This window comes from Aotus nancymaae, unplaced genomic scaffold (assembly GCF_030222135.1).
Source record: "Aotus nancymaae isolate 86718 unplaced genomic scaffold, 86718_ANA_hifiasm-v0.15.2.pri h1tg000108l, whole genome shotgun sequence".
NCBI classification, from domain to species: Eukaryota; Metazoa; Chordata; class Mammalia; order Primates; family Aotidae; genus Aotus; species Aotus nancymaae.
This window is the reverse complement of record NW_026988523.1, coordinates 36,045,477-36,173,369: the sequence shown is the minus strand read 5'-3', so window position 1 is coordinate 36,173,369 and position 127,893 is coordinate 36,045,477. Positions and strand designations below refer to the sequence as shown.

Sequence of the window (127,893 nt, the reverse complement as noted above, 5' to 3'; positions counted from 1 at the left end):
GGTAGTCACCGAGAAGGACAGGAGAGCATTTCGGTACTTGAAGTTCCCTAGGGTAGCCCCTTGAGCACTAAGATTTCTGGGAGATGTGGTGCTCTTAGAAACTGCAAGTGATGCCGGGAATGGAAGGGAGTCTGGGAAGCTGGCGGATTGGGGAAAATTACTTAAAGGGAAAGTGATCTGCAAATGAACTGGTGAAGCTTCCTAGTCGGCTGGGGCTGGGAATAAGAATAAAACATCCCAAAAAGAGCAAGGGCCCAAGGGACCCGTACGAAATTGGGCTGCAAGCCAGAAAGAAGCGAAGCTGCAGGCCTAATGATAAGCTCTGAGCCGGGCGCGGTGGCTCGCACCTGTAATCCCAGCACTTTGGGAAGCAGAGGCGGGCGGATCACGAGGTCAGGAGATCGAGACCATCCTGGCTAACACGATGAAACCTCGTCTCTACTAAAAATACAAAAAATTAGCCGGGCGTGGTGGCACGTGCCTGTAGTCCCAGCTACTCAGGAGGCTGAGGCAGGAGAATCGCTTGAACCCAGAAGGCGGAGGTTGCGGTGAGCCAAGATCGCATCATTGTACTCCAGCCTGGGCAACAAAAGCGAACCGAAACGCTGTCTCAAAAATAATAATAATAAGCATCCGAGAGTTGAAATAAATGTGACAAAAGAGGGAGAAGGTGATCTCCCTCGCCAGGATCAGGGTGCACATCCAGGAGCACACCTTACCCTGGAGCCTGGGACCTGGCCTCCCTCTGCAGCAACAGTAAGACAGAAAGATGGACAAGCCCGTGGCATCCCCCGCCAGGTACTTGAGATTAATCCTTTATGCTCAGTGGGGTAAAGGGCTACAGTTCCGAGGATTCACTTGAGCCTGTCCTCCCTGGCTGTGCCTTCCACCTATCCATTTGCATGAATGTCCTTTGCGCTCCTTCTGTGAGTGCTGCCTCTTAGAGCTTTGTGTGTGCCCTTGTTACATCTGTCTCTTAAATGGACTTCATCTCCATCTAGGTTTATCGGTGTCCTTTCCCAGCCCATTTATGTCTGCTCGTGATGACGTGCTGTGCGCTTGTTCTTCCCTGTCTGCCTGTAATTTTGTATCCTTTTCTTGTTTATCCATCTCTGCCCCTTCCAGTCTGCCTGTGACTGAGTGCCCTCACTTGTCTGCCCTGTGTGTGTCCTTTACATGCTAATCCATTTCTACATGGGCACCACCTCCCTGTTCCCAGATTGCAGAAAATTCTATCGAGCGCAGCCAGAGAAAAGGCTGTTGAGGTTTGGGGAGGAGGCTGAAGAGAAAGTTGAAAGGATGATGAGGAGGGACAATGATGATGACAGCAATGAAGAGAGACAGCAAAAGGCCCAAGCTTGAATCCTGTATCAGATGAGCCTGATAGGGGGCCCCTCCGCCCCAACCTCTCCAACCTTCAGAGGCAAACTCATCCTGCCTTCTCCGTGGAGTTTCCTTAGAGCTATCTCCTCCCTGCTCTGGATGCCAGAGCATTTTTTTTGTGCGCCTGTGTTCAAACTTTAATGTGCATAAGCATCACTAGGAAAGCTTCTGAAATGGCCTGATGCAGTGGCTCATACCTGTAATCCCAGCACTTTGGGAGGCCGAGGTAGGCGGATCACCTGAGGTCGGGAGTTCAAGACCAGCCTGACCAGTGTGGAGAAACCCCATCTCTACTAAAAATACAAAATTAGCTGAGCGTGGTGGCACATGCCTGTAATCCCAGCTACTCAGGAGGCTGAGGCAGGACAATCACTTGAATCCAGGAGGCGGAGGTTGCAGTGAGCTGAGATCGCACCATTGCACTCCAGCCTGGGCAACAAGAGCAAAACTCCATCTCAAAAAAAAAAAAAGAAAGAAAGAAAGAAAAGAAAAGAAAGAAAGCTTCTGAAAAATATAAATTCCTGAAATCTAGCTTTAGAGATTCCTATTCAATAGATGTGGGTGGGGGCTCGAAGCCTGGATCTGTAAGAAACTCCTTGGTTGGTTGCAAAGCAGGCATTGAGGACCACATTGAGAAACTAGACCATCAGGTCCTGCCTCACAGCTAGTATCCCTTGCACAATGCCGATTTCTAAAGCCTGCTTTCAAATCTAGATTCCCCAACAGGACTTTGGGCGGTCACTTCTCTGAGTCTCACTTTCCTCCTTTGCAAAATATCTGGATAAACTATTAGGGAGCCCTGTCCTACTTCTGTGAGGAATGCCTGGTATTAACACAGAGTGAAATGATTTAAAACTAAGAGAAATGACTGTCCTTGTTATTTGTCAACACATCTTGCCACCTTGCAGAGAAGCCTCTAAAGAACAGGGACGTGTCTTCTTCAACAAATGTTTTCTTTTTTTTTCTTGTGGAAACAGAGTCTCGTTCTGTCACCTAGGCTGGAGTTCAGTAGCGCGATCTCAGCTCACCATGACCTCCGCCTCCTGGCTTCAAGTGATTCTCATGCCTCAGCCTCCCAAGTAGCTGGGATTACAGGCATACATCACCATGCCCAGATAATTTTTGTATTTTTTAGTAGAGACAGGATTTCGCCACGTTGGCCGGGCTGTGTTTAACAAATGTTTTCTAATCAGGGGTGCCCTTACTGTGAAAATTCATGATTGAAAAAATAAAATAAACAAATTAAAAAAAAAAGAAAATTCATGATTGGCAGGGTGAAGTGGCTCACGTCTGTAATCCCAGCACTTTGGGAGGCCAAGGCGGGCGGATCACGAGGTCAGGAGATAGAGACTAACCTGGCCACGGTGAAACCCTGTCTCTACTTAAAAAAAAAAAAAAAAAAAGCCAGGTGTGGTGGCTCATTCCTGTAATCTCAGCACTTTGGAAGGCCAAGCCTGGCCAGCATGGTGAAACCCCTCCTCTACTAAAAATACAAAAATTAGCCAAGTGTGGTGGCACATGCCTATAATCCCAGCTATTCAAAAGGCTGAGGCAGGAGAATTGCTTGAGCCAGAGAGATGGAGGCTGCAGCGAGACGAGATCATGCCACTGCACTCTAGCCTGGCCGACAGAGCAAGACTCTGTTTTTTTAAAAAAAAAAAAAACATTGTCCACTCACAGTGGCTCACGCCTGTAATCCCAGCACTTTGGGAGGCCGAGGCAGGCAGATCATAAGGTTGGGAGATCAAGACCATCCTGGTCAACATGGTGAAACCCTGTCTCTACTAAAAATAAAAATTTAAAAAAAACAATAACTGGGCATGATGGCGCACACCTATAGTCCCAGCCACTCAGGAGGCTGAGGCAGGAGAATTGCTTGAACCCAGGAGGCGGACATTGCAGTGGGCCAAGATGGCACCACTGCACTACAGCCTGGGCAACAGTGCGAGACTCCGTCTCAAAAAAAAAAAAAATTAGCCGGGAGTGGTGGCTTGCACCACCTAATCCCCGCTACTCAGGAGGCTGAGGCAGGGGAATAGCCTGAACCCAGGAGGCAGAAGTTGAAGTGAGCCGAGATCACGCCATTGCACTCCAGCTGGACAACAGAGCTAGACTTCATCTCAAAAAACAACAACAACAAAAAGAAAATTAATGATTCACCTTATTGGGTATAAATCCTCAAAAAGTTGTTTTCAAGCAAGGAATTGATAATAGAAACTTCATGATAGTGAAGGAAAGGAGATTTATTTCTCATTATGTACCCTTTTATACCTTTAGAAATTTGTAACTGGGCAAGGCTAGACGCCGAGGCTCACGCCCATAATCCCAGTAATTTGGGAGCCTGAGGCAGGCGGATCACCTGAAGTCAGGAGTTGGAGACCGGCCTGCCCAACATGGCGAAACCCCCTATCTACTGAAAATACCAAAAATTAGCCTGGCATGGTGGCGCGTGCCTGTAATCCCAGCTACTCAGGAGGCTGAGGCAGGAGAATTGCTTGAACCCAGGAGGCGGAGGTTGCGGTGAGCCGAGATCACGCCATTGCAGTCCAGCCTGGGTAACAAGAGCGAAACTCCGTCTCAGAAAAAAAAAAAAAAGAGTAATGGAGATAAAATAAATGGTCCAGGAGCAGTGGCTCACACCTGTAATTCCCAGCACTTTGGGAGGCCAAAGTGCACAGATCACTTGAGGTCAGGAGTTCGAGGCCAGCCTGGCCAACATACTGAAACCCCTGTCTCTACTAAAAATACAAAAATTAGCCCAGCATGGTGGCAGGTGCTTATAATCCCAGTTACTAGGGAGACTGAAGAAGGAGAATTGCTTGAACCTGGGAGGTGGACGTTGCAGTGAGCCAAGATTGTGCCACTGCACGCCAGCCTGGGCAACTCAAAAAAATAAATAAGCATATAAGTGCAAGAAGAAGAAAACTTGTAAAACCTATCAATAATTTTCTCAGATAAAAAGAAAATAGAGCCGGCTGTGGTGGCTCACACCTGTAATCCCAGCACTTTGGGAGGCTGAGGCAGGCGGATCACCTGAGGTTGAGAGTTGGAGACCAGCCTGACCGACATGATGAAAAAAAAAAAAAAAATACAAAATAGCCGAGTATGGTGGCGCATGCCTGTAATCTCAGCTACTCGGGAGGCTGAGGCAGAAGAATTGCTTGAACCCAGAAGGTGGAAGTTGCGGTGAGCCGAGATCACGCCATTGCACTCCAGCCTGGGCAACAAGAGCAAAACTCCAACTCAAAAAAAAAAATATATATATATATATATATATATGTGGAATAAGAAAAGAATGCCATAGAAGAAAACAACATGCAGGCCGTGCTCGGTCTGGCTACTCAGGAGACGAAAGTTGGAGGATCTCTTGTACCCAGGAGTGTGAGTCCAGCCTGGGCAACACAAGACTGTACTTCTAAAAATAAGAATAAAACATATTTTTTTGTTTTTTTAGATATATTTTTAGTATTTATTTGTTTTTTTATTTTTTTATAAAGACGGGGTTTCACCATGTTGGTCAGGCTGGTCTTGAACTCCCGACCTCAGGTGATCCGCCCGCCTTGGCCTCCAAAGTGCTTGGATTACAGGCGTGAGCCACCACACCCGGCCTATTTGTTTATTTTATTTTGAGACCGAGTCTCGCTCTGTCGCCCAGGCTGGAGTGCAGTGGCACGATCTTGGCTCACTGCAGCCTCCGCCTCCCAGGTTCAAGCAATTCTCCTGCTTCAGCCTCCCTAGTAACTGGGATTACAGGCACCCACCACCATGCTGGAATAATTTTTGTATTTTTAGTAGAGATAGGGGTTTCACCATGTTGGGCAAGCTGGTCTCCAACTCCTGACCTCAGGTGATCCGCCCACCTCATCTTCCCGAAGTGCTGGGATTACAGGCATGAGCCACAGTGCTCGGCCAAAAATAAAAATGTAAAGAAACATGCAGAACACAAAACAGCTCCTGGGAAATAAAAATGTAACAGCATAAAGAAAATCTTCTTTAGAAGAGTTAGAAAAGTGAAGAAAATCAGAGAACCAGCCCAGAAAATCCAGTGTCTGAGAAATAAGAATTCCAGAAAAAGAGAACAGATATAACAGAGAGGGGAGGAAATCATCAACAGAATAATCACAGAAGGCTGGGTGTGGTGGCTCACACCTGGAATCCCAACACTTTAGGAGGCTCAGGCAAGAGGATAGCATGAAGCCAGGAGTGCAAGACCAGCTTGGGAAACACAGGTGATCCCACCTTGGTGGATCACCTGAGGTCAGGAGTTCAAGACCAGCCTGGCCAAGATGGTGAAACCCATCTCTACTAAAAACACAAAAATTAGCTAGGCATGTGGCATGTGCCTGTTATCCCAACTACTCGGAGGCTGAGGAAGGAGAATCACTTGAACCCAGGAGGTGGAGGTTGCAGTGAGCCATGATCGGGCCATTGCACTCCAGCCTGGACAACAAGAGCGAAACTCCATCTCAAAAAAAAAAAAAAAAAGGAAAAAAAAAATATATATATATATATATATAGAGAGAGAGAGAGAGAGTGTTCAATTTTAACTGTTTCTAATATTATAAAAGGATATCAAGTTGTGATGACTTACTTTTTTTTTTTACTTTTTAAAAACTCAGTATTCCTTAGATTTATCCACATTGAACATGTTTATTGTTTTCTTCTGTTTTAATAATATTCCTTTTTACAAATGTACAATTTATCAGCCCACTCTCCTGTTGATGGGCATTTGAGTTGTTTCTAGGTTTTTTCTGTTAGGAACAAACCTGCAATGTTCTTTCTTTCTTCTGTCTTTCTCTCTTCTCCAAGTCTCCTCCATGATGTATGTATGCAGCTTTTTTTCTTTTTCTTTTTTTTTTTTTAGAGACGGGGTCTCACTATGTTGCCCAGGCTGCAGTGCAGTGGCTATTCACAGGCGCGATCCCACTACTGATCCACATGGGAGTTTTGACCTGTTCCCTTTCCGACCTGGGCCGGTTCACCCTCCTTAGGTAACCTGGTGGTCCCCCGCTCCCGGGAGGTCACCATATTGATGCCAAACTTAGTGTGGACATCTGATTGGCATAGCGCACTACAGCCCAGAACTCCTGGCTCAAACGATCCTCCCACCTCAGCCTCCCGAGTATCTGGGACCACAGGCACATGCCACCGTGCCCAGCTGTATGCAGTTTCTCTTGCACACACATAGAGAACATGAAAGTTAGACCTGGCCAGACGTGATGGCTCACGTCTGTAATCCCAGCACTTTGGGAGGCCAAGGTGGGCAGATCACCTGAGGTCAGGAGTTCGAGACCAGCCTGACCAACATGGAGAAACCCTGTCTCTATTAAAAAAAAAAAAAAAAGGTTAAAAAAAAGAAAATTAGACCTTACAACGTGTTGCCAAACTGATTTCCAAAGCAAAGTGTAAGTGATTCTGTCTATAACCTCCCCAACATCTGGTACTACCTACCAGCCTTGTTACTTTTTGCCGTTTGAATGAGTTCCATGGTTTCTTTTTATGTTTTGTTATTTATTTATTTATTTTTGAGATGGAGTTTGAGTATCCGGGATTACAGGCATGCACTTCCACACCCAGCTAATTTTTGTATTTTTAGTAGAGACGGGGTTTCACTATGTTGGTCAGGATGGTCTCCATTTCCTGACCTCGTGATCCACCCGCCTCAGCCTCCCAAAGTGCTGGGATTACAGGCGTGAGCCACCAAGTTCCGCCAGACCAGATAAATTTTTTTATTTTTAGTAGAGACAAAGTCTCCCTAAAGAGGCTACCAGCCTCTTGACCAGGCTCATCTTTAACTCCTGAGCTCAAGCAATCCTCCTGCCTCAGCCTCCCAAAGTGCTGGGATTATAGGATTACAGGCACGAGTCACCATGCCCAGCCTGTTTTTTTCTTATATGAAACTGTTGTTCATGTAATTGTTTGTTTTCCTATTGTTTGTCCTTTTTTTTTAATGATTTGTAAGAGCTTTTCATCGTCTTAATATAATCTTCCCCGCCCCCTTTTAACTCAGGATCTCACTCTGTCGTCCATGCTGGAGTGCAGTGGCACTATCTGGGCTCACTGCAGCCTCGACTTACCCAGCTCAAGCGATCCTCCCACCTCTGTCTCAGGAGTAGCTGGGACTACAGGCCCATTGCCACCACGCCCAGGTAATTTTTGTATTTTATTTTGTATTTTTATTTTTTGGAGACAGAGTCTCACTCTGTCGCCCAATCTGGAGTGCAGTGGCACAATCTTGGCACTGCAACCTCCGCCTCCCAGGATCAAGCAAGTCTCCTGCCTCAGCCTCCCGAGTAGCTGGGATTACAGACACGCTCTACCACACCCGGCTAATTTTTGTATTTTATTTTGTATTTTTATTTTTTGGAGACAGAGTCTCACTCTGTCGCCCAATCTGGAGTGCAGTGGCACAATCTTGGCTCACTGCAACCTCTGCCTCCTGGGTTCAAGCAAGTCTCCTGCCTCAGCCTCCCGAGTAGCTGGGATTGCCGGCACGCTCTACCACGGCCGGCTAATTTTTGTATTTTTAGTAGAGACGGGTTTCACCATGTTGGCCAGGCTGGTTTCAAACTCCTGACCTCAAGTGATCATCATGCCTCGGATTCCCAAAGTGCTGGGATTACAGGTGTGAGCCACCATGCCCAGCCTATATTTTTTTGTATAAATATTTTTGCCACGTGGCTCAGGTCTTGAATTCCTTAGCTCAAGAGATCTGCCTGCCGCAGCCACTCAAAGTGCTGGAATTACAGGCATGTCCCACCTCGCCTGGCCTCTTGATATAATCTTATTTTGATTTCCATGTATACTTTGAATTTTAAAGATATCGCCAAAAAAAAAAAAAAAAGCTGGGGAAAAAAAGCAGGGAGAGGACAGGGAAGGATGAAATTTGGAGAAAAATAGAAGCTTACAAACTGGAATGATGACGTCAGAGCAGGATCAGGGTGTGTCAGGGTGACTGACAGGCCCCAGAGCTGAAGAGCAAACGACTCATGGATGAGCTTTTAATCTTCCAGGCCAGCCACCTGTCATTGTCATCTTTAGAACTACTCCCATCCCCCGACACTCATCCAGGGCCTGGCACACACCTAACAATGCCCAAGGAATATATATGAGTGAATAAATGAATGACTGGGTGAATGAGTGACGCCCTGAGCCCATAGGCAATGTGGTGGCAGAAACAACCTTTCAGTACCCACCCTGCCATCTGTCCTCTACAGAACCACAATCAGCCTCTACCACCTGGGCCAGAGCTGCCGCCCAGCCTGTGGGGAGGCTACCTTTTCCCCTTGGGGGGAGGGCTCAATCTTATTGGTCTGGAAAAGAGGCCTTGGCCCCTCCTCACCCACACACCTTTCCTCCCTAGACCTCTGTCCCCATTGTCTCAGCAGCGACAGCCTTGTGGGAAAGGGCTGAAGAGTGTGGACAGACTTGCTCAGAGCCACAGCACATCTGTTGGCCTGACTCTGGCCCCAAAGCACATTACTTTACTCTCCAGGGACGAGGGGGAATGCAGACACACCTGGCGTTGCGGCTGTACAGAATGGCGGGCTTCTCCTCCAGCCTGTGGCACCCCTGTCTGTAGGCAGCAAAGTCACTTCCAGTACTGCTTGTCAGCAAACTTCTGCCAACAATATTACTATGAATGGCCTTCATCTTTTTCACTTTGCAAAGTGAAAAGAAAAACGGTGAGACCGCCTCCCTCCTGAACAAGGTGAAATGTGTACAGCATTATTGACTACTGCACTGCTTGTGTTATCAAAACAAGCAACCGAAATGACCATCAACAGGGGACCGGTTGAATAATTTATAATAGTTCCAGTCCTGGGATGCCAGTAAAATAACACTTTATGACACAGAAACATTATGAACTATTACCATTAAAATGAATGGGGTGGCTCTTCATGTACTAATACGGAGTCTCAAAATATATTCCTAAATTAAAAAGAACAAAGTCTATATGATGTGTTACAATTTGTGTAAAGGAAATAGATATCTCTGCATTTGTTTAAAAATTACAAAGAAAGAATATTACTGGAAGAATACACACAAAATTAGTAATATTTCTGCCTCTAAGGAGACAACTGGGTTGTAAGGGAGAGGGGTAACTTGGAGATGACTCTTCAGTAAATCACTCCCCTTACCTCCTAACGTTTGCATCACTGGCATGTATTACCTACACAAAACATTGAACTACATTTTAAAGATGATGTTCTGGAACTCAGGAAGATCCTCAGGTGCTTTGACCTCTTCCTGCTCTACTAAGGTTGAAGATCTCTCCTTTGAGGGCCAAGTAGCCATTCATTGTCACAGCTTTTGGAAAAAGCTGAGAAAGGACACAGGAATACAACTCCCCAGGAGCCTCCAGAGTCCCTCCCCCGTGCAGGTACATGTGTCACTCAGCAAGGACCACCGCTGTCCTCCCTCTCCTGGCTTAGCAACTTCAGGCCCTTCTACCTCTGTGCTGCTGCCAGATAAAGCTTCTAGAAGCTCATTCTGCTCATGTCTTTCTCCTGGCCAAATCCTTTTACGGCAATTAAATCTAACTCTGGGGTGTCTGACCCAGGCGGCATGCAATTTTTTTTTCTTTTTTTTTTGAGACGGAGTCTCTCGCTGTTGCCCAGGCTGGAGTGAAGTGGAGCAATCTCGGCTCAACTGCGATCTCCGCCTCCCGGGTTCAAGCGATTCTTCTACCTCAGCTTCCAGAGTAGCTGGGATTACAGGTGCGTGCCACCGCGCCTGGCTAATTTTTGTATTTTTAGTAGACATAGAGTTTCACCATGTTGGCCAGGCTGGTCTCGAACTCCTGGTCTCAAGTGATCTACCCGCCTCGACTTCCCAAAGTGCTGGGATTACAGGTGAGAGCCACTGTGCCCGGCCTTTAATTTAAATTTAAATGAAGGCCAGGCACAGTGGCTCACACCTGTAATCCCAGCACTTTGGGAAGCCGAGGCGGGTGGATCACCTGAGATCAGGAGTTCGAGACCAGCCTGACCAACATGGTGACACCCTGTCTCTACTAAAAGTACAAAAAATTAGCCAGGTGTGATGGTGGGCGCCTGTAATCCCAGCTACTCAGAAGGCTGAGGCAGGAATATCACTTGAACCTGGGAGGTGGAGGTTGCAGTGAGCCAAGATTGTGACATTGCACTCCAGCCTGGGCAACAAGAGCAAAACGCCATCTCAAAAAATAAATAAACAAATACATTTAAATGGCCACACATGTTGGCCAGTAGAGCCTTAGAGAATACTAATGTTCCCTTTTTGAAAAAAACAGAACCAAGCTGGGTGTGGTGCCTCATGCCTGTAATCACAGCACTTTGGGAGGCTGAGGGAGGTGGATCACCTGAGGTCAGGATTTTGAGACCAGCCTGGCCAACATGGCAAAACTCTATCTCTACTAAAAATACAAAAATTAGCTGGGTGTGATGGCACACACCTGTAATCCCAGCTACTCAGGAGGCTGAGGCGGGAGAATCTCTTGGACCTGGGAGGTGGAAGTTGCAGTGAGCCAAGATTGTGCCACTTCACTCTAGCCTGGGCAACAGAGGGAGACTCCACCTCAAAAAGAAAAAAAGGACTGTCTTTTTAAAAAAACGACTTTTTAATTATGTTGTATCTATATACAGAGGAGTTAGAAAACATAGGCATTTTAAAGAAAAATAGCAGCCAGGCATTGTGGCTCACAGCTGTCATCCCAGTTCTTTGGGAGGCCAAGGTGGGTGGATCACCTGAGGTCAGGAGTTTGAGACCAGCCTGACCCACATGGCAAAACCCTGTCTCTACTAAAAATACAAAAATTAGCCCGGGGCAGTGGCGGGTGCCTGTAGTCCCAGCTACTCGGGAGGCTTGAGGCAGGAGAATCGCTTGAACCCGGGAGGCGGAGGTTGCAGTGATGCAAGATCAAGCCATTGCACTCCAGCCTAGGTGACAGAGAGACACTCCGAATCAAAAAAAAAGAAGGAAAGAAAGAAAGAAAAATAGCTAATACTACAACACTAACAGCTAATAGCTAACACATGGTAACAAATAGAACCTACCACGTGCCAGGCTCTGCTCCAAGCATTTTACATATATCACATATATTAATTGGTTTATCAACATCCCCCTTTACAGATGAGAAAGCTGAGAAACAGAAAGGTTGAGTAATTTGCTGCAGGTCACACAGTTGGCAAGTGGTATAGCTGAGATTCAAACCCAAGTAAGCTGACTCCCAGCCCCATCCTAACCACCCTCATCCACTGTGGTATTGCCAGCTTTGTCAGGGCATAATGCCAGTACCTCAGGAGCTTACTTCGAAGGAATCCATTTTTTTTTTCAAACCAAATATTACACAAAATCTAATATAATAATAAATACAGCCGGGCATGGTGGCTCACGCCTGTAATCCCAGCACTTTGGGAGGCCAAGGCAGGCAGATCACAAGGTCAGGAGTTCAAGACCAGCCTGGCCAACATGGTGAAACCCTGTCTCTACTAAAAATACAAAAATTAGCTGGGCGTGGTGGTGCACGTCTGTAATCCCAGCTACATGGGAGGCAGAGGCAGGAGAATTGCTTGAACCCAGGAGGCAGAGGTTGCAGTGAGCTGAGATCGGGCCCCTGCACTCCAGCCTTGGTGACAAAGCAAGACTTCGTCTCAAATAAGTAAATAAATAAATAAATAAAGTGATAACCAATTTTATTAAGCACTTTTTTTTTTTTGAGACGGACTTTTGCTCTTGTTGCCCAGGCTGGAGTGCAATGGTGTGATCTTAGCACACTGCAACATCCGCCTCGTGGGTTCAAGCAATTCTCCTGCCTCAGTCTCCTAAGTAGCTGGGATTACAGGAGCCTGTCACCACGCCCAGCTAATTTTTTGTCTCTTTAGTAGAAACTGGGTTTCATCACATTGGCCAGGCTGGTCTCGAACTCCCTCAGGTGATCTACCCGTCTCAGCCTCCCAAAGTGCTGGGATTACAGGCGTGAGCCACCGCACCCAGCTTTACTAAGCACACTTGGTTCTGTGCAAAGAACTTTATTGATTGGTTGATTTATTGATTGATTGAGACCAACTCCCAGTCTATCATCCAGGCTGGAGTGCAGTGGCATGATCTCAGCTCACTACAACCTCCGTCTTGTGGGTTCAAGTGATTCTCCCACCTCAGCCTCCTGAATAGCTGGAATTACAGGTGCCTGCCACCATACCCAGCTAAGTTTTAAATTTTTAGTAGAGACGGGGTTTTACCATGTTGTCCAGGCTGGTCTTGAACTCCTGTCCTCAAGTGATCCGCCCACCTTGGCCTCCCAAAGTGCTGGGATTACAAGCTTGAGCCACCTCACCCCGGCCCAAAGATTTTTTTTTTTTTTTTGAGATGGAGTCTTGCTCTGTTGTGAGGCTGGAGTGCAGTGGCCCAATCTCATGTCACTGCAACCTCCACCTCTCCAGTTCAAGCAATTCTCCTGCCTCAGCCTCCCGAGTAGGTGGTACTACAGGTGACCACCACCATGCCCAGCTAATTTTTGTATTTTTAGTAGAGATGGGTTTTCACTATGTTGGCCAGGATGGTCTCGATCTCTTGACCTCATGATCCACCTGTCCTGGCCCCCAAAATGCTGGAATTACAGGCGTGAGCCACCTCGCCCAGCCAAGAACTTTAACACATTAATTCAATCCTAATCACAACCCCGTTTCCTGGACATGAAACTGGGGCTCAGGGCAGTTAGGTGTCTTTCCTAAAGTTATGCACAAAGTGTCTGTGGTGGAGCCAGTACTCAGACCCTGTTATCTCTACAGCCTATCCTCTCAACCACTCTGACTCCACATAGAATGCACAAAAGCAGGGCTGCTCCGGTATTTTGGGTGGTGTGGATGGGAGTAGGCAATGGAGGCACTGTTTTCAAAGCCCCTGGTCTAATCTAACCATTCCTCTCTCCTCCATTTTACAGAGGGTGTAACTTGGGCCGAGAAGTCGTGAGATGAGTAGTTCACACAGTACTGAGGGCCAAACCCCTCGAATCTGTTGGGAGTAAAAGAAAAGAAAGTGGACATTTCCTTTGAACCTAATAATGAGCAGGTGAGGGCCGGGCATGGTGGCTCACGCCTGTAATCCCAGCACTTTGGGAGGCTGAGGCGGGCAGATCAGGAGTTCAAGATCAGCCTGACCAACATGGAGAAACCCTGTTTCTACTAAAAATACAAAAGTTAGCCGGGCATGGGGCGCATGCTTGTAATCCCAGCTACTTGGGAGGCTGAAGCTGGAGAATTGCTCGAACCCAGGAGGCGAAGGTTGCAGTGAGCCAAGATCGTGCCATTGCACTCGAGTCTGGACAACAAGAGCAAAACTCCATCTCAAAATCATCATCATAATAATAATAAGCAGGTGAAGTTTTGTATTCTCATTTTTCACAATGGAAGAAAATTTTGTTTAGAAATTCTAGTTAAAAAAAAAAAAAAGAAATTCTAGTTAAGTCATTTAACAACAGCCCTAAAGCCAGTAAGCAGCTAGCAGGATTCAAACCCAAGTCCCTTGAACATGCCAAACCAGCTGCTTTCCACTAGACCACCCATTACTGTAAACGCCATCTCTCCTGCTGCTGTCAACTCCTTCTTGATCCGTACGGAAATAAAAGTTTGCCACCATTATTGCTTGACCTCCTCCAGAGACTTCAGAACCCTAGAGCCAGATCTGCACCCCACAAGCCTTATCTGCTTTGGGGCCCAAAGTCCCCCAACTTCTGTCCTGACCTCCTTTCCCACATAAATGTAGAAGCACATACCAGCGTCAATGGAATCATTTCACCGAGATGTTTGTGAATTGGTTTCAACCTCGGCTGGCAGGTTGAGGGTTGAGGGCTTGTGAGTCATGTCGTTTTAGACTCTTACTACTCAAATGATGGTTCTAAGCAGCAGCAACAGCACCTTGGAGTGCATTAGAAATGCACACACTCCAAACCTCCTGAATTAGAATCTACTTTCTAAAGAAGATTCCCAGGTGAGGCCGGGCACAGTGGCTCACACCTGTAATCTCAGCACTTTGGGAGACTGAGGCAAACGGATCACGAGGTCAAGAAATCGAGACCATCCTGGCCAACATGGTGAAACCCCGTCTCTACTAAAAATACAAAAATTAGCGGGCATGGTGGCACGCGCCTGTAGTCCCAGCTACTTGGGAGGCTGAGGCAGGAGAATTGTTTGAACCCAGGGGGCGGAGGCTGCGGAGGACGGAGGCTGCGGTGAGCCCAGATCATGACACTGCATTCCAGCCTGGCGACAGAGCAAGACTCGGTCTCAAAAAAAAAAAAAAAAGATTCCCAGGTGATTTGTTTGCACGTTAAAATCTGCAAAGCACTAAGTTAGATGTGAATCCCAGGGGAAACAGGCTTATGCCTGCCTGTGTAACTGACCCTCTACGGCTCTTGGCTTAGTTGTTAAGGGCAGCTGTGAGTTGGTGATAATGTTATTGTAAGGAGAACTTGGATATTAAATTGCAACCAAGGCCTGGGAGATTACTGCAACAAAGGGAACCCAGGTTGTATTATTGCAACCAGCATCTGCACAGTGGACTGAATGAGAGGCCCAAGAGATTTCGTTGCAACAAGAATTTAGAAGCCTGTTGCCTCCTCCAAACTGGCTATTATGATGCAACAAAGTGGAGAAATGGGAAGGGCTTTTGCTTTTCACTAAATTGAGTGTATTAAATTGGAAAATAGTTTTTGTTTAGTTTTGTTTTTGAGACGCAGTCTTACTTTGTCATCTAGGCTGGAGTGCAGTGGCACGATCTCGGCTCACTGCAACTTCTGCCTTCCGGGTTCAAGTGATTCTCCTGTCTCAGCCTCCTGAGTAGCTGGGATTACAGGCTTGTGCCACCACGCCCAGCTGAATAGCCAAGGCCAAGCTTAGTGGTTCACACCTGTAATCCTAGCACTTTGGGAGGCCGAGGTGGGTGAATCACCAGGTCAGGAGTTCGAGACCAGCCTGACCAACATGGTGAAACCCCATCTCTACTAAAAATACAAAAATTAGCCAGGTGTGGTGACATGCGCTTGTAATCCCACCTACCCAGGAGGCTGAGGCAGGAGAATCGCTTGAACTCGGAAGGTGGAGGTTGCAGTGAGCCAAGATTGCTCCACTGCATTCCAGCCTGGGCGACAGAGTGAGACTCAGTCTCAAAAAAAAAAAAAGGTTGCACTGAAACTGTGCATATTTATAATAATGACCCCAACAGTTAATGGAAACCTGTTCTGATGCTGGACTTATTCTTGAAACTTCTTCAAGAACTTGTGACAAGACTCTCTCCTAACAAATAAAAAGATTAGTCTCATAGAATCTGAACTATTACACTGACTGCGTTTCAAAATGGAATGCATTGTAAATACCAACTAGAACGTAGTTGCTCTGTTGCAACAAGTTTGGATTTGCTATGGAAACAAATCGACAAGCTTGTGGCTGAGGGCCTTCGTGGCTGTTTTCTTGCAACAGGACCTTCCAGAATGCCCCACTGTGCCAGCAGCCTGGTGAGCCTGTGGAGAGGCCAGAGGGACTCTTATCACAAGGGGAACTATAGTGAGAGGCCACACTGTTATACAGGCAAAAGTCGTGAAACATATTTCCATGGGCATAAGGACAGCCAAGTGTCATGCAGGACTTTGAGAACAACTGCAGGCATCCCCTAATGACAAGCAGCCATTCTGTGCCTCTGATGTTAGTTACCAGGGCAGTCAGGTTAGCCCATCTTATAGTAGAGGAAACAGGCTCAAAGAAGTTCAGGAGGGTGTCCAAGTTCCCAGGACTGGGGAACAGCAGGCTATGATGTGGATTTGGGCCTTTTGGCTTCATCCTGCACTTGCAGGGAGACTTTGCAAATGCTTTGAAATGGGATCAGGAAACACGTGGGAAGAAAAACTTGTGCATTTTACCTCTTCAAACCTAGCATATTTTGTTGCTAAATTTTAAGGACATGTATATGTTGTAACATAAGATCCAAATATCTTATTTCTAAGGGAACATAGGTGTCTGGAATGTGGGCAAATACAGTGACGGCAAATCAAAGATGTAATTACAATAAAGTCTTTTTTTTTTTTTTGAGACGGAGTCTTGCTCAGTCACCAGGCTAGAGTGCAGTGGCGCAATCTCCGCTCACTGCAACCTCTGCCTCGCCTCCCGGGTCCAAGCGATTCCCCTGCCTCAGCCTCCAGAGTAGCTGGGACTACAGGCGCCTGCCACCACGCCCGGCTAGTTTTTTGTGTTTTAGTACAGACAGGGTTTCACCATGTTGGCCAGGCCGGTCTCGATCTTCTGACCTCATGATCCACCCACCTCGGCCTCCCAAAGTGCTGGGATTACAGGCGTGAGCCACCGTGCCCGGCTATAATAAAGTCTTATTTAGCTTAATGGAAGAGACCTGAGTTCAAGTTTTGGTTCTGTCACTTCTTAGCATATAACCTAGGTCAAAATGTAGTGTCTCAGAATTTGGCAAAATCCTACAAATTCTTTTTTTTTTTTGAGACGGAGTTTTGCTCTTGTTACCCAGGCCGGAGTGCAGTGGCGCGATCTCGGCTCACCGCAACCTCCGTCTCCTGGGTTCAAGCAATTCTCCTGCCTCAGCCTCCCGAGTAGCTGGGACTACAGGCGTGCACCACCATGCCCAGCTAATTTTTGTATTTTTAGTAGAGACGGGGTTTCACAATGTTGACCAGGATGGTCTCGATCTCTTGACCTCGTGATCCACCCGTCTCGGCCTCCCAAAGTGCTGGAATTATAGGCCTGAGCCACCGCGTCCGGTCCTACAAATTCTTTATAATGCCCAGTTCAGTCACCATCTTTGTGAAGCCTTCCCAGACCCCTCTCCCCACCTCCTAAAAGAGGTGGCACCTGGCCCCTCGGTCTTCACAGCTGACTGAAGGGTTTGGATTTATTGACATTCTACTGTAACCCACTAGAACAGAGCTCATCTTTGCGGGGTTAGCTAGCCGTGGAGTCCAGGTCTCTTTGGCAAGACAGTAACTAGAGAAACAAGATCGTCTGAGCAGTGTTTGAGAGGGAAGGAAGGAAAAAACAAAAAAAGGAACCAGATCGAATGCACCCAAAAGGTGGCCATGTTGTGCCTCGACTCCTTGGCCATCTCCTGGCTACGAAACTCAAGCCTTTCCTCCTTAGCAAAGGCAGACGTAGGGCTCAAATCCCCGACGTTTCCGGGGTCACCCCACATACAGTAAGCACGGAGAGGTCCAGGGAGGACCCCAGAGCGCGGAGCGGCACGGTGCTCCCTCCTCTCGCCCTGGACACCTAGCACGCTGCCAAGAATCGCGGGTGTCCAGTAAATATTCGTGGAACGAGATGGAGCAGAGGGCAGGCGGACACCGCGTATAGACGTCCACACTTAACTGCGCTGGGGCCGCTGTGTTGAGTGCCCAGCGGAGTCGGGGGAGGGGCAGGGGCCGCTCCGTCCAGCCGGGCGCCAGCTCCTCCCGGGCAGGCGGGCACCCACCGACAGCGGGCACACAAAGCCTGCTCGGCGTGCTCGGCGATCGGCTCCTTACGCCTGTGCTGCCACGCGCCGCCAGGCGGCTCCAGGTTGGGCGCTGGGCCGTGGCAAGCCCTGGGCGTCAAGAAGCTGCACGCATCAAACCGCCGCGGGAGGGAGCGCGAGGCGAGGGCGGGGGGGTGGGGGGAGGAGGAGTGGGCCCGGGAGGAGGGAGGAGGAGAAGGAGGAGTGGGGACCGGGCGGGGGGTGGAGGAAGAGGCCTCGCGCAGAGGAGGGAGCAATTGAATTTCAAACACAAACAACTGCACGAGCGCGCACCCACCGCGCCGTAGCTTTGCCCCGATCCGCGCCCGCCCCGTCTGTGCGGCGCGCGGGCGGAGACGCCGTGGCCGCGCCGGAGCTCGGGCCGGGGGCCACCATCGAGGCGGGGGCCTCGCGAGGGCCGAAGCGGAGCGGCGCCGCCACCGCCGCACGCGCAAACTTGGGCTCGCGCTTCCCGGCCCGGCGCGGAGCCCGGGGCGCCCGGAGCCCCGCCATGTCGCGATCCAATCGGCAGAAGGAGTACAAATGCGGGGACCTGGTGTTCGCCAAGATGAAGGGTTACCCACACTGGCCGGCCCGGGTGAGCAGCGCGGCCCGCAGCCCCCTAACCCCTGCGGGCTTGGATTGCATAACACCGGGAAGGGCAAGAGCGCTCCGCGCGGAGCGGGCAGGAGTGGGGGCAGGGGGCTTGTGGGTCTCTGACTCTTTCCCAGTCGCTTCCAAGCCCACCCGCTGGTTATATAATGGTGGAGGCGGGCGGGGGTGGGGGTAGACACCTGGCGGGCACGGCGTCCGCGCGTAGAGGCGTGTGCGCGGCGTGGGGATCCGAGGGCGCGGGTCACTTCCCGGCCTCAGGTTCCGCGTGCTCAGTTCCGCCCCCAGCCCCCATACTCCCAGAGGTTTCGAGCGCGAAGTCTGGCTTTGGGCCAGTCGTGTTATTTCTTACCCCGACCCCAGGCGCTGCCGCCGCCCCCTTAATACCCCCTTAGAGATCCCCAGTTTCTTCGTTGAGCGTCGTTCCCAGTTCAAACTCTTCTCTTGCTGGATAAATTGTTAAGAAGTATCGCAACCCGGAGAGGGCTAGATGGAGGCGAGGCGGAGTTCGCTTCTAGGAAACTTTGGTTTGGGGCATCTTTAAGAGGTCTAAAGTTGGGAAGGTCGAAGGATCGTTGCGGGCGGCATAAGAGGGGATCTACCTGGCTTGGAATTATCCGTCAGAACCCATCAGCCCTCAGCTGCACAGAAATACTCTTCCATATGCTGCCAACTCAAATTTGGGATTGAGGTGGCAGGCTCCCTTGTGGTATTAGGAAGTCCAGTCCAGACTGCCTCTTAGTAGGGGCTGGGGGAGCCCGAGTTCCTTCCCCCGCTCAGATGTGAAGATCTTTCGCCAGAACGGCCCAGTCTCTGCCATGTGGTTGATTCAGCCTGCCAGTATAAGCTCCCCCACAACCCCAGCACCCGGCCAGGTGGGAGGGTGGGGCCCCACAGCCAAGCCTGGTGTGCTCATCATGTTTCCCCTAAGGACTGAGACAGGTTAAGTAAGGAGGATGGGAGGTTGCCAGTTGCTGGAGGAAAGGGGGGTGGGCAATGCATTTGGCAATTTAAAGTTGGTGTAGAGGGGCCTTTGGTTTTGGGTGAGGGCATGACTCAGTCCCTAGAGTGTAGGACTCCTGTAGAGTGAAATTCAAGGGCAGAAAGACTACCGTATGGCTTTTGGGTGCTCTTCTCAGGGTGTCCGTCTGACTGGCCCAGGCACTGCTCTGAGCTTAGGAAATTGTCCCAGGCACATTCAGGGTATCAGGCCAACTTTGGGGCCACTCTGAGAAAACTCAGAGACCCTTCTTCGCTCTGTACCCACTCCTCAGGAGTGTACTTGATCCCACGTGCCTTGGGCTCCTGGTTCCCTGAAACTTTCAGATGGAGCAAATGAGGACCGGCCTCTGTTAATGGGAGTGAAGTACAGAGAGAAGCAGGACTCTCCCAGCTTCCAAGGTCTCCTGAGGGGCTGGGGAAGGGGGCCAGTATGAGGAAGCAGCCACAGAGAGCCTTCTGTGTGCACGTATGTGTGTGGCCTGCGAACACTCGTGTACTTTACCCTGCACCCTTTGACCCAACTGGCTTCTTGGCCCAGACGCCAAGGCCCTGGTGGGCAGGACAAGGACTGAACCCTTGTCTCTACTGTTCCTACCTCTTGAGGGTGGGACAAAGTCCAGAGGCTGGAACTAAGCCCTGGGGAGGGGGTATTAGCTGGAATGTGTGTTGCAGGGAACCCCTTCTGCATCCCATAAGAGAGAAATGGGGTAGGGACACAGAGGGACCCACACTGGCCCCTGTGAGGAAGACCTCAAGTTTCTGGTGGCCTTTGGAGGAAGGGCAGTGCCTGGGACTAGGGATGCCATCCATTTCCTCTCCACTTTGGGCCTCCAGGATAGAAGGAAAGGACAGGGGAGGCAGCGTTTCTTCCTCTGTTGAGGCCTGGACCTTTCAGATAAAGTTAGAATTGGGGAAGGGAGATTAGACTGGATCTCAAAGAGATAGGGCCTCACACTTTGCCTGCCTCTGGCTTTTGATTGTGATTCTTGTGGGGATGGCTACACCCAAGGCTGTTACCTCCCAGACACAGTCCCCTTGTACTCCAAAAGAACAGACACATCTGAGTCTCCTCACCATTCCTTGGACCCTTTCTTAGTCCCTAGAGTGGCAGAGCCTGAGGGGCCCTTCTTGAGATGGATGAGAAGTAAGAGGGAACCTCATTGACTCCCCCATCTCATAGGCCAAATCTTCAGCCATAAAGATCCTATGTGGATCCTTCCTTCCTCAGTCCCTGCTGCTGGGGAGGATGGGTGATTCTGGGTGAGACTAGAAGGGCCCAGTGCTTGAGAGCCCAGCCAGAGGGGCCACGTGATAGGCAGGACCTGCCTGGAAGGATGGTGTGACTCCATCTTAACCTTCTCCTTTCCCTCTTCCTCCTTCCTAACTTCCTGGGGGATCTCCAAGTACTTAACGATTAACCTCCAAGACTTCAGGGATTTCTCCCCCATCCCTTCCTCCATTTGCTGCTTCCTGTTTCACAATCCCAGAAAACCTGGGCAGCCAGGACCTCACCCGTCTTTCCTCCCGGTGCCCCTTCCCCCTGCACCTTCTCTTTTCTGCCTCTTGGGCTTGCCACACTTTCCTGGCCCCAACTGTCTCCTGCCCCAGATTTTCCGGTTCCTGGGTCAGGTTGGGCCTCAGCCCTGGGTGTGGTGGTCAGAACCCTGGCTGGCAGCCAGTGTATGGCTGCTGCCTTCCTAAATGCTGGGTCTAAAGTCAGACTAAAGTCTGAGGCTGAGGGAGAGGTGTGCAGTTTTCTTTCCCCACTCAACCTGAAAACTAAAGATGCCTCTTTGGACCTCAGAGGGTGTCTGTGGCTTGGGAGGCTGAGATTTCGTGGGCTCAGGCCTGTCTGATGGAATCAGGCAAATGCAAGGCCTGAGAAATAACTTGCCTGGATCTGGAATGTAAGAGGTAGCAGAGTCCCCCTACTGCTGGCTAGTGGAGGGGGTACAGTGGGATCCCCTGCACTATTTGGCTCCACCCTGACCCTGTTAGCCTTGACTCACTTGTTCTGAGTCACAGCCTGGGTATAAAGGCACTGCCTGGAAGACAGATGTCTGTATTGGGGTACAGGGTTCCCCTGAGACCTCATATCCTCTACGTCTAGGAAGATCCGCCTTCCACTTCCAAATCTAAGAAAGGACATTTCCTTTGTAGCCTGAGGGCTGAAGGTGCCACTGTAGAAGGGATTTCTCCCCTTTTGGGTGAAGGGTTAGGAATCCATTAAGTGAAAAGAGCATACTTCCCCCGGCCCTTCCCCCACAGGTGCAGACACTCCAGGTGAGAGAGCCAGGTGGGATGATGCTTTGTGGGGAGGTGCCTATCTGCTTAGGCCCCTGTCTTCCTCTCTCTTCCCTCTAGACCCATCCTTTCCGTAGCTAGAAGTCAGCAGGGCTGGCATAGCTGGTGTGCCTCATGCTATTTTTAATCCCATTCGTTCTTTTGTTTCTCCCCCACCCCTGGGGCTGGGCAGCTGGTGGCCTCCTGGGTCCCCTGCCACACCATTCAGCAATCTGTCTCTGAATTTGCTTTCCTTGGGAAGCTGGGATGGCATGAGACCATGGCCAGGTAGCTGTTTTGCAGTCTGTGCTTCTGCAAAGAACCTCAATTCTCCTTAGTTCTGACCCTTCACCCAATCCTCCCCTCTCTTATTGAGCCTCAGTTTCTCCTCTTCCGTCACACATTTACTGTGGGCATCTTAACGACCTGGCTCAGGTGTGGGTCCTGAAAATGCAGAGCTCTAAGTCCCCTGCTGCACTCCCAGCCTTAGACTCTCGATCCCCACCCCCACCCCTGGTTCTGGGTGTACACAGATCCATAGGAGAAAGGCCTAGGGAAGGCGTTTGCTGTTACGGTCTTGTGCCTGTCTCCTGGGATCTCTAAGCCCTGGGAGCACTCGTTTTGTTTTTTGCTTCCCCCTGTTAAGAGGAGGGTGGCTAGCTGGTAACAGGATCCAGGTATCCTGGCTGAGGACTGGCCCCTCCACCCCTGCCCCAGGTCCGGCTTCCTGAGAAGGACGCCCCCCTCCTCCCCGCACCCCCTGTAGTGGTAATCCAGCCCTAGCTGTGGTTTCCAGCACAGCCGGGGACCCAGGTGCCAGACTGCAGGCTTGGGGGTGGGGTGTGTGTTAGTGTCCCCTCCTCCCCAATCCGGAGAGAGGGCCTGGGGGGAGGGGCGGTCACATTCCTGGTTGCTGAGTGGCCCTGGGGGCGGGGTTGGGTTGTCATGGCGATGGGGATCATGTTTGTGGGGGGAACTGCGTGCCTTTCCACCCCCTGCTCTCACAACCGACGTCTCCTGGTTGTGGGAAGGGCCCAGTTTGTGCTGGGCCTTCCTGGGGGGAAGGGCTGGACCTCTGTCCCCAGAGGCCACGGGGCAAACGGGGAGGTGCCCAAAAGCCTGAAGATTCCAAGTCTGGGGCAAGATGCCCCTCAGATTCATGCCCAGGGCCCCACCCCCTCTCCTGGGTGTGTCTCAGCGCATTCCCATCCACCCAGCCTCCCTGTCTCCCCAGGCCCCCAGTTGGGCCCTCTGTCCCTGTCTCTGTGATAATCACCGCCTTGGCCTTTCTGTCTCATGTCTGCGCCTGGGGCCCCAGTCATCATGGCCACCTGGCCTCTGTCCGGCAGGAAGCCCGGCTGCCGGGGTTGCTGCAAGTGCTACTGGGAGTTGTAGTCCCCACCCACCCCACCCCCACGGCTCAGCTTCGTCTAGGCTTCCTGGCCTGATCTGGGAAAGGCTGGCTAGGACACTGCCTCTGGATTCCCTGACCTCAGACCTCTGCACCTCTCATCTTCACCACAGCGCTCCTCACCACGGGCACACGTGGGGCAGGGAATGTAGTCAGTTGATCTGAGTCTGAGACCTGGCCCTCAACAACTTGCTGTGTTATTTTGGGCAAATCACTTGCTTTCTGGGCTCAGTTTCCTCATCTGTAAAATGAGAGTTTGACTATGTGCCTTTCAGAGATCTCTAGAAGACTTCTAGGGGATGTTGGATAGGCAGCCCTTTGACCTTATCCCTACACTTCAGCCAGAGCAGCTTGCTTTTATCTATTTCGTAAATTAATTCAGTAAATCACTGTATACCTACTGTGTGCTAAGCACTGTGCTGCAGATAAAAGCAGAGCTGGCCTCTGACCTTGGCTGGTCTAGTCCAGATAGTAGTGCACATAGATGTTAAATAATAATATGGATTAGTGTAAAAGAACTGGGAAAGCACTGTAAACAGGACGTGTTAGGAAAGACTTTTACCTAGGGAGTCAGTCAGACCAGGAGTGCTGGGGAAGCTCTGTGGAGGAGGTAATGGCAGAGCCGAGGCTGGAAGGATGATCAGGAGTGAGTGAGATTAGAGACTGCAAGAACCATGGTCAGAGCAGAAAGGACAGTGTGCTGGGAGAGGCCGATGAAAGCGAAGACATGTAGGACGTACCACATGCCAAGTTATGGTCATTTCATCCTCACAGCCCTATAGCGTAAGGACTATGACTGTCTCCCTTTTACAGATGAGGAAACTGAGGCAGAGAGAGGTCCAGTAAGTTGCCCAAAGTCATACAAGTGGGGGCAGAGTTGGGATTCAGATCTTGCCATTGTGGAGAAGAGGTGAACAAGTGGGCCCTAGAGTCCTGAAAAGGTATTGTAGGGTTTTGAAGCAAGGGGAGGAAATGCTTGGACCAGCATTCCCAAAGGCCCACTCTGGCTGCGCTGTGGAGAATGGATTGTTGGTGGGGGCAAGAATGGAGATCGTGAGAAGAGGTGGTTGTTTTGTTTTGTTTGAGACAGAGCCTTGTTCTGTTGCCCAGGCTGGAGTGCAGTGGTGCGATCTCAGCTCACTGCAACCTCTGCCTCCCAGGTTCAAGCGATTCTCCTGCCACAGCCTCCCAAGAGGCTGGGGCTATAGGCATGGGCCACCACGCCCAGCTAATTTGTGTATTTTTAGTAGAGGCAGGGTTTCACCATGTTGGCCAGGCTGGTCTCAAACTCCTGACCTTGTGATCCACCTGCCTCGGCCTCCCAAAGTGCTGGGATTACAGGCATGAGCTACCACGAGCGGCCTGAGGCAGTGGTTTTCGTCCAGGCAAGAGATGACAGTAGTTGGACCAAGGTGATGGCAAAGTGACGGGGCTTTGTGGCCAGACATGTCGGAGGCAGAATGGGTGCTGTCTGGCTGGTGAAGGAGAGGGAGGGACTCGTGGGTTTCTGTTGGGCTTTCATGTCTGACTTCATTTGAATAAAGTGTCACTGCTAAAAATGGTCCAAAAGCCATCTTGCTGACCTCCTTGGTCCCTCTCAGTCTGATTTCACATAAATGTGCCTTGGAGGTCAGCAGCCCTGCCTCAGACTCAGAACCTCAGGACTCTAGCTAACGTCACTCCCTCATCTCACCCCAGATTGACGAGATGCCCGAAGCTGCCGTGAAATCAACAGCCAACAAATACCAAGTCTTTTTTTTCGGGACCCACGAGACGTGAGTGGAGGCCAAAGGGGCACAGGTTGGGAGGGCCCTGGGAGGACTGCTCTGCGGGAAGAGAGGTGGTGCTGGTGCTGCTTCGAGTCGGGCTGTGCAGCTCCGGGGCAGTGAGGGGCTTGAGAGCACAGTCTCCCATCTCTCACCAGGGCATTCCTGGGCCCCAAAGACCTCTTCCCTTACGAGGAATCCAAGGAGAAGTTTGGCAAGCCCAACAAGAGGAAAGGGTTCAGCGAGGGGCTGTGGGAGATCGAGAACAACCCTACCGTCAAGGCTTCTGGCTATCAGGTGAGCCACCAGCTGCCCCGAAGACCCCCTGGAAAGCAGATGTGGCCATGGGCCCGCAGATGATGCTTAGTCTTCAGAAACTCCAGGGCTTTCAGGGTAGGCGCTAATGGGGTGGTGGGGTGGGGGCTTCCTGCAAGAGGAGATAGGGTTGGGCTGTGTGGTATAGTTGTGGTTAGGGACAACTGTGAGACAGCAGCCTAGGGGGCAAGAACAGGATGGAGGCGGTAAGTGGGGACAGGCCTTTGATGGGCCTAGTGTGAGTATAGGACACGGCCTTAACTCTTTCCACGAAGGCTTCCAGGAGGAGGTGCTTGTGAGCCGGGCAGGACGAGGCGGGAGGGTGGGGGGCGGGGGTTGGCGGGGAAAGGGTCCTAGCTCCCTTTGGGAGAAGTTGACCCGAGGTTTTGCCTCCTGCTCCAGCCCTCCCCCCTCCTGCACAGAGCCCTGCCTGCCCGGCCAGTGGGTTTATCCCGGGGCTAATCCGACAGAGGTGGGTCTCAAATCACTCGTGAGACTGGGCACCTGGGTGGGGGCGGGGGAGAGGCGGGAAAAAGAAGGAGTGAGTGGCCGAGGGAGGGGTCTGGGGAGGGGGCCCAGCATGGCATCGACTGGTGCCACTCAGCCTGTGCTGTGTCTGCTGCAGTCCTCCCAGAAAAAGAGCTGCGTGGAAGAGCCTGAACCTGAGCCCGAAGCCACAGAGGGCGACAGTGATAAGAAGGGGAATGCAGAGGGCAGCAGCGACGAGGAAGGGAAGCTGGTCATCGATGAGCCAGCCAAGGAGAAGAACGAGAAGGGAGCGCTGAAGAGGAGAGCGGGGGCCCTGCTGGAGGTAACTGCTGCCTGCCCAGGGCCTGAGTCCCCCTCCGCGTTCCCCATGGGGCATCCCCCAGGAGCAGGGCTCTGCCTCAGGGGTGCCCAGTCTCAGAGGTAGATCCAGCCCCTAGTCTTGTCCCCAGCTGACAAAATGGGACACAGAAGGCATTTCAGCTGGTAGGGCTGGGGAAGGACTGTGGGTGTCAGCTTGGGAAGGAGCCCCAGAGGAGCAGAGTGGGTGGCTGGTGACCTCCCTCTCCAGCCTCAGCCCTCCTCCTCTGTTGATCTGCCTAGGACTCTCCTAAACGTCCCAAGGAGGCAGAAAACCCTGAAGGGGAGGAGAAGGAGGCAGCCACCTTGGAGGGTGAGAGGCCCCTTCCTGTGGAGGTGGAAAAAAATAGCACCCCCTCTGAGCCCGGCTCTGGCCGGGGGCCTCCCCAAGAGGAAGAAGAAGAGGAGGAAGAAGAGGAAGAGACTGCCAAGGAAGATGCTGAGGCCCCAGGCGTCAGAGATCATGAAAGGTGAGTGAGCCCCCTGACCCTTGGCAGCTGGACTGGGGGTGCCTGGGCACTCGGAGAGGAGGAGAAAAAGGGCCCACCGTGGTCAGCCTCGAGGGAGGCTGGGTGGGCACTCCTGGGAGATGGCACTGGCTGGGGCAAGGCCAGGCCAAGGCCCCACCACTAACCCTTCTCCCCTCCAACCCTCCCTCACAGCCTGTAGCCACCAATGTTTCAAGAGGAGCCCCCACCCTGTTCCTGCTGCTGTCTGGGTGCTACTGGGGAAACTGGCCATGGCCTGCAAACTGGGAACCCCTTTTCCACCCCAGCCTGCTCTCCTCTTCCACTTACTTTTCCCACTCCAAGTCCAGCCCATGGAGATTGACCTGGATGGAGCAGGCCACCTGACCCTCAACTCTAGGTCCCCATACTCCTGTGATCTGAGTCAGAGCTATGTCTTCTGCTCCCCGGGATGAGATGAGGCCACTGTGTTCCTTCCGCTTGGAGCTATTTTCCAGGCTTTTGCTGGGGCCTGGGCCAACTGTTCCCACCTCCTGACAACCTTCTTCCACTCTCCTAGGCATTCTGGACCTCTGGGTTGGGATCAGGGGTAGGAGTGGAAAAGATGGAGCATAAACAGCAGGGTGGGCTTGTGGGGCCTGGGAGGGGCAATCCTCAAATGGGGGGTGGGGGCAGCACAGGAGCATGGCATCTTCCTGAGCTCCTGTCCCCTGCTACACCTGTTATCCCAGCTGCCCAGATTCAGGGGAAGTGGGACAGCTTGTAGGGAAGAGACTCCCTTCCATAAATCCTTGATGGTTGACAACACCCATTTTTCCTTTTGTTGACCCCAAGAGTTCTGGGAGTTGCAGTTAATCATCAAAAGATTTTGGGGCTTCCAAGTTGTTTGGGCCAAGGACCTGAGACCTGAAGGGCTGACTTTACCCATCTGGGTGGGAGTGTTGAGCATCTATCCCCCTTTAGATCTCTGAAGCCAGAAATGGGATGCTTGGGAAGACCCTTAGCTGCCCTTTTCCCTCTCCACACAGTGCTCAAGGCCAGCTTATAGTCATATATATCACCCAGACATAAAGGAAAAGTCACATTTTTTAGGAAATGTTTTTAATAAAAGAAAATTACAAAAAAAATTTGAAAGACCCCTAACCCTTTGTGTGCTCCCCATTCTGCTCCTTCCTTCCCCATCATTGCCCCCATTTCTGAGGTGCACTGGGAGGCTCCCCTTCTATTTGGAGCTTGTGACTTTCTTTTTGTAGCTGGGGCTTTGGTGTTCCTTCCAGTGTCATTTCTCATCCACATACCCTGACCTGGTCCCCTCAGTGTTGTCACCAGATCCGATTTGTAATCCACTGAGAGGACAGAGGGAAATAAGTGCCCCCTCCCACCCTCTTCCTAATGATCTCTCTATGCCTCTCTTCAGTCTCTTGTCTCTTACCCTGACCCCTCTTCCTTGGGCTCTGATGAAAAATTGCTGACTGTAGCTTTGGAAGTTTAGCTCTGAGAAGCGTAGATGATTTCAGTTCTAGGAAAATAAAACCCGTTGATTACTAATGATGAATTCGGACTGATTCTTTCGGGGTATATTGGTTAACTGAAGACAGAACGTGGGGTAAGAGATAAGAGAATGCAGATGATTTCCAAATAATCTCAGATTTTTTTTTTTTTTTTTTTGAGACGGAGTTTCGCTCTTGTTACCCAGGCTGGAGTGCAATGGCGCGATCTCGGCTCACCGCAACCTCCGTCTCCTAGGTTCAGGCAATTCTCCTGCCTCAGCCTCCCGAGTAGCTGGGACTACAGGCGCGCGCCACCATGCCCAGCTAATTTTTGTATTTTTAGTAGAGACGGGGTTTCACCTTGTTGATCAGGATGGTCTCAATCTCTTGACCTCGTGATCCACCCGCCTCGGCCTCCCAAAGTGCTGGGATTGTAGGCGTGAGCCACCGCGCCCGGCCATAATCTCAGATTGAGGTGGGGGTGTCAGCCTCCTCCATTCTTAGGCGTTTGGAAATCCAAACTTCCACATGTGGGTAGTGTCCTGGAATAAACCACACCATTCATTCTACGTCTCCTCTCCAGCCACTGTTTAATGCACCTGGGAGAGTTTTTTTTTTTCTTTTTCTTTTTTTGAGATGGAGTTTCGCTCTTGTTACCCAGGCTGGAGTGCAATGGCGCGATCTTGGCTCACCGCAACCTCCGCCTCCTGGGTTCAGGCAATTCTCCTGCCTCAGCCTCTTGAGTAGCTGGGACTACAGGCAAGCGCCACCATGCCCAGCTAATTTTTTGTATTTTTAGTAGAGACGGGGTTTCACCATGTTGACCAGGATGGTCTCGATCTCTTGACCTCGTGATCCACCCGCCTCGGCCTCCCAAAGTGCTGGGATTACAGGCGTGAGCCACCGCGCCCGGCCGAGAGTTTTTTTTAAAAAAGAGTTTGCACAAGAAGTAAGGTGTGGGAGGATGCCAGTATCGGCCACAGCCCAAAATGGCCATGATGTGGGAGTTTGGGGGCTGGTTGTATAAACAACCTTGACCCCAAAGGGCAAGTCAAATAAAAGGATAACCCTTTCTCCTTGCTAATGCCAGGAGTGCCTGCCACTCTTAGCTGGTGATGGGGTGGTGGGGGCGGGCGTTGGTAGGGTGAAATCCCTCCATTACTCCCCGAATTAAGTGGAATGACTGGCTTAGATCATTTCTGTTTCCTTCCAGATCTGACATTTTCTAACTAGATCGGCTACTAGCATTGGAAGGGCCCACGTTTCATCCCTTCCTCTAGAAAGCCTACGGCAGTTATGGAATCTGCCCTGCCCCCACTCCAGCAGAGAAGGACAGGGAGAACATTGGCTGTAGCCCTGTCTGGAAAGGGCGGCCCTTTGCCTTGAAAAGGAAGCCACAACCACCTAGAAAATGGAGCCATCTTCTCTAGAAACTACAGTTCCCAGCGGCCTCCACGCAGAGCATGCGCGGGAATATGCCAGGCGGGCCGGCCTAACCAGCTTGCCTTTCGATTCCCGACATGCTTCACGGTGTGTTTTCGTTTCCTTGATTTCCTACCCCGGCCAAACTTCCTGGTTCCAACTTCGTAGCGGCGGACTACAACTCCCAGCATGCTGAGGGGTAAGATGCGTGGTTGAGCTTCCGTTTTACAATTGGACTACATCTCCCAGAAAGTCAACGGGCGTGGTAGGGGAGGGGACGCTGAGGGCCCATGTGCTGAGCTCTTGAAGTGCCGCGGAAAGTGGAGGTGAGGGCCGCCCGTCTCAGAGGTGTTGCAGTTCCGGGGCTCGTCCGAGAGGCAGGTGCGAAAAGGGCCTGTCCTTTTCCCAGCCTGTGGCTCAGTCGCCTTCCCAGGGTCTCTCTGCACTGGAAGTTTGGAGCGGGTGGGTGCTGAAGACAGCTAGGCCTTGGCGATGCCTGGGATGAGGCTGTTGGGGGAAGCCTTTGGAGCCGTGACCTTCGACCCCACTACATTGCACGGCCTCCAGAACATGCAGGGAAAGCCCCACAGCGGGACGCTCACCAACAGCATCTCCAGATTGTGGAGGGAAAGAACCGAACGATCTCGGGGGCATGCAAGCTGCTATGAGCTGGGCTGGTTCAGACCTGGCATGACTAAGGTGAAGGTGATTGCTGCTCCTTGCAGCAATCACACTGGAGGCTTGGGTTTTAAAATTGGCCCTGCTCCTGCTCCCGTCAAGCTGTAGGAACCAGGGTAGTCACTCCAGCTCTCAAGGCCTTGATTTCCTTGTCTGTAAAAGGGATTTTATAATGCGTCTGGCAACCTCACTTCCCTCACTGGGCCATGTGAAGACCAAATGCCAGCAGTGAAATTCCCAGCATTAGGTTTGTCATATAGTAGTACTCCCTAAGCATTTGTTGAATCTGAACAGGAATACTTAGGCCAATCAGCATTAATAGAAAATAACGGGTTTTTTTGTTGTTTTTGTTTCTTTTTCTGAAAATAACATCAGGCCTTTACACTGAGAATTATAAAGAAGAAAAATGACCCAGTATCTCACTGTTCAGATAAACTGCTAATACATATTTGTTTTTTCTTTTTTTTTGAGACAGAGTTTCGCTCGTTACCCAGGCTGGAGTGCAATGGCGTGATCTCTGCTCATCGCAACCTCCGCCTCCTGGGTTCAAGCAATTCTCCTGCCTCAGCCTCCCGAGTAGCTGGGACTACAGGCACGCGCCACCATGCCCAGCTAATTTTTGTATTTTTAGTAGAGACGGGGTTTCACCATGTTGACCAGGATGGTCTCGATCTCTTGACCTCGTGATCCACCCGCCTCGGCCTCCCAAAGTGCTGGGATTATAGGCGTGAGCCACCGCGCCCGGCCCACTAATACATATTTTTAAATGCACATGGTTAGAAAATGTAAATGTAATGGGAAGGAACAAAATGGAATTAACAGACCTCCCAAACAGTTCCCCTCCCCTAAGACAGGTACTTTGCTTTCTTTTTTCCTTTCCATAAATATACCTGTGCTGGAATATATATTTGTATATTTTCCCCGAAGGGATAATACTACTCACGTTATTCTGCACCTTGCTTTGTTAAAATATTTAAAATAATTTAAATTTTTTAAAATTTATTAAATTATTAAACGGTGGCTCACGCCTGTAATCCCAACACTTTGGGAGGCCGAGGCGGGCAGATCACGAGGTCAGGAGTTTAACGTGGTGAAACCCATCTCTACTAAAAATGCAAAAATTAGCCAGGTGTGGTGTCGCATGCCTGTAAAATCCCAGCTACTTGGGAGGCTGAGGCAGGAGAATCGCTTGAACCCAGGAGGTGGAGATTGCAGTGAGCGGAGATCACACCACTGCACTCCAGCCTGGGGGATACAGCAAGATTCCATCTCAAATAATAATAATAATAATAATAACTTAAATTACACAACCCTGTAAATCTTCATGGATGATGAAACTGAAGCTCAAAAGTTAAGTTGCAGGCTGGGCGCAGTGGCTCACCCCTGTAATCCCAGCACTCTGGGAGGCCAAGGCAGATGGATCAACTGAGGTCAGGAGTTTGAGACCAGCCTGGCCAACATGGTGAAACCCTGTCTCTACTAAAAATACAAAAAAAAAAAAAAAACCAAAAAATTAGCTGGTCATGGTGGTGCATGCCTGTAATCCTAGCTACTCGGGAAGCCGACACAGGAGAATCACTTGAAACCCAGAGGTGGAGGTTGCGGTGAGCCAAGATCGCACCACTGCACTCCAGCCTGGGCAACAAAGAGCAAAACTCCATCTCGTCGGGCACGGTGGCTCACGCCTGTAATCCCAGCACTTTGGGAGGCTGAGGCGGGTGGATCACGAGGTCAACAGATCGAGACCATACTGGTCAACATGGTGAAACCCCGTCTCTACTAAAAATACAAAAAATTAGCTGGGCATGGTGGCGTGTGCCTGTAGTCCCAGCTACTCAGGAGGCTGAGGCAGGAGAATTGCCTGAACCCAGGAGGCGGAGGTTGCGGTGAGCCGAGATCGCGCCATTGCACTCCAGCCTGGGTAACAAGAGCAAAACTCCATCTCAAAAAAAAAAAAAAAACAAAAAAAAAACAACTCCATCTCAAAAAAAAAAAAAAAAAGTTCCTTTCCTTGCCTCTTTGCTCCCGTTTCTATCCATCTACCTAGAGCTGACAAGGAAGATTTCTGAGACTTTTGCTGGTGAAGGGATTTCTTACACCCTCCAGCCATGCGTCTTTCTGCCCTTCTGGCCTTGGCATCCAAGGTCACTCTGCCCCCTGGTTACCGCCATGGGATGAGCCGCCAAGGCTCCCTGGCAGACAAGAGGACCAGGCAGCGCCCAGTGGTTGTGGAACCCATCTCTGATGAAGACTGGCATCTGTTCTGTGGGGACGTGGTAAGAGCCTTATACAGGGGGTAGAGTGATGGGGAGCCTCCTGGGCAAGGATTCCCCTCCCTAACCTTCGTATCTTCCCACAGGTGGAGATCCTAGAAGGCAAGGATGCTGGGAAGCAGGGCAAAGTGGTTCAAGTTAACCGGCAGGAAAACTCGGTGGTTGTGGAAGGGCTGAACACAGTAAGTAGAGAGGACGGGGATGCTTGGGAAGCCTGTCCCATCTGGCCCTCTCCATTCAGAGCAGCACAGGGTGGGAGGAGACTGGCTGAGGGGATGGTGGCACTACTGAAACTTTTACTTTTCAACTTAGGCTGAATGCGCTGAGTAGCAAGGGCAAACCCCTTTCACACCCTTTGCTGACACTCCCCTCTCTTGAACAGTATTACCGCTACGTTGGCAGGACCCAGCATTCCCGGGGAACCATGATCCCTAATGAAGCCCCCTTGCTCCACCGCCAGGTCAAACTTGTGGATCCTATGGACAGGCAAGCAATGGGGCTCTGGGCAGAGGGTTTCTCACCCTCTGGGTCCACAAAGTGCTGTACAATGGGAATGGTGGGTTGGATGCTCTAGAGATTGAGAGGGGCCATCTCATGGACATGACTCCCTGTGGGTAACCCCAACACCGAGGTGGAGAAACACGGTGGTAACCCTAGTGTTCTGAACTATTGACTCTGCTTTTGGGTTAGAGGATGGCAGGAAACCTGACTCATAGGCCAGACTTACTTCTTCTATCCACCAGGAAACCCACTGAGATCCAGTGGAGATTTACTGAAGCAGGAGAGCGGGTACGAGTCTCTACACGATCAGGGAGAATCATCCCTAAACCCGAATTTCCCAGAGCTGATGGCATCATCCCTGAAACGTGGACTGGTGAGAGCGAGGGGCGGGAAGGTCCAGGGGGTTGCTAGGAGTGAAAGTAGGGGATGTTAATGAAAGTGGGCAAGCCCTCCTACCCATCTCCTTTCCTCTGGCTTAACAGATGGCCCCAAAGACACATCAGTGGAAGATGCTTTAGAAAGAACCTACGTGCCCCGTCTAAAGACACTCCAGGAGGAGGTGATGGAGGCCATGGGGATCGTGGAGACCCGGAAACACAAGAAGGTCTATTGGTATTGAGCCGAGGGAGAGCAGCTCCTCTCCCACTCTGTCCCAGCCTTGAAGGATGAGACACCCCTTTTTCAGATGCCAATAAAGAGCTGTTTATGAGTCTTTCTGTGTACAGCTGCTGTCTCTGGTAGAATGGTACTAATCCCAGCACACTCACGGACTGAAGGGAAGGAGCGTCTTTCCTGAGTTTATGACAGAACCTGGATTGAAGTTAGCCAGCCTTAAGGCAGCCCTCCAAAGGGGCAGGGCCTGCCGATTCTGGGTTGGAGGTCAAAGTCAGTAAGAGAAGTCCCCTCCATGGAGATCTGTAACAGAAACTGTCACCTACACCACCTACTAGGGAGGGCAATGGGGAGTGGTCTGAGTCCTAACTGTAGCACCCCTGCAGCAGTGCCATAGGGAGGGTGTGCATCTCCTTTTATCTACCTATAGAAATGGGAAGGAAACAAAGATTTCCAATTTTTAATAAATTAAAACTTTACACTGTATTACATAATCCATGGAGGGAGAGAAAAGGGATGGAACTGAAGGTTTGTGGGGAACCAGGCTTCAGGAGGATGCAGGATGCTGGTTCTCTGGGTAAGGTGTACTCTGCCACACTGTGCAGATGATGGGGTCTGAGATGTGTCCTCAGGCTGCATCACTGTCTTCAGTCTCCAGAACAGAGAAAGCCTGACCCAGGGGCATCTTGGTGGCCACCAGAACCAGGTTTCTGGGAGAGAGTTCAGGACTGAAGATGGGCAGGAGCTCAGCATGGAAGCCTGGGAGAAAGGGCAGGCTGAATCAGAGGGGGAAAAGTGAATCAAACTCACTCAGCCTCTTCTGCCCAGGCCTGTAGGTATAGTCCCTTTTCCCCATGGGGGAGGATCCAGCGGGGCTAAGAACACCCGTTCTCCATAAGGAACACAGGTTCCCAAGGGACTGACTTGGGAGGTAGTCCTCTTGCATTGTGGGTTCTCAATGCCTGGGAAGCTTGCTTAACACACACCTTAGGGAGGCTCACCAGAGGCTGATTTGGTAGGAATCTTAATTTTTTTTTTTGAGATGCAGTTTCTGTTGCCCAGGCTGGAGTGCAGTAGTGCAATCTCGGCTCATTGCAACCTACGCCTCCCAGGTTCAAGCCATTTTCTTGCCTCAGACACCCGAACAGCTGGGACTACAGGCATGCTTCACCACCCCTAATTTTTGTATTTTCAATAGAGATGGGTTTTCACCATGGCTGGCCTCGAACTCCCGACCTCAAGTGATCTACCCACCCTGGCCTCCCAAAGTGCTGGGATTATAGGCATGAACCACTACACCTGGCCTAGATTCTTAATTTTAACAAATCCCCCTACTCCCAACCCACTAGTGACTCAAAGGTGGGGTCCAAGAATCACAACAGTGATCAGCTGGGCCCAGGTGAGACCTGGGGAAGGAGCCCCAGAACTCCAACCCCTATAGTCCTTGTGTCCCTGCTGTAGGCCACCCTTACCCTGCTCCTGTAGGTACAGCAGCCGGTCCAGTAGAATAAGCGTCTCCACCAGTGGGGCCAGCAGTAACGCCAGGCTGAAGAAGGCCACCACACGGTTCTCCTGGGCCTGGTGGGCCTGAAGGGCAGCCAGATTCAGCGGCAGCTGCGGGTCCAGCCCCACTCGCTGTAGCCCCCGCTGCACATATCTGTGGGATCAGTCACATTCAGTATTCAGTTTGGTTTTAAGAACTGTCACTTCTCACTTAAACTTTGCTTGTTCCTACTTCAATTCCAACTTTGTTTTATCTCCTACCCTAATATGCGTTTTCATGTATACATGTTTTTTGTTTTTTTGAGACAGAGTTTCGCTGTTGCCCAGGCTGGAGTGCAATGGCACGATTTCAGCTCACTGCAACATCTGCCCCCGTGGTTCAAGCAATTTTCCCTGCCTCAGCCTCCCAAGTAGCTGGGATTACAGGCACCCACCACCACCCCCCGCTAATTTTTTTTTTTTTTTTTTTGGTAATTTTAGTAGAGATGGGGTTTCACCATGTGGGCGAGGCGGGTCTTAACTCCTGACCTGAGGTGATCCACCCACCTCGACCTCCCAAATTGCTGGGATTAGAAGTGTGAGCCACCATGCCTGGCTGTATACATGTATTTTTTAAGACAGGGTCTTGCTGTCAACCAAGCTGGAGAGCAGCAGTGGGATCATAACTCACTGCAGCCTCGAATACCTCAATCCTCCCACTTCAACCTCCCAAGTAGCTGGGTCTACAAGTATGAGCTACCATGCCTGCCTACTTGTTTTGTATAGACAAGGTCTCTCTACATTGCCCAGGCTGGTCCCTAACTCCCAGCCTCAAGCAATCCTCCTGCCTTGGCCTCCCAAAGCGCTGAAATTACAGGCATCAGCCACCATACCTGGCCATGCATTTTTTAATGTTTCTCTAGCTGTGAGCTGTCTGTCCAAAAGCAAATTTATTTAAACATTTTCAGCCAGTTCTGTCCAACTAGCCATATTTTTAACACTTAAAAAATTTTATTTTTTTGAGACAGAGTTCCTGCTCTGTCGCCCAGGCTGGAGTGCAGTGGTACAATCTTGGGTCACTGCAACCTCTGCCTCCTGGGTTCAAGTAATCTCCTGCCTCAGCCTCCGGAGTAGCTGGGATTACAGACATGTGCCACCACCATGCCCAGCTTTTTGTATTTTTAGTAGAGACGGGGTTTCACCATGTTGAACAGGCTGGTCTCAAACTCCTGACCTCAGGTGATCCGCCCACTTTGGTCTCCCAAAGTTCTGGGATTACAGGCCATGGGCCACCACACCCGGCCAAAACTTTATGTTTCTTTGTTAGTTTCCTGATAAAAGAGGGACAACTCCCTTAAAGAAATTTTGAGAAGCTGCCCTGGTCAGAGAACTCCAAATCACTCCTCTGGGTATACTTAGATTTTCTTTAGGCTATGCTGAAAGTGAGGGTGGAAGATCTTCAGTTAGCAATCTCCCCTCCACTGCCCACCACCCCATTCCCCCAACCTCACTCTTCAATCTTGAGCTCGTGGACCCTGGGGATCCCCTGCACGCCTGGCCGACGGAGCTCAGGCCGGGCCCGTCGGATGACTGTCTCCAGTGCTGCACGGTAGCAGTGAGTTCGGAGGCCAGGGACAGCTTTCTGGAGCCGCTCAGCATATTCCTCCAGGGCATGGCAGGCCCCCTCCCGAAGCCTGTAGGGCAGTTCATAGCCAGGCAGCCCAGCCACCCACTGACTCAGTGGGTAGCCACCAGGGTCACTCAGCTTCATGTAGCAGCAGCCCACTGAGGCCAAGGCCACCACCTCAGGACAGCAGGAAAAGTGCCTCAGCAAGGCAACACTCAGATCCCCACAGGCATGGAGGCCTGTGAGCAGCAAGCGGGCCCTGCCCTGACATGGGTTCTCCAGTGGAAGCAGAAGCTCCTCACACAGGGCTGTGGGATCTACCCACCTAACCACATGATGTGGGGAGTGACGAGGGCTGGTTTGGACCACCTGTGAAGGCAGGAAAGGACAAAGGCAGATGGGAAGTCTGTTTGCTATCCCCAGGCCACCTCGGGCCACAGGAAGAGATCTGTCCTCCACGTTATTCCCCAAGGAGGAATGTGGGAGATAAGCTGGACATGGAAGAGGGCTGGACCACGAATCGGGAGATGGGATACGTGTCAAAAACCTGTCAATTACCATGTACATCTATCTTCTCATCTCTGAGACCCAGTTTTCTTATTTGTAACAAGTCTAAAACCTGACTGGCCACTTCACAGGTTGTAAGAAGTGCACATTGGTGTGGAAAGCATTTTGTAAATAGAAAGTACCTTTGAGACACGAGGAGGCACTGGGGAAGGGCGGACCTTGGGAAAGATGTAATAGAAGTCAGACATCACACCGCTTCAAGCTGAGAAACTTGAAAGATGGAATCCAGCCTCTGTGCCCAATTCCAGCCAAGCAGCCCCAGCTCCTGCAGTCCAGGCTGCAGAAAGGGGTGGCCTACCTGCGGGTTCCTCTTCTCCTCTTTCTCCAGAGCCTGCAGAAGCTCCTGGTCCAGGCGCTGGGCTCTCTCCACCAGTCTCTGATCCCCTTCGACGCTCTTCACCATCAACCCCAGGCCAAGAGCCATGAAGCGGGAGAGATGACCCTGGAGTCAGAAGAGGGAGGACAGAGACAGCCCTGTTCAGTGCCCTATCCACTGTCACCCTCCCCATAGGTAGCCTGGACACCTAGGTCCCAGGTCCCACAGAAAGTTTAAATTTTACCCTACAGAACTTATTAACATCAGTGTGGCTTAAGTTGGAATATAACCCTCCCCCGACAATTGTTAAATCTGACTGGCTTAAAAAACAATTGTGGGCCAGGCGCGGTGGCTCAAGCCTGTAATCCCAGCACTTTGGGAGGCTGAGGCGGGTGGATCACGAGGTCAAGAGATCGAGACCATCCTGGTTAACATGGTGAAACCCCGTCTCTACTAAACATACAAAAAACTAGCTGGGCATAGTGGCGCTTGCCTGTAATCCCAGCTACTCAGGAGGCTGAGGCAGGAGAATTGCCTGAACCCAGGAGGCGGAGGTTGCGGTGAGCCGAGATCACGCCATTGCACTGCAGCCTGGGCAACAAGAGCGAAACTCTGTCTCAAAAAAAAAAAAAAAACCATTGTACGAAAAGAAAAAAAAAAAATCTACCCTGCTTGGTTCCACAGCTTGACACCTGCCTCATTGGGCCTGTGGCCTGATAACCTGCCTTCTGGCTGTTCTATCTCCCCACGATTTAAAAAAACAGTACATCAAGACTCTGGCTCACCTGGCCTGAGCCCACATCTACAACCTGGGTGCAGCCTGTGAAGTCACTCAGCTTCTTCACCAACTGAAAGAGGAGGGAACAAAGGTCTCCTGGCCACTGGTTCTTGACTCCTGGGGCAAACACCCATACTGAGAGTGGAGGAGACAAAGATGACAGAGAAAGATGGACAGAGAGTGCTCCAGAAGTGATGGCAGATACGGAAAGAAAGATACGGGGGTGAGGGTGGAAGCGAGGAGAGTGGATCTGACCCCAGGTTCAGGCCACTCTCCTCGCCCCACAGGTCAGTGATTCAATCTCTCCCACAGAACAAGAACCCTGCTGTGACACCATGAGCAGATTCAGATGTGAGAACAGGAATGAGATTGTGATTCAGACCTAGCTACTAAGCAACCCCACAAAATGATGAAAAAGAACCCCAGCATCAAAATATGATTATAGTTATGTCTGTTGAGGCAAGAGAATGTCTAGGGCCTCTGGCCTTGCATGTGAAGTAAAGGGCACACATCTTTGTAAGCCACAGCTTAAGGAGTCCCTGGGCTTCCAGATACCACCCGTACTCCAGTCATCTTCTCACCTCTCCCAGCCTCCGGATCTCATGCTGCTTCTTGGGCCTGACATGTTTCCGGAATGGAGCTGTTAGTCGAGAGCTCTGGCTGGGGTTCTCCAGGAACTCTGAGGGGGTCTGAAAGCCAGGCGTCCGGGTAAAGGCCAGGGCACAGGCCGTGGACTTCAGGGCCAGCAGGGTGAGTGGCCACACTGACCTGTACCTGAGATAGTCCAGCCCAGGCCTTCAGTGAATGGTCCCATCACATCTGAGTGCACCAGTTTACACCCCGAGGTCCAGGAAGACCTTATGAGACTCTGAGCAATACGCTCACTGCAGGGCTCAAAGCACAGGGTTCCCCAGCACAGGGTCCTTCTAGCCCATACCTGATGACCTCCCCTTCTCCAGGCATCCCCAGCAGCAGTGTGGCCAGCTGTGGTGGGTTCAGTCCATCCAATGCTTCCTGCCACGAGCAGGGGAGTGTGTCCCATAGGTTGTCTGTGAAAAATTCCTACAGGAGAAGGGGAGACGCAATCAGCAAGCTACTACCACTTCCAACTCTACACCTCACTGCCTGCCTCTTCCCAGCACTGCTGCCACGTAGGGCCACTGGCTGTAACCAGCAGGTACGTCCTACTCAGCCAAGTCAGTTCTCTGAAGCCTTCTCTAGCTTCCCCAACTCTCTGGTGGCTCAACTCTGTTTCCCTGGAATCCAGATTGCATTCTGGACACATTTCTTTGAGCAATTTCTGCACTTATTTGTGTCTGTTTTCTCTATTAAACTGAATTTCTTAAGGGGAGGAATGGTATCTTCACATATGCATCCCTAACACGAGTGACTGACACACAGTATTAGTTTATTGCCACTTAGTAACCTGCCATTATATGCACCAGACACTGGTGTCTTTTTATTTATTCATTTGTCCATCACAAATTCTGGGGCTGTGTTTTGGTTATACATCAAGCTCTACCGTAGGCTCAGGGAATACAACAGTGAGCCTAAGACAAGATTCTGGCTCTGGCAGTTTACATTAAAAAATAACTTCAGACAACATCAAATGTCACATAGACAAATAAAACACTAATGAAACAGTAATGTAATGAAGAGTTTGGGCAAGGACTACTTTAAATAGGATGATGAGGGCAGACTTGTCTGGGGAGTTGATATTTGAGCTGAGACTTGAATGATGAATAGGCGTTAGGCATGTAAAGAAGATACAGGTAATAGCAAACACTTATTTACCACCTTCTCTGCCAGGCACTGTTGTAAACATTTGACGTCTATTAATGCATTTGATCCTTTAAACAATCCTTTGAGGTAGGTACTATTTTTTTTTTTTGAGACAGTCTTACTCTGTCACCTAGGCTGAAGTGCAGTGGCACAATCTTGGCTCACTGCAACCTCTGCCTCCCAGGTTCAAGCGATTCTCCTGCCTCCTGAGTAGCTGGGATTACAGGCATGAGCCACTGCGCCTGGCTAAGGTAGGCACTATTTTTTATCCCCCATTTTACAGATGTAGAAACAGGCACAGCACTTAAGTAACTTGCCCACGTCCAAAAGCTAGTAAATAGCCGAGCTGGGATTTGAAACCAATTTTACTCTAGAGTCCTTGCTCTTAACCATTCTGCGATTGCCTCTCTGTGGAGGAAAAGCATTCCAGTCAGATCAGTAAGTGCAAAGATCCAGATGCCTGCCATATTTGCAAAACAGAAATCAGGCCAGTGGAGGTACAGCATAGTGAAATGTGTGAGAGAATAAAATGGGATAGAGTTGAAGGGACAGTAGGAGCCAGATCATGGGCTTTATAGGTAATAGTAAGGAGTAAGGATTTCATTAAAGTACCTAGGAAGCAAGGGACTGTTATGATGAGATTTATATTTGAATGCTATCAATCTAGCTGCTCAGTGAAGAACTGGCAGTTAGTAAGTAGTTCAGAAAAGAGGTGGTGGTGGCTTGGCCCAGGGTGGCAGCAATGGAGGTGGGGACAAATGGATCAATTTGGGAACTATTCTGAAGGCAGAGCCAAGAAGACTTGTTGAAGGACTGAGTCGTGGATCAATGAAGGACAGTGCTGAATGAAGGATGGCCTCTGGGTTTGTGGTCTCAACAATTCAGTGGATGGTGGTGCCATTTACACATTCTCTCATTTATTCTTCACAATGATCCTTCAGACTGGGATCAGTTTGATAGCTGAGGAAACCCGGGCTAGGACAAGTTGGGGGTTGGGGAGACCCAAGGTTAACATCGTAGGGGAGGCCGGATTCTAGACCAAGCCTTTTTGATTCCAGAGCCAAGACTGTCTACTATACCACAAAACCACGAATGTATTCAAAGCTTGGATGAATAACGTGTATTCTTGGATCCCCTCACATGTTCCAAGAGTTCAACATAGCTGCAGCATGGCTCCAACGTCCACGCGTTTTATTACCTTGGATCTAGGAAGATTACAAAAACAATGTAGGCAGATATTAGAAATATTATTTATGCCAGCTGAAAAAAACGAGGGAACACCCCAGTTTTAACCCCTTTTTGTACAGACAAAAGACTGAAACTCATAGAAGGAAAGAGATCAAACTCTCCAGATTCTCTCCCTGACGTGGGCACCTAGGCAATCACACAATCAGAGACACCCCGCCCACGCCCCTGTGGCCTCACGATGATGTAGGCATCCAGGATGGGACGGTAGAGCGCCAGGACACGGGTGAGGTTAACAGCTAGCTGCCTTCTCCCCTCATGAGAGAGGCCTCGGGCGGAGATGCCCGGCATCCCGGGGTACAGCAGGGAGCGCTGGGAGCGAGAACGAAGTGAACAGGGATCCAGGGTCAGTACCACGCGGGTCCTGGACCCAGACGGGGCTCAGCTCCACAGGCAGAACAGGAAGTTTTGAGTCCAGTCTCCGACGCTGCCTTTCCGGGATCCCATGCTGGAGCTGAAGATCTGAGGCGTCCCCTTGACGACACAGGTCCCGACGTTTCACAGTGCGAAGGTGTCAGCGTCGGAGACACGTGGGGCGGGGTAACAGTGCAGTGACGCCACAAAGGCGTGCCGCGGAGTTCAGCTCACAACGAGGGGACCAAGTTCCAGGTCCAGTCCCTTCCCGTACACTCTTCTCCCCTTCCGGAAGTGAAGCCGGAGGTATCCGGCGGGCTGCAGTTCCGGTTTATCTCGGCCTTCCCACACCTTCGCATTGTACCACCACGGGGCCAGAGGGGCCGGGGAACGCATCCCGCTCCCGCCCCGACCCACGCCGCCCCCTCCTCCGCCGCCACTGCCGCTCCTTACACACTTCGAATCTTTGGCCTCGCTACCTGAGGTCGGCGCTCTGATGCGTTCTAATTTGCGCGCCTGCCTTTCCGGGCTTCGTCGGCGCGCACTAATTTCCGCATCCGGCTCCGGACGCTTCCGGTCTTAGCTGGGCTCATGTAGGAGGTAGGTTTGTGAGCGTGAGTGGACTATCTCTACCGCCGCGGGGATCCGGAGTATGCTTATCCAGGTGAGCTACCTCGAACCTTGATCCCCGCCTTCCCCCACCCCGGTTGGTGGTGTCAAGATCCTTGCTTGGGAGAAGGACTTGGGTGAGATACATGTGGAGATTGCCCCCAATTCCAGCCTGGAGCCAAGGGAAAGGGATGCCTGGATTTGTGTCTCTATTCGTGGGCCCCTCGCTGCGGATGCCTGGGTAGCCCGAGGTTATCTACGCCATGCCCCTCGCTGCTTTCGAGCATACCTAAATATTTCTTTCCTAGGCGGAGTATAGAGCTCACGTATTCTGGCCTCTTAGACTCACAGAGGGTTCGAGCTCTAAGGGCCCCTCCAGTCCCTTCATTTTACAAATGAGACTCAAACCTAGAGCGCGGCAATGACCTTAGTAAGACCAAACGGCTGGTGAATTGGGCTTCACTAGAATCCAGGCTTGCTGGCTAACACCAGTGCTCTCTCCATCATTTCGTGTTATGTTTCCCTTTCCCCTCTGTCTGAGAGCTTGCTCTGATGTCTTTCCTCCCTTAAGTCCTACGGAGATCGATCTCACCTCATTTCTCTCCCAGGCCTAGGAGCTCAATTACCAGGATCACTTTCTTCCCCAGGGTGTGCTACAGACTTCCACATGTTGGACAGTAGGATTCAGCAGAGAATGAGTCCCACATCCTCTTGTCATCCATAAGCCACTCTTCGCAACTGCTCTTCCACCTCCCATTGTCCCTATGTCTACTTTACTGCTCAATCTGGATTTTGGGGAGCCTCCTCCCAAAAAGGCATTAGAAGGAAATGCCAAGCACCGAAATTTTGTCAAGAAGCGGAGGCTGTTAGAACAGAGAGGCTTTCTGAGTAAAAAAAACCAGCCTCCTAGCAAGGTGCCTAAGTTGCACTCTGAACCTCCAAAGAAAGGGGAAACTCCTAGGGTGGATGGCACTTGGAAGACCCCTTCCTTCCCAAAAAAGAAGACAGCTGCCTCCAGCAATGGGTCAGGACAGACCCTGGACAAAAAAACTGCAGTGTCTTGGGTGACCCCTGCCCCTTCAAAGAAGGCCGATTCTGTCACTGCTAAAGTAGATTTGCTGGGGGAGTTCCAGAGTGCCCTTCCAAAGATCAGTAGCCACCCAACCCAATCCCAGAAGAAGGACCTCCAGAAGAAATCCTCTAAGAAGAATCATCCTCAGAAGAATGCCCCACAGAACTCCACCCAGTCTCATTCAGAGAATAAATGCTCCAGAGCATTCCAGAAGTTGCCACAGAAGATGGTGGCAATTGACTGTGAGATGGTGGGCACAGGACCCAAGGGGCATGTTAGTTCCTTGGCTAGATGTAGCATTGTCAACTATGATGGAGATGTGCTTTATGATGAGTACATCCTTCCCCCCTGCCAAATTGTGGACTACCGGACCAGATGGAGTGGTATCCGGAAGCAGCACATGGTGAATGCCACACCCTTTAAGATTGCCCGAGGCCAGGTAAGATTGCCCGAGGCCAGGTAAGAAGGGGCTTGATGGTGGCAGGGAGGTGGATGGAGAGAGGTCTAAATAATTTTCAGCAAAGGATATCACTATGGGAAGACACCAAAGGTTGGTGGAGGGAGGGAGAATATATCAGTTGTTGAAGAAGGCCCCCTGGTGGTTGAAGGAGCCGTGAAAGTCAGGAAGGTACAATTAGCTGGTGTCACAAACTTCATTGGTCAAGACTCTACTTTAGCCCGGTGCGGTGGCACTTGCCTATAATCCCAGCACTTTGGAAGGCTGAGGTGGTAGAATCACTTGAGTCCAGGAACTCAAGACCTGTCTGGGCAACATAGCGAGACTCGTCTACAAAAAAGTTAGCCAAGCCTGGAGGTGCATGCCTGTAGTCCCAGCTACTTGGGAGGTCAAGGCTGTGGTGAGCTGAGATCACACCACTGCTGCTGCACTCCAGCCTGAGTGATGGAGTGAGACCCTCTCTCAAAAAAACAAACAGTTTTAAGTTCCAAATTGGGTCTGGGGAACTGGGAATTTGCATTGAGAAATAACAGCAAGTGATGAAACTGGACAGAGCTGCAGCATGAGTGTCAGGAGAAAGGATTTGATTTGGAAATCCCTTGTGAATTGGAACTTGAGAGTGGAAAGGTGGAGAGCTCTTCCCAAGCAAAAAGTAGCCTGGGGCAAGTGTGGAAAGTGGTGGTGGTAAGAGAGGGTTGAAGGTTGACAGGAGGAGCTAGGGTATATTTGTCCAACTGGAATGGGTAGCCTGCAGTGAAGGGCATAAAAGGCACAGGGCCAGGCTGGGCGCAGTGGCTCACGCCTGTAATCCCAGCACTTTGGGAGGCCAAGGCGGGCGGATCACCTGAGGTCGCGAGTTCGAGACCAACCTGACCAACGTGGAGAAACCCCATCTCTACTAAAAATACAAAATTAGCCGGGCATGGTGGTGCATGCCTGTAATCCCAGCTGCTCGGGAGGCTGAGGCAGGAGAATCGCTTGAACCCGGGAGGTGGAGGTTGCGGTGAGCCAAGATCGCACCATTGCACTCCAGCCTGGAGAACGAGAGCGAAACTACATCTCAACAGCAACAAAAAAAGGGCACAAGGTCAGCACATCGGGTTGTCATCTCACTCCTAGCCCTGTGCTGGCTATTGGGATCTCATGGCATGAATAGGAGAGAGTGAGCTGGGAGGGGTGAGAGGAAGAAGTGAAAGGGAGAGCAAGAGGTGCGCCTGCTGGTCTCAGGAGGCCACCAGAGGGCGCTCTTGGTCCACCTCTATGCAGTTTCAGGTCCACACTGCCTTCTGTGGACATGCTGTTCCAATAATGCTTATATGCCATCAGTTGAAGGAGGTTCATTAAAGGTGAGGTGACTATTTTTAAAAAGATGGAAAGAAGAGTTAAACATCCTGTGCACAAAGGGGCACAGCCGAGCAAAGGCATAGGAGAGGCAGAAGACTGGACGGGTCTGAGACAGCAAATCAGCCCAGCTTTGATGAGGGCTATATGTCGAGATTAATAAGAAATGAAGGTGGTGGTGGACAGTAAGTAGGTGAAGTCAGGAGTAACTAAATATGTAGTTCACGGGACCATCTGGTTTGCATCATAAAGCACTTCTCCAGTGCCAAGTTGGGGTTAAGAGACTAATGTATGTCCAGATGAGCCTGGCCTCTTCAAAGGGGGTCCCTTTAGGAGTCTTTGCAGGACTGTCACTTTTGTTGCAAACCTGTTTGGAACCTCATTTTGGGAATGGCCCTCAGAGCCTGTGGCATGTTCTTCAGTTGTCCTCATTGGTAGCATGTCCCCTGCGTCAAGATCCTGAAATGGCTAGGTGTGGTAGCATGTTTCTGTAATCCCAGCTGCTCAGGAGTTTGAGGCAGGAGTTTGAGGCCAACCTGAGAAAAATAGCAAAACCTCATCTCGTTCTGTCACTCAGACTGGAGTGCAATGGCACGATCTCAGCTCACTGCAACCACTGCCTCCCGGGTTCAAGCGATTCTCTTGCCTCAGTCTCCCAAGTAGCTGGGATTACAGGTATGCATCACCACACCTGGCTAGTTTTTGTACTTTTAGTAGAGATGGGGTTTCGTTGTGTTGGCCAGGCTGGTCTTGAACTTCTGACCTCAAATGATCTACTTGCCTTGACTTCCCAAAGTGCTGGGATTATAGGCATAAGCCACCGCGCCCAACTGAGACCTCATCTCTTTTAAAAGATAAGCTTCCTGAAATATTGAGAAGTTATTTCACTTGATTCCAAAACTAGTATGAATAGGTTCCTTCTACAACTTTAGTTTATACATGATTTTTAATCTTTTATGTTTGTAGACTCTGAGAATTTGATGAAAGCCACAGACTCCCTTTCTCTAACAATACCCATACACATCCAATTGCATGTGATTTGGGGCTTCTGTTAACCTCCCTGGAGCCTGGGTCCCAGCCATGTGTCTTAAGGCCAGCATAATGATAATAGTTAAAGGACTTCATGTAGCAAGCCAGAACTGACCTGAATACATGGACATCTCAACATGAGTGTCATTTAGGACTGAAAGCAAATTAAGGTCATAGGGGTGGAGATCAATAAGAATGTAAGGAGCCACTGGCAGTATGAGTCCAAACGGGGTACACCATGGAAATCACCTGTGGAAGAGGAAGGTGGATTCCAGAAGAAAGAAAACTTGGGGGAGGGAACATTCCAAGGATGAAGAGGTGGGCAGTTGGTGAAAGAATCCAGAAGGGATCACAGGTCATGTTGGGCTTTCAGAATTCAGGGGTTCTATCTCAGTCTTCCTTCTCACCACTCTCTTCCACACTTGTTCCAGATCTTGAAGATGCTCACAGGGAAGATAGTGGTGGGACATGCCATCCACAACGACTTCAAAGCCCTTCAGTACTTTCACCCCAAGTCCCTCACCCGTGACACCTCCCACATCCCCCCACTCAACCGGAAGGCTGACTGCCCGGAGAATGCCACCGTGTCTCTGAAGCTTCTCACCAAGAAGCTGCTAAACCGGGATATCCAGGTAGCATCGCCCCACGTCCCCCACCGCCATCTTGGACATGGCTCTCCTTGATGCCCTAGCCAGACTCTGATCCCAGAAGTCCTGTGGTTGTAGAGATCCAAGTGGGCTGCTATGATGGGAAGAGCTTTGGGTGCAGGGGCCCAGTAGTGTCTCTCCATCTGTACACAAGGATAATAATTCCTGTTTACATCATAGAATGTTTCAAAGTGTGCTTTGGAAAAGGAAAAAGTCCTAAGTTAGATATAAAACCCTAACTAAAGGAGAAAGCAGGTAGCAGTGGCGGTCTAAAAGACCATATGGTGGGTGCAAGGACCACTCATGTATTGTACAGGCTAGCATTTCAGCAAAGGGTGGCCCATCTGGCAGGAAGGTGTGGACGTATGCCACATAGAGCACAGATAAGGAACTAGGGAAGTGGAAGGCTTGGAAGGCCTGTCTTTGACCTGGTATGTTCTGTCTCTCCAGATCCTAATATGGCTTATACCTACTACCACAGAAAGGATTGAAGTAGACAGTGGCAGAGACGTCCTAGGAGTTGAACCCCTGAAATTACATAAGGAGTAGGGCCCCACCAGCGTTCTGTCTTTGCTGACTGCAGAAGAAACTAGCGGGGGCAGTGGGGAGAGGAGTGCAGAGCCAACTGGGAAGGAAGAAATGGTTTCCTGTAGCCTCATGCTCTCGTCTTCCTTGCTTGTTCAGGCTGGGAAGAGCGGACATTCCTCTGTGGAAGATGCTCAGGCCACCATGGAGCTGTACAAGTTGGTTGAAGTCGAGTGGGAAGAGCACCTGGTCCAGAATCCCCCTAAAGACTAGCAGCAGTGGGGATGCTGGTGATGTGGGGAGGCAGAGGCAGCGCCCAGGAGAAACAGCAGCGGACCAGTGACAGCTCCACCAGCTCCTCATCTTTGGAAGCTAGAATTGTGGGGAGAGAGCGCTACCCCAGACTTAATATCCATTGAAATTTCACCTCAGGTGTTGTGTCCTGTGTCTGGCTAAGTGTCCATGGAAGGGGGAAGCCTTCATGTCAGAACCCAGCCCTATACCGTTTACTTCTTAAATGGTGCTAACCAGGTGTCCAGGGTGCTCTGTGCCAGTCAAGATTTTTAACTTTCAGGGGGCAAGGCATACTGGGAAATGTAGTTTCCTAAGCTGCTTTATCACTTGGGCAGACGTTTGTCTCCTTTTATGCCTTTTCGTCTTGAGTGATTAACAGCACCTTCTTCCACACTCAGAAGTGTCCTGGTTGGGGCCAGGCATGGTGGTCATCCCAACACTTAGGAGACCGAGGTAGGCAGATCACCTGAGGTCAGGAAATCAAGACTAGCTTGGCCAACATGGCGAATCCCCGTCTCTACTAAAAATACAAAATATTAGTGGGGCATGGTGGCGGGCTCCTGTAATCCCAGCTACTTGGGAGGCTGAGGCAGGAGAATCACTTGAGCCTGGGAGGTGGAGATTGTAGTGAGCCAAGATCATGCTACTGCATTCCAGCCTGGGCAGCAAGAGCAAACTCCATCTCCAAAAAAAAGATAATAAAATATCTTACCAATGAGTGCAGAGTAGTAAAATAAAAAAGAAGAAAAAAAGTTGGAGAAATAAAAGGAAAAAGACAAAAAAATTTATCAACCTGGTTGAATAATAAATTGTGTGGTCCCTTTCCATGTCACAGACTCTGCTTTTGGCTCAGAATCTGTATCTAGCCTGTGTCAGGACATTGCCTGTTCTTCCCACCTTGACCTCCAGAGCAGCCGTAGCTGGCGAGGTTTAGTTCTCCTTAGGGTTCCAAGGCAGTATAGCATGGAAACAACTTTTGTGATTTAGGAAAGCAATTCTTTCCTAAGGTAATAGGGGGTTTATTTCATTTAGGCCCCAATTGGTAGGTTTTTAAATAATTTATAAGGTGTTTTAATAATTTTGTTGTCTTTTTTACCTTGCTAAATGAAGCCTCTAAAAACTCAATTATTCCCTTGATAAATTTTTATAATGGAAAAGCAATTGTGTATGGTTTCTTCTTAAATTTCATGTTAAATAGCTCTATCACAAAGTATTGTGGGGCTGTAGTTTTCTTAGAGGGTTTCCAAGGTCACTGGATGACATTAACTGGGGCCCTTCCTGGAAGTCATTGGGAAGCACTGACCAAGCCTTTGTGCATAACCCATGTGACACATATAGTGCCTTGTTCTCATCCCTACCACACATCAGTACTGGGCATGGTGGCTCATGCCTGTAACCCCAGCTACTCAGGAGGCGGAGGCATGAGGATTCCTTGAGCCCAGGAATTTGAATCCAGCCTGGCCAAAATAGACCCTCATCTCAATTTTTTAAAAAATTAATGAGCACACTTAAAATGACACCCCACATCATGCAACCCTCCCACACACAGGGTGTGTGACCAAGAGAGTGAGGTAGACAGTGAATCAGAGAGTGGGCATGAAGGAGGGGCAGAGCTGGGGAGAAAGGGTGCTTGGTGACGGCAGCCTGGTCCCGCTGCCAGCTCTTGCTTGGTGGTACACACCCCATCTTGGGAAACAGTCACCAGTCTGACCTTGTGTCCAGGATCATTATCTGCACTTTCTTGAGAGAATGCAGACTCCATGTCTACACCAGGAGTTTTGCATTCTTGAGTGGCTGGTCTGGTTCCAGGGGCCAGAGTCACAGTCATAGCTGCCTATAGAAGGGAATTTCCTGCACCCAGACCAGACTCCAGACATGGTCTTGTGGCCTGCACTGTGGGGTCTGTTTGCACAGGCAGCCATTGTGCTCTGAGCAAATTGGTTCCTGTGGGGCCCGACATGTTTAATGTGCATGACTTCACAAAGGGCTGCCAGGCACCCTTACACAGCAAGAAGTGAGAATAGTGCAGGAAGGCAGCACTAAATGCTGGTAGGAATACACGTGGAAGCAGTCCTTCAGAGTAATCAGGAAACTGGAAGATAACTGGAATCTTCTCATTAGTTTTGTTTCTTCCCAAAGTGCTGGGATTACAGGTGTGAGCAGCTGAAACAAAACTAGCCAGGTGCAGTGGCTCACACCTGTAATCCCAGCACTTTGGGGAGCTGAGGCAGGAGGATTACTTGAGCCCAGGAGTTTGAGAGCAGCCTGGGCAACATAATGAGACCCCATCTCTATGGAAAAAAAAAAAAACCTGGCTTTGCATGTGTCTTGGTAAAGTAGCAACGGGCTTTTATGATCTACCTACCTCCCACCCCCATGTCTGAAAAGGCAGATGACTCTGCTACAGCCTGAAAACAAAAGTACCTGATCTCAGTCCAATGTTGAAAAGAGTTCATTCTTACTTTTGCTCAAGAAGAACCTGGGAGACCAGAAGACCTTGCAGACAACTCCTTAACTCTTTTTTTTTTTTTTTTTTTCTGGAGACGGAGTTTCGCTCTTGTTACCCAGGCTGGAGTGCAATGGCGTGATCTCGGCTCACTGCAACCTCTGCCTCCTGGGTTCAGGCAATTCTCCTGCCTCAGCTTCCTGAGTAGCTGGGATTACAGGCACACGCCACCATGCCCAGCTAATTTTTTGTATTTTTAGTAGAGACGGGTTTCACCATGTTGGCCAGGATGGTCTCCATCTCTTGACCTTGTGATCCACCCGCCTCGGCCTCCCAAAGTGCTGGGATTACAGGCATGAGCCACCGCGCCTGCCCCCTAACTCCTTAACTCTTTACCCTCATCACTCTCTCTTGTCAGAGCCCAGCTTACCTAGCAAGGGTGCCTGGGAATCGCCTTTCCTTCGATCCCCTTCCTGTTCTGTCTGTCCTGGCTTCATCCCATTGATAGTGGACAAACTATTGTAGATTGCCGCCTGAACCCCAGTCAGCAAGTCCTGTTTTGCCTTAAATCTAAGGTCTTGCTGGGTGCAGTGGCTCACGCCCATAATCCCAATACTGAGAGGCCAAGACAGATCACTTGAGGTCAGGAGTTCGAGACCAGCCTGGGCAAAGTGAAATCCCATCTCTACTAAAAATACAAAAATTGGCCAGGCACATAGATTGTATGCCTGTATTCCTAGCTACTCAGGAGGCTGAGTCAGGAGGATAGCTTGAACCCGGAGGCAGAAGTTGCAATGAGCCAAGATTGTGCCACTGCACTCCACTCCAGCTTGGGCAACAGAGTGAGGACTCCGTCTCAAAAAAAAAAAGTAAAAAAAAATCTAGGCCGGGCACAGTGGCTCATGCCTATAATCCCAGCACTTTGGGAGGCCGAGGTAGGCGGATCACCTGAGGTCGGGAGTTCAAGACCAGCCTGACCAGTGTGGAGAAACCCCATCTCTACTAAAAATACAAAATTAGCTGAGCGTGGTGGCGCATGCCTGTGATCCCAGCTACTCAGGAGGCTGAGGCAGGAGAATCGCTTGAACTCAGGAGGCAAAGGTTGTGGTGAGCTGAGATTGCACCATTGCACTCCAGCCTAGGCAACAAGAGCGAAACTCCGTCTCAAAAAAAAAAAAAAAAATGAGCTTTTGCTAGTAATATTCTTTTCATGGCATAATGAAGTTTTTTGGTTTTTTTGAGATGGAGTTCCGCTCTTATTGCCCAGGCTGAAGTGCAATGATGCATTCTCAGCTCACTGCAGGCTCCTCCTCTCAGGTTCTAGCGATTCTACTGCCTCAGGCTCCCGAGAAGCTGGGATTACAGGTGCCCACCACCACGCCTGGCTAATTTTTTTGTATTTCTAATAGAGGTGGGGTTTCACCATGTTGGCCAGGCTGGTCTCGAACTCCTGACCTCAGGTGATCTGGCCGCCTCAGCCTCCCAAAGTGCTAGGATTACAGGCATGAGTCATCGCGCCTGGCTGAAGTTTTCTAATACTAAAAGAACCTCTGCTACAAGTGAGACTGGAAAAAGAGTGTAAGAGCATACTCTGGTGAACATACTTGAAATAGTCTAAAACTTCATTTAACAAAGTAGTTCTCAAAAGGAGAAGGGAGCATGTATTTTGAGGTTTTAGGCTTTAGCACAACTCCTCTGTCTGCCATTAAGAACCAGTAATCTAGGGATGGCTTCAAGGAAGAATCATTTGATTACCAGTTTAATAGATAATTACAGTGGACAATAGGAAAGATCAACAGTACCGTAATTACGAACTTGCCCCAAGGTACATTAGCCCAAGTTCAAGTTTAGAGAGACAAATACCTAAGAATGCGATATGCCAGGTGCTTCTGTGAATATCCTGAATCCACAGTCTGGATGTAATGTAGGTCACAAAGCACTTTCACCAAAGAGCTGACAGCTTAAACAAGTTACTTTGCATTGATAATTGGTTCCAAACTTGATTTTGCCACTTACTAAATTTGTGACATGAGTAAGTCACTTTGATTTTTGGAGTCTTTATTTATTATTATTTTTTGAGATGGAGTCTCTCTGTCATCAGGCTGGAGTGCAGTGGCTCGATCTCGGCTCACTGCAACCTCGATTTTTGGAGTCTTAATGGTTCTAGTGCTAAAATTCTGGGATTATTTTCTAATCTTGATATTTAACTGATTGTTGCTATCATCAATAATAATAATAATGGCAACCATTTTTTGAGTGCTTCTCTGTACCAGGCATTGCACTAACCCCTTTAGATACATTATCTCGGTCTGGTGCGGTGGCTCACACCTGTAATCCCAGCACTTTGGTAGGCCAAGGCAGGTGGATGGTTGAGGCCAGGAGTTCGAGACCACCATGACCAACATGGAGAAACCCGTCTCTACTAAAAATACAAAAAAATTAGCTGAGTGTGGTGGTGCATGCCTGTAATCCCAGCTACTCGAAAGGCTGAGACACAAGAATTGCTTGAACCCGGGACGCAGAGGCTGTAGTGAGCCAAGATCATGCCACTGCACTCCAGCCTGGGTGACAGAGCGAGACTGTCCCCAAAAAAATAAAATGAATAAAAAGATGTATTATCTCAATCTCTGTAAGGTAGGTGGTATTGTAATGCAACAGTTGAGGAAACAGGCTGACAAAAGATAAGAAATATTTCCCAGGCCAAATAGCTGGAGGTTGGCAATGCTGGCACTCAGACTTCCCAGGTCTGCCAAGCTGAAGTCTCTGCCCTTAACCACTGCCCTGTTCTGCTGTTAACACATTCAAGTGGCATCTGGTGAGACTTGGACTCTTGCTACTGAAGTATTTATTAAGCACCTGCTACGTGTTAGGCTTGTGCTAAGACTAGGGAAATGGGCATGGTCTTTGCCCCTGAGTTGCTTACAGCAACCTGAAGAAGAGAAACCAGTCAACTATTTTCAGTGCACTGTGGCAAGTGTCATCCTGAGTTATTGAAGGATTTCAAGCAGAGGAGTGATGAGATCAGATCTGTGGGTTTTTTTGTTTTTGTTTTTTGAGATCGAGCCCTCACTCTGTTGCCCAGGCTGGAGTGCAGTCGGCTCACTGCACCCTTCACCTCCCAAGTTCAAGTGATTCTCCTGCCTCAGCCTCCTGAGTAGCTGGGATTACAGGCACGTGCCACCATGTCCCACTAATTTTTTTTTTCTTTTTTTTGAGATGGAGTCTTGCTCTGTCTCCAGGCTGGAGTTCAGTGGTGCAATCTCAGCTCACTGCAACCTCCGCCTCACGGGTTCAAGCGATTCTCCTGCCTCAGCCTCCCGAGTAGCTGGGACTACAAGCGCGCACCACCATGCCTGACCAATTTTTGTATTTTTTTTTTTTTTAAGACGGGGTTTCACCATGTTGGTCAGGCTGGTCTTGAACTCCCGACCTCAGATGATCCACCCACCTTGGCCTCCAAAGTGCTTGGATTACAGGCATGAGCCACCACGCCCGGCCCAATTTTTGTATTTTTAGTAAAGACCGGGTTTCACCACTTTGGCCAGGATGGTCTCAATTTATTGACCTTGTGATCCGCCCTCCTTGGCCTCCCACAGTGCTGGGATTACAGGCATGAGCCACCACGCCTGGCCCAGATCTGTGTTTTGTCTTTTTGTTTTTTTAGAAGATGATGCTGACAACCAAATGGAAGCTGAATTGAAGAAGGCCCCAGAGATGAGTTCTCTTGGGAGAATTGGTATAAGCAATGATGGAGGCCTCAATCAATGAAGCAGGGGGATGCATCTGAGTGTCACTGAGGAGGTAGAATCAATAAGGCAGAGATCAGGGCAAGAGATAAAAGGTTGACTTTATATTTCTGAATTAGGATGAGTAGACAGTAGTGGTGCCATTGGAGAGAAGAGCAGGTTTTGACGAAGATGAGTTGGGTATTCTATTGGTTGACTTTTGAGATGTCTGAAGATACCCAGATGGATATGTGCAGTCAGCAGCTGGATAACTAGACTGGAGCTTAGCATAGCAAAGAGATCTGGGGCTGGAAACTAAGGCTCAAAGACAACAGAGTTGCCGAGGGATGGAAGACCTCGATTGGGATGAAGCCTTCCAGGAAAGGTATATAAAGAGGCCAGAAGGTTGGCCCAGTGCAGTGGCTTATACCTGTAATCCCAGCACTTTGGGAGGCTGAGGTGGGCGGATCACTTGAAGTCAAGAGTTCAAGACCAGCCTGGCTAACATGGTGAAATTCTATCTCCACTAAAAACACAAATAAGCCAGGCATGGTGGTGCTCACCTGTAATCCCAGCTATTCAGGAGGCTGAGGCAGAAGGATCACTTGAACCCGGCAGGCAGAGGTTGCAGTGAGCCAAGATGGCACCACTGCACTCCAGCCTGGGTGACAGAGCAAGACTCCATCAGCAGAATCGCTTGCACTCAGGAGACGGAGGTTGCGGTGAGCCGAGATTGCGCCATTGCACTCCAACCTGGGCAACGAGAGCAAAACTCCATCTCAAAAAAAAAGAAGGGCAGAAGGTCAAAATCAGAGTTTTGGAGAACACCTAGACTTACAAAATTCTGGAGGTAGAGAGGCCTAAAAGAGAGCTACCGGACAGGTAAGTGGACAACCAAGGAGACTTTCCAGGAAGGAGGAGATCGGACTTCTTGGAGAAGTCAGTAAGGTAAGTTAAGAACAAACAAAGGAGTGTATTGTAGCCCCTCCCCTGCATGATATCTGGGGTGGGAGTTGAGAAGGTACCAAAAGGCTCAACTGCAGTGGGTTGCAGGATAAACTGGAGGTGGGGAAGGAGAGAAGTGGTGTGGACTGCTCTTTCTTGCTTCTGGAGGGAAGCAGGTATGGGTCGCTACAGAGGCAGAGGCCTGAAGATACTGAGGGATGGAGCCAGTGGATCATAATGTGGCTGGGCAAGGGGCAGGTGAATGCTACAGAAGATCCTGAAGGAGTAGGGAGGAGGGATCCCAAGCTCAGCCTTGGCCAGCAGTAGGGTCAGCTTGTCTTCTGGGAAAGAAAGGAGAAAGGAAAGGGTAAGGGCGGATAAATATGTTTCTAGGTGGTGGTGGAAAAAAGCGGTTATCACCTAGTGACCTTGACCTCATTCGGTTGGAGGCAGAGTGGTCTGCTGAGTGAGGGGGAAGCCAGTGGGTCATGAACTTGGAAAGAATAAAGACCGCTTGGAGAGGCCTTTGAGAAGAATGGGAGAGGGAGCTGACCAAGAACTGAAGGAAGGGCTGCCGAACAATGTGGAGTTCCTGATTTGTTGGAAAGTGAATTTGCTGGGGCCCTGCAGGCTTGGCAGCCCAAATAAAGAAAGGGAGAGTGTACATGGTTGGGCTGTGTAGGCTGCAGTGGAAGGACGGGGTGTGGGTCCATGGCCAGTGTCAAACAGGATGGAGACGCAGTAGTTGGCATCCATGTTGGGTAAGCATTGAAGGTGGCTGCAGGATTAGAAGCAGAGGAAGATCGGGAGCTGAGCTAGATACGCAGTGACCTGAGCTGGGCAGACGCAGCAAAAGAGGAGAAGACGCAGTAAGTACATGGCGTGAGCCTTAAAGAATTTGGGGGAGGCAGCTGGGCACGGTGGCTCCTGCCTGTAGTCTCAGCACTTTGGGAGTGCGAGACAGACGATCGCCTGAGGTCGGGAGTTCGACGACAGCCTGGCCAACATGGCGAAACCCTGTCTCTATTAAAAATACAAAAATTAACCAGGCATGGTGGCACTCTCCTGTGATCTCAGCTACTCTGGAAGCTGAGGCGTGAGATTAGCTTGAACCCAGGAAGCAGAGGTTGTAGTGAGCCAAGATCATGCCACTGCACTCCAGCCTGGGCAACAGAGTGAGACTCATCTCAAAAAAAATTAAAAATAAAATAATTTGGGGGAGGGGATTTTATTTATTTATTTATTTTTTGAGACAGAGTTTTCCTCTTGTTGCCCAGGCTGGAGTGCAATGGCTCGATCTTGGCTCATCGCAACCTCTGCCTCCCAGATTCAAGCGATTCTCCTGCCTCAGCCTCCTGAGTAGCTGGGTTTACAGGCACGCGCCACCACACCCAGCTAATTTTGTATTTTTCTTTTTTAGTAGAGATGGGGTTTCTCTCTGTTGGTCAGGCCTGTCTTGAACTCCCGACCTCAAGTGATCCACCCCCACCCTCGGCCTCCCAAAGTGCTGGAATTACAGGCATGAGCCACCGGGGCCTCTGTGCTTTCTTTGAAAGGGTACATATAACGCATAGGATTTTGAGAGGTGGGGAAGTGTGGAGAGAGAAGGTGTTTTTAAGAATTTGGCAGGGAAAGACAAGCACACCTTAATCCTCTTCCTGGCTCAACCAAATTCCATTCTGAAGTGTGTAAAAGCAAAGCTTTGGAATCAGACACACCCAGGACACCACATGGAAACTCTTGCAGTGCTGGGCCCAGAGTAAGTGCCACTCATTTCCCAGGCCCGCGCCTGTGACCCTGACCCTGCCTGCCAGAGCACACAGCAGCACCAGAAATGTAAATCGTCAATCATCTGGTTCCTCTAGGCCAGAGGCAGCTTCCTTAAATGCCAGGTCCTTTACTTCCTTGCACCCTGTGGAATCTTGCTTGGTCGCTTCTTTGGAAAGATTTCACGAAAGGGATCCAAACCATAACTGAAGGAGGAAGAAGGCAACTGACTGTCCCTGCCCTGAGATCTGGGGAGGGAGAGGGAGTCCACACCCAGGACCGATGGGGAGGCAGAGGCAGACAATCCAGCCTGCAGCGCTGGACCCAAGGCTGTGGCTGGCTCTCCCAGCTGTGCTGGCAGAATGGGTAGTTCTTGGGAAGCTTTCCTGAATGGTGGGAGGGTGGAGTTCACGTGGGAATAAAGGGGCCAGGACTGGGGTAAGGGCAGAGTATTCTGGTGGCTTCCTCAGCCACACGTGCACATGCATACGCACACACACATACTTTCTCTCTCTCTCTCTCTCTCTCTCTCTCTCTCTCATATATTTCACTCCACCACAGGGACTGCCTCTTCCCAGCTTTGGAATCAATTCCCTGGGACTCCTGGGAGCCCAGCACCTGAGGGTCAGAGAGCTTATGAGGAGATTCAGCCCACAGAGACCGTTAAGTGCCCTCGAGTAATGAGAAAGGTGCACCCAGCAAGTGTCCTGGACCTGGCGGGCTCCCTCTCTAGGATAGTTACTGTGGGCTCAGTGGGAAGACCGATCCACCAAATAGCCAGATCAGGCCAGGTGAGGTGGCTCATGTCTGCCTATAATCTTAACAGTTTGAGAGGTCGAGGTAGGAGGACTGCTTGAGGCCAGGAGTTTGAGACCAGCCCAGGGCAATGTCGCCAAGACCTCATCTCTACAAAAAAACAAAATGTTAAAGTTAGCTGGGCATGGTGGTGCATGCCTATAGTCCCTACTACTCAGGAGGCTAAGGCGGGAGGATCACTCGAGCCCAGGAGTTCGAGGCTGCAGTGAGCTACGATTGTGCCACTGCATTCCAGCCTGGGCAACAGAGTGAGACTCTGTCTCAAAAAAACAAAACAAAACAAAAAAACCCAAAACAACAAACAAATATCCAGATCATCTGGAAACCCGGCACTGACAGTCCCTGAGCTCTGGGATTTAGGAGGCTGAGACTGTGGCAGGGGATTGGTGGCTGTGAAATTCAGGAACTGCTGGTTCCTTCGATCCCCCCAGGGACGTGTCCCTGCGGATCCTCAAGTTCCAAAGCACCCACTTGAATGCTTAGCTCCAGGTCGTTAGAGGAATCACAGGCAGGGGGAGGTTGGGCTTCATCAGGGGGTTGCGTCCTCAGCCTGGGTGACTCTGTACCCTTTAGTTCCGTGCCCTTTGGGACTCCAGGCAGGCTGGGGGGCCCTGGCGGATGGGAGTTGGGAGGAGTACTGGGCAGGGGGAGGTGGGAGACTGTTCAGTCTCTCTTTCTTTGACAGCTAACATTTTCCAGAGCTGGTGCCTGCAGGGGAAAGGAAATCAGGGCTTCCCACCTCACACATCTTTTTCCCATTTTGTTCATGCTGCCCAGAGAAAACCATTAGGGCTAGGTCAGTCTGGGGCCTCCCCCGCCCGCCCATCTCTCAGCCCTGCTATAAGGAGGGGTGGGGGTAGGGGGGTCATTGGAAGGACAAGGCCCTAGCCTGGCTAAGAGGCCAGACTCTGAACTCTTGTATCCCTTCTTAATTCCCTTCTTAATTGCCAGTTCAAGATGGGAGGGTGGGGATGGGGACCAGGAATCTGGGCTCCTGGGGCCCTCCTTTATTCTCAAATCCCCCAACACCTCTGACTATATCCCAGGAGTCCGGCTCACTGGCCCCAACGAAAGGGCCTGTCTGGCAGCCAGTCCTGGGTCTGGTCTGCAGCAGGAGGGGCCCAGGGGTCAGGGAAGCTGGTCCTTATTTCCCTACTTCTGGGACCCCAGCCTCCTCCCTGGAACCACTAGGACAGCTGGTTTCCAGGGGTCCCTGGGAGGCAGGCTGGGGGATCGACTGCTGGGTCCCACTGTCTGGAGATAAGAGCTGCATTTGAGGGCTTGAGAGGGAAATGGGAGCCCCAGGGAGCCTTGGAGAGTTCTACGCAAGCTGGCTGACCACCTTCCTGAAGCTGACCCATCAGCCTCTCCTACCCTGCCTCCTAGGGACAGTGAGTCCAACATCCTCTTTCTGTCCCCACCTAGAACCTCAAAACCCAGAGCCGCGCCCCTCAGCCTCCTCAGCCTCCTCTTCTCCGGGACCTTGCCTCTCTCCTCTCCTCTTGCCGCTTTCCTCTTCAATCCCAGAATCAGGTTCTCTGGCCCAGTGCCCACCTGCCTGCGGCACACACCCAGCCCTTTGCTTCTTCCTCCAGAAACTCTGGATCGTCTCAGTGCCAGGGGCCGGGGGGAGGAAGGCGAAGGTACCCAGACCCTGGATCTTCTATTTCCCATCCTCAGAGCGTGGGCGAGGAGGCATCTGAGACGTGGCCAGTGTTCCCCAGGTCTAGCGGCCTGGGCCACGGCGGCAGGGTCGGAGGCCAGACTGCAGGCTGTGCACCTTGCCGAGCGCTGGCCATTTCTAGGTGCCACACGAACCTGTGTGTTCAGCTTGCCAAACTTGCCATGGCTACACCTTTGCCTTCCTGCCCTGGGCTGCCAGGGGTTAAGGGGCCAGTGCAGATTGAAGGGTGGGAGTGGCAGAGGGGTCTGGCCCTAGACACTGGATCTTAAAATCCAAGAGAAGTTTAACTGTAGGTCAAGTCACGGTGCAGACTGACTTCTCCATCCAGGGACCTGAAACTGGTCTGGACAAGTCCTCAACCAGTGCATCCCCACCTCCTCCCTCTCCCTTCCCGCTGCTCAGCAGCCCAGCCCAGCCCTGAGGAGAGCGTTGGCAGCTGGAGCTGGGAATGAGGTGGCAGAGCCAAGAACAACAGAGGCGCCGCCTGGGCACTGTGCAGATCCTCCCTGGTCCGCCTAGAAAGCCTCTCGTCACAGTCAGAGGCGCCGCCCAGCCACCTGGGTGCTGCACAGACCCTCACGTTGTCTGGCTGTAATCGTGGTCAGCCCCCTCCTCCCAGCCTGTGGTCCTGACCGTACTGGACCACGCCTGCCTCTGTTTGCCAGGCCTCAGGGCTGGCCCTGGAGGTTACTGTCACCCCTGCCTTTGGGTCCAGCTGCCCTTTCCCTGGGTCACTCAGGAGTCTCTGCCCTAAGCATCCCTGGTTTTCGGGATCTCTCTCCTGCACCCAGTGTTTCTGGGAAATGAGTCCTCTCCTTTCTAGATCTCCGACCCTTCTCCCCGCTTGCAAACTTCAGTTTGCTGGAAGCTTTTTTTTGGACCTAACTCCTATTCATCCTACTGCAAGGACGGTTTCATTTGGGGCAAATCAGAGCCTGGCCTTCTCAGACTCGAAAAGGGCTGGGCCCCTGAACCCACAGAGACAAGAAAGCAGCACTCTCCTCTGTAGCAAGGATCAGGCCAGACTGGGAGGCAGGCTGCCTGAGTCTGTGCTCTGTGCTAAGGGGGATCCTGAGCGCTCAGGGTGGCCAGGAGACACAGCCGCCTTGCCCCAGCGGCTCCCAGCCCCTCTCTTCTATTCTCAGACCTCCCTGCATTCTGTAGAAGTCCTGCATTCACTGCTGCCCCTACGCTGAGCAGCAGAGACCCAGGTGTCTAGCCCCACCTGGGTTTAATTTCTACATGCATTCCAGCCAACAAACTCTGACCCAGCAGATGCAATAACACTGCCCAGAGTGAGGTTCTTCTCCAAATGCTGAATTTGGCCAGAGACTCTCTGTGGTCCCGGTTGGGGGTGAGGGCGGGGGCTTCATCACTCTCCCACACTTCCATCCCCAGTCAACCCTTCCCCCTCCAGCAGCTGGGCTGGATGGTCACTCCTCCCCCCTAGCCCCAAGGAATTAATGGAGAGGGGAGGGGGGTCTCTATTCCCCAAGTCCTTGACCCCTCAGTTATACACACATCTACACCCACTCACACTCCTCACCATCCAGGAGCCCTCCCCTGCCCCTCTCTATTCCTTCAGGTGGAAGACCAGCCCCCTTCCTTTTAGCCACACCACCATGGAACAAAGTCCCAAAATGTTGCTCTCCTAAGTCTCTCGATCTGGTCTCCTCCTCACTCTGCCCCTACCTATCCCACCTCTGCTCCCCCAGCTCTTCTCACCAACTTTGCACCCTCCCCTCACTGAGTCTCCAAATTCCTGGGGGAGGCCCAAGAGGTGTATGACCAAGGCCCCTGCAAAGGGGGAATGGGTCACCCTGGGCAGATCTGTAGCAGATTTGGTCATAATTAAAAGGCCAGAGGCACTGGGAAATTCCTTCCCCTTATTGATCCCAGTGGGAAATTAAAGCCAGTTGTTTGTGACTGAGTGGCTGATGGGGGCTGCAGCTCCTTCCCACTGCCTGCTTTCAGGGTCCTGGCCCCTGCTCCTTGCCCCGTTGGTTTCTCCATCCTCCTCAGTTAGCCCTCTCCCCCAGGCCCCTCCAATCTCTCTCATCTCCCACCCCTCAGCTTCCTGGTCCCCTTCCCCAGCATCTTCCCTAAGCACCCTCCCTGCCTGCTGCTCCCTGGGGTAACAGAGCTGCTGCAGGCTGAGACCTCAGCCCCAGCTATTCAGCACCCGGCTTGGACCCCCTACCCACCTCCCTCAGCCAGGGCTGGAGTTCTAGGCTGAAGCTGGAGCTCAGACCCAGAGCTGCCAAACCGCAAATGCTCACATCTGGAAAGAATTCCTCTCCCAGCCCGACTTCCCTTTGTCTTACTTCTGTCTCTTTGGAAATCAGGGCCAGTTGGCTGGTGGGGGGAGTGGGGAAGTGAGGGGAGGGGAGTGGGCCCAGATCTCCCAGCCCCCATCCTAGGGAGCCCCACTCCCTGGCTCCAGCCTCCCCAGCAGCCTCAGCCAAGCCATCCAGCCTGTGCTCCCCTGCTGCAGCATCGAGGGGCCGATCACCCCTTCCTATGGATTCTGTCCCTGCATCCTGGTGACCATCTTTGGGGTGAAGTTTTAACACCCTTAGTCACTCATAAGGCTGTGGGGGAGAGGGCCTGCACTGGGTCTTTTGTCGTGCAGGAGGAGGGATGCCTATTGAGCAGGAGGCTGGCTCTTCTGGCTGGGGGCTCAAGAGGGCTGGTGGTGTGGAGATGGACACAATGGCCTGGGTGGGGGAGGCAGTGAGCAGTGAAGGGAAGGAGGGCAGAGGAGTCTGATTTCCACCACGTTCCCTCCTCTAGCCTCTCCTCATCCCTTTGGCCAGGAGCCTGACTTCATCGTCAGTACCTAATCCCCCTCCTTTACCTACAGCATTGCAGAGCAGGGAGGATGGGGGAGGCACTCGAGCTGTGCCCTAAGCACTTCCCAGGGAACCCCCTTCCTGCCACCACCTCTGCTCAGAGAGCTCCTTGACCTGCTGCCCTCTTCCTTCCAGAAGCCCAGGCCCCCCTACACTCCCAAATAAGCTCTCCCACACAAAACTTGGACCCCTAAACCCAGGCTGAAGTATCTGGCTTCCTTCTTCAAATCTCAGTTTGTTGGCGATTGCGGGGCGGGGCCCCATAGAGAAGTTCCTTCTGCAGTGGAATCTCCATCCCTCCTGCTGCAGAGTCAGCCGAGCTGCTTTATTTTCTCTACCCACCCATTTCTGCAGATTTCCCTCTCTGCAAATCGGAGGCCCCACCACCCCCAGTACATTCTCCAGCCTTTAGTTCTCAATGCTGAGGTCACTACGGCCCCTCTCCTTTGGTCCTCTTCCTCTGGACTCCCCCCAGCTCCCACCAAAGCCCCCAACTCCCTAGATCGCTCCTGGGTTCTGAGCATAAGGTCTCAGAGATCTGAGAACGACTGCCTGCTCCACCCTTGGCCACGCTGGCGAGGAGGGGCCAGGGCAGGGACCCAGGGCTGGGGCCAGATGTGGGGTTTTTCTTCCCGCCTCAGAAGGAGCTGGGAGGGAAAGTCCCGGGAGGGTGGGGGTTGGGGTGCGGGCAGCGGGGCCATAAGCGTCGGTTCGCCCTGGGTCACCGGGCCGAAGGGTCCCCTGCGTTGAACAGTCCGGGACGGTTCCTTTGGCTCCAGTCACTGCATCGCGCCAGGCTCGGCTCCTCTGCGGTTTCCGGCCTCGGGTCCGGGCCTGAGGACCCCCGCCTGACCTCCGTTTCTGTTTCTGTGTCTCCCTGCCATCTCCACTGGGGTCTCGCCCACTCCCACTCGGGTCTCTGCGGGAAGCCGTGTCCGCCCCCACACTCTTTGATCTCCCGTTTCAAAGCCGCTCGCCGAGGGAGGTCGCTCCTTCCTCCCGTTTTACAGCTCAGGATGGTGACATCTGAGACCCTGCTCCGCCTTCTCCCCGGGCACCCACCCCCTCTCCCGTCTAGGTGGCAGCGCAGCTCGCCAGGGCTCCGCGCCGCTGCCCCCGCCTCCCTCCCTTTCGCCTACCGAGACCCCCTCGGGGTCTGGGGAGCGAAGCGACAGAGAAAGCGCTTTAATAAAGACCTCGCGTCAAGTGACTGGCTGTGACCTCTGCCCTCCCAGCCTCGCGCCCTGGGCTCCTGCTTAACCCTTCGATGGCCGCCCAGCACATTAAGGGGAGCCAGTCGCCCGGCGCCAACTTCCAGCGTCCCGGGCACTACTGGAGCCCGAAGCGGGGTGGAGGGGTGAGGGGACTGTGCCGCCCCCGCCCAGTCTCTCCGAGTTGTTCCAGCAGGGAGCGCCGTTGCCCCATTTAGATCCCTCACCCCCGAACCCCGGAGTTCCCCGGCCCCTTTCTGAGTTCGGAGCGGTCCCACCGATCCAGTTCAGGCTTCAACGGAGCCAGGGCTCAACTGCCCATTTCCCCTCGCCAGCTACGGCTCAAAATCTGGGGTCCGCCCGCGGGTGGGGTCGCCAGGTGTCCGGCGCCAAGGAGTCGAATGCACCGAGTCAGGTTGGGGACGGCTGGGGAACAGGCGAGGCGTGAGGAACTCGTGTGGGGGACAGCCATACACGAGCCCCGAGCATCTTCGCCCGCAGCTGGCTCCCCCCGCCTCGGCGGAGAGCGCAATTCAAGTGCTGGCTTCGCGTCCGCTTCCCCATCCACCCACTAGCGCAGGCGAAGGCTCTCTCGGTCCCCAGAGAAGCCTGGATCCACACACTGGCTAGATCCAGACGTTGGTGGCGGGGGCGCAGGGCCCCCCAGGTGGTGGGGGGTGGAGCGGGAGGCGGGGCCGCCTCAATCCTGGGCAGGGGCGGTTCCACACAGGGTATAAAAGCTGTCCGCGCGGGAGTCCTGGCCAGCTTTGGGGTTGTCCCCGGACGTGTCTTGGTTCCTGAATCTCACGACCCAACAAAGGCGACGGCGACGTCTCTTTCGGCTAAAAGACTCAGTGTCCAGTGCTCCAGCCTAGGGGTCTAAGGAGACCGCCGCCCGCGCCGCCACCATGCCCAACTTCTCTGGCAACTGGAAAATCATCCGATCGGAAAACTTCGAGGATTTGCTCAAAGTGCTGGGTAAGGAAATGTTCGAGGGCCCAGGCGGTGGAAAGGGGGCTCTGGAGTCCTCCAAGGTGGGGATGAGAAAGAAAGCGAGACCGCAATCAGGGCGTGAGACACTAGGCGCCTGCATCCCCGAGAAACGTCCGGGTCCCGGGGCGCTGCGCCCGACACCTAAATCCCGCTTTCTCTTGCGGGGACCCACCGGTGCCAGCGCTGCGGTGACTCACAGCGTGTGAATCAAGTAGAAACCAGAAGCGAGAGGTCGGCCTCTGGGGGAAGGGGAGGCTGGCCTCAGCGCCTGGACTCGGCGGACCGAGGCACCTGGCTTTCTGCGGTTCAGAAGCTGTGGGCTGGTGGAGACTGGCATCCAGACTGCGAGCCCGGTTCCCTACCCTGCGCAGCTCCTCGTAGACATTCCAATCTCCTTCCCGGTGCCCCTGCCGGTAACCTAATCCCTGGCCGGGGGCAGGTTCAATACCCCTCAAAGCCCAGCTCCGCCCATCAGGTGAACTGCTGCCCCAGGGCCCCAGGGCCCCCGAGCCTCCCTTTCCTCCCCATCTGCACTTCCCACTCTGCTCTCCCCACCCCCTATCTGTGAGACAAGTATTTTCCTACAGCGAGCAGCTCCAGAGTCCTAAAATCGCTCGGGATAATTATCACTTTCTTGGATTTCAACAGATGGTTTCGTGTGAAACCCCAATCTCACATTCCAAAATCTAGGTTCCCCCCTCCCTCCCCATAGACCAGCTGCAGCCCAACTGGGTGTGTTGGTCAAAGGTGGGGGAAACTGAGTCAACCCAGACTGCCCTTCCCACTTTTCCAGCCCGCCTCTGTGTGCCCTCTGGGTCAACTGGGCTAGATGGCTGGGACAGGGGAGAGGGCCAGGACCTGGTGATAGCAAGAGGGCTGTGGGGGAGAGACGGACGGTAGTTAAGGACCCCAGCCACTGGGAGCCTAAAGGCAGACCTGCTGCCTTCAATTCCTGCACCGAACAGAGACGACAGTTGGACTGGGCTGGGCTGGGCTGGGCTGGGAGAGGGGGGCAGGGAGGGAGGGCACCTGGACTATAGGAATGGGTCTGGATCGGGCCCGGCGCGGTAGCTCAAGCCTGTAATCCCAGCACTTTGGGAGGCCGAGGCGGGTGGATCACGAGGTCGAGAGATCGAGACCATCCTGGTCAACATGGTGACACCCCGTCTCTACTAAAAATACAAAAAATTAGCTGGGCATGGTGGCGCGTGCCTGTAATCCCAGCTACTCAGGAGGCTGAGGCAAGAGAATTGCCTGAACCCAGGAGGCGGAGGTTGCAGTGAGCCGAGATCGTGCCATTGCACTCCAGCCTGGGTAACAAGAGCGAAACTCCGTCTCAAAAAAAAAAAAAAAAAAAAAAAAATTAGAAATGAGTCTGGATCTAAGAAGGGTCTAGAACGCTGCGGAGAGAGCAGGGATTTCCATCATTCCTTGCTGTTAGTTCTTCCTGCGATCTAACCACAATACTTCTTGTAGTCATGTCAGTCTTTCTTGCTCTGCCCTTGCTAAACTTAAAGACAAAAATTAGAAATTTTCCCTCTGGAAATCCTAGCTGCCACTCCCTCCTCATCTTCTCTGGATTCTGGCCCATGTCCCCAGTGGATGAGGTGGTGGCCTAGCACACCCTCAGGCCCCAGCTGAAGAGTAAGATTCCAGGCCCCAGTCCTGCTGTCTTCAGTCTGTTTGTCCTCCCTGCAGGGTCCCTCTCAGCCACGTGCCCTCCTCAGGCCCTGCAGGGGGCAGATTAAAAACAGATCCATTAGACAAACACAGTCCTGAGCCAGCGGGCCCCAGCTCCATAGGCACCAGGGGCTCGCTCAAGGGATGTCTCCTCTGAACCCAGGCTTGCCTCTGCAGGAACTTCGGTCCTGGCACACCCCTCTTAGCTCTAGTCAAGGGTCCATCTCAATAGGACTTGGGGATCTCAGTCATTTCTCCCTAGACCCAGGAGTTCAGCAGCCCACAGTGAGGCTTCTGGGTTCCCCAGGGGGAGGGCTTCCTCTCTCCCTCTCTCTTCTGTTTGGAGTAGGCTAGGTATGCTTTGGTGCTGAGGGGAAAGAGGATTTGTTTCTCTAGGAACTCAGGTCTGAAGGAGGGCCAGGGAGTTGGCCAGATCAGGGGCAGGGAAATCCTGCTGCCTGGCGCAGGGCCCTTTCACCCCTGCCTACTGCGTCCCTGGCTCTACTCCAGTGCAGGGCGGTGGGTCAGGCAGGGAGAGGTGGGCCTGTGGAGCTTAGACCTGGGCCCCATCCAGAGGGGCCCCCTGCTCTGCACGTCTTCCTGTCAGAGGGATGCTGCCTCCTGTCTCCCTCACTCCAGTTAATAACTGGGGAGCAGGGAGAAGGGGTCCAATCTGGGCTGGGATAAGGAGCTGCACAGAGAGTCTGAATCCACAGAGGCTGAATGAGATAGCCAGACCCTGTGAGGAGGAGTGGGGGATCCTGCAGTAGGGGACACACCAGGCAGAGCGGGGAGGGCAGGATCCTTTTCTATCCCTTCTTCTCATAGCAGAGGGGTTCCTTTCAGGGGACAGGGGCATGGGAGGCTTCCAGAAGGGCAGATGAGTACGGTGCCTAATGCAGGCAGCTCTTTCTGAGCTCTAGCTCGGCTTTTTGTTTTTCTTTCTTTTTTTTTCTTTTTTTTTTTTTTTAAGACTGAGTCTCACTCTGTCGCCCAGGCTGAAGTGCAATGGTGCAATCTGGGTTCACCTCAACATCCACCTCCCAGGTTCAAGCAATTCTCCTGCCTCAGCCTCCCAAGTAGCTGGGACTACAGGCACATGCCACCACACCCAGCTAATTTTTTGTATTTTTAGTACAGACGGGGTTTCACCATGTTGGCCAGAATGGTCTCGATCTCCTGACCTGGTGATCCACCTACCTTGGCCTCCCAAAGTGCTGGGATTACAGGCATGAGCCACCATGCCTGGCCTTTTTTTTTTTTTAGAGACAGGGTTTCTCCATGTTGGTCAGAATGGTCTCGAACTCCCAACCTCAGGTGATCCGCCCACCTCGGCCTCCCAAAGTGCTGGGATTACAGGCATGAGCCACCGCGCTCAAATTTTTTTTTTTTAAATAAAGGTGTGATCTCACTATGTTGCCCAAACTCGTCACAAACTTCTGGGCTTAAGCAATCCTCCTGCCTCGGCCTCCCAAAGTGCTGGGGTTACAGGCATGAGACACAGCACCTGACCCTTTGCCTTCCTTTTATCAGTAAAAATAATACCAACAATAATAGCTATTTTTCCCTGAAAACTTAAGAGTATGCCTGGCACTGTGTGTGCTAAGTCCTAAACACATACCCTCCCATTTGATTGGCTATTTCTTTCTTTCTTTCTTTTCTTTTCTTTTTTTTTTTTTTTTTGAGATGGAGTCTGGCTCTGTTGCCCAGACTGGAGTGCAATGGCACGATCTTGGCTCACTGAAACCTCTGCCTTCCATGTTCAAGTGATTCTCCTTCCTCAGCCTCCTGAGTAGCTGGGATTACAGGCGCACCACTGTGCCTGGCTAATTTTTGTATTTTTAGTAGAGACGGGGTTTCACCAAGTTGGTCAGGCGGGTCTTGAACTCCTAACCTCATGATCTGCCTGCCTCGGCCCCTCAAAGTGCTGGGATTACAGGTGTGAGCCGCCTCGCCTGGCCCTGGCTATTTGGTAGTGGTGGTAGCGTCAGGATTCCGGCATGTTGCCCAAGCTGGTATCAAACTTCTGAGTTCAAGCAATCCACCCACCCCGGTCTTGCAAAGTGCTACAATTATAGGTGTGAGCCACTGCGCCTGACCTTGATTGGCTTTTGAAGAAGCTGTTATTTCCATTTTACAACTGAAGAATCTAAGGCTCAGAGAGGTTAAGCCATTTGCTCTGAGTCACCCACCCTACAAAGGGGCTGAGCCTAATGGACCTTACTCCAGAACCTCTGTCTTCCCAGGTTGCTGAACATTCTATACAGGGAAGGAGCTGGCCCTGCTCTTTCATTGCTGGGAATCCCTGGTCCTCATTTTGGGGAAAGGCAGAAATTGGCCAAATGAAGACCCATCTAGCAGTAGACAGGGTGGGTAGCTAGGGCAGAGAGGGAAGTGGCCCCTACTTCCCAGAACATGAGTGAAGGGGCCTGGCCTGTGCTTGGGCAGAGTATAGACCCAGTGACTCTGATGAGCTGTCAACAGGGTAGACAAAAGGCCAAAAGTGAGGCAAACAGAGACAAGGGGAGCCAGTAGCAGGATGTTTGTTGGGGGACGGGGGAATGGAGAGAAGCCGCCTCCGGGCACTCTGGGACTGAAGAGCTGAAACGTGGGGAGCCTGATCCAGGTCTGCTGACTCAACACAGTGGGGCCACAGCTAGGAACAGGGCTCCCAGGGGCAGGCTACTGCCTCTCTGCCCCTCCTCCCTAAGCCCCCTCATCTTTCAGGCTGTACCACCTGCCACCTCCTTCAAGGCACCTTCCTGGACACCCAGGCACCAAGCAGATGCACCCCCCAACACACCCACCCCAAGCGAGTCACAGATTACCCTGCTGCAACTGAATCACGGGGAGGGTGTGAGAGAGGTGCCCAAAGCCCCCCAAAAGGTGAGCCTCTCCACTCTCCCCACAGGGGTGAATGTGATGCTGAGGAAGATCGCCGTGGCCGCAGCCTCCAAGCCAGCAGTGGAGATCAAACAGGAGGGAGACACTTTCTACATCAAAACCTCCACCACCGTGCGCACCACAGAGATTAACTTCAAGGTCGGGGAGGAATTTGAGGAGCAGACTGTGGACGGGAGGCCCTGTAAGGTGGGTGCCAGGAGGGGCTCCAGGACGTGGCATCATTGCCCTGCCTCTCAACCTGCCATTTCCCAGGCTTTCCTAGTTTCTCTCTGTTCCCACTGGGGAAAGCCCCTAGGTAGTGGTGGGGGCTAGAAAGGGCCTCTCTCCCTTCTCCCTGTCACTGCATTGCCCCTGCTATGGGCCCAGCCCACTTGGCCACCTGTCTCTTGCAGAGCCTGGTGAAATGGGAGAGTGAGAATAAAATGGTCTGTGAGCAGAGGCTCCTGAAGGGAGAGGGCCCCAAGACCTCCTGGACCAGAGAACTGACCAATGATGGGGAGCTGATCCTGGTAAGTCCCGCCTCCTCCCCACTAATAGCAAACCCAGCGCTACCTTCTGAGATTCTCTGGGAGACCCCAGGGTGCAGGAGATTCAAGAACACCCGTGGCTGGACTCCCACACCCTCCTGATGGGACTGTTTGGACAGAACTAAGCTGTCCCTACCCCATACAGTGCCCTGTGTGAACTAGAAATGGTGTTCTGGCCGGGCGCGGTGGCTCAAGCCTTCAATCCCAGCACTTTGGAAGGCTGGTGGGCGGATCACTTGAGGTCAGGAGTTCGAAACCAGCCTGGGCAACATGATGAAAGCCTGTTTAAAATACAAAACAATTAGCCGTGTGTGGTGGTGCACCCCTGTAATCCCAGGTATTTGGGAGGCTGAGGCAAGAGAACTGCTTGAACCCAGGAATGTGGAGGTTGCAGCGAGCTGAGATCACGCCACTGTACTCCAGCCTGGGCGACAGAGCAAAACTCTGTCGAACGAACAAACGAAAGAAAGAGAAAGAGTGTTAAGAGTGTTCCTTTTATGCAAAGCAAAGGGCATGTACTGAGGGGCCCCAGCAGTCCCCCAGGGAGATCTTCCTGGCTTGAGGAGGAGGACGGGTCCCGGGGGCACTATTGCCATCCTCCCTCCAGTGATGCCTGGGCATTCTGGGACCAGCTCCTGTCTCCTGGTCTTGAGCCAAGAAGCAGGTTTGAACCTGGAGGCCGAGCAGATACCTCCATTCAACCCTCCCCTCCAAAGCCACAGGACCCCAGGGGCCTCTGCGGCTAACAACGACTTCTGTTCTTCCAGACCATGACGGCGGATGATGTTGTGTGCACCAGGGTCTACGTCCGAGAGTGAGTGGCCATGGGTAGAAGAGTGGCCACTGCCCCCCACCGGCCATGCTCACCGCCCTGCTTCACTGCCCCCTCCCTCCCACTCCCTCCTTCTAGGATAGCGCTCCCCTTACCCCAGTCACTTCCGAGGGTCACTGGGATGCCTCTTGCAGGATCTTGCTTTCTTTGACCTCTTCTCCCCTCCCCTACACCCACAAAGAGGGAAGGCTTGCAAGAGTCCAGATCACCCATTCCGGGTTCACTCCCCGCCTCCCCAAGTCAGCAGTCCCAGCCCCAAACCAGCCCCCAGAGCACGGTCTCTCTAAAGGGGACCCGAGGGCCTGAGCAGGAAAGACTGGCCCCTCTGGCTTCTACCCTTTGTCCCTGTAGCCTATACAGTGTAGACTATTTATTTGTTAATTTTATTAAAATGTTTTAAAAAAATAAATCCTGTCTTTGGTTCATTGGGCAGCGGGGAGTCACCTGAGTTCAACCTTGCCTCTGAAATGTAGTGTGGGAAAGACTTGTATTTCCACAGCATGGAACTGAGTTACACAATAGGAGGGAACAGTCCTTCTGGTCACCCTTCTAATCACCATCCCTTGATTTACTGCTGAATCCATAAGCATCACCTTCACGTTCCCTCCTCCAAAGTCCCTCCTTGGAGTCCTGCTCTGGCTTCCGGGGTCACCAGAACCTCCTCCTCCTGACCTCTCAGCTGGAGCACTGGGCTCTGAGGCGCTGACTCCCACCTTCTCCTCCCATGCCTACCATCATGGTGACATGGTTTCCTCCTCCTCCTCCAACTGTTGCTTCTCTCTCCTCCAACTTCACCCCATGGGTGACCCCAGGCCTGGCCTTGGTGTCCCACGTGTTTCCAGATGAGCTCATCAACACCCACAACCTGGCCTTGCAGCTGCCTGGGCCTCTGGGTGAGAGGTCTCATCCTGCCTGTCAGCCCTTTATGTCTGAGACAAGCCCATCTCTGCTACCATCCTTCCTCCCTGCCTGAATCTCCCACATGTGCTCTGCCCCTGGCTCCTAAATCTTCCAGGCCCCTTGGATCCTCCCCCAACTCCCTCCCTGAGCCTTCACACTCAGGTCTATACCAAGTCTTCCCAAATTCCATCACGATCTCTCTCAAACTCTCCCTTCCTTCCCCAGGCCACCACCCTAGACTGGGCCTTCTTGTTCACCTGGTTTTATGGGTCATTGGCTTCACCTGTCCAGGTCTCTCTACCGTCAGGACATGACAGTGAGACTAGCACAGGTGTTGGAGTAAGATGGGCTTGAGTCCTGGTTCCATTCATGGGGTCTGTGACTTCAGGCAAGTTACTTGGTTTCTCTGAATCTTAGAGGGTTTTTTGTTTTTGTTTTTTGTTTGTTTGTTTTTGAGACAGATTCTCACTCTGTCTACCAGGCTGGAGTTCAGTGGCGCAATCTCGGCTCACTGCAACCTCTGCCTCCAAGGTTCAAGTGATTCTCCTGCCTCAGCCTCCAGAGTAGCTGGGATTACAGGCATGAACCACCACACCCAACTTTTTGTACTTTTAGTAGAGACAGGGTTTTGCCATGCTGGCCAGGCTGGTCTCGAACTTCTGACCTCAGGTGATCCACCCCCCTCGGCCGCCCAAAGTTCTGGGATTACAGGTGTGACCCACCGCGCCCAGCCTCATCTGTTTCTTTGGTGCATCAGCCACATTCAATTCTGTCACACAGTTTTCTCCAAGTCATGGGAAATTGGCTTCAGATGCCCCAAGCTTACATAGTTACAGTTTGAGACCCAAAAAAAAGAGAGACTTCCTGTGACCCCCATCATGGCCACTACCAAACAGTGGCTGCCAAAAGAAAAAAAAAGAAGAAGAGAGACCCAGGGTCCCTATCTTCAACATTCCAAGACTCAACTCTGTTCTGCTTTGCTCACATGACCATCCCTTGGACTAGCTGCTGTCAGCACAGGTGGGGCACAGTGACAATCCCTCAATCCTAAGGAATGGGAAGGGACAGTTTTCCAATGAAGAGGGTCACCATAAGTCTCAGGTATTTTTAGTAGAGACGAGGTTTCACCATATTGGCCAGGCTGGTCTCAAACTCCTGACCTCATGATCTGCCTGCCTCGGCCTCCCAAAGTGCTGGGATTATAGGCGTGAGCCACCATGCCTGGCCAGGGGATTCTTCTAAAACAAAACTTTTATCATGTCAATGCCCTGCTTAAAAAAAACAACAAAATAGACTGGGTGCAGTGGCTTATGCCTGTAATCCCAGCACTTTGGAAGGCCGAGGTGGGTGAATCACCTGAAGTCAGGAGTTCAAGACCAGACTGACCAACATGCTGAAACCTTGTCTCTACTAAAAATATAAAAATTAGCTGGGTGTGATGGCGCGTGCTTGTAATCCCAGTTACTCGGGAGGCTGAGGCAGGAGAATTGCTTGAACCCAGGAGGTGGAGGTTGCAGTGAGCCAAGATCACGCCATTGCACTCCAGTGTGGGCAACAGAGCAAGTCTCTGTCTAAAAAACAAACAAACAAAAACCCTCACCTTAGCTGCAGCCCTTCCTATTGCCCAGAATAAAATCCAAAGCAGTATTAGAGGCCCTTTGAGCCATGCCCCTACCCCTTACCACGTGTGTTCTTCTGAGAAGGACCCACGGCACAGCTTGCCGCCCTCTCGGCCTATGGGCACCCAGCGCTTTACCAACGCTTAGCTCCTTGTGTAGCCCGAAGCGGCCTCTCCCTCCATCAGTGCTGACAGTCAGCGGTCACGCATCATAGCCTATGAGCCTCCTCTCCCTGCAAGACCAGGGTGCCCCGGGGCCAGGGCCTCCCGCTCCTGCACCATGAGAAGCCGCGTGCTATGGCTGAGGGCAGAGGGCCAAGGTTGGGGAGTAGAGACACAGTGTTCAGAGTCCTTGGGCAAGTGAGTCCCCGCTCCGAGTGTGGGATGAGGAAGGTGAGGGGCTTTTTCATGTATTCGTCTAATATTGTTTCCTGAGAGCTTCCTAGGAGCTGGGCACCCTGCTAGGTACTAGGAACACAGAAATGAATCAGACAAGCTCTCCCCCTTCACGGTGCCTGTGGGGGAAAACAGACCTTTAGTGAAGAAAGATAATTTAAAAATAAGTGTACTGATAAATACGTAATTGCATATTGTGGTAAGTGCTAAAAGAAAAAGGGGATGAGGGAGAGAATAATGAAGCAGGCTTCAGGTAGATTGGGCATGGGCAGAGGCGTCAGGAGCGGAGGTGCGTAGAGGAGTAAAAGCAGAGGGGAAGGCGCTCTGGGCAGCGGAAACCACGGGGTCAAAGCCTGGAGGCCGCAAAGCACTGGGGGCTTGACCGGAGTGCAGGGAGGCTGGAGGTGTGGGCAGGGCCTGGTCCTGCAGAACCCGAAGGCCACACTAGGTATTTCTTTTTTTTTTTGAGACAGAGTCTTGCTCTGTCGCTAGGCGCCAGGCTAGAGTGCAGTGGCGCGATCTTGGCTCACTGCAACCTCTGCCTCCTGGGTTCAAGCAATTCTCTTGCCTCAGCCTCCCAAGTAGCTGGGACTACAGGCATGCACCACTACGCCCAGCTAATTTTTGTATTTTAGTGGAGACAGGGTTTCACCATGTTGGCCAGGATGGTCTCAATCTCTTGACCTTGTGATCTGCCCGCCTTGGCCTCCCAAAGTGCTGGGATTACAGGCGTGAGCCACCGCGCCCGGCCTCTTTTTTTTTTTTTTTTTTTTTTTTTAGCTGGAGTCTCACTCTGTCACCCAGGCTGGAGTGCAGCTCTCAGCTCACTGCAACCTCCACCTTCCGAGATCAAGCGCTTCTCCTGCCTCAGTCTCCTGAGTAGCTGGGATTACAGGCAGGCGCCACCACGCCCAGCTAATTTTTGTATTTTTTGTAGAGAGGGAGTTCCACCATGTAGGTCACAATGGTCTCAAAATCCTGACCACATGATCCACCCACCTCAGCCTCCCAAAGTGTTGGGATTACAGGCGTGAGCCACCTCGCCCGGCCATATTTCTTTATTCTAAGAGCAATGAGATGCCATCAAAGGATTTTTGAAGGGGGTAGCATTGCATGTGTGCTTTTAGGAGCTCCCTCTGGCAGCAAGGCGGAGAGGAACTGGAGAAGTGGGTGAAGGAAGAGCCCGCAGGAGGCGGTGAAGTGTGCAGGCAGAGGGTGGAGAGTCAGGCAGAGGGCATTGTGTAGAGGGGAGGTGAGAGGATGAGAGAAACAGAGGTGGAAAATGGTTCTGCGGCTTCTGGTTTCGGTCACTGGGTGGCTGGCAGGGCTGTTTTCAGAAATGGAAAAATGAAGCCTGCTGCACTGGCTGCTGAAAGTCTTTCTAGATGCCTGGTTTTTGTTTGTTTGTATTTGCCTGTTTTTAGATAGAGCCTCCCAGGCTGGGCACTCACACCTGTAATCCCAGGACTTTGGGAGGCCGAGGTGGGAGGATCACTTGAGGCCAGGAGTTAGAGAGCAGCCTGGACAACAATGGTGAAACCCTCTCTACTAAAAATACAAAAAAAAAAAAAAAATTAGCCAGGTGCGGTGGCACGCACCTGTATTCCCAGCTACTCGGAGGCTCAGGCAGGAGAATAGCTTGAACTTGGGCGGTGGAGGTTGCAGTGAGTTGAGATCACACCACTTTTCTCCAGGCTGGGCAACAGAGTGAGACTCCATGTCAAAAAAAATGGTGGGGGGGCCTGGGCATGGTGGCTCATGCCTCTAAACTTGGCACTTTGGGAGGATCACCTGAGATCAGGAGTTCGAGACCAGCCTGGCCAACAAGGCAAAACCCTGTCTCTACTAAAAATACAAAAATATGCCAGGTATGGTGGCTCACGCCTGTAATCTCAGCACTTTGGAGGCCAAGGCAGGCGGATCACGAAGTCAGGAGTTTGAGACCAGCCTGGCCAACGTAGTGAAACCCTGTCTCTCCAAAAAATATAAAAATTAGCCAGGTGCGGTGGCACGCGCCTTTAGTCCTAGCTACTTGGAGGCTGAGGCAGGAGAATCACTTGAACCCAGGAAGCAGAGGTTGTTGTGAGCCGAGATCTCGCCACTACACTCCAGCCTGGGCAACAGAGCAAGAACTCTGTCTCAAAAAAATAAAAATAAAAAATTAGGCCGGGCGTGGTGGCTCACGCCTATAATCCCAGCACTTTGAAAAGAGGCTGAGGCGGGTGGATCACGAGGTCAAGAGATCAAGACCATCCTGGTCAACAAGGTGAAACCCTGTCTCTACTAAAAATACAAAAATTAGCTGGGCATGGTGGCACGCGCCTGTAGTCCCAGCTACTCGGGAGGCTGAGGCAGGAGAATTGCTTGAACCCAGGAGACGGAGGTTGCGGTGAGCCGAGATCGCCCCATTGCACTCCAGCCTGGGTGACAAGAGCGAAACTCTGTCTCAAAAAAAAAAAAAAAAAAAATTAACTGGGCATGATGGCATGCCCCTGAAGGCAGAGGCAGTGTCTCATCCCTGAGATGGCGCTCCCTGAGTGCAGATGCAGAGTGGGGACTGCTTCCTTTCCTGGCTCTGCTTCTCCAGTTACTTTCCTGCCTGCCAGCTTGAGATGACAGGGAAGTTACAATCATGGACTGGGAGATTGGATCAGGGAGGGGCCACCTCACCCTGCTGGCCCAGCCTGGCCCCACCCGTGAGAAAGTCCCTCCAGCTCCCCCTCCTATCCCAGGCCCTCTCGGGCTCCTCTTCCGTTACTGGGCCTTTATTACTCAGCAATGCATTTGGGAGAAAAGGCACAGCAGCCCCCATCTCCTGCCTGTGCCCCCAAAATTGTGTAATATCTTTATGGGCAGAGAGGCTTCTCTTCTCTGAAGTCCAAGCTTCTCAGAGCCCAACCACAGGAGAGGCCGAAACATCTCGGGCAGCAGAGGGTCTGGGCCACCAGGTTCCAGTCCTGATACAGCAGGAGCAAGGCGGGAGGCAAGCGGGAGGGGAAGGGGGTGCAAGAAGAGAATGACTGTCCCTCGGGGTTGGGAGACGACATACCTGGCAGACCCCGACAGGCACTGGGAGAGTCTGCACCTACATCCTAAGGAAACTGAGGCAGGGCTGATCCCTCCTCATCCCCGGGAGTCTGGAGCTGAGAGAAAGGCCCAGTGATGTCAAAACCCAGAGATGCTCAGGGCACAGCTGAGACCAGCGAGGAGCCCAGGGCCCAGTGAACACCAGAGGACAACGCCATGCCTCGTGTGGCAGTTACAGGAGTCCCCAAAGGAGGGACGCAGAACCAGAGATGGAAGCCCTGACAGAGAGGAAGAGAGACAGAATGAGAGACACAGACAGACAGAGAATGTGAGGGATGGACAGAGAGTGAAAGACATGTAGAGACAGAGAAAATGAGAGAGGAGAGAGGCAAAAAAGAGAGAGAGAGAGAGGAGCCTGGGTGGGAGAGGAAAGGGAGGAGCCTGCGGAGGTGACGCTGGAGAAACCGGGGAGATCCAGAGACACTTGGAAGGAGGGGAGGAGGGGGAGGAAGGGGAAGAAAGGGCCCAGGGGCTGTGGTCCCAGGAGAGGGGGCGGACTGGCTAGGCCTCTGACCCCAGGTCCCGACAAAGAGCTGCTTAAGGACCGCCACAGGCACAAGATGGATGGGCCTGTGGCCGCTGGCCCCTTTGTGGCGGGAGATGAAAGGCAGCAGGCTCTGAGGACAGGCTTCAGGGCTCCCCAGCGCTAGAGGCTCCCCTGCCCCTCCCCCAGTGACCTCCCGAGCCTTGGTGCTTGGTGGGAGGCAGGGAGGGGATGAGCTGAGTCCAACCAGGTGTTTCTCCTGGCTGGGCCAGTCGCACCTGAGGAAAAAGGGGGACGGGTTGAGGGGCCTTGGGGGGTCTGGGAGGGGCTTCTTGAGTCTTTGAGTCTTTGTGGAAAGTGAATCCCTCACAGGCAAATAAGTTGCCTGGGCCAGGCCGACGGGGCCCCAGCAGAGGGGGTTGAGGCTGTTGTTCTAGTGACGGTCGGGGGTCCCCTGGACAGGGCTTCCCACCTGTGTCCTTTGGGCCTGGCACTGCCCTCCTGACCTTTTGGCTTCCTCCTGCCCTGTCCCCCTTGGCGCTGCCAGTCGAGAAACCAGTTCTGTTCCTGCCCTGGATAAGAATCTCTGGGCTGGGCGCTTCCCAGGCCGCGGCAGAAACCTGGCAGGAAGACAGCACCCCCGCCCCCAGCCAGGGGCAGGTCTCCCGAGGCAGGCCCACCCCAGCCAGCTGCAGGTGGCCCCTTCCCATCACCCTTCCCAGGGGCCAGTGTGGCTTTCCCGCAGCCCCGGGGACACCTCCTTGCTGCCTAGGCTTGGTTTCCCCTGCATTGAGGTCAGACTCAAGGCTCTTTATGGAAGGATGGGACCCGGAACCCCTCCCCTCCTCTCTGGTCTAGCCTCCTTCTCTTCCTTCCACTTGGCCCTCTAGAGTGCCTTGCCCGTCCCATTTCCACTCAAAGAGCAGAGCTCCTCAGAACACCCTTGTAGGAGGCAGGGTTCCTCCGTGCTTTTACCTTGGGTGTCCCAGAAGCAGGGCTGCTCCTTCTCCCCCACCAACGCCCCCTTCCCGAGCCCCCTGCCCCCTCCGCACAGGCTCCCACAGCTGCTCTCATCAATCGCTCCCCCAAGGCAGGGTCAGCCCCTTGCCCAGTCACTGGCACCGAAGGGCGTCGAGTGAGACAGAGTTGACCCCACTTAACCCCAGCCCCGGGTCTCCTCTCAGCCCATCACTCATTTCCTGTGACATTCTGGTCCCTTTTTCATCCTTTGGAGCTGCAGCCCTCACTCCTCCAGCGGGAAGGGACTTTAAAAGGTCATCTCCTGGGTTCTTCTCAGATATCTGCTGCCCTCTGTCCCTGCCCTGCACCCCAGAAACCTCAGGCTGCTCCTCATTCCTGTCCCGGCCCCCGAAGTGCTCGCCACCCTCTCCAGCTCCCCTCAGGCACCCAGCTGCTCCAGGGGCGGTGGGGGGACCCAATGGCAGCGGCAGAGGGCAGGGCAGATCTGGGGGCCTCTGGAGGAGTCCAGACTCGAGCCTCAGCTCCCACCCCCGCTGCTTGAGGTGAGTGGGTGTGTCAGGCCAGGCAGGGACTTAAGCTGGTGACTCAAGCCCGACAGCTGCACGGTCCTCGGCAAGGAGCCCTCCCTTCCACCGCCCCAAGGTGGAATCTTAGAAGCTGGGAATTCTAGAACCAGAGAGCAGAGTCCCAGAAGGAAGGGACCTTGGGGATCCTGCCTCTCCTTTGTGTAAGAGGAAACTAATGGGAGGACCACAAAGGGACGTGGCCATTCTGGGGGCACTCAGATGTCAAGTCACAGAGGAGGGGCTGCTTGGGTTCAGTGCAAATCAGACTGGTCCCAATGGGTGGCAGCTAGACCCCTCTGCACCCTCTTCCTCTCCAGCGAGGGGAGTGGGTTCTTCAGTGTGGAGAGAAATGTCAGTCTTTCCCACAGCCTACATTCCGCCTCTCATCCTGGAGTGGGCAAGCCCCTGCCCCGGTGCTGGGCCTCACTCCTCTCCTTCCTGCTGCAGATGATGAGGCCAGGACAGGTGTGGGACCCTCCAGGCTCAGGTGAGGGGTTATGAGCTAAAGTTTCAAGAGGAACCTGCGAGCAGGGGACCCTGGGCTCAGCCAGAGCTGCGTGGAGAGGAGGAGCCACGTTGTCTGATGAGGGCTGCACCCTGAAGGGGGAACCCAGGAGATTCCTCAGCGGCCCAACCAGCCCCTAAGTCCCTCCCAGCCCACCCTACGATGTGCCTGAGTAGAAGGAGCCCCAAGACACAGGCACAGATGTCACTACTGTTTTCATGTCCACTTGGGGTGCCTACAAAGAAGGACCTAGGTGGCCACACCTGTAATCCCAGCTCTTTGGGAGGCCGAGGCAGGTGGATCATGAGGTCAGGAGCTCGAGACCAGCCTGACCAACATGGTGAAACCCTGTCTCTACTGAAAATACAAAAATTAGCCAAGCGTGGTGGCGCGCACCTGTAATCCCAGCTACTTAGGAGGCTGAGGCGGGAGAATCACTTGAACTTGGGAGGCGGAGGTTGCCATGAACCGAGATCACGCCACTGCACTCCAGCCTGGGTGACAGAGCAAGACTCTGTCTCAAAAAAAAAAAAAAAAAAAAAAAGGAAAAGAAGGACCCAGGCCTGTGCCTGGCCTTGGGCAGGTTGGCAGCATCTATTCCCTTGAGAAACATTTGCTGAGCATCCGCTCTGAGTCGAACACTAGTGAGTGGGACCCATGCACTCTCTGACTCCAGAGCTTTCATTCAGCCTTCCAACCATTGAGGAAGCATTTTCTGAGCTCCTACTGGCTGCCTAGCACATCCGCTCCCACACCTCCCCTCAAGTTCTGGAGCCAGGACGGGACCTCCAGAGCAAGCACTGTGAGACAGGTATCAAGAAGAACCCACTCCTGCCACCGCCAGCCTCTGCTGCCCGCAGGCTGCCTGGGTCTCAGCCCCAGCTCCCTTCCTCACAGCTGCAAATAAAGGCTCGATCTTTCAGCAAAAGTTTCCTGCAATTGTCCTGTCATCACAGCCCCTGACGCAGAAACCGACCAAGGAGCTGTGGAAACAGAGGCAGAAAGGTGAGGTCACTCCGTCTGGCACCCAGTCTCAGGGCAAGAACTCGGTCCACAACCCAGCTGAGTCTCAGAAAGGGAGAGTCCAGCCTCCGACAGCCTTCTTTCACTCACTCCTCCCCAGGGTTTGCCCAGATTCCTCTAGGGAAGTCCTTCCTGGAGGCTAACTTAAGTGCCTCCTGCTATAGCTTTAACTTCTCAAGGAGATGAAACCCAGAAAACAGGCTTCTTTTCTCAAGGGGCTCAGGGACTGGGGTGGGGAGTGGTGTGGCCGCACAAGTGGGAAAACTTTCTCCATCTCTCTCAGCTTCCTTTTCTTTCTCTTCTCCACACCTCATTCTCTCTCCTTCCCCGCTCTCTCTTTTGTCTCCCACTCAACTCTCAGCTGCTGGCTGGGAGCCAGCATTGTTCCTGCCTAGGTCCCCTCTCCCCTCCTCCTTCCCTCTCTGCCCCCGCTCCAGCCAGCCCAGTCCCCGGCATGCAGAAGCCCCAGCTCGGGGGCAGGGCAGCACGGAAGACCTTTCCTGCCCCATTCTCTGCCTCCTCCTCACTCTGCCCTTCTAGCCCCCACCGATGGCCCCCACCCGGCATAGGAGGCTGGGGAGCTTGGGTTACCCAGGCCCCTGGTTATTTTTAATGCCACCAGCTCAGGAGATAAATATACCTCCCCCTCCCCCCAGCTGTCTTGGACGGAGTAACATCCCTTCCCGATTCACTCCCTCTGCTACGGTTCATCCACTGTTCTCAGAGTTGAGTCACCTCAATGTCTTCTGCTCACATTCTCTCCTAGTCCGTCCCTCTGGACCCTGAACTCACCGCAGAGAGACAGCTTGATCTCCAAGCTCAGAAACGGGGCGGGAGGAGAGCCTCGGTGTCTTGGCTCCACCTAGTGGCTTCTCGAGACACCGCGCCTAGCGAAGCCGTCTAGTCGGAGCCTCGCCTTGATGCCACTAGGCTGGGGCAGGACTTCAGAACAGCGCCGGGAGGAGGCGCCGCACAGAAGTCGCTTCTGCTGGTCGCTCAGCTTCCAGGACGAGCCTGGGCTCTTAGGCCCGTCTCCCACCTGGCCAGGCGAGGGGCTGGTGGTCTAGAGCCCCTGCTTCTCCCCCACTGTGATTCCACGCCATTGTTAGATCCCACAATCCAGGGAAGTTCTTGGAATACATTTCCAGTCCCCTGGAAATAGTTCAGGGCAGGAACTCCAGCTCTCCAGAGAGGACAGAGGGGGGACCCTTGGGGTCAGGAGGGACTGTTGTTCATTCCTAGCTCATGAGAGTTCCCGGGATTCAAGAAGCCGCCAAGGCCTCCAGAACAGACCCAGGAGTGGTTATCTGGTCTGTGCTTGAGCACTTCCAGGAACAGGTTACTCACTACCTCCGGTGGCAGTTTGTTCCAGGACAGAAACGAATATTGTGACTGGGTCCTTTGTCCGGGCTGAAATTGGTGCCTGCAGCTTCCCCCCTTCAGACCTGGCTCTGCCTCCTGGAACCATGTAAGAAAAGTCTGAGCTCTTGTACCCAAGAGCCTTTTAGACATTTCAGATGGCCCCACTCTAGGTTTTATTTATTTTGAAATAGTTCATATACTCAATCAATAAAGAATCATATTCCAGACAGTGGCGCGCCTCTCAAGCCCCACAGCTCCCAAGCATCAATCCCCTGCTCGCTTCCCTTTTTCTTTTTTTGCCTTTTTTACTTTTTTTGTGACAGTATAATTGTGTCATCCAGGCTGGAGTGCAGTGGTGCAATCTTGGCTCACTGCAACCTCTGCCTCCTGGGTTCAAGTGATTCTCCTGCCTCAGCCTCCAGAGTAGTTGGGACTACAGACAAAGGCGCCTGTCATCATGTCCAGCTAATTTTTGTATTTTTTGGAGAGACAGGGTTTAACCACATTGGCCAGGCTGGTCTCAAACTCCTGACCTCAAGAGATCCGACCACCTTGGTCTCCCAAAGTGCCGGGATTACAGGCATGAGCCACCACACCCAGCCCCTGCTGGCATCTCTTTTTTCCTCCCAAGTGGGAGCCACTGTCCTTTCCATTCTTTTTATTGATATTTTGCATTTTGAAAATATTTTTGCAAGCTGGGCATGGTGGCTCATACCTGTAATCCCAGCACTGTGGGAGGCCAGATGGAGGGCAGATGACTTGAATCCAGGAGTTTGAGACCAGGAGTGGTGAGACCTCTTCTCTACTTTTAAAAACATTTTAAGGCCAGGCACGGTGGCCTATAATCCCAGCACTTTGGGAGGCCAAAGCAGGCATATCATGAGGTCAGGAGCTCGAGACCAGCTGGACCAATATGGTGAAACGCTGTCTCTGCTAAAAAATACAAAAATTAGCCAGGCGTAGTGGTGCACGCCTGTAGTTCCAACTACTCAGGAGGCTGATATAGGAGAATCAATTGAACCTGGGAGGCGGAGGTTGCAGTGAGCTGAGATCGTGCCACTGCACTCCAGCCTGGGTGACAGAGAGAGAATCTCTGAAAAAAAAAATTTGGGGGGGGGGCCCAGTCAGCTTATGCCTGTAATCCCAGCACTTTGGGAGGCCGAAGCAGGTGGATCACGAGGTCAGGAGTTCAAGACCAGCCTGACCAACATGGTGAAACCCCGTCTCTACTAAAAATACAAAAATTAGCCAGGCATGGTGGTGAGCACCTGTAATCCCAGCTACTTGGGAGGCTGAGGCAGGAGAATCATTTGAACCCAGGAAGTGGAGGTTGCAGTGAGCCGAGATCATGCCACTGCACTCCAGCCTGGGCCACAGAGTGAGACTCTGTCTCAAAAACAAACAAACAACCCACTGATTCAGAGAGTTAGAGTTAGAAGGGAACAGCTTGTTGTTTTGTACCCTTACCCTTACCCTGTGCGACCTCATCCAGGCTTATAGTCACGCTTTACCCACCCTGACCAGGCGTCATCCTTCCAAATCTCAATCCCAGTGCCCACCCCTAGAGCAGCACATCTGGAAACCGCTGTATCTCCCCCATGCCACTATCCCTCCTTTACCTCACGGCTTAACCACATATCTGGGGGTCTTCCCTGACCCCTCCTTCCATCCCCACATCTAACTCCTCTTGGAGCACACACAGCCTAGAAATTCTCAGATCTCTTCCCTCCTTTCCACTCCTAGGCTCAGGTCTCATCACTTCCAACCTTGCAGGTAGAAACAGCCTCCTGACTCGCCACCTTACCCAAACCCTCCAAGATGATCTAAGATGCAAATCTGACCAGGGCACCCTTTGGTTGAGGTTAAAACCCCTCTTGGCTCCTCGTTGCCTAGAGGACAAAGGCCCACGCTCCTCCCTTCACCATGCCTGCCACCTCCTCCGGGCTCCCTTGCTCATGCCTGCCTGTCTGCACGGGACACAGTCCATGGCTTCCAGGCCTGTCTTCCTCTCATGTACCCATAGGCCTCCTTGGGGAAGGGCTCCATATCGGTCATCTTTGATTTCTTTGCAACATTTATTGGGTGCCCACCACGCAGCTGGTATTCAACAGGTGCTTAATAAATATTGTTTGGCTCCGGTGAGGTGGCTCAATTCTGTAATCCTAGCACTTTAGGAGGCCCAGGAAGGAGGAGTTTGAGACCCGTCTTTTATATATATATGTATTTTTTATGTATATATATATATATATATATATATATATTTTTTTTTTATAGAGACGGGGTTTCACTATGTTGGCCAGGATGGCCTTGATCTCTTGACTTCGTGATCCACCCGCCTCAGCCTCCCAGAGTGCTGGGATTACAGGCGTGAGCCACCGCGCCCAGCCCGAGACCAGTCTATAGTTAAAAATTTTAATAGTCAGAACCAAGGACAGACTTCCCTCAGGGCAGCACACGGGACCCACTAACCTTGCCCATGGCCATCTCTGGGGATGATGCTGGACTGACTTCCTATCCACCGACTGTAGTACCACATAGCCCATCTGTCCTGGGTCTAGAGACCCAATAAGGGGTACAGCCAAGGGCCCCACAGACATCCCAATAACCAAATGCAGTCACCAGGGAAAAAGCGGAAGGGAGGGCCTTATTTCTCTAAGTGCCTCGAATATCGGGTATCTGTTTAGAATCCAGTAAACATTGACATCAGATCCTCTAGGCTGTGAATGCTGGATGGAGCCTACCATCTCCTGTTTTAGGAAAATCAACACCACACTCTTCCCCAGAATTCGTAGCCGTCTCTATTCCCCATAATTCCTAAAACTCACCAAGAGTGATTCATGAGAGGAGGTTTTCTTCAGCTCAATGGCTTTCATTGTGACGGTCCTCAAAAAAGGTTTTGCACAAATACCTCCCCATACCGGGTCTATTTGATTATCAGAGCAAACTCAGAGGGATGGTGGTTATTAACCTGCTTTACCAAATAGGTACACTCAGGCCCACTCAGAGAAGTTATGTGATTTGTCCAAGATCATTCAGTTAGAAAATGTAAAAGTCAGAGCCCCTGCTTTTTGCATGAGACACAGTTCCAAATGTCTCCCCTCTGGGTGAGGGTGAGAGATTCAGAGAGGAACCCCTAGCTCAATGCCACTCTACCTCTTTAGGGGACCCCCCAAGAATCCCAGGGGATCTCAAACATTTAGCAACCCTCTCCTCCCAGACAGAAAGTAAAAGAGGGGAGGAGGCTGGGAGCTGTGGCTCATGCCTGTAATCCCAGCACTCTGGGAGACCAAGGTGGGTGAGTCACTTGAGGTCAGGAGTTCAAACCAGCCTGGCCAACAGGGTGAGACTCCATCTTTACTAAAAATACAAAAATTAGCCGGGTGTGGTGGCAGGCATCTGTGATCCCAGCTACTTGGGAGGCTGAGGCATGATAGTCACTTGAACCCGGGAGGCGGAGGTTGCAGTGAGCTGAGATCACGCCACTGCACTCTAGCCTGGGCCACAGAGCGAGACTCATCTCAAAAATAAAAATAAAAGAAAGAGAGGAAGAGATTCTAAGCCAGCTCTGCTGGCCACAACTCTGGGGAGCCTCCAGCCCAAACCAAACAGCAGAATTTACGAGGTAATGAAAGGCTGAAGAAGCCTGTATCAGATCCTGTGCAGACCCTCAGCCTCCTGGTCTGCACTGACTGTCGGCCAATCTCCTGTCACTAACCTCTCCCTGGCCTCCATTCTACATATTGGTGGTGAATTCCAAAGCCCCCTTGGCCTGGGGACAGGGATAGGGTCCTTGAGAGACTCCTCAAGGGGAAGGGGCGTTGGTGGGATGACTTCCTGGTTATTGACCCGGCTGTACCCTCTAGCCAGAAAACCCTCTTCCGTCCTCTGTGCTGCCTGGCTCTGTCCCCAGCACCTTGGAGGCTAAGTATTGCAGTCATCTTATTATGTTTACCTCCACCACCAGACTATGAGTGCGCGTCACTGTTGACCTCACATCACCAAGCTATAAGCATTTCCAGGGCTGGGGCAGAGTTCCTGCAATCTCTTTGGTACTGACGCATAGTAGGTGCTCAATTAACACTTGAGTGGATTTGGATTTAGCAGCTTGATCAGAAATTCGTTCCCCAAAGATCCCCTCCGTCTCATCATCCCTGTATCTCCTCCCCAGCCCCACTTCTCCTTCACTGTAAGTCCCCTAAGTCCCACCTGTCCTTTATCTCTCAGCTCAAGGACGCACCCGGTACAGAAAACCTTCCCTATTACTCTTACCCTGGGTGAGCTTGCTACTTCATGAACTTTAGAATCCTTAAACGGCTGTTTTGAAGATTAAGTCAGATCATGGAAGTAAAATGTTAGAACAGGACTAGGCACATCATAAAGGCTGAATAAACTTGGGCTAGTCGTTAGGAAGCAGTCTGATAAACATGGCTTCCATGTTTTCATTCAAGCCTTCAGTTAAAACTTTATAGTTTTAACTAATAGTGGCCTCTTCCTGCTGCTTCCACTTATATCTGCCGCTAGAGGGCGCCCTCCACCCAAAATTCTCTGGCAGTGGGTTGCGGGAGAAGGGCCCTTCCCCCAAAATAGAACTTCCGAAAGTGGATGTATGAACCTCGCAGTTATACGGAAGAGTTGCAGGAAAGATGGAGAGAGAAACGTTCTTAAGCCCATGTCGGCCCTTCACCTGGTTGTTTCCTTTTCTGATGAAGACTCAGGCAATTGCGGGTGTGTGTGTGTGTGTGTGTGTGTGTGTGTCCCAATATCAGACATTTGTTCTTGTTTTCCAGGCAGCGTCTCTCCAGCTTCTTTCTGCAATGCTGTAGTAATGGCTCCAGTATTTCAGGAGGATGAGCATTTGCTATTCAAAAAGAAAGAAAGAAAGAAAAAGAAAGAAAGAAAGAAAGAAACTGGTTACATCCATTTTTTCAGCAGCCATGCGATTTCCATCATTGCTCCCATTTTATAGATGAGGAAACTGAGTCTTAGAGGAATTCAGTAAGTGATAGCTCCCTCGGATGCGTTGAGTAACTGAGACTGCACTCCCTCCCAGGCTGGAACGTCCTGGCACCCCCACCCCCACAGGCTCAGTTCTGTGTATTATCTGCCTTTTTCCGGGATTGTGACCTTTCTTCACCGCCTCCTTCTCCAGAAAGCCAACACCATCAGATCCGATTCTCCACGGCACGGCTTCTTTTTTGGTTCCACTCTCCAGCATCCCGGGGAAGCAGGGACAGAGACTGCTGCCATTCTCTGACCTCTAAGGGGTTAAGGCCTGGGTCCCGCCCCCTCTTCCCGCCCGCCTGGCGGGAGTATGAATAGCCTCGCTCCCACTCCCGACTCTCAGTCGCTCAGGCTACTCCCACCCCGCCCCGCCCCGTCATTGTCCCGGTCGGTCTCTTTTCTCTTCAGTCCGAAAACCTCTGCGAGCCACTCCCTTCTCCTGGTGCCCCGCGTCTGTCCATCCTCAGTGGGTCAGACGCGCAGGATGGAGGGCTGCATGGGGGAGGAGTCTTTTCAGATGTGGGAGCTCAATCGGCGCCTGGAGGCCTACCTGGCCCGGGTCAAGGCTCTAGAGGAGCAGAATGAGCTGCTCAGCGCGGAGCTCGGGGGGCTCCGGGCACAATCCGGGGACACCTCCTGGCGGGCGCGTGCCGACGACGAGCTGGCGGCCCTGCGGGCCCTCGTTGACCAGCGCTGGCGGGAGAAGCATGCGGCCGAGGTGGCGCGCGACAACCTGGCTGAAGAGCTCGAGGGCGTGGCGGGCCGATGCCAGCAGCTGCGGCTGGCCCGGGAGCAGACGGCGGAGGAGGTAGCCCGCAACCGGCGCGCCGTCGAGGCGGAGAAATGCGCTCAGGCCTGGTTGAGCAGCCAGGCTGCAGAGCTGGAGCGCGAGCTAGAGGCTCTGCGCTTGGCGCACGAGGAGGAGCGGGTCGGCCTGAATGCGCAGGCTGCCTGTACCCCGCGTTGCCCCGCGCCGCCCCGGGGGCCCTCCGCGCCGGCCCCGGAGGTGGAGGAGCTGGCAAGACGACTGGGCGAGGCGTGGCGCGGGGCAGTGCGCGGCTACCAGGAGCGCGTGGCACACATGGAGACGTCGCTGGGCCAGGCCCGCGAGCGGCTGGGCCGGGCGGTGCAGGGTGCCCGCGAGGGCCGCCTGGAGCTGCAGCAGCTCCAGGCTGAGCGCGGAGGCCTCCAGGAGCTCAGGGCAGCGTTGGAACAGAGGTTGGAGAGCCGCTGGCAGGAGCGGCTGCGGGCCACTGAAAAGTTCCAGGTGAGGAGGTTGAGGATCTGGGTGAGACCGGGCTTCAGAAAGTCCCTTATGAAGCTCAGAGACCTTCTGGGAAGGGAGTGGGGCTAGGTGGCTGCTGATTCAGGAGCCACTTCTCAGAAACCTGGTGCCACAAGTCCTAGACTTTTCCAGCCCGTCCAGCGTAGGGTGCGAATGGTGGGGCTTCGGAGCCTCCCAGAGCACATCCGGGGGAGGGGAGTCAGGCCCAAGACCCGTTGCAGCAGCCCCCCTACTCTCTGGATGGCGTCATCTGGCTCTGATGACTACTGGGGCTCCGGGCCCCTCCCCAGGTTCTGCTATCACTGGGAGACCCCACCACTGTCGCCTCTGCGCTGAGTCTGGTGGCCTGGCCACCCAGAATCTTCAGGTTCCTCACAGCCCTCCTCCCGCTGAGGGGAAGAGTGAGGGGCTGGGAATGAATGGCTACCAGCCCCCTCCCCGTCATGCTTCCCGGCTTCCTGGATCACATTCCGGAGGCCCAGGACAGCTGCTCCTTCTCACAGGGCACAGATGTGACCAGCAGCTGAGAAAACAGCCTCTTGCCTGGGCCACACGGAGGTGCCACGGCCACCTCCCCACCCCTCCTGAGAGGAGAGAGAATCCAGAACCTGTGGGAAGGGAGGTGGGGGGTGGGGGGTTGGAGCCTGCTGTGAGGAGCAGGAGACAGCCTGGGAGATGGGACCAATGGGGGACGGGGCTGTTTGCCTTCCAGTCCTGCAGGCTCCAGGCCTCTTGATTAATCGTTTTTCCTTCTGCTTTCGCTTTTTTTTTTTCCCCTCTTCTCCTCTCCGTAACCCATCTCCTCTCCTCCCTCACCTCTCCTTCCTGTGGGAGCTGTGTTTTGAGCAACATGTGCTACCATTTAATTCAGCATCCTCAGAGGAGGAGCAGGCCGTGGGAGAGGGCCCGGAGGGCTGACGGGCCCCAGGCTCATCTTGGCTGATGCAGAGGGGGCTGTCTGGGCAGGGAGTGGGGTAGGGGAGGTGAGGGTCTGCTGCTCGGAGTCAGCCAGGGAGCAGGAGATGCAGCCCCGGCAGCAACAGCAGGCAGGGTGCAGGGTGGTTCACAGAAGGGACCCCAGCCCTTCCACTGACTGCCTCTCGCCTGCCCTGCAGCTGGCCGTGGAGGCCCTGGAGCAGGAGAAACAGGGCCTGCAGAGCCAGATCGCCCAGGTCCTGGAAGGTCGGCAGCAGCTGGCGCACCTCAAGATGTCCCTCAGCCTGGAGGTAGCCACGTACAGGTACGAGATGGGCCCGTCCACCCTGGCACACAGAGGCGCACACACACGCTGCCAGAGACTGTGTGACTGAAGGGGACCAGAGGTGTCGGTGATGGTTCTGTAACTAAGCTGGTCACTGCCACACCGGGACATGTCCTGCCTGAACTCATCTGTCCCTCATAGGTTGGAGACCTGAGAAATGTCCTGTGCCCAGGAAATCCCCCCAGGAGAGATGATATTGCCGAGTGGGACAGCCTCTGGAGAGGCTACATCCAGACCCTTCCCCCGAGGGGCAAAGCTCCAACTCTGTGTGTGTGCCCACACCCAGGGGGTCGCGTCCTTTGGCAGCCACAGAAAGTAGCCATTGCAGGCCTGGGGTGGTTGCGCTGACTTGCCACCTGACCTGGGCCTCAGTCTTGTCTAGCGGCTGAGGGCTGTGCTGGGGACTTCCGAGGCCTCTTCTAACCTGGATGTCATGGGGTCTGGCTCCTCTGACGCCCCTGGTGCCCTTGGCCCTGCCCAGCCTTTTGTTGTCCACATTTCCTGTTGTCCTGGAGAAGGCTGAGACCAAGGAGGGGCAGCTTCTCACTGGCTGTGTGGCCTCAGCCACAGCCCACGGTGTCTTCTGGGAAACTGGGCCTGTGGGCTGAGGGGCCATGGATGGAGCCCGAGGAAGGGGCTCTGTGGCTGGTGAAGAGCCGCGGAGGTCCAGGAAGGGAGGGGAGGCAATGCCCGGAGGAGGAAGGTCAGCGAGGCTCTGGGGAGGATGTGGAGGAGAGGGCCTCCACCGCCAAGGAGGAGAAGCCCAGAAGGAAGCCCGCAGCCCTGGGAAGGACGGAGGCGAGGCTACTGCGGAGGAGTAGCTGCCCAGCCTAAGTTGTTGAATTGATGGGTGCCTGCTCCCCTCATTGGTTAAAGGGGCACTGAGGCAGCGGCCTGGACACAAACACCCCCGGGCCCCGAAGATCTTGGGATCCAGAGTGCATAGAGATCCCGAGATCAGGGCCCTGACCCCCACTGAAACCACTGAGGGGAAGGGTCTGGTGGGCCCCGAGGAATTTAACCGCTGGTTTTTGAGGCATGAAAAGGATTTGGAGAGGGGGAGCTGAATTCATTTGCTTTTGTCTGTCGCTAGCCCTGGAGGCCACCGGGGAAGGAGGAGGGAGCCCATCCCATGGGAACAGCCTGAGAAATCCCACTTCCCCAGAATCCTCCCCTTCTCAGACCCTCCAGATGGTGGCAAGGACAATGGCAGCAATTAGCATGAGAATCGGTCCCCCACACAGGGGATGAGGTCATTGGCCTGGGGTGGGAGGAGGAGACTCGCCTGAGCCTCGTGTGGGTGTGTGTAGGGCAGAGTCCGACTGTGTGGGAATCTGCTTCTAGTCTGTGAGCTCTGCTGTGTGTCCCAAATATCGTGTGAGTCTGTATGACCAAGCGTGTGATGTCTGTGGGTATGTGACTGTGATTTCACCCGGAGCGTGGCTTTTGTGCGATAGTGTCAAATGAAGAGGAAGCCTGCAGGGCCAGGATGGCGCAAGCTCAGCCTGAGTTGTCCCCAGCTGGCTTGCTGCCTGCAGGCCTGGGGACACAGGGCTGACCCCGCTTTCCTTCCCTCATCTCCAGGACTCTCCTGGAGGCTGAGAACTCCCGGCTGCAAGCACCTGGTGGTGGCTCCAAGACTTCCCTCAGCTTCCAGGGTAAGAGGAGGGGCCGAGTTTACCCTGCTTTGCTCTACCCCAGACCTCTCTTTCCCGAGAGGCACGAATCTAAATCTCAAGTCCATGGTCTCAGCGTGAGCGAGCACACTCTCAGCCCAGCCGTGGGCACCAGGGGCAGGCACATGGGCACTCTTGCCAGTGGTGGCTGCTCTGTGGCTCCCCTCACTGCCAGTGATATACTGATGCTGCTTCTTCCCCCTCTGCCTTTCCAGACCCCAAGCTGGAGCTGCAATTCCCTGGGACCCCAGAGGGCCGGCGTCTTGGATCTTTGCTCCCAGTCCTGAGCCCAACTTCCCTCCCCTCACCCTTGCCTGCTACCCTTGAGACACCTGTGCCAGCCTTTCTTAAGAACCAAGAACTCCTCCAGGCCCGTACCCCTGCCTTGGCCAGCACCCCCATCCCACCCACACCTCAGGCATCCTCTCCTGCCGCAGATGCAGAGATCAGAGCCCAGGATGCTCCTCTCTCTCTGCTGCAGACACAGAGTGGGAGGCAAAGGGCTCCAGAGCCTCTGCAGGCTGAAGCCAAGGTGGCCATTCCTGCCAGCGTCCTGCCTGGACCACAGGAGCCTGGGGGCAAGCGGCAAGGGGCCGGCACAGGCCAGTCCCCAGGGGACCATGCCTCCTTGGCTCCAGCCCTCAGCCCCGAGCACTCCAGTTTAGAGGCTAAGGATGGAGAAGCTGCTGGGTCTAGAGTGTTCAGCATATGCCAAGAGGAAGGTGAAGGGCAAATCTGGGGGTTGGGAGAGAAAGAAACAGCCATAGAGGGCAAAGTGGTAAGCAGCTTACAGCAGGAAAGATGTGAAGAAGAGGGTATGGACAGGAAGGAAATCCAGGACTCCCAGGTTCCTTTGGAAAAAGAAACCCTGACTTCTCTAGGAGAGGAGATTCAAGAGTCACTGAAGACTCTGGAAAACCAGAGCCACGAGACTCTAGAGAGGGAGAATCAGGAGTCTCCGAGGGCTTTAGAAGACTTAGAAACACTAAAAAGTCTAGCAAAGGAAAATAAAGAGCCATTAAAGGATGTGGAGGTGGTGAGACCTCTGGAAAAAGAGGCTGTCGGCCTGCTTGAGCCTGCAGGAAAAGAGGACACACACACATCACAATCCCTGCCAAAGGAGAATCAAGAGCTACTGAAATCTCTTGAAGGTAATCTAGAGACACTTTTATCTCCAGGAAAGGAAAACCAAGAATTAGTAAGTTCTCTGCAAGAGAACTTAGAGTCATTGACAGCTCTAGAAAAGGAGAATCAAGAGCCGCTGAGATCTCCAGCAGCTGAGGACGAGGAGGCGCTGAGCCCTCTGACGAAGGAGAATCAGGAACTCCTGAGGTCTCTCGAAGATGAGAACCAAGAAGCCCTTAGACCGCTAGAAAAAGAGAACCAGGAGCTCCCGAAGACTCTAGAAGAAGAGGACCAGAGTATTGTGAGACCTCTGGAAACAGAGAATTACGAGTCACTGAGGTCTCTAGAAGAAGCGGACCAAGAGGCATTGAGGATTCTTGAAAAGAAGAGTCAACAGCCACGGAGGTCTCTAGGGGAAGAGGATCAGATGACATTAAGGCCTCCAGAAAAAGGGAATCCAGAACCACTGCAGTCTCTTGAAAAAGACCAGGAGACAGCTAGACCTCTTGAAAACGAGAATCAAGAGTTATTAAAGTCGCTCAAAGAAGAGAGTGTAGAGGCAGTGAAATCTCTAGAAATAGAGCTCCTAGAATCACTGAGGTCTGCAGAAGAGAACCTGGAAACATTGAAATCTCCAGAAACTCAAGTACCACTGTGGTCTCTAGAAGAAATAAATCATGAGACAATGACACCTCCAGAAAAGGAAATTCGAGAACCACTGGGGTCTGTGGAAGTGAACCAAGAGGCATTGAGACTCCCAGAAGAGGAGAATCAAGAACCATTGAGATCTCTGGGAGCGCGGGACCTGGAGAATTTGAGGTCTCCAGAGGAGGTAGACAAGGAAAGTCAAAGCAATTTGGCAGAGGAAGAGAACGTGGGGAAGGGAGAGGACCGGGAGCCACTGAGGTCTCTGGAGGAAGAGGAACGGGAGCTGCCGCAGTCTGCAGGTGCACAGAGCGGGGAAGACACGGCGGGGAAGGACCCAGAGCTGGCTCAGGAGAGCCCCCCAGGGATGGCCGGCGTGGAGAATGAGGACGAGGTAGAGCAGAACCTGAGGGAGCAGGATGGCTTTGCCAGGAAGGAGGAGGTGGTAGAGCAGGGAGAGCTGAATGCCACAGGGCAGGCCTGGATCCCAGCCGAGGGACACCCAGGGAGCCCTGAGCCCGAAGAGCATAGGGGTCCAGCTGAGGGAGCCAGTGGGAAGGGAGGGGCTGAGGGTTTCCAGGACCCTGAAGGGCAACCACAAGTGGGGACCCCAGGCCTCCAAGCTCCCCAGGAACTGCCAGAGGCGTTACAGCCCCTGGTGGAAGATGAGGATGTGGCCCCGAGGGGTGACCAAGCCTCCCCAGAGGTCACGTTGGGGTCAGAGCCTGCCGCCGGTGAGTCTGCTGCGGGAGCTGAGGAAGTTCTGGGACAGGAGGTGGGAGGGCTGGAGGACCCAGGCCATCTGACCAGGGAAGAGGTGATGGAACCACCCCTGGAAGAGGAGAGTTTGGAGGCAAAGAGGGTTCAGGGCTTGGAAGGGCGTAGAAAGGACGTAGGGGAGGCAGATGCTCTGGGGGCAGAGCTCTCTGAGCTGCCCGGGAAGAGCGGAGACCCTCTGGAGCCTCCCAAGGGCTGGGAGGAGCCAGAGGCTGAGGCCCCCCTGGGAGCAGAGGAGGCGTTCCCTGCTGAGACCCTGGGGTCAGAGGAAGCTGAGGAGGATGCATCCTCAGTGTTGGCACCCCTCAGCCCAATGTACACCCCAATCATGGAAGATGCCCCTGGGTCCCAGCCTCAGGCTGAAGGGAGCCAAGAGGTTAGCTGGGGGCTGGAGGGTAGGGCTGAAGCCCTGGGGAAAGTAGAGAGTGAGCATGAGGAGTTGGCTTCTGGGGAGATCCCCGAGGGCCTCCAGGAGGAGGAGGAGGAGAGCAGAGAAGAGAGCGAGGAGGATGAGCTGGGGGAAACCCTTCCTGACTCCACTCCCTTGGGCCTCTACCTCAGGTCCCCCACCTCCCCCAAGTGGGACCCCGCTGGAGAGCAGAGCCCACCCCCTCAAGGGGAAACTGGAAAGGAGGGCTGGGATCCTGCTGTCCTGGCTTCCCAGGGCCTTGAGGCCCCACCCTCAGGAGGGGAGGATGGGGAAGAGGGGGAAGAGGAGTGTGGCCGTGACTCTGACCTGTCAGAGGAATTTGAGGACCTGGGGACTGAGGCTTCTCTTCTTCCTGGGGTCCCTAGGGAGGTGGCAGAACCTCTGGGCCAGGTGCCCCAGCTGCTACTGGAGCCTGCAGCGTGGGATCGGGATGGGGAGTCTGATGGGTTTGCAGATGAGGAAGAAAGTGGGGAGGAGGTAGAGGAGGATGAGGAGGAGGGGAGGGAGCCAGGGGCTGGGCGGTGGGGGCCAGGGTCCTCTGCTGGCCGCCTCCAGGCCCTGAGTAGCTCCCAGAGGGGGGACTTCATGGAGTCTGATTCTGTGGGTGTCAATGTCCCCTGGGATGACGGCTTGAGGGGTGCAGTGGCTGATGCGCCCGTGACTGCCCTGGAAACTGAGTCCCAGGAGAGTGCTGAGGCTTCTGGCTCAGAGGAAGAATCTGACCCTGTTTCCTTGGAGAGGGAGGACAAAGTCCCTGGCCCTCTGGAGATCCCCAGTGGGGTGGAGGACGCAGACCCAGGGGCAGACACCGTTGCTGTTAATGGCCAGAGTCCCAGCTTGGAGAAGTCAGAGCATGTGAATGGGGGAGTGATGAACGGGCTGGAGCAGTCTGAGGAAGTGGGGCAGGGGACGCTGCTGGTCCCTGAGGGTGACCGAGGGAGCCCCTTTCAGGAGGAGGAGGGGAGTGCCCTGAAGACCCCTTGGGCAGGGGCTCCTGTTCACCTGGGCTCGGGTCCGTTCCTGAAGTTCACTCAGAGGGAAGGAGATAGAGAGTCCTGGTCCTCAGGGGAGGACTAGGGGCACTGGGGACTTAGGGGCGGGGGGAGGGGGAGGATGTCCCAAGCCTGCTCCCTGCTCAGGGGCAGCACTCTTAACTTATGACCTCTTGACCTGTGGTTTCTGGCTGAGAGGCCTGGCTGGCTAAGGTGAAGAGGGGTGTGGCAAAGGAGCCTACTCCAAGGATGGAGGCTGTAGGGACAACCTCCGCCCCTGAACCATCGCATAGGCTAGGTCAGCTGAACGTCGATAGTACTAGGCCCCCTTCCCTCCACATCCCGTCAGCTGGAAAAGGTCTGGGACCCAGAGGCCCCTCCAGAGGGAGGGCGACGTGCTGGCCTTTGTGCCAAGCTCACCAGCCCTGCGCCATCTCACTGCAGCACCACCCTCCTGGGCCGTCTGGCCTGTGGCTAATGGAGGTGAGGGCACTCCCATGTCCTGACCCCCCAACCCCCATCCCTGCCACGTTGTGGCCCTGCCTGGCTCGCCCCTGCCTGAATAAAGTAATGCCTCTGCCTTCAAAATCTGCGCTCTTCCTTCCCCCATTCAGGGCCAGGAGGGGGTCCTCAGGGTTCGCACAGGAGCAGAGACAGGGTTGGGGGAGACTGGGGGAGGAAGGAGGAGATGCTGATGCTGGGGAGGGGCTGCCTCCTGAGGAGAGGAGGACCCCCGAGGAGCCTCCTTGGGGGTAAGAAGGCAGACAGACCCAAGCTGCAGCCAGCAGTACTGGGGCCTGGGGAGGGCTGGGGGCTGCTGCTTGGCTGCGGGACACCAGTCCAGGTGACCTCAGCGCCTGCAGAAGCCCGGGCCATCATCATCTCTGCCCACAGCACTGATAACAGGGATTAGGTCTTCCGGCCACCCCCAGCCGTGTATGTCCCCTCCATTAGCCCCTTGGTGCCGCCAGCGTAATAAGCCCCCTTGTCTCTAAACCCAAACAAGCTGTCTGGCCTGTGATGTCTGCTCAGCCTGGCTGGGTGGGAGCAGGCTGAGAGGAGAAGCAGGCCTGTTTTGCCTCAGTCTGGCTGTGTGGTCTTGGGTCAGCGACGGTCCTCTCTGAGCCTCAGACTCCGCCACACAATGAGAGAGACTGGGCCGGGTGACTTGGGGGCCTCCCAGGGCCTGGGAGAGCAGGAGGGAGGCTGAGGACAGTGTAGCTCTTCAGTAGGGCTTCCCTCACCCCTGTAGCAGGGAAAGGGATGAAGGGAGAGTGGGCTTGGGGGGCTGAACTGTCAGGGTGGTGGCTGATGACAGTGCTGTGCCGAGGTAGCCCGAGGGTCCTCCAGCCACAGCGGCTCCTCCCAGCCCCACTTCCCGGGAGCTCTCTGTGTCCCTGGGTAGGACAGGGAGGGGACCAGGGGTTCCTGGATGAGGTGGGGCCTGCAGGCCTTGAAGTCAGGATACCCAAATAGAAGCCACTCCCCGGTTCAGCTCCACGGGAAAGGAAGATGTGGCGACACCTCTAAATATCGCGGGTGGGGGTGGGATGGGGGCTGCCAAACAAATGCTCTGCATTTGGAGCCGATCCCAGGCCTGGGAGCAGGCTCTTCCTCCCTTTGGGCTCAAGGCCGAGGGCTGGGGAAAGATGAGAAGATGAAGTCCCAGCCCCTCTGACTCCTATTCCTGTCCTCCCACCAGGGGCCTCCCTGACAGGCCCTCATTGTCTGCTTCTCTGCCCATGTCTCTGCCCGTCTCCACCTAGCACCTCTGTCTTGGGCACTCAGGCTCCATTTCACACCCCCTATGCCCCATCCCTCAGGGGCTGGGATCCTGTCTCTCCCCATCCCGCCCTCCTGGCAGCCCAAGCCTCCGCTCTCTCCTTCCTGTACCCACTGCTAACAAGGCCCTATCTGATCCTGCCAGGCTGCCAGGCCTGGGGCCAGTGCACTGGCAACCAGGCAAGGAAGGCCCACTCCCTGCCGCTCCAATGGGACAGAGATGCCCTGTGCTCTCCCCAGGCCCTCGGGCACCTCCGCTTGGGCAAGGGCCCAGGACAGGGGCCTAGCCGAGCAGTCCTTCCCTGTGCCCGGTGCCCACCCTATGCCCCACAGAGGGCCCCTGGTCCCCTACAGTGCTACCAAACTGGCTATTGGTGCCAATAATCTCAAACAGGGTAGAAGCGAGGACGTCCCTAAGGGGATATATCATGGGAGGTATGTTCTCTTTGGAGGTGACAGTCTGTCAGTGCAGCAAGAGGAACAGGGGCTGCACAGTAACAGGGACGTTCCTGGTGGCAAGAACAGGAGTGGTCATCATTTGTCAACAACTATTTACTGAGCATCTACTACATGCCATGAACTGTGCGGGCACTGGGGAGCCACAGATAAAGAACAACGTGCTTCCTCACTCAGGCAGCTTTACCTACCAGTTGAACAAGGGCTTCTGAGTGGAAATCCTATCTGAAAACAGAGACGTGCCCTAGGTTATGGGAGCAGAGTGCAGGGGACCTCACCTGACAGGGGCTGGCAGGGTACGGGAGCGGGGAGACAGGGAGGGGTGTCCTGAGAAGCTGAAGGATGAGCAGGAGTGGCCAGTGGGGGAGAAGGGGGAGGAAAAGGGTTCTATTCAGAGGGAACAGCATATGCAAAGTTCAGAGGCAGGAAGAGAGTCTGGGCAACTGAGAAAGAGAAGGAAGGCTCGTGTGCTGAACGGAGGAGGAGGGAAGAGAAAGCTCGTGATGAGACTGAAGAGTCAGGATTCAGGGACAGGAGTCTCATCAGATAGCCAGGAAATGCAGACTGCATCGTATTTGGAGGCAATGAATGAATTCTGAAGCAAGAGCTTCTAAAGGATTTTAAGCAGAGGTGACCTGACGAGGTTTGCATCTCTTCCTCTGGGTAAAGGAGGAGGAGACAGTCTCATTCTGTCGCCCAGGCTAGAGTACAGTGACGCAATCTCAGCTACTGTAACCTCTGCCTCCTGGGTTCAAGCGATTCTCCTGCCTCAGCCTCCCAAGTAGCTGAGATTACAGGTACCCGCAGCCACCCCCAACTAATTTTTGTATTTTTTATTCATTTGTTTTTTAAGACAGAGTCTCGCTCTGTCGCCCAGGCTGGAGTGCAGTGGCGCCATCTCACTGCAACCTCCACCTCCCAGGTTCAAGCAATTCTCCTGCCTCAGCTTCCCGAGTAGCTGGGATTACAGGCACCCGCCACCATGCCTGAATAATGTTTGTGTTTTTAGTAGAGACAGGGTTTTACTGTGTTGACCAGGTTGGTCTGAAACTCCTGACCTCAGGTGATCCACCCACCTTAGGCTCCCAAAGTGCTGGGCTTACAGGCATGAGCCACTGTACCCGGCCTTATTTTTGTATTTTTAGTAGAGATGGGGTTTCACCATTTTGGTCAGGCTGGTCTCGAACTCCTGACCTCAGGTGATCTGCCCACCTTAGCCTCCCAAAGTGCTGGGATTACAGGTGTGAGGCACCGTGCCCGGCCCAGGTTTGCATTTCAAGTCAAACTCTGGCTGCTGCATGAGGACAGGTTGGTGTGGGCAGGCGGGCTTCAGAGGCTGCTGCGTGCCATAGTGCAGGCAGGAGACGGTGGCGGTAGAGAGGAGACCCTGAGGAAAGGGAATCTCAGGACTTAGTGATCCACAGTAGGGGAGGGAGCAGGATATGCTGGCAGAGGGCCCCAGGTTTTTGGCCTGGGCAGCTGGGAGATGTAGGACTATTTTCTGAGCTGCAGAGTCCAGCAGGAAATTGTGACCTCTAAGAAGGGTGGGTGGACACGTGGAGATGAAGTGCAGGAGAGAGGGCCAGGTTGGAGACAAAAATTAGGGGGTCTGGCCTAGAGATCCCCCAGAGAGAGCATGGGATGAAGAGAGCCCTGGACAGAGCTCCAGAGAAGCTCCTGATGGAGAGGAGATGCCTGGGAAGGAGCTGGAAAAGGAGGCCAGGGTAGCAGCAGAACCGGGGGACTGCGGGGCCCCAGAGCATGCTGTCATCACGGGAACTTCTGGGGCAGCAAGACCTTTGCCCGGGTCATCGCCCAGAGCCTAGCTCAGTGCCTGGGAGCCCAGGGGGTGCTGAATAAACGTGTATTAAATAAATGAATGACCAGGCAGACAACGGGACACACTTCTGAGCGTGGAGTCCCAGAGGAGGGAGCACAGAGGGACAGCATCCCCCCCGCCCCCACCCCTCCAATTAGTGCCAGGCAAGTGGGAGGTTATTCTGGGGCCTCCTCTGGGTAAATATAGCTTCTGGACGGGGTGGGGGCCGGGTGGGGGGCCGGAGGTGGCTTCCTCAGTTTGTTTGGGGCACTTCCTTATAAGGTTGTGCAGGCTGAGGCGCCTGGAGGGTGAGGTCAGGGGCTGAGCTCTCTATTCAACCCAGACTGATGCTGTCCCGTCGCTGCTGCCACCAGAGTCTCAGAGGAAATCAAAGGCCTAGGAGCTGGGCTCTGGCCAAGGCAGCACAGAGTGTGGCCTCTTAAAGGGCTCCTTTGGCCTTCGTGTCTGTGTGACAGCCCAGCCCCGGCGTGTGGAGAGCTGTTTTCCAGGGTCCTCTCGGAAGGAGATGCTGGACACCCCGTCCCCTGTGGGGCCTTGCTGGGTCTGGATCATCCCAGCGGCGCCACACAGCTAGGATATCCGGCGGTCTAACCTCGATCTCTGCCACTGCAGGGTTGGGGCCTCTTTCTCTGGTCTCTTGAGATCAAAGAATCAGAATTCATTTATTGCCTCGGAAGAAAGGCCCTGGTCTTCCACTCCCCTCCACCCCCTCCTCTTCTCAGCCCCTCCCTGGGGAACCAGCTGCTGCCACTTGACCCTGTGGTGTCACAGCTGCTGTCAGCAATGCCATCCTCATGAAGCAGGGAGAGAGGAATGTGATTTAATTTCAGCTGGAATGTGTCCTCTGAGGCTGCCCATGGAAGGGAGAGGGAATGGAAGCCAAGCCCACCTAAGCCCAGGAAACCCGAGACGACTCTGGGCTTGGGGACAGGCTCCTGGGTCCCAGTTGGACCCCCAGCCCCACCCACAGGGGAGGGCTAAGTTCCAGGATGGGGTCCTGCAGCAGGACAGAGGGAAGTTAGACTTGAGGGTCTTCCTGGGAGGTGGGAAGAGACTGTTTCTTGAATGCAGCTCAAGGACCCAGGCAGTCTGTTCCTGAATCTACAGGCCGACCTTAGAAAGACTAGGATGAGAATCTCAAGAAGCTGAACCAGGGGAGGGGCTGCTTGGCTCAGAAGCAGGGGAGGGACAGAAAGAATGGCCTCAGGTGGGGCCCCACAGAGGAAAACTCGGCCCTCTCTCTTTCCCATCTCATGGCACTGGGGTCTCCCATCTACCTCTCTGCTGCCTTCCGCCCCAGGGAGCCCTCTTTCCCCTCTCCTTCCTCTTCCTTTTCTTCTTCTTTTTAACAGCGCCTCACTCTTTCGCCAGGCTGGAGTGCAGTGGCATGATTTCGGCTAACTGCAACCTCCGCCTCCCAGGTTCAAGTGATTCTCCTGCCTCGGCCTCCTGAGTAGCTAGATCTACAGGTGCGCACCACCACGCCCAGTTAATTTTTGTATTTTTAGTAGAGACAGGGTTTCACCGTCTTGGCCAGGCTGGTCTTGAGCTCTTGACCTCATGATCCACCTGCCTCAGCCTCCCAAAGTCATGTGAGCCACCATGCCCAGCCTTCTCCTTTTTTTTTTTTTTTTTTTTTTTTAGAGATGGAGATCTCGTTCTGTCACCCAGGCTGGAGTGCAGTGGCACTATCCTAGCTCACGGCAGCCTTGTACTCCTTGGCTCATGACAGCGATCCTCCCTCTTCAGCCTCTCAAGGTGCTGGGACTGCAGGCGCAAGCCACAAGGCATGACTGATTTTTGTATTTTTAGTAGAGACAGGCTCTTGCTATGTTGCCTAGGCTGGTCTCGAACTCCTGGGCTCAAGTGATCCACCCACTTTGGCTTCCCCGAATACTGAGATTACAGGCATGAGCCACTGTGTCTGGCTGGCCCCCCAGTCTTTCTAACACAGCATTCCCACACCCAGATCAGGCATGTCTCTTCTCCCACATTTCAGGTGTAGAGGGCCCCAAAGCCTTCCCCAAGCCCAACTATTCCAGGGGCTCCAGTGTGGATGTCCCTCCTGTTCTTGATGCTCTGGCCCCAAAGGGATGGACCCTAAGTCCCAGAGACCCCGGCCCTAGAGCCCTCTTCCTTCCCTAACCCTCTCTTCTAATCAGTCTCCCCTCCCCACAGTCCTATTCACTCTCCCCACCCCCATGACTCAGCTGTGGTTCCAGAAATAAACCGAGGCAGGTGCCAGGAGGCCTCTGTCGAGGAACCCCCTCCCAACAGCTGCGGTCTCAGCTGCTTGCAAGTGCCAGGGCCCCAGAGCCTCAGGAAGGATGCCTGGGAGACTTGACGGTGGGGGAATGCTCGGTGGGGGAAATGCTCCCTGGCTCTGGCCCCATCCTGGGTCTTCATGACTCCACCCTCTTCACTAAGGAGAGACATTTGCCACTCAGGGACCCATCTCTCCTTCCCTGTCTCCCCCTTTTCACCTGTCCTCTGTCTCCTACCTACCTTCCTCCCTCCTCCCTGGCCCCTTCCCAATCTCTGAGTCCTTTGATCTTTCCAGGATTTCTTCCTTTCACTTGCCAGGAAATTATGTCAGAACTTCAGTTCACCATGATGGGGAAACTGAGACACAGAGTGATGTCCCTTGTCAATGATACCAGGAGTTCCTAGATGCTACTTGAGGTCTATAGAACATGGGCCAGGCCACATGAGGTGGCTTACGCCTGTAATTTCAGCACTTTGGGAGGCTGAGGTGGGAAGATCGCTTGAGCCCAGTAGTTCAAGACCAGCCTGGGCAACATGGGGAAATCCTGTTCCTATAAAAACAAAAACAAAAATTTGCCTGCATGGTGGCATGCGCCTTGTAGTCCCAGCTACTGAGGAGGCCGAGGCACGAGAATCGCTTGAACCTAGGAGGCGGAGGTTGCAGTGAGTCAAGATCGGATCTCTGCACTACAATCTGGGCCACAAAGTAAGACTCTGTCTCAAAAAAAAAAAAAAAAAAAAAGAAACAAAAGAAACCATGGGCCAGGGGACTGTGGGCTAGCTCCCTTAAATACTCCAGCCCTGTGGTCACCAGCCTCCCCTGTTAGCAAGCTCTCTAAATACTAAGGAAGAGGCATCCGGGAATAAACACAGAAGCCACAAGACCCACCCCCTCAGACAATAAACTAGTCTAGAGTCTCTCAGTGGGGGCAGTTTCCTCACATTCTTCCTTTTCTCCTGTCTTCTTTTTTCTCCTCTTTTTTGTGACCCCTTCCTTATGCGCTGCCCCTGCCTCTTTCAGGAGGAAGTCGGCTGCTTTGCAGCATGCAGACTGGAAGTCAGATCTCAGGAAGGACCTCCAGTCTGTGGAATGACAGAACTCTTGCACAGCTGGGAGAGACAGCACCTGGGCCCTCACCCCAGGCAGAGATCTGCCTGCAGCCCCCAGGGAAAGTCCACCCACCCACGGGAGTCTGATGGGCTGAGCATTTTTGGAAGTCTTTGGGAGCTGCTGTGTCACAGCAGGCAGCCTGAACAATGGGGCCCTTTCTCTCCCTGTGCAGGAGACGGGCCCACAGACAGGGCCTCACGGCTGGGACAAAGGCCCCAGTGAGGTCACGACCGTGCTGTGGGAGTTGGGGGTGTGGGGGTGGAATGGGGAGGTAGGAGTGTGGTAGAGCAGCCTGGAAGGAAGGAAGCTAGAGACACTGGCCGATGACTTGGGGGTCTCTGGAAGGCCGTCTCACCAGGCTCCCAGGCTCCCGGGCCCCTCAGCAATGCTCAAGCCCTAGATCTCACCTGGACTGGGCCTCTTCTCTCCATACACATTCTGATCTCTTTCATTCCCAGGAAACTGAAAACTCTGCGAAGGGACCCCTGCTTAGACATGTGGGAAGGAGGCTGAGAGCTTAGCCCACGTCCAGGGGTTTGGCAGGGGAATGCACATCGTTAGATCGGTGCTGTGCCCTGGAAGCAGAGGCGGACCGAGGTGTGGCCCCTCATCCATATCCCCAGAGACGGGGCTAACACGCTATGAGGGGCCAATTCCTCCTGCCCAAGACCGGGATAGGACACATGCACACACACACACACGCATGCACGCACAGACTGGGCCAGGGATTGGACTCTGTGCAGGGTGCTGAGTCACCCATGGACCAGCTCCACCTTCCCCAGGAAGCCCAACAAAGCCAGGAGAGGGCTTCCGTTTCCGGCCCCGCCAGAGCAGCCCAGCAGGTGTCAGGGACAGGTCAGGATTCCAGCTTCAGCCTCTGTCTACCTCTGGAGCTCTCCTGATCAGAGAAGATGATGGAGCCCTCCTGCCGCTGTTGGGGAGAGTCGGTGAGAATGCCTTGATGGGAAACCAAAGCCCCTTCTAGCTCACCACCATGGGCTCTGAGGAATCCAATATGCTATCTAACTCCACCTCAGGGAACCTCCCTTAAGAACCCAAGGACAGACACTGCCCTTCCCCAGCCCTCTCCCCTTCAGGCCCTACTTTCAAAGGCCCACATTGACCTTCGTCCACTCACAGTTCCAGTTAAATGCCTTAAGAGTCCTAAAAATGCATTGACTGGACAATCGCAAGGTAATATAGGATAAAGTGAGGGTCTACTCTGGCCCCAGAATCATCCTCTTCCCTATAGCTCCTTAAGAAACAGAAGCCCCTGCTCCCTAGCCACTCCGGGCTGAGTGGTGTGGGGGGCAGAAGGTGGGGCAGGTGAGGCCTGGGTGAGGGAGAAATGTGGTGGCGGGTGGGTGTGGAAGGTCACACTGTTGTATCAGAGACCAGCTGGTTTCGGGTTTAGAAATAGGGTAGGGAAGGCACAGGAGGTGGGCAGGGATGGGTTGGGAGAGCCCCGGCTCCCATCAACACAGAGCTGCATTAAACCTCTGTCTGTGTGTCTTGCCGGCTATCTCTGAGTCTGCCCATATCACTCTCAGCCTTTGCTCCTCTGGACCCGTCTTCCTGTCTGTGGGCTTTACTGGCTTCAGAGAAGGAGAAAGTATTGGCCATGTGGGCGATGTGCTGTAACTGAGTGGGCACACGCAGGAGTGTGTACACATGACTGTGTGCGTGTGTGCCTATGTGTCTGCGTGTGCCTGAGGATCTGCAGCCTCGATTCATCCTCATCATGAGACAGACCGCATCCTGACACGCACTTCACCAGCGATTCTGTGCTCTGGGAGAAGAGTGCACACACACACAAGCACACGCGCGCTCGGTCACTCTCTCTCCACTCTCTCTCCAGTTCTCAGAGAGTGACCTCATCCCTTCAACCTCCGCTGACTCACAGCCCCCAGGGCCAGCTCAGCCTGGCCGGAAGTCTAACCCCCCGCCAGCCAACCACCCTCCCTTCCCCTCCCTCCCTCCTCAGCACGCAGGCCCGCGGCGCCCCCTGGCGGAATCCTGGGGCTCCTCGCACCCCTCCGCCCGTCCCCACCGGCGCACGCGCACAAGGCACTCTCAGAGCGCTGTGCTGGGTCCGCAGCGCTCTCTGCTGGCCGTTGCCTGTGAGGCCCCCGGGTGGTTCCCCGGAGCCCAGTCCACCGCAGGGCTGGGAACCTCCCCTTGGCCGTTAGCTCGATTCCCAGTTTCTTGCATCTCTGCCTCCTCTGCTGGACGGAAGCCTTCCTGCGGCCTCACCCCTAGACGTGCTGCCGAGCCCGCGGAGCTCTCCCTTCACCCTCACTCTCACACCCCCTGAGAGAAGGCCCTCCGGAAGCTCAGAACTGGGGCGCCAAGGCACCAGCCTCTGCCTTCCCCTCTGGGACCCCCGCCCTTCTCCTCCCCAGGCAGAACTCACTGGCGTCCGCTTGACTCTTAGGCACTCAGGGTACGCTATCCCTTTGCAAACATGCTGCATCGCTCCGGCTGTCCCCCAGGCCCTGTGCGATCCTCCATTGCATACGTACTTACTGGCAGCTGTTCTGTCTACCGCTGACATCTTGGGGACGTCTCTGACCTTCGGAAGCGAATACACACCGAAGCTCTATGTATACTACGAGGCCCTGCCCACCCACACCCCCCCCCCCTTACAGACACGCACACAGAAGCATCCAACTTGCTTGGGCTCAAATGCAGTTTTATTTCCTGCTGGTTTGACAGACACTCCATCCTGCAGGCCCATTCCCTTGGAAAACCCAGAATGAGTGGGCACAGTGCTCCTGAGAGGAATGGAGGGGAAAGGATGGCTGCCAGGGAGAGGGCAGTTGAGGCACTTAGGGACTTACCCCGGCCCTGAGGGGAAGAGCTGGTGCCCAGGGGAAGGGGAGGGGGCCTGGGCTGGGTGGGAGCCTCCCAGGTATTTCCCAGAAGCCCCTTCAGGCACTGTCACCTGCACTTCTGCGCCACCCCTCGTCCTGTTGTCACTTCCTGTGGTGGCGGGAGCACAGGGTATCGGGAGGGTTTGGGTGACAGGGCGGTATTGTGGCCGGCAGTGTGCAAGGCTTTGCCACCTAGGGACCTGGGGTGTGGCTGGAAGGGGGGGTCAACAGCGCCTTCCAGCGTCCCAGTAGCCTCCCCTGACGTCCTTCTGGGGCCTTCTCTGGGTGCAGAGCTCGGGCCTGGCGAAGACACACACGTTCACCCTCCATCCTGGCTCCTCCTCCCCCTCTCCTTAGAGCCTGCCCTCTGGTGTTCTCGCTCAGCCCGTAAGAGCCCAGAATGCGGCTGCACGTTATCAGACATCAGCCCTGAAGACCCCCAGAGCCTCCAGCCCACCTCTTTCCCTTTGCCTCAGAGAGGAGCAGTGGCTGTTCCAAGGTCACATGGCCAGTGACAGGCAGGGCTGAGCCGGGAGTCCAGGGCTACCGTTGGTTACCGTCCCCCATCCCCACCTGCCTCCTCCTGGCACTCACAGGCCTTTGGGGCACGCAGGAGATCTGGGGGGTCCACCAACGACCGTCCTCCTGGCAGCGGATCAGCGGCAGATTGCGCTGGGCTAGTCCTTCTCGGCACCGGTAGCGAAGCACCGTGTCCACCTCGTAGCGCAGCCGCGGGCGGCCAAACACTTGAGCCAGGGGCAGCTCTGGTGGGGGCCCACAGGACACTGCGAAGGAACACAGTTAGGAACTGGGAGCCTGGCTCTGTGGGTGACAGTTCCCAGAATCTCCATGGGGAAGAGAAAAATGGGCCACCACATGACAAAAAAAGATCCGGGATCCCGAGTGGACCCACATAACTTGTTAGCTCTCCCATGGTCTGGAACACGTTCTGACTCGCTGTGCAGCTTTGCACTCTCTGTCTGCAAGCATCAGTCCCCCTGCTCCCCTAGCCCACCCCTCCACTTCCTTGCTGGGACCCTCCTTTGCCCGCCCTCACCCAGCCCCATCTTGCAGGTGTAGGACAGGTGGTAGTTGCAGGGCACATCACTCCATTGTCCCTGATCATGCCACACCATGACCACGCAGTTCTCTCCAGACAGGAAGTAGCTGTCAGGCTGCCCAGGGTTCCAGTTCTCATAGAGCTGGGGGGACGGAGGAGGTGGTGAGGAGCTCCTACACCAGGAGCTCTGGGAGAGGGCCTAGAGGATCTGGGGAGGAGGACGGGTGCGGGTGGCCCAGGGTCAGGGGACAGGGTCAGGAGGGTGCTTGCAGCAGGCTCCCTGGAAGGCGTCTCAGCCGGGGCTGCAGAAGCAGAGGCCTGCGGCACAGAAGGGCGGGCATCTCAGGGCCCCAGAACCCTAGGCTAGGGCTGAGGAGTAGGGGACCTCCAGGCGAAGGGTAAAGGAGAGGGCAGGGACTTTAGGGGAGGGAGAATGGGAGGCAGAAGGGAAGAGAGAGGGACACAAGGAAGGGAGGAGAGCCCAGGGAGACCAGGGTAGGGGCACGAGAAAGGGAAGGAAGCTGGAAAAAGAAGGGGACAGGATCAGGAGGGGTGGGGGGTGGCAGGGGACAGAAGTGCTTAGAGGAAGCGAGCTGGACGGCAGGGTCAACCGGGGCCTCTCACCAGGGGGACGCCATCCGACCACAAGAAGTCGCCTTCGATGGTCCTGTCGTTGAGCCCGATCCACTGGTACTCCCGGTACCGATCTAGGGAGACGGAGGCGTGCAGTGAGCGCTGCCGCCAGCAGATGGCGTCCATTCCCCGCTCCCGGGCGGTCTGTGGCTACGGCCGGGGAAACCCTTCCCTGCGATCTAGAACCCGCCCCTACCGCGTTCTTCTCCCTCCCTCCAGCCTCTGCGCAAGGGCCAGATGGAAAGCAGGGGAATGGTGGTGGGAGAATAAGGAAGATATCGACCCAGGCTGGAAAAGGGGCGCTCTGGAAAAAGAGTGAAAACTTTCAACAAGATTGGAGTTGGGGGAGGCGGATGGAGGGAGGAGAGCCGGGAGGTTGGAGGGACTGGAGGCGGCCCCCTGCGCGGCGGCCCGGCCCACACAGGCGCACTCCACCGCGAGGCCACTGCCTTAGCGTAGGGTGGGAAGGAGGAAGAGAGAAAGAGAAGGGGAGTGAACGAATGGGTGAGGGAATGCAAGCTGGAGAAAACCAAGGAATGAGTGCATGGGTTAATGAGGAAAGCGGTTAGGCGAGTGAGAGAGTGACAGCGGATGGCGGGGGCCCCTCCCACCCTGTCGCCCGGCCCACTGTTGATGAAGTCCTGTTCCTCGGGCGTGCTGATGCTGGCCAGATGCGCGCCGTACATCCGGCACTGGGTCTCTGCGTCCTCCCAGCTCCTTCTTGTGGAAAAGTGCTTGTAGCAGGCGCCCTGGAAGGCGTCCCAGCCCGGGCTGCAGAAGTGGAGGCCTGTGGCACAGGAGGGCGGGCATCTCAGGGCCCCAGAACCCAGGGCGGGCAGGTATCCTGGAAGGGACTGGGCTCCTTCCACTACGGCAGGCCGAGAGGGGCGGGACTAAGGGGGCAAGAGGCGACGCCGAGGAGCTAGTGGAGAATGAGGGGGCTAGCAGGAGCCTGGAGGGGCTCTTGGGCAGGGGCCTTTTCTAAGAGACAGGGACCAGGGTAGGGGATGGAGTTCCAGCCTGGGTCTCCATACTAAAGAACAATGCTCTTCTCTCCAGGAGAATGGAGCCTGTCATGTATTGACCGCCGATTAAATGCCAGGAGTATGCTTTGCACTGGTGTCAAACGGACACCCTATGAGAGGCATTTTGGTTTCACTTAGATAAGAAAATTGAGGGTAGCGCTCAGAGAAGTTGTGCAACTTGCCTAAAGCAGGGACTCATTAATGACAAGGCCAAAACCAATGTCCTCCCTCCCCCCTCCTAGAGGTAGCATGTTATGGCAGGGTCCAGGCTTCAAATTGCACCCCCCATCCCTCAACACTCACCAACATCGCATAGATCCCCCCCATAGCCAGGCAGACACAGGCAGTGGACCTCTCCCTCCACCTCCAAGCATGTCCCACCATTGTGGCAGGGGCTGGGGACACAGTCACCTAAGGGGGGAAAGAAGTGAGGTGGGGGGAGCAAGGCAGCCCGATGCTGCAGCCTGAGACCTCCAGGAGAGGGTGCAGAGGGTCCCCCAGCCCTGACCTCTCTGTCCTGGAAGCTGTCAGCACCCTAAAAGCTCTCCCTAGAGCTGCCTCTGGTCACAATCCAGCCCCGAGTTCTGGGTTTCTTTCCTCTCCCCGCTCCCCTCTTCAGCATTGGCCCAGCCTTGTGCAGGCCATTGTTATGGTCACCAATGTGAGCCCAGCCCAAAAGAGGCTGGGGAGAAGTGGCCACGAGGGCCACGGGACCCAGGCCCTGGATGGAGAAATATGCTGGGCACAGAACGTTACAGATCTAAACTCTTATCTTGCTCCTGGCTCTTCTGTGTGCCATTGGGCAGGTCATTTTTCTTCTCTAGGCTTGGAGTTTAGTCCCTCATCCCCTTGTCTTTGTGCCAGGTCCCAGCACAGTTCTGTATAGGGTAGGTAGGATGAATGGAAGTGAAGGAGAGGACGGAAGGATTACCATAGCAACAGTGGAGTGCGGTCTCCCTTGACTGCTCCTGAGACCTGATATTGGTGTGGTCCACATGAATACTAACCGTTCTTCCTGCTGTCCACTGGGCAGTCAGTCAGCCTTACAGTGGTCAGTGGAGATCCAGCCCACCTTCCTCACTCTATGCCCTGCCCCTTCTCCCCCGGCCGCAGCTCCCATTGTCCTGCAGTGCTGACCGGCCTCACACATGCAGCTCTCTCTCAACATCACTCAACTTCTTGTCTCCCCTTCTTATATCCACAGACTCTTCCCCTTACAGGCTCCCTCTCCCAACTCCTCTTTGGGCCTTCTGCAGGTTCTCCAACCTAGAATCCATCTCACCCGCTCCTTCTGGCTCCCTCTCCTCCAGGCAGTCCTCTTAGACTAACGCACTACCCTGAAGGTCTGCAATCTGTTGTCTGGATCTAGCTCCATCTGGGTAGGCTGGCCATCTGCTTTACCGGATTTTTTTCTCTCTGGATCCTGGTGTAGGAGGTGGCTGTCCTTAGAGTGTGCCTGGGTGCTAGAGGAGCTGTCAGTTTCCAATCCTTTCTGGTTCAGATGACCCAGGGGAAGCTGGCTCCACAGACCAACTATGAAGGTCAAGGCCCTCAGCCATGGGAGATAAAAACCACCCCAGGGCAGGACCCTTCAGACTTTACCATCCACCTCTAGCAGCCATGGCCAAGGCCCACAGTGCTTCATGCTGGCCTGGCCACAGATCCCCCCGCCTGGTGGGAATCAGAGTGGGGGTGGAGAGAAAAGCTGGAGTCGATTCAAAGAATTTTGCTGGGATGACCTAGCTGTTTTGGGTAAAATGAATCCGCTTTTCCAGCACCACTCCTCCTGTCATCTTCCCTCCTGCCAATAATTTTTTCCCAGCTGGTAGTGCTGCCCACCTCCCAACCCCAGAGAAAGAGGTATTTCATTTAACCCGTTAAGCACCAGGCCCCACAGAGGGTAGAATCCTGAACTCCCCTCCCATTCCTCATACTTTCCTGCCCCTCCTGTTGTCCTTTCTGCTCCTTCCCATTCAACCCTCCAACCCTGGGGGACAGAGGCTCTTAAACTTGGTCTTTGGTCCCCTACCCAGGCCATGGGTCCCTCCCTCGACTGTGGGCTGCAGAACCTGAACCCAGTGCAGGCAGAGTTGCATGAAGGAACTCTTCTTCTTGTCATCCTTCCACTCGCTTTATGGGGACACCTACTCTACACAACCAAAAAGTTTTTCCTTTCTTCCCGTTGAAACAGCAGGCAAGACTTCTCACTTACCCTCCAGATGGGGAACTAAGACACTGTAGATACCTCCAATTTTGCTCCTTTTCCCACCAAACCCCCTCCCTATCTGCCACAGGGCTGAACTCCAAGGCCAGTTGCACAGGGAGCTGACAGTTGACATGGGTAAGCCTGGGTGTGACGCAGGACGTGATCCATCTAAGACAGGGGTCCTAAGGCTAAGGGAATCCCAGCCTTCTCCAGGGACCTCCAATGGGAATCTTAGCCTTCCTGAGTAGGGAGGGATTCTCTCAGATCCCAGAACCTGACTCCTTCCTTCACACTCTCCATCACTTCCTCCTCGATCTGTGTCTTCTCCAGCATTAGGTACTTTGAGACCCTCTGGGTTTAGGGAGCGTGAAACCATTCCTCCTAGGGAGTAAGGAATGGTGATTAGTGCAGGAGTTAGTGGAGAAGAGAGAAGCTGTGGATAGTGGGATGAGAGTTAGATACCACCCCCTGCTGAGATGCAGGGCTGGGGGCTGGGAATGAGGGCACCTGAATGCCAGGGAACTGCTTCTATGCTGAGACTCCCAGTTACTATGACTCTTGGCACCACCAAGATGGATTGGAAGTGAACATAAATGCACAACACATACACCCCAGGCTGCGTGGGTTTCTCCCCATCAGGAGTGAGGGACTACAACTCCCAGCACTGCCTCAGACTATGGATGATGACTTCTCTGGGGGTAATGTGTACAGTTAAATTTTGGGATCTCAGTAGCTAGGAAGGAAAGTGTAGACAGGCCTGAGAAGGAGAGGCTGGGGGAATAATGAGGGGCTGTTATACTGCTGGGACAGACAAGGGGAGAAGCCGAAGATGAAAAAGGAAGAGAGGCCAAGACACACACAGAGAGAGGGAGAGACAGAGACAGAGAAGAAGCATCCAAGTGCTCTCCATGGAATAAGAGGGGTGGACATCAGAAGATGGAGACAGAGGGTACCAGAGCTTGGTTACAAAGTGGTTTAATAGAGATTTATTTCCAAGGCTTGTTTTCCATGAAACAGTCAAAAAATACTTCACAGAAGTAGTTGCTTAAGGCTCTGTGGGGGCATGGGCTCTCCTGGACCCCAGAGGTTGAGGGGTGGGAAGGGACTCCCAGGCTTCTCTGAGATCAATGGGAGGCAGCTAAAGGGGATGGCACACAAGATGGGGAAGGGAGTAGTAGGAAATGGGCTGAGCCCTGAAGACTGCAATAGGTGATGAGGGCCCTTGGAGAGGCCTGAGGATGCTCTGTGGGGCTGGTGAGATGTGAGCTACAGGTGGAGGGCCTGATGTGGGGGAAGGGTCACAGATGGTCAGTGGAAAGGCTGGGGTCACAGGGTGAAGACTTGGAGAGCTGGGATGGAAGTCGCAGGTGGGTATCTGAGATTGGAGACCCATAGGTAGAGGTGGGTAAGAGAATGAAGGCAAAGGACAGGAGAGTTTGGGATGATGGTGGGTTAAAGGACTACAGGTCAGGTGACCCAGAGCTGCAGTGGGAGGAAAAGAAGTAGGATAAAGAGGGCAGTTGAGCCTCGGGCAGAATTACCTGATGCCGGGACCACGGCCACTCCACCTCGGCTGGCGCTGTCAGTGGGCAGCACTGGCTGGGCCTGCACTGAGGTCCCTGCTGGGGCAGTTCTTCCAGAATTATCTTCAGAAGGGGTCTCCAGCTCCCTGGCACCCTCAGGAGCCCGTGTGGCTGGAAGCAGGGAAGGGGCATCCTCGGAGCTCCCCGTCTCCTCACTCTCTCCTCGAGGGACCCCAGATAGATCAGGACCACCAGTTTCCTCCCCCACCTCTCTTGCCCCAACCAGAGTGGAAGGTGATGGGGAGGCTAGGTTCCCCTCCCTGGGAGTGGGCAGAGTCTCAGTAGGTGGTCCGTGGACCCTTGGGGGCCTGGGAGCTTCTGACTCTCCATCAGGAAGTGGTGATGCACCAGGATGCAGGACTGCCTTTGCTGGCGCCCGGGAGAGTGACTCCTCCTGGTCTGCTGGCTCAGTGGGGAGAGAGGTCTCAGGGCCTGGGCTGCTGAGCTCGCTGGGCCATGCCCACAGGTCCTCGTCCTCCACCTCCTCCTCTTCTTCCTCTTCCTCTTTCTCTTCTTCATCCCCATATTTCTCTTCTTCCTCCAATGCCTTGCCTTCCTCTTCTGAGAACCCCGTGGGCGGTACCATGGATTGCGTTTCAAATTCTAGGCAAAGCACAGACGGTTCAGCACCAGGGACAGCGCCCACCCCGGAAGAAAAGAAAACAGGGGGAGGGGAGGGGGCGCCTAGGGAATAGGGAAGAGCCTGCCCTGAGGAGAGGTGGTCCTTGCTCCACACTGGAAGAACTTGACCCCAGCTCACTGATGAGGCAACACTAGAGAAGGCTCTGTGAGCCGCCATTAGCCCCAGAGAACATGGTCATTGCATCTCTGTCTCCTGCTCTGTCAAAACTCTAGTCTGTTTGGGGTGGGTGAGGTGGAAGAGGGACCAAAGAAGGGAGGCCTTTCCTTTCCAGGGGGCAGCTCCTTAGTGCAAGCATCTCTAGCTCCACGGAGTTGCGGGTAGAATTTGCTGGAAAAGCAAAGGTTGGGAGAAAGACAAGAAAGGTGCCCTGCACCCCTGAGCTGCTGAGAAAGGACAGGGCATAGTCATGCCATCCAGGACCCCAGCATCAACCTGGGCTTGCCTCTTCTGCCCCCAACTTCTTTCAGATCAAAACATCCTCAGGATAAGGGATTCAAGTTACCTAGGAGCGTCCTAGGGGCCTCTGCCGGGTCTTCTGGAGTGGAGCTTCCACCTCCTCCATCCTCCATGATGGGGATGGAGTAGATGGCCCCACGGGACTCGCTCTCCATGGCTTCCTGAGGCAGCTGCAATTCCTCCAGGGTCTCTGTCACTGTGACGATGGCCTCTAGTCCATCAGAGGCCGGGTCGGAGGCTGGGTTGGCGGCCTCAGGAATGGCAGAAGGCTGGGCTGAGTCTGTGGCAGGAGGAAAGTGCTGATGCAAGGCTGAATAGGTAACTCTGCCCTTCCGGGTCGCAGCCTGCACCACAGAATTGTCTCAATTCTCTCACATCTTCCCTGTGGAGCACCCAGTGGGGCTCAGGGAGCATCCCAGAACTTCGTCACTGATTTCTCAAGCATTCATCAGGTGCCTACTGTGTGTCATGCCAAGTATTCTCCTGGATGCTGAGGATACAGTGTAGAACAAAACAGCAAACCTCCTACCCTTAAGGGAAATTATGTTCTAAATACAGATGACAAACAAACATATATTATAATGTTCAAAGTAAAGAACACTTGAGGAGAGTTAGAAGATAGAGTGATGGGAAGTATTATTTTGGAGACATCAGGAAAGGCTGAGGTGTGAGATATTCCCAAGGGGCAGGGTCTGGAGCCAGCAGGATGGATGAAATAGCTTTAGTGCCTTGGGATTTTGGGCTTGGGACAAGGTGTGAGGGGGTCCCAGGCATTCCCAAATTCTTTTTTTTATTTTTATTTTTATTTATTTTTATTTATTTTTTGAGACGGAGTTTCGCTCTTGTTACCCAGGCTAGAGTGCAATGGCACAATCTCGGCTCACCGCAACCTCCACCTCCTGGGTTCAGGCAATTCTCCTGCCTCAGCCTCCTGAGTAGCTGGGATTACAGGTACGCGCCACCGTGCCCAGCTAATTTTTTGTATTTTTAGTAGAGACGGGGTTTCACCATGTTGACCAAGATGGTCTCGATCTCTTGACCTCGTGATCCACCCGCCTTGGCCTACCAAAGTGCTGGGATTACAGGCGTGAGCCACCGCGCCCGGCCCCCAAATTCTTTTTTTTAGACAGAGTCTCATTCTGTCACTCAGGCTGGAGTGCAGTGGCATGTTCCCAGCTCACTGCAACCTCTGTCTCCTGGGTTCAAGTGATTCTCCCATCTCAGCCTCCCAAGTAGCTGGGACTACAAGCATGTGCCACCATGCTCAGCTAATTTTTGTGTTTTTAGTAGAGACAGGGTTTCGCCATGTTTGCCAGGCTGATCTGGAACTCCTGGCCTCAAGTGGCCCACCCACCTTGGCCTCCCAAAGTGCTGGGATTACAGGAGTGAGCCACTGCACCCAGCCTCCAAAATTCTTGAAATAGAATGGGGGAGGTTGCCATCTCCTCAGGATAGCTGGAGGGTAGAGTGCAGGAATAACTTCAGGTACCACGTGAGGATCTCCATCATTGGGCAAGTAGGCAAGGGAAGGGGCCACCTCCTTCTGGGATCTACTACCTTCAAATAACCAGAGGTTTAGAATGGTTTACTTGTCCTCTGGGAAAGGGAGCCAAGAGCAGAAAACCAGTGAAGTGAAGGTGGAATTGGGCTAAGAAAAGCCCTAAGGGCCGACTGTGCTCAGCCAGGCAAGACAGGACAGTGCGTCCCTCCTTCATCACCCGCTCCAGTGAGCCTTACTCCACACCAGACCTTGCACCCTTGCTGCCTCTGTCCTCCACCAACTGTAGTCCCAGCTGGAGTCATATTCCCACTCCCCCTGCCCCTCCTCATGATCCAGTCCATTTCTTTCCAAAACAGTGCTTGGCTTGGCACATAATCATAACCAGCACATAGAAGTTTTAGCTGTTATTATTATTATTATTACTACCCCTATTCCAGGAGGCCTTTTCAGATGGATCCATCTTCCTACGGACTTTTACTTCCCCACCCTTCCCCAGCCCCCAACCAAAGATGTCCACAGATCTGTTCCAGTGGAAGTAATGCTTTTCTCTCAGTCTCTCCTCATCCTGGGAGTGAGGCATCTTGTCTTTCCTTTGGCTAGGGGTTCCCATGGCAAAAGCAGTGTCTTCCCCTTTTAGACCAAATGCTCCTTGAGGGTAAAGGCTGTATCTTCTCCTCTCATTTCTGCTTCTAGCTCTTGCAGCAGTATTGCAGGCTTGCAACTGGGGAAGGACCCAGACACCCCATGGCAATGCCTCTCTGATTGTCAGTCACCCTTGGGCTGGGGCTTTTCCCTCTGAGGGTCCCAAGAACTACCTCCCCTCTAGCTCCCAACATAAGATATGGGCAGGTTTGGGTGCAGTGGCTCACACCTATAAATCCCAGCACTTCAGGAGGCCCAGGAAGGCAGATCGCTTGAGCTCAGGAGTTCAAGACCAGCCTGGGTATGTGGCAAAACCCCATCTCTACAAAAATTACAAACATTGCCAGACATGGTGGCATGAGCCTGTGGTCCCATCTACTCTGGAGGTCGACATGGAAGGATCCCCTGAGCCCAGGGAGGTTGAGGCTACAGTGAACCATGATCACACCACTGCACTCCAGCCTGGGTGACAGAGTGAGACCCCATTTCAAAAAACCCAAAAACAAACCACAAGATGTGGGCAGAAAGCTATCTCTATTCCCAAAGGTACTTAAGATCCTGCTCCCTTTAGGGGGAATTGTGCCCATCCACCAGTATTCGCTAGTTAAAGATCTGACAGCTTCTTTAAGCTGTAGGTTCTGGAAATCCTCCAGAGGGCTTCTGAGGGCATTTGGTTCTTGACTGGAATAACCTGAGCAGATTACTCATTGGATTCAGAGAATGTTGGTCATCTCTGCTCTGCCAATAAGCTGACAGGAAATGGGAGCTTTTTTCAGCAGCCCAGCTGAAATAAGCAAGGCATGGACACTAGTGGGAAGGCAGACAAGGAGAGGCCAAAAGGTGACCATTCCTCGGGCCAAGTAGCAGACAGACACCACACCAGGGCGCATGCCCGGAATTAGACCCCTAGATGACAAGCTGGACTTCACCCACGACCCCTTCAGGCAAATGGCAAAGCCCTGAGCTACACTGATCAGACCAGGGTAGGACTTTTAGGGCTCAACTCTGCCTTTCTGAGACTGGTCTCAGCTTCTGCAGGGAGGTGGGCTCACCTCGGAAGCAGTAGACATTGAAGCGGCTGTGCTTGTTGGGGAAGCCAGTCTGGTTGGGGAAAAGGAAGAGAGTCTTGACACCTGGCAAGCCCCCACCACAGCGCTGGCTGGGTGTGACGATGGGGTAGCGCACACTGCCATCAGCCAGCCACCCTGGGCTGCAGCGGTCCAGGCCACCATCCCAGGCTGCATACAGCTGGCCCGTGGTGGCAATCTCTGCACCCCGGTCCTGGCAGTACGCCCGTGCTTCCTCCAACGTCAGCTTTTCTGGAGGGTCCCCCAGGAACAGTTCTCCTGGGTGGAGAAGAGAAGGCTGGGTTATCGGGCAGCTGGTAGCTCCTTCCACTCTGGGCTCCCATAGGAACCCTGGGTAAGCTTCTCCAGTTCCCTCATCTGTGGCAGGGAGTCAACTACTCTACTTCATAGGATCGAAGTCTGAATAGAACCTCAAGATGGATATTAGAGCTCAAAGGAATGGGGCCCAAACTATTCATTCTGCAGAGTCATGCACAGAGTCCACCCAGCAGGTGGCAGATGAGCTCAACTCGGTATCCTGCTGCCTGGCTGAGACTTTGGTCTTGAGCTTGCTCTGTGACAGTGTTTGCAGAGAGGGACACCAATTGTCTCCTTCCTCCTGCTTGCTCCCTTAAACTTGGGAGGGGTAATAAGGTCCTGCAGAGGCCCCAGGAGGACCTATGGGCACTATGGGGGTGGGAGATTGTCCCCCGGGAATTTCTCACTCCTACTCACCATTCAGATCTTCAGCATAACAGTAGACATCATAGTGATCATCCGGGTCCACCACACCGTAGTTCCGGACCCCGGGGAAGCCATCCATGTCTCCATAACAGGCCTCTCGTGGGGTCTGGATGGGATACCTGGGGAGGACGGACAGAATCACTTAGTACGGATGCTTTCACCAGGGAGCCAGCCCATACTGACTCTCCTGAGTCCCACTGCCCCCTCAGTGCAGCCACTTGCGGACGGCTGGCCGTCCTCCCAGCTCTGCAGGGACGCACATGCTCAGGGTCCTCCCCTCCCCTCCTCAGACCCATCTCATGCCCCAGAGGCAGAGAGCCCTGTGTGCCCAGCCTGCAGTAGGCAGCGCCCAGCAGAAGAGGGGCCGTGGCCACCTCAGGAGCAAATAGAAGCCCCAGCCCACAGCCCCAGTCCACAGCCCCAGTCCACAGCCCCAGCCCACAGCCCCAGCCCACAGCCCCAGCACACCTCACGGTCTGATCCGACAGCCAACCAGCATCGCATTGCTCATAGCCTCCAAGGTAAGCGGCGTAGAGCTGCTCCGGGGTGGCGATGTGGGCTCCGATGCGGGCACAGGCCTCCTGGGCCCCAACAAAGGAGAAAGCGTAGCGGGCAGAGCCCTCTCGATAGAGAAAGACGACCCCTGTGGGGCAGAGAGGACCCCTCAGCCAGGTGACCACCCAGCACACTGGCCTCCCCTCACCCTCCTTGTCACTCCTCTGTACACGGGTAAAGTTCAATTGTGCTCACTCTACAGTATGAGGGACTCAAGTTAGACTGTGGTCAGAATTTCCTCCACCTGAAGAAAGGAGGCAACAAAGGCCTGTGTCTACCTCCTCACTCTTTTTCCAACCCAGGCTGCGCCTTCCAGCTATCTTTGCTTCCCCCTTACACCGTGGTCTCCCCGAGAGCAAGAGTCCTCCCTTCCCTGGCTCCCTCCCTCCGGGAACCTCCCTGCCCTCTCACCTTTGACCTTGACCTCCACAGCGTCGCTGCTGTCGTCGATGCCGTGCTGGACCTCGCAGCGGTAGATGCCCGAGTCGTTGGGGCGCAGCTCGCTCAGCGCCAGGGAGACATCGGTGAGCGACGCGGGGTACGCAGGTAGCGCCACGCGGAACCGGTAGGCCTCGTTCACCTTGACGCGCACTCCCCGCGCCACCAGCACCTCTGCCTCCCGACCCCCGGACAGGAAGGTCCACTTGACCCGCGGAGAGCCCAGCACCGCCCGGCGGCTTGGCGGCGGCCGCAGGTAGTGGACGTGGCATGGGATGGTGAGGGCGCCGCCGAGCACAGCCTGCAGTGGCGCGTCGCCAGAGATGCGCACGCGGAAGGCGCGGTCCTCTGTGAACGGGTGCAGCCGGCTGGAACTTCGCGCTGTGGACCCTCGGAGTCCCACCCGATGGCCTCCAAGCCCCGCTCCAGGCTCCCTTCTTCCGCCCTAGGATTCCCTGCTCCCCCAGTACCAGGGGCCAGGGTCCTGCAGCCCTATCTCTGGGTCCTCCAGGCCCACCCCCACGGTCTCCAGACCCATCCCCCAAAGTCTCCCAGTCAATGCTGCCCCAGGATTCCTTGTCCTGCACTCAGAGTCTTCCACTTCCCCTTCAAAATTCCTAGACCACAGCCCAGGGTCCTCCGACCTCGCCCCCGGGTCTTCCAGCCCAGTTTTCCAGTCTATTCCCTTAGGGTCTCCTTCAGGGTTTCCCCCATTTCCATCCCTTTCCCACCTCCTAGTTCTAGGGTCCCCCATCCTTCACCTTAGAGACCCAAAGCCTTGCCCCAGCACCCCTCCCTAGTCCTGCCCCAGGAATTCTCCACCCCACCAGATGCTCAAAGCTCAGCCCTTATTTCCAGGTTTTCCAGCCTGGACCCTTCCCCACAGCCCTCCCAATTTCTCTCTCTTCCTGGGACCCCTAAGCCTGGAAGCAGTTGGTTAGGGCTGAACGAGACAGAGATGGTGACCCCAAGTGAGGTGGCTTACCTGAGCTGTCTCCTTCCAGAACATCTGCTAGGGCTGCAGGAACCTGGGCCAGGACCAGGGCTGCCAGCAGGGGCAGGAGCAGCTGAGCCATGCTGCAGGCTGACGGAGGGACTAGAGAAGGAAAGATGGGGTAGACTTCAGGATGGACTTCCCCTGGCTCCCTACCACACCCACGTGGGTTGGCACATATCCTGGCTCCAGAAGCCCCCTACCTTCACATCTCCATCTTCCCACCAAGGGATTTCTTCTCAGAACCAAGACCCAAGTCCTAGTCAACTCACTATGTGACCTAAGCCAAGCTCCTTACCTTCTCTGGGCCTTTATTTTCTTGTTTATAAAAGGGCATCATTATCACTACCTCATGAGTGTGATGTGATGGGACCATACGCTTTGAGAGTGTTTTGTATCTTAAAGCTTCTGTGCTAATGCACAGCCCCAGGCACACAGTAGGAACTCAGCATATAGCATGAACGGTGGGTGCTGTTATACTCAGAATTCCATCTGCTCCTCCCAGTGCCAGACTCTGTCCTCGAACCCAGAGCCTCCTCCCACAGTACCTCTCTAGCCTTCCCTGACTGTCCCTGCCTCCATGGACACCATACTCACCTGACTTCTTCCAGGAGGGCCTCCTAGACTGAGCCCAAGCAAGCACAGCTCCTCCTGAGTCTACCCTCTCCTCCACCTCCTCCCCACCATTACTTGTAAGGAAACTTTTCTCTTTACTCCCCAGCATCCTCCATCCCCCTTCCTTGGCTGCCTCCTCCCTTCTTCTTCCCAGCCTCTCCTTTCTGCCTGGCACGGGCTTTCCCACCGGAACTCCTGGCTCGGAAACCAGCTGGGACAAAGCCCCTGTCTCTGCCAGTCTGGCCTCCATCCAGCCCCTCCCTTCCCCCACCCCACCTTTTGTGAAAGCCTTGGGCTGGAGGGTGAACTAAGGGGGTGAGAATAAATGTGAGGGGCTACCCCTTCCTACCCCTGGCTATCAGAAGCTCTGGAACCCAGAATATTCCTCCAAAGATCTCAAAGCATTTACACTCTCATAAAAGGGACACAGTGTGACATTGAGAAATGGAGACTGAGGCTCAGAGGATAGGGCTGACCCTGAATCCCTAGTAAAGCCAAGTCAGGCACCAGGGCAATGTGCTCCCAGGAGAGAAGGCCAGAGCTAGTGTCCAACATCATCTTTAAGGGTTGGGCTAAACTTAGGAGAGCATGGAGATCCCGGTCTGCCATGGAATAGGCCAATGATGCAGCAAGAGAATTGAAGGTTAGACTGCAGGCAGGATTTCCTAGAGATCAGGTTTATTCCACTGGCTATGCACTCCCACTCCAGGCCCAATGCTGATCCCCCATGATCCCCTGCCATCTCAGGCTCTGCCTTCGTGCCTGCCCCCCACTTTCTTAAGCCCGAGCTGATGGGAAATTTCCTACTTTTCCCAGATCCTCCCACCTGCTTGCCATCATAACTTCATCTCCCCTACTGTGCCTGGGTATCATTCCCTCAGGGTCAGAGTTGGGGGAGGATTGGCACAACCAGATGTTTATGGCCTCTCTCTGACCTTGGAGAGGGAAGACGTTCTTGATGGGGCCAGATTAGAGGTGCTGAGACCAGCTTCAGGCATGGGGACGCTTGGGAGGATTATTCTGGGGTTGGAGTGGGGACTATTCAGCCAGTGCCTGCTGGGTGCTGGGAAGACTGTCTGCCATGCATCTGAGCTGTGCCAGAGCCTGGGCCCGGTCCCCTTCTGGCGCCCTCCCTCCCTTCTCTCTGGGCTGGAGCTGGAACTGCTCACAGATCTGGCTCCCAACTCTCTGACAGCGGCCCAGAAACCCATATAGTTGGAGTCACTTTGGGGCCAACACCCTGGACCACCCTTTCACCTCTGATCTGACAGTGGGAGAGTGAGGAAAGAGGGTCTGAGGCCAATGAGGACCTAACTGCTCTGGAACATGGAGGGCCACCTGTCCCTGTTCCCAAGAATGGGAGTCACTGACCAGAGAGGCCAAGAGGGTAACCCCACGAGGTTCTTGGAGAGCTCTGTCTCCCCAGGCTTGGGCCTCAGCCCTCCCGGGTGCAGCTAGGGACCCTGATGAAACTCAGGCTTCCCTATAACTGGTGCCAGCCTCGGAACCCAGGGGTCCAGGGTTCTGTGGCCTTCTCTATCCCACACACCACTCACCTTCACACCGTCTTCTCCTCCTCCAGAGCAGGGCACACCACTCTGTCTCTAACCCTGAGAGCTCAGCAGTCATGCTGTCCCTTCCCCTGACTCCACAACACCCCCTCTCTGTTTCTGCTCCAGTCTCTGGATCTCTGCCCTTGTTCTGAATTTCTTGAGCTGTTCAGGAAACTTTCCTCTTATTGCATCATCATTTCTGTCTGACCGTGGATGTCCATCTCCCTCACAGTCTTCATAGACCCAACCCAGAGAGTTAAGACCACGCTCTGTGTGTTTCCGTGTGTGTGTGTAGGCATGCACGCGGGTACACACACCTAACCATGCTGGACCACCCTCCATGCTGAATGCCCATCAGCTGGCAGCCAAGGTCTGTCCCATAGGAACTGAGCTCCAGCCCTCAGCAGGGGCAGCAGGGAGGCGCAAGAGGTCAGAACTTTGCCCACAGCAGGAGGGAAGCTCTCTGCTACCCCTTTAATGGCTTCATGAGGAGCAACACGAGCCTACACGATATCAGCGGGGCCTTAGGGCCTGTAGGAGTAATTGCAATCATTACATAAATAGTCCTTTTTATTGGAAGCACAACTAATAATACTATTAGCAACACCAGCTGAGCTGTTGCAGATCCCTACAGAATCTGAAATGTGGATGGTGCTGTTATAAATAGCAAAGTTAGCCAGAACAACATAGGCACTGGTAATACTGTGGGTGGGTCTATGGGTAACACTGTTCCCTGATCTTACTGTTCTCATCTGCAATCTAAGTAATGCAGATAATAACGGTGCCCCTCCAAATTGATGCCAATCTCTTGGTCCTATTAGAACCATGTAGGCAGAGCTATTCTAATAACTGGGGGAATGCCTGATAGGATATGGAAATACCTGGGAGAGGGAATTCCCAGGCCCCTGGCAGTGCTAGGAGGGAATGCAAGAGTGTGAACGGAATTCCAGCTAACAGTTACTGACGTCCACCCCAGGCAGTTCTAAATGCTTCCCGTGGATAACCTCAACTGTGAGAAGAAGACTGTTTATATTCTGCTTATGACACCGATGAGGAACCCGAGGTTCAGGGAGGTCAACTAAGTGCCCCAAGGTCACAGAGCAAGGTGCGGAGTTGGGATTGCAGCCGAAGTCGGCACCCCGACCACCCCTTACAGTAGCTCTGACCGGTTGTCCTGCCCGGCTACAGCAAGGTGTCCCCAGAAGGGCTGCTGGCGGCTGCTCCTCCCGCAGAGCTGCCTGCGCGTGGGGCACGGAGGCAGGGACTGATCCGGACCGCTACCGCCAGGCCGGACAAGGTCGGAAATCTCGGCGGCCGCGCTGGGACAGGAGCGCGCAGCAGGGGAGACGCGAGGACCCGAGGGGCTGCAGATCAGACTGCGAGCAGCAGGGGGGCTGCCACCCCGCAGAGCTGGAAGCTTGTAGATCCGAGACGGCAGCAGCAGCTGCGGGTGCTTGGGGCTGGCCGGCAACCTACCCCGCCGCGGGGTCAGGAGTCGGCGCGTTGGGTGCCCCAGAGCCTCGAGGCAAGGGCCGGGAGGCGGGGGGGCGCGGACCAGGCGGGCACTCCCCTCTCTCTGTCCCTCACCCCAGGGCGGGCGGCAGGGCTGCGGAGGCACTCACCTACCCCGGGCTCGGGTCGGGGCGCGGCACTGCGAAGTTTGTCGCCTCCTCCGGGGGTCTCCTCCCGGTCCACGGCTCGGTCCTGCAGCTGCAGCTGAGACTGCGGCGGGGACTGCGCGGGCGCGAGGAGAGGCTGGGGCCGCAGGACCTTCGGGAGGCGCCGCACAAAACCCCCTTTCTTCCCCCCGCCCCTGGCCCGCCCTCCCCGGGGCCGCCCCCGCCCCTGGCCTGGAGCGCGGGGGGCTCGGGACGGTCACGGGACCCGCTGCCTTCTCTGCGTCGGTTCCCGGCGGCAGCGGCGAGAGCAAGGACGAGCGAAGTAGGACATCGTTCCGGGGATGAGAAGCCGAGGACTTGGAGTAGGGAGGAGGGGCAGGAGGGGCGGGGAAGGAGCGTTCGCCCAGCGTTCGCTGAGCTAGAGGATGACGATGTTGCAGCTGGAGGGGTGGAAGTTGGACAGCCGAGGGACTTCTCGTTGGTCAATGAGGGAGGAGGAGGGATTCAGTTAGACTGTAGGGAAGTGGATGAAGAGAGAATGGGGGCTTTGCTCCTGAAAAGAGACACCCTCCCCAATAAAAACGGGAAGCTCCTTTCTGGAGGCAGAATGGGGTGCAAATGACCCTGGAGGCAGCTATGACTGGGCTTTGGCTCCTGTGGTGCTCCCACTCCCTGCACAGAGGAGGAGCTGACTTTGCAGCTGGAAGGATGGAGGTTAGACAGCAGAACCATGGGTTAAGCAAAGCAAGTCAGGAAATCTCTAGACCTGGGATGGGGGTGGGGTGTGGTGCCGCTGTGAAGGGACATTACCAGTCATGCAAACCAATGTGCAAAATGCAGGCGTTGCCGGGAGCCCAAAAGGCCTACTGGCCAGGGCTGTGGATGCTGAATGTGCACCCTGATGCCAGGGGGTGGGCCTTGAGTGCTGCCCAGCCAGGAACTCCTCAGCGCCCAGAATACCAATGACTCTCCTTTCCCCCAGCTCCAGGGCCTCTGTTTCCCTCTCCTTTCCCAGGCTCTCTTTGCCTTTCCTCCTCCCTCCTGGGTCTGTAGGCAAAGCCCCTGGCACGGACAGTAGGCAGGACAGCCAGATGCCTAGATTCCCTCCCCTGGATACCAATGTTGGCACCGAGGATAGCTTTGGAGGGCTTTGATCCCTATAATCTCCACAGCATCTTCAAAATACCCCAAGTAAAGTGAGGTGCGCTCAATGCACATGCAGCTCAGGGCAGGACCCCAGCCTTCCATCTAGACTGCACCCTAGGTCCCTCCTGGGAACTCTGGATGGCTCCCCACTGAATGTGCCAGCACCCCTACTCACCACTGCCTGGCTTTCACTCCCAGTGCTATGGACTTGGTTTCAAACGGCTTTGAGAAGCTCACAAAAAAACCCACTCCAAATCCTTGAGGATCTAAAGAGAAGATTCTGGCCCCTTCCCAGAGATCCATCTACTGTAGGGACAGGACAAGAAGACCTGGGCTGTAGGAGGGGTGGATGGTAAATTTCCTTACTAAGAAAAATGCTGGTTGGGCGCAGTGGCCCATGCCTGTAATCCCAGCATTTTGGGAGGCTGAGGTGGGTGGATCACCTGAGGTCAGGAGTTCAAGACCAGCCTAACAAACATAGTGAAAATTTGTCTCTACTAAAAAAAATACAAAAATTAGCCAGATGTGGTGGCAGGTGCCTGTAATCCCAACTACTCAGGCGGCTGAGGCAGGGAGGATTGCTTGAACCTGGGAAGCGGAGGTTGCAGTGAGCCAAGATCGCGCCACTGCACTCCAGCCTGGGTGACGGTGCAAGACTCCATCTCAGAAAAAGAAAAGAAAAATGCCCCAGGCAGGGATGCAAGACTGAAAGGGACAGAGGAAGGTGCCTGGGAGAGTCTGGGGAGGGAGGAACCTCAATCTATTCACTTCATTAAACAAACATGAGTTGAACTGAATTCCAACTGTGGACCAGGAACTGCTCGAGGCCTGGAAATGAAGTTCCAATTCTTCTAGGAGAAAGAGGGGATCTGAGAAGGCCTTTGGGGACAGGTCTGGGCAGCCTTAGGATATCTTTTTGCTCTCCTTAGAGCTCAGGAAAATCCCCCTTCCCCAGGACTGTCTCAGCATGGATGCATGTGTCCAGCCTACGGGCTCTACAGGGCTTGAGGCCAGCCAGACTGAGCCAGGCAACCAAGTGGTTGAAATTTAATCCCCATGGTGGCTCAGATGTAACCACAGTTCTTGCCTCAGGGAAACCTGGCTGTGACCAGAGAATGCAGAGAAAGTGACCTTCCTTACCACCTCTCCTCATGACCAGAAGTGTTGGCACTCATTTCGGTGCCCTGGGGGAGTCCATCCTTGACAGAGGCCAGTAGCACTTGGATCTGGACAAGGGCTGGTACCAGACAGTCTGTTCCAAGAGGCAGATCCCTGGTGGGAGACCAGACATGGTGAGAGAACAGACAGCTGCTGTTGTGAACAGGACTCTGGTATCACTGGCACTGAAGTCAAATTCCTGTTTTGTCATTTGCAGTAGCAAACCTCAGAAAGGGCCCAGTTCCTCCGACACTCTCACTTCTGAACAACAGGCTGAATAATATCTACTGCACTGGGCAATATCTACTGTACCTGGACTGGGCAAGGGAAACCCCTGGCGCACGACTTGGGCTCAGCAAAATCTAGTTCTTTTCCTTTGCCAATCACACACACACATGTGTGAACACACGTCAACCTAATCTCAATCCCCTGGCCAGGAGGCCAGGAGGTCAGAGGACCACTCCCCTGTGAATGGGATGGAGGGCTCATTATTTGGGAGCGGAGTTCTTTCCAGAGGATTTCTCAGGGGAGGAAATGGGCACCTCTCTGAGGCTTTTCCAACATTTCCAGCTGGGAAAATTTATCCTGAAGGCTAACCTGCAGTTTGAACTGGCTCTCTTTACAATTATGGACCCTTGGCCATAAGCATCTTCCCCTGTTTCTATTCACCTTCTGAGAGGAGGCAAAAGCCAAGACCTCCCTCTGCCTAGCCCCTCCAGATCTCAGAAAGAGAGCCCCGGGGAACTGGCTGAAAGCAAACAGAATCAATGGCAGCAGGAAGCAAAAAAGCCAGATTTCAGGAAGAACCTCCTGTCTCAGTAATAGGAGAAACATTTCTCCAGTAACCTTGAGTATCTTCTGAACAAGGAAACTGAGACCCGAAGAGGTCCAGCAACTGTCCAGAGTCACACAGCATGGACTTGGCTGAACCAGGACCAAAACCCAAGTCTCCTGACTCCCAGGCCAGGGTTCCTGCCAGGGCTCCCCAGATGTCTATCAGGGGAGGGAGAAAGAGGGAGGGAGAGTGTGGGCAGCTCTCCTCCCCCTCCCATGTGCTGCCCAGCTGGCTGCCTCCCAGTCTCCTGGGCCCTGGGGAGTTTTCCAGCCTCTCTGGATGAGAACAATCAATCTCCTGCCTCCACCAGCCCCCCAATATCCCCTATCCGTGCCAAAGCCTAGGCCATGACCCAAGTTGAGAAAAGAGAATCTCCCCTCCATGCTCCTGCACCCTGAGTTCCCCCCATCTCCAGCATTAGCCCTAGGCCTTCCTCACTGGATTCCATTCCACAGTGGCCACTGGAAGAGCCTGTCCTTCCAACCTCCTTCACCTGCCCCCTTTCTCCCAAACTCGGAGCGGGGGCCTAGGCAGCTGAGTTCCTCTCCGAGGCCCTGCACAGGCATCTGGGTCCTGTGCCACGGGCATGTGGGAGTAGGACTGAAGAGGGGGATGTGGGCCTGAATGCTGGCACAGCTGTGCTCGGAGAATGGGGGCTTTGATAGCTTCTGAAAGAGGCCAGGAAGAACAAGACCCCAGCCCAGGGAGGAGGGGGTTGGGGCAGAAATGGCTAGTATGGCTCTGAGGGCTCCTGCAGCCACAGACAGGGAGTGTGCAGTGGGCGGGGAGTGGGGCAGAAGAGAGACAGCAATGGGACCTACAGGCTGAACAGCATCATCAGAGAGTCCCCCTGCTGCACTGGCAGGAGCCAGCTGACCCTGTGAACTGGACAGACCCTCGCTTTGAGGGTTGCAAACCCATGTGTTCAGAGGAGACCATCAGCTCGTTCCATAAAGAATAGCCAGAGAGGCCGGGCGTGGTGGCTCATACCTGTAATCCCAGCACTTTGGGAGGCCAAAGCAGGCAGATCACAAGGTCAGGAGTTCAAGACTAGCCTGGCCAGCATAGTGAAATCCTGTCCCTACTAAAAATACACAAATTGGCTGGGCATGGTAGCACGCGCCTGTAGTCCCAGTTACTGGGGAGGCTGAGGCAGAAGAATTGCTTGAACTCAGGAGGCGGAGGTTGCGGTGAGCCAAGACCACTCCATTGCACTCCAGCCTGGGTGACAAAGTGAGACTCCATCTCAAAAAAAAAAAAAAAAAAAAAAGAATAGCCAAAGGAACTGGGAACTGGAGGGCTGGAGCCTGAGTATGTCTGAATCTACCTCTTCAGGTCCCACCCGAAGGCCGCCTGCAGCGCCTCTCCCAGCCTCCTGCCTCCTGTGGGGAAGGACCACTCACTTCTCTGTGATGTTGGGGCAGATACTAATCTCTCTGTGCTTCAGTTTCTTCATGTGTAAAATGGTAATAACCCCTTGTTGTATGGTTTTGATGTTGGAACCATGTAAATGTTTTATATAATTAAAACACAAAATCAATTAGAGTTTACATTCATTTTAGGTCAAATTAAAAAGAAGAAAAATAAAGCAATCCCTACTAATATGAAACAAATTGTAACAAATGTACCTAACTGTATGTGAAGTTGGAGCAAAACCACATAGAATAATTTTCTTTCGGCTGGGCTCAGTGCTGTAATCCTAGCACTTAGGGAGGCAGAGGTGGGCGGATCACCTGACGTCAGCAGTTCGAGACCAGCCTGGCCAACAAGGTGAAGCCCTATCTCTACTAAAAAAAATTAGCTGTGCGTAGTGGTGCACACCTGTAATCTCAGCTACTCGAGCAGCTGAAGCACGAGGATCGTTTGAACCTGGGAGGCAGAGAATGCAGTAAGCCAAGATTGTGCCACTGCACTCCAGTCTGGGTGACAGAGTGAGACTCTGTCTCAAAAAACAAAAGAATTTTTCAAGTGATTATAAAAGTCAGCATTTTGACTGTATGTCTCCAACCCTCAAAGGGCAAAAGGAGCCATGGATAAATTTTAATGTTGGAAGTATTAGTTTGAGCATTATTATAACACACAGTCTACCATAATAAAGCAAATAAGTAATTAGTTATATTAATAGTGTTAGAAACCAAGATTTTGACTATAAGAGAAAGATAGTTAAGCAAAAACTGCTAATCTTTTTTTTGAGACAGTCTCTTTCTGTGGCCCAGGCTGGAGTGCAGTGGTGCGATCTTGGCTCACTGCAAACTCTGCCTTCTGGGTTCAAGCGATTCTCCTGCCTCAGACTCCCAAGTAGCTGGAACTACAGGAGCATACCACCATCCCTGGCTAATTTTTTTTTTTTTTTTGAGACAGAGTCTTACTCTGTCACCAGGTGCCAGGCTGGAGTGCAGTGGCACAATCTCGGCTCACTGCAACCTCTGCCTCCTGGGTTCAAGCAATTCTCCTGTCTCAGCCTCCCAAGTAACTGGGACTACAGGCACACACCACCATGCCCAGCTAATTTTTGTATTTTTCTTTTCTTTTCTTTTTTCCTTTCTTTCTTTTTCTTTTTCTTTTTTCTTTTTTTCATTTTCTGCATCCAATCATCCATTATAATTTTTGAATTTTTAGTAGAGACAGGGTTTCACCATGTTGGCCAGGATGGTCTCGATCTCTTGACCTCATGATCTGCCTGCTCGGCCTCCCAAAGTGCTGGGATTATAGGCGTGAGCCACCGCACCTGACCTATTTTTGTATTTTTAATAGAGACAGGGTTTCACCTTGTTGGCCAGGCTGGTCTCAAACTCCTGACCTCAGGTGATCTGCCCGATTCAGCCTCCCAAAGTGCTGCGATTACAGCATGAGCCACCACGCCCAGCAAATACAGCTAATCCTTCATCTGAATTGGAACTATCCGCATGAACTCACACTACTGAAA

At 53.6% G+C, this 127,893-nt stretch overlaps 7 protein-coding genes and 1 long non-coding RNA gene across 23 annotated transcripts; 6 read left to right on the top strand and 2 right to left on the bottom strand.

The window, feature by feature from the left end:
- The first annotated feature begins 18,074 nt into the window (after positions 1 to 18,074).
- On the top strand, positions 18,075 to 28,121 carry HDGF (heparin binding growth factor). The gene is made up of 6 exons (XM_021667322.2): positions 18,075 to 18,466; positions 24,875 to 24,951; positions 25,101 to 25,239; positions 25,883 to 26,068; positions 26,347 to 26,573; positions 26,766 to 28,121. Exons 1-6 carry the CDS (start codon positions 18,380 to 18,382, stop codon positions 26,770 to 26,772), a joined length of 723 nt encoding a protein of 240 aa, XP_021522997.1. The 5' UTR covers positions 18,075 to 18,379; the 3' UTR covers positions 26,773 to 28,121.
- METTL25B (methyltransferase like 25B) lies at positions 27,714 to 42,242 on the bottom strand. Of its 7 annotated transcripts, none has more exons than XM_012449802.3 (8): positions 41,524 to 42,122; positions 39,254 to 39,378; positions 38,898 to 39,090; positions 38,324 to 38,386; positions 37,521 to 37,664; positions 36,540 to 37,024; positions 35,019 to 35,203; positions 27,714 to 30,313 (listed from the first exon to the last, which is right to left on the bottom strand). In XM_012449802.3, exons 1-8 carry the CDS (start codon positions 41,632 to 41,634, stop codon positions 30,258 to 30,260), a joined length of 1,362 nt encoding a protein of 453 aa, XP_012305225.2. In that variant the 5' UTR covers positions 41,635 to 42,122; the 3' UTR covers positions 27,714 to 30,257. The 7 variants fall into 7 exon arrangements, with proteins under 7 accessions (XP_012305225.2, XP_012305221.2, XP_012305219.2 ...); XM_012449798.3 differs by lacking the exon at positions 27,714 to 30,313 and adding an exon at positions 33,993 to 34,305 and having other exon boundaries at positions 41,524 to 42,242; XM_012449796.3 differs by lacking the exon at positions 27,714 to 30,313 and adding an exon at positions 33,993 to 34,322.
- Positions 29,729 to 33,646, top strand: MRPL24 (mitochondrial ribosomal protein L24). 3 transcript variants are annotated; one of them, XM_021667323.2, is made up of 6 exons: positions 29,729 to 29,808; positions 32,208 to 32,436; positions 32,520 to 32,615; positions 32,816 to 32,919; positions 33,177 to 33,307; positions 33,417 to 33,646. In XM_021667323.2, exons 2-6 carry the CDS (start codon positions 32,269 to 32,271, stop codon positions 33,551 to 33,553), a joined length of 636 nt encoding a protein of 211 aa, XP_021522998.1. In that variant the 5' UTR covers positions 29,729 to 29,808; positions 32,208 to 32,268; the 3' UTR covers positions 33,554 to 33,646. The 3 variants fall into 3 exon arrangements, with proteins under 3 accessions (XP_021522998.1, XP_012305228.1, XP_064226688.1); XM_012449805.3 differs by having other exon boundaries at positions 29,744 to 29,863; XM_064370618.1 differs by lacking the exon at positions 29,729 to 29,808 and adding an exon at positions 29,921 to 29,944.
- ISG20L2 (interferon stimulated exonuclease gene 20 like 2) lies at positions 42,159 to 47,803 on the top strand. Of its 2 annotated transcripts, none has more exons than XM_012449803.2 (4): positions 42,159 to 42,361; positions 42,954 to 43,817; positions 46,637 to 46,837; positions 47,537 to 47,803. In XM_012449803.2, exons 2-4 carry the CDS (start codon positions 43,071 to 43,073, stop codon positions 47,648 to 47,650), a joined length of 1,062 nt encoding a protein of 353 aa, XP_012305226.2. In that variant the 5' UTR covers positions 42,159 to 42,361; positions 42,954 to 43,070; the 3' UTR covers positions 47,651 to 47,803. The 2 variants fall into 2 exon arrangements, with proteins under 2 accessions (XP_012305226.2, XP_012305227.2); XM_012449804.3 differs by having other exon boundaries at positions 42,915 to 43,817.
- A 16,077-nt stretch (positions 47,804 to 63,880) lies between these two features.
- CRABP2 (cellular retinoic acid binding protein 2) lies at positions 63,881 to 70,462 on the top strand. The gene is made up of 4 exons (XM_012449806.2): positions 63,881 to 64,095; positions 68,702 to 68,880; positions 69,087 to 69,203; positions 69,989 to 70,462. Exons 1-4 carry the CDS (start codon positions 64,026 to 64,028, stop codon positions 70,037 to 70,039), a joined length of 417 nt encoding a protein of 138 aa, XP_012305229.1. The 5' UTR covers positions 63,881 to 64,025; the 3' UTR covers positions 70,040 to 70,462.
- A 15,916-nt stretch (positions 70,463 to 86,378) lies between these two features.
- On the top strand, positions 86,379 to 94,755 carry NES (nestin). Its single transcript, XM_012449807.3, has 4 exons — positions 86,379 to 87,243; positions 88,377 to 88,501; positions 90,107 to 90,180; positions 90,414 to 94,755. Exons 1-4 carry the CDS (start codon positions 86,461 to 86,463, stop codon positions 94,250 to 94,252), a joined length of 4,821 nt encoding a protein of 1,606 aa, XP_012305230.3. The 5' UTR covers positions 86,379 to 86,460; the 3' UTR covers positions 94,253 to 94,755.
- Positions 94,756 to 102,448: 7,693 nt separating this feature from the next.
- LOC135272172 (uncharacterized) lies at positions 102,449 to 118,389 on the top strand. The gene is made up of 2 exons (XR_010340263.1): positions 102,449 to 102,568; positions 117,042 to 118,389. It is a non-coding gene; the product is annotated as an uncharacterized LOC135272172 (long non-coding RNA).
- BCAN (brevican) lies at positions 104,293 to 121,913 on the bottom strand. Of its 7 annotated transcripts, none has more exons than XM_012449810.3 (14): positions 121,832 to 121,913; positions 118,033 to 118,143; positions 117,021 to 117,395; positions 116,523 to 116,697; positions 116,046 to 116,173; positions 115,296 to 115,589; positions 112,147 to 112,380; positions 110,960 to 111,604; positions 107,516 to 107,623; positions 106,816 to 106,974; positions 106,179 to 106,261; positions 105,552 to 105,696; positions 105,089 to 105,279; positions 104,293 to 104,794 (listed from the first exon to the last, which is right to left on the bottom strand). In XM_012449810.3, the coding sequence occupies exons 2-14, from the start codon at positions 118,121 to 118,123 to the stop codon at positions 104,687 to 104,689; spliced, it is 2,736 nt and encodes a 911-aa protein (XP_012305233.2). In that variant the 5' UTR covers positions 118,124 to 118,143; positions 121,832 to 121,913; the 3' UTR covers positions 104,293 to 104,686. The 7 variants fall into 7 exon arrangements, with proteins under 7 accessions (XP_012305233.2, XP_012305232.2, XP_012305231.2 ...); XM_012449809.3 differs by lacking the exon at positions 121,832 to 121,913 and adding an exon at positions 120,527 to 121,265; XM_012449808.2 differs by lacking the exon at positions 121,832 to 121,913 and adding an exon at positions 118,639 to 118,785.
- Between the last annotated feature and the right edge of the window lie 5,980 nt (positions 121,914 to 127,893).

Coding starts and splice junctions, on each gene's coding strand:
- MRPL24 (XM_021667323.2), top strand. CDS start 32,269: ATGCGTCTTTCTGCCCTTCTGGCCTTGGCATCCAAGGTCACTCTGCCC. Junction 32,616..32,815: donor TTGTGGAAGGGCTGAACACA/GTAAGTAGAGAG, acceptor TCTCTTGAACAG/TATTACCGCTACGTTGGCAG. Junction 32,920..33,176: donor CTTGTGGATCCTATGGACAG/GCAAGCAATGGG, acceptor TCTATCCACCAG/GAAACCCACTGAGATCCAGT.
- METTL25B (XM_012449796.3), bottom strand. CDS start 41,634: ATGCCGGGCATCTCCGCCCGAGGCCTCTCTCATGAGGGGAGAAGGCAG. Junction 35,204..36,539: donor CACGAGCTCAAGATTGAAGA/GTGAGGTTGGGG, acceptor CTGATCCCACAG/ATATGTGCAGCGGGGGCTAC. Junction 34,323..35,018: donor GCTGTACCTACAGGAGCAGG/GTAAGGGTGGCC, acceptor CCTCTGATTCAG/CCTGCCCTTTCTCCCAGGCT.
- HDGF (XM_021667322.2), top strand. CDS start 18,380: ATGTCGCGATCCAATCGGCAGAAGGAGTACAAATGCGGGGACCTGGTG. Junction 25,240..25,882: donor TCAAGGCTTCTGGCTATCAG/GTGAGCCACCAG, acceptor TGTCTGCTGCAG/TCCTCCCAGAAAAAGAGCTG. Junction 26,069..26,346: donor GAGCGGGGGCCCTGCTGGAG/GTAACTGCTGCC, acceptor TGATCTGCCTAG/GACTCTCCTAAACGTCCCAA.
- NES (XM_012449807.3), top strand. CDS start 86,461: ATGGAGGGCTGCATGGGGGAGGAGTCTTTTCAGATGTGGGAGCTCAAT. Junction 88,502..90,106: donor CTGGAGGTAGCCACGTACAG/GTACGAGATGGG, acceptor CCTCATCTCCAG/GACTCTCCTGGAGGCTGAGA. Junction 90,181..90,413: donor GACTTCCCTCAGCTTCCAGG/GTAAGAGGAGGG, acceptor CTGCCTTTCCAG/ACCCCAAGCTGGAGCTGCAA.
- BCAN (XM_012449808.2), bottom strand. CDS start 118,765: ATGCTGGGGAGTAAAGAGAAAAGTTTCCTTACAAGTAATGGTGGGGAG. Junction 117,396..118,032: donor TCTGGAAGGAGACAGCTCAG/GTAAGCCACCTC, acceptor ACCCGTTCACAG/AGGACCGCGCCTTCCGCGTG. Junction 116,698..117,020: donor TGTGGAGGTCAAGGTCAAAG/GTGAGAGGGCAG, acceptor TCTGCCCCACAG/GGGTCGTCTTTCTCTATCGA.
- CRABP2 (XM_012449806.2), top strand. CDS start 64,026: ATGCCCAACTTCTCTGGCAACTGGAAAATCATCCGATCGGAAAACTTC. Junction 68,881..69,086: donor TGGACGGGAGGCCCTGTAAG/GTGGGTGCCAGG, acceptor TGTCTCTTGCAG/AGCCTGGTGAAATGGGAGAG. Junction 69,204..69,988: donor ATGATGGGGAGCTGATCCTG/GTAAGTCCCGCC, acceptor CTGTTCTTCCAG/ACCATGACGGCGGATGATGT.
- ISG20L2 (XM_012449803.2), top strand. CDS start 43,071: ATGTCTACTTTACTGCTCAATCTGGATTTTGGGGAGCCTCCTCCCAAA. Junction 43,818..46,636: donor TTAAGATTGCCCGAGGCCAG/GTAAGATTGCCC, acceptor CACTTGTTCCAG/ATCTTGAAGATGCTCACAGG. Junction 46,838..47,536: donor TGCTAAACCGGGATATCCAG/GTAGCATCGCCC, acceptor TTGCTTGTTCAG/GCTGGGAAGAGCGGACATTC.